General features: G+C 38.8%; 1 protein-coding gene across 1 annotated transcript; it reads right to left on the bottom strand.

Moving 5' to 3' along the window:
- Positions 1 to 26,853: 26,853 nt before the first annotated feature.
- Positions 26,854 to 93,997, bottom strand: LOC136858389 (Parkinson disease protein 7). Its single transcript, XM_067137898.2, has 5 exons — positions 93,810 to 93,997; positions 93,564 to 93,725; positions 59,216 to 59,285; positions 55,383 to 55,508; positions 26,854 to 27,187 (listed from the first exon to the last, which is right to left on the bottom strand). The coding sequence occupies exons 1-5, from the start codon at positions 93,987 to 93,989 to the stop codon at positions 27,066 to 27,068; spliced, it is 660 nt and encodes a 219-aa protein (XP_066993999.1). The 5' UTR covers positions 93,990 to 93,997; the 3' UTR covers positions 26,854 to 27,065.
- Positions 93,998 to 144,179: the final 50,182 nt, after the last annotated feature.

The raw sequence follows: 144,179 nt of genomic DNA, 5'->3' as shown, positions 1-144,179 counted from the left end.
CGGATCCCACTGGTGTCCGGCTGGCCATTTTTGTTCTGTACTTAACATCTCTTCAACACGTACTACGTGTACGTAACACGACCTAATACGTTGAAAGTCTGTTTCGATTACAATGCGGTCGTGAAAATTCAATATTCATTGACATGCCCCACAATGGGCGACTTAAACGCTCTACAGTGTGCTAGCAGCAGTGCCAGACCTGTAGCTCAGATCCTTTCAAACAGAACAAAGATGGCCTAGGCCACCATAGCTCAATTGGTAGAGCAACCGACGCGAAATCGGGAGGTTGTGGGTTCGGATCCCACTGGTGTCCGGCTGGTCATTTTTGTTCTGTACTTAACATCTCTTCAACACGTACCGGTACTACATGTACGTAACACGACCTAATACGTTGAAAGTCTGTTTCGATTGTAGATGCTAATCCTGGGTTCTGTGCTGAAGCTTCCAGGTACTTAAATCATACACAGGCACTAAGATTTGTGCAGTTTTATTTGATTCCATGGCTATAAGGAAACATTTGGAATGGGATGGCAATAAATTTCATGGGTCTGTAAATGTTGGGATTAATAATGAAGATGACACAGCACCATTAGCTTCAGAAGCCTTAGTTTTTCACTTAGTATTTGTGAACAATTCCTGAAAGATTCCTTTAGGATACTTTTTTGTGCATGGCATAAAAGCTGCACAAATAAGTGCTCTTACAGAACAGTGTTTAACATTGCTGCATGATTCTAGTGTGACAGTGACTTCATTGACTTGTGATGGTGCTGCAACAAATATTGCTTCAGCTGAAAACCTGGGTTGTAACTTCGATGTAAATAACATGGTTACTCATTTCTTCCACCCAGTTACCAAACAGCCAGTTTATTTCTTTCTGGATGCTTGTCACATGTTGAAATTGGTTAGGAATACTTTAGGTGACAAGAAATACCGTACTTACGTAATGGGTCAGGTGAGGTAATAGAGTGGAATTTTATTGAGATGTTGAACGAGTTGCAACAAAAGGAAGGTATGCATCTAGGGAACAAAGTCAGGAATTCACACATACATTATAGGAAAATGAAAATGAAGGTCAAATTAGCTGCACAAGTTTTAAGTCAGTCTGTTTGTGATGCTCTGCTGTATTGTTCAAGTAAACACATTGAAGGTTTCAAGGGTTGTGAGGCTACAGCAGAATTTATACAGATATTTAACATTCTCTTTCATGTTCTAAATTCTAGGAGTATAAGGGGTAAATACTTTAAGAAAGCTCTGAATTTACAGAATATTTCTGAAATCAAAGATTTCCTTTTGAGGGCCAAACAGTACATTATGCAGCTACAGGAGGGATTCAGTGACAAGCCCATGTACTTATCCACCAGAAAGACAGGATTTTTGGGGTTTCTAATTGATATTGAGAGCACCATTTCAATGTACAATACCTTTGTAGGGTACTCATCAGAAAACTTTCCACTGAACTATTTTCCTTTGTATAAAGTAAGTCAAGACTATCTTGAGAGACTGCTTAGTTTAGATCTCAGGGTGCACATAATAATAACCCCGCTGTTAGGCAATTCACTGGTGCATTGAAGAAAATATTAATTAGTTCTGAGTTACATGAATTCAGAAATGGCAACGCTCTCCCACTGGACAAAATCAGTATTTTGACCGCTCAGAACAAGTCCCCTGAGGATGTGATAAATGCATCATTCCCTAAAGCAAGAATGCTAGAGTATTCATCTGAGGTATTGTTCCAAACATCTCTTCAACAATGCCTTCTGGATCATGACTATATTGTATTACCCGGAAAAACAAACTACAATGACATGACATGGGACAACTCTGAATACATTGTAGGGTTTGTAGTCAGGAGTTTAGAAAGTAAGATTCTATGTCCAGAATGTCTCAGCATCCTTATAGACACTAGTGACAAGTTAAATGGCCTTATTTCAGTCAAAGATAGGGGTGGTTTAGTGAAACCATCACGAGATGTTTGCAAAATTTGTAAATTTTGTGAAATTGCGTTCAGGCAAAGCATGAGTATTAGGGATATTAAAGTTCCTTCTGCTCAGAGTTCGTTTAAGGTCAAGCATCTGGTTTGTAAAGTGTTACAAGAGTGCATAGGAACTGACATTTTTGAGGATATTAAAAGCCATTTTCTTGACCAGGAACTTGAAAGTAATCATTTCCCATTGCTAACTGAAGCAATTGCCAACAGATATTTGACCATAGGATTTCACCACTTTTGTAGAAACTACAATGATCAAATGCATCCCTCTCAAATTCGCCAACATTTCACCGAACTGATATTGTTTTCTGGACAATAGGAAAAAAATGAATTCCCTATCTACTGGTATGTGACACACATACTGAAATATACTTAATTGGAATGTATTTTGTGTGTTCTGACTACTAAAATATTAGGCCTAGTCATGTGCACATTATTTTATATAATGTGAATGTCATTCAAAGTGTTATTTTTGTGGAAGTTGTATGTACCTTATCTCACTTGTTGTCCATATAGCTACTGTATATAGTTATTTAAGGTATGGTTATTTCATTGCATTACAAAATACTCCTTGAGATGAATTAATTTCATCAAGTGTAGCCTACTAATGTAAAAATATTTATCTATTTTTTGATATGATTTACTTGGCTTAACAATTCTGTAATAATTAGGCCTGTTTACCTCATACTGCTCTTCCAAGATATTTTTATTATTGACCGTGTATTATTTTATTTATAGGCCTACAGACTTTGTATATTTTTATTGTGTATGATATTGTTTGTGGATGTGTACTGTATATGGTATCTACAGTATATAAATACCGTATTCTTTCTCTAAAATGGGTCTTTATGAAAATGTTACATTATTTTTAGCTGCACCTTGCAATCAACAAATTAATTTAAAAACCACCTAATCGATACTTTATCCAAAGTATCCTTTGTGCATGGCATAAAAGCTGCACAAATAAGTGCTCTTACAGAACAGTGTTTGACATTGCTGCATGATTCTGGTGTGACAGTGACTTCATTGACTTGTGATGGTGCTGCAACAAATATTGCTTCAGCTGAAAACCTGGGTTGCAACTTCGATGTAAGTAACATGGTTACTCATTTCTTCCACCCAGGTACCAAACAGCCAGTTACTTTTTTTCTGGATGCTGCCACGTGTTAAAATTGGTTAGGAATACTTTAGGTGACAGGAAATACTGATGTAATGGGTCAGGTGAGGTAATAGAGTGGAACTTTATTGAGATGTTGAATGAGTTGCAACAAAAGGAAGGTATGCATCTAGAGAACAAAGTCAGGAATTCACACATACATTATAGGAAAATGAAAATGAAGGTCAAATTAGCTGCACAAGTTTTAGGTCAGTCTGTTAGTGATGCTCTACTCTATTGTTCAAGTAAACACATTGAAGGTTTTCAGGGTTGTGAGGCTACAGCAGAATTTATACAGATATTTAACATTCTCTTTGATGTTCTAAATTCTAGGAGTATAAGGGGTAAATACTTTAAGAAAGCTCTGAATTTACAGAATATTTCTGAAATTAAAGATTTCCTTTTGAGGGCCAAACAGTACATTATGCAGCTACAGGAGGGATTCAGTGACAAGCCTGTGTACTTATCTACCAGAAAGATAGGATTTTTGGGGTTTCTAATTGATATTGAGAGCACCATTTCAATGTACAATACCTTTGTAGGGTACTCATCAGAAAACTTTCCACTGAACTATTTTCCTTTGTATAAAGTAAGTCAAGACTATCTTGAGAGACTGCTTAGTTTAGATCTCAGGGTGCACATAATAATAACCCCGCTGTTAGGCAATTCACTGGTGCATTGAAGAAAATATTAATTAGTTCTGAGTTACATGAATCCAGAAATGGCAACACTCTCCCACTGGACAAAATCAGTATTTTGACTGCTCAGAACAAGTCTCCTGAGGATGTGATAAATGCATCATTCCCTAAAGCAAGAATGCTAGAGTATTCATCTGAGGTATTGTTCCAAACATCTCTTCAACAATGCCTTCTGGATCATGACTATATTGTATTACCTGGAAAAACAAACTACAATGACATGTCATGGGACATCTCTGAGTACATTGCAGGGTTTGTAGTCAGGAGTTTAGAAAGTAAGATTCTATGTCCAGAATGTCTCAGCATCCTTATAGACACTAGTGACAAGTTAAATGGCCTTATTTCAGTCAAAGATAGGGGTGGTTTAGTGTAACCATCAAGAGATTTTTACAAAATTTGTAAATTTTGTGACATTTTATTCAGGCAAAGTATGAGTATTAGGGATGTTAAAGTTCCTTCTGCTCAGAGTTCATTTAAGGTTAAACATCTGGTTTGTAAAGTGTTACAAGAGTGCATAGGAACTGACTTTTTTGAGGATATTAAAAGCCATTTTCTTGACCAGGAACTTGAAAGTAATCATTTCCCATTGCTAATTGAAGCAATTGCCAACAGATATTTGACCATAGGATTTCACCACTTTTGTAGAAACTACAATGATCAAATGCATCCCTCTCAAATTTGCCAACATTGTACCCAACTGGTATTGTTTTCTGGACAATAGGGAAAAATGAATTCTTTGTCTACTGGTATGCGACACACATACCGTACTGAAATATATTTAATTAGAATGTATTTTGTGTGTTCTGATCAGTAAAATATTAGGCCTAGTCATGTGTACATTATTTTATATGATGTAAATGTCATTGAAAGTGTAATGTTTGTGAGTGTTGTACGTACCTTATTTTATCTCACTTGAAGTCCATATAGTTATATAGTTATTTAAGGTATGGCTATTTTATTTCATTACATTACAACAACTATCGAGGTATCTCATTGATTCGTATACCAGGCAAAGTATTCACTGGCATCTTGGAAGGGAGGGTGCGATCAGTTGTTGAGAGGAAGTTCGATGAAAACCAGTGTGATTTCAGACCACAGATGGGCTGTCAGGATCAGTTTTTCAGTATGTGCCAGTTACTTGAAAAATGCTACGAGACGAATAGGCAGTTTTGTTTATATTTCATAGATCTAGGGAAAGCACATGACTGGGTACCGTGGAAAAAGATGTTCGCCATACTGGAGGACTATGGAATTAAAGGTAGATTATTAAAATCAATCAAAGGCATTTATGTTGACAATTGGGCTTCAGTGAGAATTGATGGTAGAATGAGTTCTTGGTTCAGGGTACATACAGGGGTTAGACACCTTTCACCTTTGCTGTTCGTAGTTTACATGGATCATCTGCTGAAATTTTAGCATTCTACATTCATCTGCTGAAAGGTATAAAATTGCAGGGAGGGATTCAGTTAGGTGGAAATTTAGTAAGCAGTCTAGCCTATGCTGACGACTTGGTCTTAATGGCAGATAGTGCCGAAAGCCTGCAGTCAAATATCTTGGAACTTGAAAAAAGGTGCAATGAGTATGGTATGAAAATTAGCCTTGCGAAGACTAAATTGATTTACAAGTCGTCCATTTCATGACCGTATCGATGAGTATAATAAAGAAGTGAATACGGTATCGATTAGGTGGTTCTTTATTTTAACTTCTTGACTAAATTGATGTCAGTAGGTAAGAAATTCAACAGAATTGAATGTCAGATTTGTGATACAAAGCTAGAACAGGTCGATAATTTCAAATATTTAGGCTGTGTTTTCTCCCAGGATGGTAATATAGTGAGATTGAATCAAGGTGTAGTAAAGCTAATGCAGTGAGCTCGCAGTTGTGATCAATCGTATTCTATAAGAAGGAAGTCAGCTCCCAGACGAAACTATCTTTACATTGGTCTGTTTTCAGACCAACTTTTCTTCACGGGAGCGAAAGCTGGGTGGACTCAGGAGATCTTATTCATAAGTTAGACGTAACAGACATGAAAGTAGAGAGAATGATGGCTGGTACTAACCGGTGGGAACAATGACAGGAGGGTACTCAGAATGAGGATATAAAGGCTAATTTAGGAATGAACTCGATGGATGAAGCTGTATGCATAAGCCGGCTTCGGTGTTGGGGTCATGTGAGGCGAATGGAGGAGGATAGGTTACCTAGGAGATTAATGGACTCTGGTATGGAGGGTAAGAGAAGTAGAGGGAGACCAAGTCGACGATGGTTAGACTCAGTTTCTAACGATTTAAAGATAAGAGGTATAGAACTAAACGAGGCCACAGTACTAGTTGCAAATAGAGGATTGTGGCGACGTTTAGTACATTCACAGAGGCTTGCAGACTGAACGCTGAAAGGCATAAGTCTATGATGATAATGTACCCTATGTGTGTATACATTACAAAATAATCCTTGAGATGACCGGCTCCATGGCTAAATAGTTAGCGTGCTGGCCTTTGGTCACAGGGGTCCCGGGTTCGATTCCCGGCAGGGTCGGGAATTTTAACCATAATTGGTTAATTCCGCTGGCACGGGAGATGGGTGTATCTGTCGTCTTCATCATAATTTCATCCTCATCACGACGTGCAGGTCGCCTATGGGAGTCAATTCGAAAGACCTGCACCTGGCGAGCCGAATTGTCCTCGGACACTCTCGGTACTAAAAGCCATACGCCAATTCCATTTCAATCCTTGAGATGAATTAATTAATTTCATCAAGTGTACTAATGAAAAATATTTCTCTATGTTTGATATGATTTACTTGGCTCAACAATTCTATAATCATTAGGCCTATTTACCTCATACTTACTGGTCTTTATTATTGACCATGTATTATTTTGTTTATAGGCCTACAGACTATGTAGATTTTTATTGGGTATGATATGGATTGTGTGGATGTGTACTGTATATAGTATCTCTAAAATAGGTCTTTATGAAAATGTTCCATTATTTTTAGCTGCACCTTGCAAATCGGCGATTCGTTTGAGCTAAATACAATCTGATATAATAACAGGCTATTTGTGCTTCCGAATTCCTCCTCTGCGAACCATGTGACTTTGCCGCGGTGGGGAGGGTTGCGTGTCCCAATGATGCAGATAGCCGAGCCGCAGGTGCAACCATATCGGATGGGTATCTGTTGAGAGACCAGACTAACGAATGGTTCATCGAAAGGGGGGTAGCAGCCTTTCGGTAGTTGCAAGGGCGGCAGTCTAGATGATTGACTGATACGGCCTTGTAATAATACTCAACATGGCTTAACTGTGTTGACACTGCTACACGGCTGAAAGCAACGGGAAACTACAGCCGTAACTAACTCCCGAGGACATGCAGCTCTCTCTGTATGAATGATGTACTGATGATGGGTAAAATATTCCGGAGGTAAACTAGTCCCCCATTCGGATCTCCGGGTGGGGACTACACGAGAGGGGGCGATCATCAGGAAGATGGACACTGACATTCTGCGAGTCGGAGCGTGGAATGTTAGAAGTTTGAATCGTTGTGGCAGGTTAGAGAATCTGAAAAGGGAGATGGATAGGCTAAAGTTAGATGTAGTTGGTATAAGTGAAGTACGTTGGCAGGAAGAACAGGATTTTTGGTCAGGCGACTACCGAATTATCAACACGAAATCAAACAGGGGAAATGCAGGGGTTGGTTTAATAATTAATAAGAAAATAGGGCAGCGGGTAAGCCACTAAGACCAGCATAGTGAAAGAATTATTGTAGTCGAGATAGACACCAAACCAAAGCCCACCACAGTAGTGCAGGTCTATATGCCTACTAGTTCAGCGGATGATGAAGAAATTGAAAGAATATATGAGGAGATAGAAGATTTAATACAATATGTAAAAGGTGATGAGAATCTAATTGTGATGGGAGACTGGAATGCAGTGGTAGGCCAAGGAAGAGAAGGTAGTACAGTAGGAGAATTTGGATTGGGACAAAGGAACGAAAGAGGAAGTCGGCTGGTTGAATTCTGCACTGATCATAATTTAGTCCTTGCCAATACTTGGTTCAAACACCACAAACGACGGCTGTATACGTGGACGAGACCTGGAGACACTGGAAGGTATCAAATAGACTTCATTATGATTAGGCAGAGATTCAGAAACCAGGTGTTGGATTGCAAAACTTTCCCAGGAGCAGACGTGGATTCTGACCACAACTTGTTGGTCATGAAATGCCATCTGAAGTTGAAAAAATTGAAGAAAGGAAAGAATGCAAAAAGATGGGATCTAGACAAGTTGAAAGAAAAGAGTGTGAGGGATTGTTTCAAGGAACATGATGCACAAGGACTAAATGAAAAGGCTCAAGGAAACACTATAGAGGAAGAGTGGAGAGTCATGAAAAATGAAGTCAGTAAGGCTGCTGAAGAAATGTTAGGAAGGAAGAAAAGATCAACTAAGAATCAGTGGATAACTCAGGAGATACTAGACCTGATTGATGAACGACGAAAATACAAGAATGCTAGAAATGAAGAGGGCAGAAAAGAATACAGGCGATTAAAGAATCAAGTGGATAGAAAGTGCAAGGTGGCTAAGGAAGAATGGCTGAAGGAGAAGTGCAAGGATGTCGAAGGCTGTATGGTCCTGGGAAAGGTAGATGCTGCATACAGGAAAATCAAGGAAACCTTTGGAGAAAGGAAATCTAGGTGCATGAATATTAAGAGCTCAGATGGAAAGCCACTTCTAGGGAAAGAAGACAAAGCAGAAAGATGGCAGGAGCATATCCAACAGTTATATGAAGGTAAAGATGTAGATAATTTGGTTCTGGAACATGAAGAGGCTGTTGATGCTGATAAAATGGGAGACCCAATTTTGAGGTCAGAGTTTGACAGAGCTGTGAGTGACCTAAATAGGAACAAGGCACCTGGAATTGATGATATTCCCTCTGAATTACTGACTGCCTTAGGAGAAACCAGCATGGCAAGGTTATTTCATTTAGTGTGCAAGATGTATGAGACAGGAGAAGTCCCATCCGATTTTCGGCAGAATGTTGTTATACCTATTCCCAAGAAAGCCGGTGCTGACAGGTGTGAAAACTACCGCACCATTAGTTTAGTATCTCATGCCTGCAAAATTTTAACACGTATTATTTAGAGAAGAATGGAAAAACAAGTTGAAGCTGAGTTGGGAGAAGATCAATTTGGCTTCAGAAGAAATGTAGGAACACGTGAAGCAATCCTGACTTTAGGTCTGATCTTGGAGGATCGAATCAAGAAGGACAAGCCCACGTACATGGCATTCGTAGATCTAGAAAAGGCATTCGATAATGTTGATTGGACCAAGCTATTTATGATTCTGAAGATGATGGGGATCAGATACCAAGAACGAAGAATTATCTATAATCTGTATAAAAATCAGTCTGCAGTGATAAGAATCGAGGGCTTTGAAAAAGAAGCAGCAATCCAGAAAGGAGTGAGGCAAGGCTGCAGTTTGTCCCCTCTCCTTTTCAATGTTTACATAGAACAGGCAGTAAAGGAAATCAAAGAGAAATTTGGAAAGGGAATCACAGTCCAAGGAGAGGAAATCAAAACCTTGAGATTTGCCGATGCTATTGTTATTTTATCTGAGACTGCAGAAGATCTCGAGAAGTTGAGACTCTGATAGGAATTAACGTGACTCGGATAAGAATTAACTAACATTGCGGGTAATACCAACATGGCGATGCGCGCAAAACTCGGCTTCAGCGAGCCAATGCATTGCGGTAGGCATTGCCATCTCTATGTTATTCTGTGCTCGGTGTTTAGAGCACATTATTTGAAGATGTTGAACGTCCATGACAGCTGCGGGCTTGGGTGGGGAGCGGTCAACAGGGAGTGCTTCAGCTCGGGCACTCAGATCGTTGAGGACTTCTGCAGTGCATGCGCATAGAGGAAACAACGGATAACAAGAAATTTCCACGCTTTTCAAACATCAGTGTAGTCAATTCACCAATTCTGTAACTAAAGGAGATTAATAATTTTAGTCTTATAGGCCAAAGGCAGGCATTTGTACAGGTGGAGGCACATGCTTCCCCTAGTACGCCGTCACTGCATTGACCTACATAGGAGGCTTGCAGTGGTGTCTCAACGGCGCACTAGCGCCAGCGTCATGGAGGGATGTAGCATTCCAACTTTTGAGCCCACTGCTACACTGGAGCGAAGCGCAAGTAATTTTCACCATTGAAAAAGCCCAACGAGCTAGAAAGAGCCTAAAGACGACAGATTCCTTATCTGTTGTTTTCCTAGCCTTTTATTAAATGATCGCAAAGAAATTATTGAACATTTCCCTTGGTAAGTTACACCAATCCCTCGCGCCGTTGAGACACCACTGCAAGCCTCCTATGTAGGTCAATGCAGTGACGGCGTACTAGGGGAAGCATGTGCCTCCACCTGTACAAATGCCTGCCTTTGGCCTATAAGACTAAAATTATTAATCTCCTTTAGTTACAGAATTGGTGAATTGACTACACTGATGTGAGGGATTCCACTCCTTTACGCATATCATTTATATATATAAGAAAACATAAAGTTCCGATAATACTGTCTTGAGTAATTCCCCTCTTAATTATAACCGGGTCAGATGAAGCTTCACCTACTCTAATTCTCTGAGATCTAATTTCTAGAAATATAGCAACCCATTCAGTCACTCTTTTGTCTAGTCCAATTGCACTCATTTTTGCCAGTAGTTTCCCATGATCTACCTTATCAAATGCTTTAGACAGGTCAATCGCGATACAGTCCATTTGACCTCCAGAATCCAAGATATCTGCTATATCTTGCTGGAATCCTACAAGTTGAGCTGCAGTGAGATAACCTTTCCTAAAACCGAACTGCCTTCTATCGAACCAGTTATTAATTTTACAAAAATGTCTAATATAATCAGAAAGAATGCCTTCCCAAAGCTTACATACAATGCACGTTGAACTTACTGGCCTGTAATTTTCAGCTTTATGTCTATCACCCTTTCCTTTATACACAGGGCTTACTATAGCAACTCTCCATTCATCTGGTATAGCTCCTCCGACCAAACAATAATCAAATAAGTACTTCAGATATGTTGCTATACCCCAACCCATTGTCTTTAGTATATCCCCAGAAATCTTATCAATTCCAGCCGCTTTTCTAATTTTCAACTTTTGTATCTTATTGTAAATGTCATTGTTATCATATGTAAATTTTAATACTTCTTTGGCCTTAGTCTCCTCCTCTATCTCGACATTATCCTTGTAACCAACAATCTTTACATACTGCTGACTGAATACTGCTGCCTTTTGAAGATCCTCACATACACACTCCCCTTGTTCATTAATTATTCCTGGAATGTCCTTCTTGGAACCTGTTTCTGCCTTAAAGTACCTATACATACCCTTCCATTTTTCACTAAAATTTGTATGACTGCCTATTATGCTTGCCATCATGTTATCCTTAGCTGCCTTCTTTATTAGATTCAATTTTCTAGTAAGTTCCTTCAATTTCTTCTTACTTCCACAGCCTTTTCTAAATCTATTTATTTCCAGTCTGCACCTCCTTCTTAGTCTCTTTATTTCTCTATTATAATAAGGTGGTTCTTTACCATTCCTTAACACCCTTAAAGGTACAAACCTGTTTTCGCTTTCCTCAACAATTTCTTTAAACCCATCCCACAGTCTGTTTACATTTTTATTTACCGTTTTCCACCGATCATAGTTACTTTTTAGAAACTGCCTCATGCCTGCTTTATCAGCCATATGGTACTGCCTAATACTCCTACTTTTAAGACCTTCCTTTCTATCACATTTATTTTTAACTACCACAAAAACAACTTCATGATCACTAATGCCATCTATTACTTCAGTTTCCCTATAGAGCTCATCTGGTTTTATCAGCACCACATCCAAGATATTTTTCCCTCTGGTTGGTTCCATCACTTTCTGAATCAGCTGTCCTTCCCATATTAACTTATTTGCCATTTGTTGGTCATGCTTCCTGTCGTTCGCATTTCCTTCCCAATTGACATCTGGCAAATTCAGATCTCCCGCTACAATCACATTTCTTTCCATGTCGTTTCCCACATAGCCGACTATCCTATCAAATAATTCCGAATCCGCGTCAGTGCTACCCTTTCCCGGTCTGTACACTCCAAATATATCAAGTTGCCTATTATCTTTAGAAATGAGCCTTACACCTAGAATTTCATGTGTCTCATCTTTAACTTTTTCGTAACTTACAAATTCTTCTTTCACCAGAATGAATACTCCCCCTCCCACCATTCCTATCCTATCTCCACGATACACACTCCAGTGCCGTGAGAAAATTTCTGCATCCATTATATCATTTCTCAGCCATGATTCAACTCCTATTACAAGATCTGGTAAATATATATCTATTAAATTACTTAATTCTATTCTTTTCTTTACAATACTTCTACAGTTCAACACTAACAATTTCATGTCATCCCTACTTGATTTCCAGTTCCCTCTTCCCTTATCACCGCTCCCTTTTTTTTGCTACGGGCTTTACGTCGCACCGACACAGATAGGTCTTATGGCGACGATGGGATAGGAAAAGCCTAGGAGTTGGAAGGAAGCGGCCGTGGCCTTAATTAAGGTACAGTCTCAGCATTTGTCTGGTGTGAAAATGGGAAACCACGGAAAACCATCTTCAAGGCTGCCGATAGTGGGATTCGAACCTACTATCTCCCGGATGCAAGCTCACAGCCGCGCGCCTCTACGCGCACGGCCAACTCGCCCGGTTCACCGCTCCCTAGGCCACCCCGTTTCCCTGAATGCACCTCCCTATTACCCTTCCAAACAAATTTCCTAACTTATACGTACCACTGTGATTTAAGTGAAGGCCATCTGAGCGCAGATCCTTATCTCCTACCCACCCATTATTTACATTATTTAACATGATTTAACTGAAGCGTCGATAGAGAATGATATTTTCGGACCTTAAAAGGGAAGGTGATAGTTGTTAGGCAGTAGGCAGTTCACCGAGATGGTGCACTTAAAATAATAATCATGGAAATATTAATAATAATAATAATAATGATTAGGGAACGTAGTAATGTTCTTTAGATACAATATGCGAGTGACGATTATGTGGTGTGTTTTATGAGTATAATTGTCAACATGATGACCTTTAGGGTACATGTTAGTCGTGAAAATATTCGTGATTATAGGAATATAATCATCCATTCAGGGAATAATAATAATAATATAATAGTAATAATAATGTTTGTGCGATGTTAAAATTTGTTGTATAAGTAATTGGGGGAGATTATGCGATTGCGTGATACTTTATCGGTGTATTTCTAATCGTAGGATTTCTTTTGGTGAATATTCACGTACTCTTGTCATGTGAATTTTGGTACAGTTTGTTACACATTTATTTATGGGATACTCTACTATTCAGCTAATAACCATAGCTTAGGAAATGGATGATTTGAAAATAAAATATGGGAATACAGTTGTACGTAATCTGAGAAGGAGGGGAAACTTGCCAAAGAATTTCGTAAAGAATTTGTGAATTAATTTGTAAGAATTCGCCAAAATTTTTTGAAGAATTTGAAATAATTTGTAAAGAATTTATTCGATAAAGGAATATTGTATAATCAAATGTAATAATATTGATTGTAACAATACTTTCACTAATATTTTGATCTGTTCAATATTGCAGTTCGTTAGATCAACGGTTTAGGCCAGAGGCATTATTACAAACAAGGAGTTCAAGAAACATTGGATTGTTATGAACGGAAACCAAAAGCATGCAATGTAAATAAGTTCATGTTAACGAAACCAGAAGCATTCATATGATGTTGAAATTGAAAATTATTAATTTCCTTTTTTTATTATTTGCATGTCCAGAGTGTCATTTTAATAAATGTCATTGTCGTTTTGTTCTGATTTTCATTATGCTGTCACCTATCCAATCACCTACAGCCCTGCAAATATAAATTTTTAAAGGTATGTCCCGAAATAGTAAAGACGGCTCTGCGAACTTTCCACCCGTTGGGACTCTCGCTCCGCCGACTGAGCGACCCCGCAAAAGGGGACAATATACATTCAACTGAATAAAGCGTCCTGAATGAAAACACTGCGACTGTAGGCGGTCAAATACGACTGACGATCAGAACAGGAATGAGAATGTTTGCCCCCCCCCCTCTGCGTTCTTTTATAGCCTTGCAGATTTCGGCTAGGCTCGGGGAGACCCCATGGTAGAACAGCGCGTCTCTCCAACGGCTACTCATGTTCAAATGGCTTTGTTAAAAATGTAGAACGCTCTCAGCAAATACAAGTAGTCAATATTATCTAACATGGGTAGTTATAAATTCTCATCTATCTTTTTGAATAAGTCAAACTGTGGAATGTCGGCGCGGGGACGGATTTCTCGCGTAATATTTGATGATTCCACTCCAGCAGTAACGAGGTGAGTTAACCTGGTTGCGTTGTCTTGTGACTCCCCGTCTTCAAATATTTCCCCTACCAGCTTTTGGTTGGTTGAATTCGAACTCGAAGAACAAAGAGCAATGCAGCGGCACTCCCTAAACGACTTTTTTCAAACTTAGAAACATGCGTTGATATTTGATCGGTATCGACTTGTCTCTTACACAGGCGCGGTCTAGCACTCAATCGGCCTTTGTTCAATTCCCATGCAATGATGCATTATTAAATAAGTTCACAGCCTTATCCGCAAATAAATGAAGCATATACCGATATGATTCATTCTCCTGTTACTCCGTAAAAATATATGAATGCGTATTTTTTTTCACCTGCCCATAGACCTCTTACAACACTGTAGCTCGGTTTCTTGGTCTGCCTCCATCTCAGATAGTAACAGATGACGTTCTGCAAGCAAGTGCCCCTTCTCCTTTCTGGCTTGATAGAATAACTCGAGTAGTCTGAAACTTCCTCTCATTACCTTCGCATTCATTGCATTCCTGTGCTCGGAGCTGGGTTGGATCCTCTTCAAATTCCACGTTCATTTCCTCAGTGGCTTCTTCTTCTTCCTGGATCACCTTTTCGGGTTCTGGATCACCTTCTTCATCGATTTCTTCTTCTTCTTCCTCGTCTTCTTCCATGTCAGATTCATCCTGGGCCTCATCGATTCGAATTTGTCCTAGCGGTTAGTGGCGTTTCAAGTTCAAGGCGTTAAATGTTTTCTCAACTGACCCGTCCGTGCTGCGTACTCTATAATAACTGTTCCCATAGTAATGGATGATGGACCTATATACAGCTCTGCGAATTTGTGATAGAAACGTGCCGACGCGTTAGATGTCGCGAGCCTCTTTAACCAGAATTTATTCATTCACTCTAAGTGGACGGTGGAATCGCTTTCTTCTCGTTCTGCGCGATCGTTTCTCTGCCGGAGTCTTCATCCTTTCAGCGGTACTTCTTGCGATGGTCTGGGATCAGTAGGACAAGGAATAACTCCATGCCACGGTCTGCTCGGATACTCATTGAAATATACCGCCATGGGCATCTGTCCCGTCGATTCATGGCGTGTGGAGTTACTAATCTCCATAATAATTGCTATCACATCTAGCCATTTTCAGTGTTGCAAATGCTGAGGCTGTACCTTAATTAAGGCCACGGACGCTTCCTTCCCATTCCTAGGCCTCTCCTATCCCATCGTCGCCATAAGACCTATCTGTGTCGGTGCGACGTAAAGCAAAATAGCATACATAATAGTTAAGTATAGTAGCAGAAGTGATGATGAACTTATGATAGCAAGCAAACTGTACTTGATTTCAAGTTCTGGCAGAAGATACAGCGCACATCCAATTAATAAGAGAAGGCAGAGATTGGGTGAATTCCATCATTTATACCAAGAAGTGAATAAAGACCCACAGAAATGGCACGACTATTGAAGAATGTCAAGGCAGACATTTCAGTATACGATTCCTTGGCTGAATGGCCAACTTTGATCCCTTCGGTTCAGTGAATCCCGGGTTCGATTCCCGGCCGGGTCGGAGATTTTATTGGCGACATTAATTATTCTGGCTCGGGGACTGGTTATTTGCGTTTGTTCCAACACTCTCCTCTTCATACTCAGACAACACACCATACTACAAACTACCACCGAAACACGCACTAGTAATTACATCCCTCCACATAAAGTTGACGTCAGAAAAGGCATCCATCCGTAAAACAGCGTCAGTCAACATGTGTGATACGGTTCGCATCCGCGGCCCCACAAGGTGTGGCAAAAGGCAGTAGAAAAAGAAGAAGAATGCACATTTCAATATTTGCTGAAAGGAACTGAAGGCAATATGAAACGACGGAAGTACAGCAGCTATCATGTCAGTCATATTTGCATTGAAGAAGAACTGGTCATTACCATAACGTAAGCAGTAGTAATATAATATTATTCTCCACTTCAATAAAGCAATCTGTACTTCATCGAAAGATTAAATTTACCGAGTATAAAGATAATATTCAACATGGATATTTTACCTTCAGTTAACGCAGCCCGATAATATTATGAGTAGGCGGCCGTGGCCTTGAGCCAACCAATCACAGAACAGCGCTCAAGAAGCACATCGCTCCAAAATCAAACCGATTTGATTCTTGAGGGAGGAGCGGAGAGAAGAGGGATGAGTGAAGTGCCGGCATGAACGCTACGATTGAAATGTATGGGTTTGTTTTGCATCTCTCAGCTTCCTGTGTGAAGACACAGGAGTGATGAGCGCTGAGCGAGGAGTAGTGCTCTTCACTCATCACTCATCATTCAAAGTCGCACATACCGGGTAGGAGACCCTCGCTCTTTCTTCATTAATGAGGAAAAGTTTTCCATCCAGTTATGATTGTGCAGCATTCACGAGAAGATAGGGTTGTGTTCTTTAAATGTAATTTTGTTTCGTGAAAATGTTCATACTCCTCTGTATACATAATAGTACTGGGCGAGTTGACCGTGCGGTTAGGAGCGCGCAGCTGTGAGCATGCATCCGGGAGATAGTGGGTTCGAATCCCACTGTCGGCAGCCCTGAAGATGGTTTTCCGCGGTTTCCCATTTTCACACCAGGCAAATGCTGGGGCTGTACCTTAATTAAGGCCACGGACGCTTCCTTCCCATTCCTAGGCCTCTCCTATCCCATCGTCGCCATAAGACCTATCTGTGTCGGTGCGACGTAAAGCAAAATAGCATACATAATAGTTAAGTATAGTAGCAGAAGTGATGATGAACATTATGATAGCAAGCAAACTGTACCTGATTTCAAGTTCTGACAGAAGATACAGCGCACATCCAATTAATAAGAGAAGGCAGAGATTGGGTGAATTCCATCATTTATACCAAGAAGTGAAGAAAGACCCACAGAAATGTCACGACTATTGAAGAATGTCAATGTAGACATTTCAGTATACGACTCCTTGGCTGAATGGCAAACGTTGATCCCTTCGGTTCAGTGAATCCCGGGTTCGATTCCCGGCCGGGTCAGAGATTGTATTGGCGACATTAATTCTTCTGGATCGGGGAGTGGTTATTTGCTTTTGTTCCAACACTCTCCTCTTCATACTCAGACAACACACCATACTACAAACTACCACCGAAACACGCAATAGTAATTACATCCCTCCACATAAGGTTGACGTCAGGAAAGGCATCCATCCGTAAAACAGCGTCAGTCAACATGTGTGATACGGTTCGCATCCGCGGCCCCACAAGGTGTGGCAAAAGGCGGTAGAAAAAGAAGAAGAAGAATGCAAACAATTCAATATTTGCTGAAAGTAATATGAAACCACGGAAGTACAGCAGCTATCATGTCAGTCATATTTGCATTGAAGAACTGGTCATTACAATAACGTAAGCAGTAGTAATATAATATTATTCTCCACTTCAATAAAGCAATCTGTACTTCATCGAAAGATTAAATTTACGAGTATAAAGATAATATTCAACATGGATATTTTACCTTCAGTGAACGCAGGCCGATAATATTATGAGTAGGCGACCGTGGCCTTCAAACAACCAATCACAGAACAGCGCTCAAGAAGCACATCGCTCCAAAATCAAACCGATTTGATTCTTGAGGGAGGAGCGGAGAGAAGAGGGATGAGTGAAGTGCCGGCATGAACGCTACGATTGAAATGTATGGGTTTGTTTTGCATCTCTCAGCTTCCTGTGTGAAGACACAAGAGTGATGAGCGCTGAGCGAGGAGTAATCCACTCGGCATGTTCGTACCCTAACACTCTCACTAGGATTTGACACCGGGTGGCGTACAAAACTCAATACGTGCTTAATCTCGAGCTTCTCAAGCTCGCGCTTGAAAGTTGGATACGTGAACTGCGGCCCATGGTCACTCAATATGTTTGCCAGTTTTCCCATCTTGGTAATAATTTTGTTTTTGATCTGGTAGTGTTTCCCTTCTGTACAGGACTGAGTGTTACAAATTTTGTGAACACATCCATGAAAACAAGTAGGTATGTGTTTCACTCCACGACGACTTGCAGGTAAAGGACCGAAATAGTCTATAGAATACAGTTGTCTGGGTTCACTGGTTCGTAGAGGTTTTGTCGCTTGCTTCAGTAGGAAGGTGTTAGGTTTTATGCGCTGACACTTATCGCACGTACGACGAACATGCCACACCATACGTCTCATTCGAGGCCAGGTGAACATGTTTTGGAGCACTGCTGTTAGCCTCTGTACTCCATGTTCAGTAGTATGGTGTGTTAACCAGATCAAATCTGCTTGGAACACTGGCGGGATAACTATTCGAAATTTGTGTGTTCCACATCAATAAATTTATGCAATAGCTTATTAAACAGATGGTATGAGGCTGCCTTCTTCTGAGCTTCATTAAACCTAGGTGTGCCGGGTTCGATCTCCTTCTTGAAAATGTCTATCATGAGGCAGATCATTTGCTTGCTCCTGACTGATATCTTGTAACCTCTTGATAATGGTCTGGTCCTCGTCATCCAATAGAGCTAGATTAATTACTGCTTCGTCTGGGTTCGGGTTTCTGCTAAGCGCATCGGCTACCACATTTTATTTGCTGGGGCAGTGTTCAAACGTAAGGTCGAACTGTTGAATAAATAATGATCATCTACGGACACGGTCGCTTCCTGATGAACGTAAGGGCCTTATGATCAGTCCTGATGGTAATCGGAAATTCATATTGTTACGTGCCGGCCCCGTGGTAGCCCCTTTCGGTACTTCCAGGAAGGGGCTGGTGATTCAGACGACCTGGAATCTCCTAGCCAGCCTGTGGGGGTGGGACCGGCCTTTCTGTGTATCGTTCTGGGCAGCCGGCCGGCTTATCTGCGAGTTTCTTTGAGATCCAATGGGAATATTCTGCCTCCAGTGACATCGTGAAATTTCTGTATCAAATTATGCGAACTATAAGAAGGGAGACCAGCCACGGGCAGTCGGTCAACTGTTGGACTCGGAATGACAGTTGGGCTCCGAGGTAGAGCCAGTGACACTCGGTGAGTTGGCGTTCGGTGGCTGGGCTGAGGGCGACAAAGGTGTTGGCTGTCGCTAGTGTCCCACCGAGGTCTGAACCAGGAGCTGTTGTAGTGTCGGAGTGTCCAGTGAGTAGCTGCATGTGAGACGGCGTACAGGACACAAGACTGTGTACTGTCTTAGAGTACTGTGTGTGTACTTCTGTGGATTGAGGACCCTCGGAAATCAGCGACTGAAGCAGTTATCGCGAGTGAGGATAATTGGACGTGTGTTAATATTCGCTGTTGTGAGTATCGTCCTGCTGTTGGATACTGTTGAGCTGTTACTGATTGTTGTTCTCTTCATGTGACTGTGTGATGTACCGGACTACCACTGGAGACGAACCGACGAACAGTCATCGTGTGTTGTACTTCCAGGGGCACTGTATTCAAATTCAGCTATATACGCACAGTGGCTGTAGGTGACCAGATTTGAGGGAAAGTGGAAGTAAGGATTAGTGTCCCAGGCAAAAGAACGGGCTGGACCCTTGCTGCGCCATAATGTAGAGGGATTTGTAAATAGACTGGTCAATTAGTGTGGCCATTCATAACTAGTTAGAATAGTTTGTGTTTAAATATGTGTGTGTGTGCATTTGTTAGGCCATCCTGAAATAAATTAGAGTAATGAAGCAGATGGAGTTTTATTCATAACAATATATATACTTTCGCAATTGGGCTAGAACTTCAACAACGATAGACAACATCTCTAACTCTGTAGTAGTCCACTTAAGTTCATGAGGCCTTAACTTCCTGCTCATAAATGCGAGGTAAGTCATTTTCTGCTCACTCATGGGCGTCTCTTGGAATAAAACCACTCCCATTCCAACACAGGATGCATCAGTTTGAATGAAAAAGTGTTGATCGTAGGACGGATAACCCAGTTTAACAGCGTTTGCTAACATCTCGGTTTTTCGGAATGCCTCTTCGTGAACGTCGCTCCATTTCCACCTATTATTGATCTTCAGTAATTCTTGCAGAGGTGCCACGGTGTCCGTGTAAGAGATACAATGATCTGCAAAGAATTGGCACAAGCCCAAAAATTGGCGAATATGTTTTATTCTAGTTGGTTTCGGAAATTTTTTATGGCCGAAATTTTCACAGGATTTGGCCAAATCCCTGTTCCGTCGATTACATGGCCAAGAAATCACTTCTTTGACAGAAGTGAGATTTCTCCAAGTTAATATTGAAATTACACCTGTTTAAGTCATCTAACAATAAATCAATTTTCTTGAGATGCTCCTGTATTGTTTTAGAGCAAAAATTATGTCATCAATATATCTCAAGATGAACTCTGTAACTGTTGGACTGAGGTTCTTTTCCAAATCTCTGATGAGTGCAACACTTGAATATTGCAGCCCAGGCACTGTGTCCCTCCCCCCCTTGCCTCACCTCGCACGGCTGCCTGCTGAAAGCTCGATAGGTACGGCGAGCGGGGGGATAGGTATGCTAGGCTTCGGTCCAGCAGATCGCCACTGCTAATGAAATAGAGATAGCTCAAAGACTGGAAGTTCTCCGGAAGTTTCAGAACTGACACATGCGTTCCTCATTTTATATACTTCCTCATCTCATACTTCTGACTTATACAGATAACAGAGTGCTGGTATCTTCACTCCCTTTTGCTTCTACATCCTTGTAGAAAGATACTGCAGGGCTACTGTTATAGTAGTAATATAGTTTTCTTTTTATAGGTTGATTTGCTAAAATGAAATGCCCTCTTTCAGGTTTAGTATTTTTTTTGGCTGGTTGGAATCGAACCTGTGATCATGGGTTGGACACCACTACTGATCTCCCAAGGAAGCTAATAAGTCAGTGAACGATAGCTACGACTGCTGCTAATGCTGTAAAATTCAAAATTTTAATTTAATAATGCGCCGTTCCCGCGTCCAGGTCGAGTCGCATAAGATCCAGGCTAGCTAGTATATAATTCCATTTCTCGCTATTCAAAGTTTATGGGCTATGGGTTCCGCATTAGAGAAAAGATCACCGATTTATGCTAGTGGAAAATACCTAACTTACGCAGTGGACGTCTCCTACCCGTATTCCTAGTTAGTTTCCACCTCCGGTTTACGCAATTACCAAGTGGTTAACACTTACATCTAAGCATCTATTCTAGAAATCATTAAAAGAATGGCTAAGTTTTACCATGCATCATTTATTATAAATCAAGAAAGGTCAGACGCAAAAGGTTGTCAAGAATTCCTCTTTGAAATGGTAAGTAATAAGCCTTGATATATATCTTGAAATTCATCTTGAAATGTTAAGTTGGAAACATTGAATTGAAATAAGATCTCAAATTGGGATAGTTAAAAATGAAAACATTACATTAAAGGACATTAATTGAAAAATACTAGATTGAAAATAAATTAAGTTGGAAAAGAGACATTAGATGCATCTAATTAAATGAATGAAAACTACATTGAATCACAATATATACACTGTCTGAGAGTATTTAAATGTCGGACGCAGCTTCCATACTTGGTAATGAGTAAATTAAAATTAGAATCACATCTTTTATTATGTAAATTCTTGTAAAATTATTCCGAAAATCCTACTTGCTTTCATCTAATATTCGTTAATTCCTTGCAATAAGGTAACTTTGTTTGACTCAAACTATTTGTGTCCAAAAACACAACCAGATTGACATGAGAAAATATCTTCAGAAACATTTAAAACAGTTAATATGTATCACACTTTTCAAACATGTTCTCAGATTTCTTGGCATTTTTTCTTGTAGAGACAAAGATAACCCCCTTTAAGTCAGTATATTCTTTAAAACATTACGATCAAACATCATATCTAGAAATTATGCAAATTGTTCTCTTATTTGAGAGCATTAATTAATTCAAGTGCACATCTAAGTCATAACTTTGTACTATCAAGTGTATCTGAGCATCACTCAATCAAATCATACCGTAATTGGGTGGTCTACCTTGTGAGAAGACTCTACTTACTACCAAGAACTCTTATTAGTTGTGAAGCTAAGTCACCAGTGATATCGGATAATGCATTGGAATAAACCTCAAAGCTTCCCTAATATGTGATAAAATTCTTACGTTCAGAAGAAATACATGGATGTAGGTTAATTTCAAATCATCTTCCTTATCAAGAATCATTTGATGATCTACAATTAAAATATCAACATACGGATGTCACCGAGATCGTATCCTACACTTCCTATGGCTTATTCAAGGATAAACGGTTGATTGAAGACAAACTATATTCATTCACCATCTCAAAAATACGTAACTTGGAATACTATCTTCATTAAAATAAACTATGACCTTACTCACAAAGAACAAATATCATCACCAACATTAATCATCATAACCTCATATCATTATTCACATTTAAAACCATCACTTCACATTATTTATCATACATAACACTTCACATCCTAGTAAGCGCATTGATTCATTCCAACTCGACGTATGTCTGATTGTCATCCAACAATCTTTAGGTATTGCTGACTGAATACTTCTGCCTTCTGTAGATCCTTGCAAACACACTCTCTTTATTCATTAATGATTCCTACAATGTCCTTCTTGGAACCTATTTCTGCCTTAAAGTAGGCCCTATTTTTTCACTAAAATTTGTATGCCTGCGATTATGTTATCCTTAGCTGACTTCGTCGCTAGATTCAATTTCCTAGTAAGTTCCTTCAATTTCTTCGTACTTCCACAAAAGGAACTCTGTGCAAAATGTTCACAAGCTAGACAAGCTTTACCCCCCCCCTGTGGAATAGCCAATGGTGAACTGAAATACAAATATGATTATTGTTGTTTAAAGGGGTCTAACATCTAGGTCATCAGCCCCTAATGGTACCAAATGAGACAAAAAGACAATTTAAAAGTTTAAAATCATCCACTGACCAGAATAAAAAATGTGATGATAAAGAATGAATAGATATGAATTTAAAACAATCAGTGGATCCGACCTGCAATGCCCCACCTTCCCAGAAACTGTTTGTTTGTTTGTCCAACCCTTGTCCCGTCCGTTTCTCTACGGGGTCAAGTATGAGGTGAGATTAATCTGTCATAGCAGGTTTTTATGACCCGATACCCTTCCCAACATCCACCTCATTAGAGGAGTTAATGAGATGAAATGAATGACGTGATATATGATAGTAGGAAGGAAGAGGGTGAAACCCGGTGCTGGCATATAGCCTACTCCTTTTTTTTTTTTTTTAAGAATGAAGCCATACTTTTCAGTGTTGACTTAGTTAAATGTAACAAAAACTTTTCCGTCTGTCTAACCACACTGCAATTACAATATAAATTATAACTCTGTAAACAAACCTGTAAAAATACACACTATTATACAAAGAATGACATGTTTCGTTCTACAAGAACATCCTCAGATTCAATCAAATCACTAAAAACATGCTGATATATGTACAGTATTGTTTACGTTGCATAAACTTGTCAATGATAGAGAGGTTATTGATAACATGAACCAGTAATGACAAAAATAGATTTACAAGTATTAATATAATGAAAAACTTGCGTACTTATCTAGACTGCTGATGCTAAGTCCGTTGTCACCAGACACTATTTCAGGACTGTGGTCATGGAAAGTTTTGAGTAAAGCACACTGCTGGTGGAGAGGAAGCATGTGGAGCATTATGGATCTCTCCTACTGGATGTTAAAATCTAGCATACCGTATCGTGGAGAGGGGAGGGGGAGGTAGGGCGGAGCGAGTTGAGTGCTGTGGAACCTTCTATCAACGATGGAGAGGCCAGTATCCAGTATTCGGGAGATAGTAGGTTCGAACCCCACTGTCGGCAGCCCTGAAAATGGTTTTCCATGGTTTCCCATTTTCACACCAGGCAAATGCTGGGGCTGTACCTTAATTAAGGCCACGGCCGCTTCCTTCCCACTCCTAGCCCTTTCCTGTCCCATCGTCGCCGTAGGACCTATTTGTGTCGGTACGACGTAAAACAACTAGAAAAAAAAAAAGACGATGGAGAGGGGAGAGAAGGTTATTAACCTACTGGATGAATGCAAGTTAATGATTTTAGGTGAATAAAGTAAGGAATTGAAAGAGAGACTAACTATTAAATATTATTATGATAAAGGCTAATTTAATGAATAAGTGTTGTCCAGATGTTATGTGAGTAGAGCAAAGAGGGGGGGGAATTTTTAAGTGTGTATGGTCATTTAGGTTAGTTACATTAGCATTTTTTTTTTTGCAATGTAAATTTTGATTGCTTCCTTTATATTCAAAGATTTACTTTTATTTTTGATGTGTAAAATTTTTAGATCTGGTGTTGATGTCTGTGAAAGGGTGTGAACAGTTGTATATGTGCTCCCCGAAGGCTTAATGTTGATTATATCTGATCGTGTTTTTGTGTTCTTTGTATCTTGTGTGGAAATTATGTTTCATTTGACCTATATATGAGGCATTGCAGTTAGAATCTTGGCACTTGAGTTCATATACTCCAGACTTTGAGAAAGTGTCTTTTTTTGGTTAGGTTGCACTTGCTGGTGTGTGTCTGTAATGTGTTGTTCATTCTAAAGGCTACTTTTAAACCTTGTATTTTGAAAATATTTGCTACTTTTTTATGTGTTCTTGTTAACGTAGTTGAGAATCACATATTTTTCTTTGCTATCTTTAGTGGTTTCCCGATGATTTTTCTTATGTTTATTTAATAGTTTATCTACTGTGCCTGGAGGGTGGTTTTCTTTCGCGATTTGTTTAATGATTTGTATCTTATCATTAAAATCCATTGTGCTCATTGGTATGGAAACATGACATTCTTTTATAATAGTGTGTATTTTTACAGGTATGTTTATAGTGTTATAATTTATATTGTAATTGCAGTGTTTGACAGACTGAAAAGTTTTTGTTACATTTAGCCTACTCCTGTCGAATAGAACCAAGGGGTCTGCTCAAGGCTTTAACGTCCCCATCCGACGGACGAATTAGCATCAACAGCGTCCTATGCCCTCACTTCATATGAGCACTGTTGAGAGTTTTGGAATTTAATCCAGGCTTTTGGCACGTAATCTAGTGATTTAGAAATTGTGTACCACCACCTCCCCTACTCTGTTGGCCAACATTCTGATCATGAAATTTTTTTCAACCAATGGGACTCGAACCCGCTAACCACGGTGTCAGACGGTTTAGACTTCAATGCCGTTACGATCATGGCCACCAGGTGGGCTCACCTTCCCAGAAACTATCGTAAACAATAGTATTACTGACCACGGGACTGCTTCTAAATCACAATCCTGAATCGAGGATGCTTATTGTATAAAGGGGTCTAAAATCCAGGTCAACGGCCCCTCATAATGGTACTGATCACTAGTAATTTTTTTTTTGCTAGTTGTTTTACGTCACACCGACACAGATAGGTCTCATGGCGACGATGGAACAGGAAAGGGCTAGGAGTGGGAAGGAAGTGGCCGTGGCCTTAATTAAGGTACAGCCCCAGCATTTGCCTGGTGTGAAAATGGGAAACCACGGAAAACCATTTTCAGGGCTGCCGACAGTGGGGTTTGAACCTACTATCTCGCGAATACTGGATACTGGCCGCATTTAAGTGACTGCAGCTATCGAGCTCGGTCACTAGTAAATTAGAACCATGGTATTTGTCATGTTGCGGTACTAATCAAAAGTAGTGCAGACTCACTGCGTTCCACACACAATGGCACTACTCACAAGTATTGTACGTCGCACAAGTAACGCAGACCTATGGTGTCTCTCACATAATGGCGCCACTCATAGGCAACACAAACTCATGGTGGTCCTCACCTAGTTGTAGGCAACACCCAGACCCGTGATGTTTCGCACAATGGTATTAATCACGGGTACAGGAAAACCCATACTGATTCACCCTCTATTGCTACTAATCACAAACCTACTGTGTACCTAACATAGTGGTACTACTTGCAAGATGACCCAGGGTGCTCCCTGCATGATGGTACTAATCACAAGTAGTTTCATGGTTCTAATACAATCATCCCTTGGTCGCCCCTTACAACAGGCAGGGGATACTGTGGCTGCATTTGTCTGTGTCTCCCACACACATGGGGTAGACAGAGGAGAAGAAAGAAGGGATCTGTCACTTTAAAAAATGAAGTAATGGACGAAGAAAGGTAAGGGCCATGAAGGGTGTAAAAATGAAAAACTCTCTAGGCCTTGAATGCTCTAATATCATCGAGGTTGGAAAAAAAAGAAGAGTTGGGAGGTCAGACAGGATAGATGAAAATGAGGAACCTGGCACAAGTAGTGGAAGCAATGCTAGGACTCAGCTAAGGGCTCCATGGTTGCCAACCAAAACTCCCAAGTTGAGATCCCTGGGGCTCCTTTTAGTCACCTCTTACAACAGGCAGGGGATACTGTGGGTATATTGTTTGTCTGCGTACCCCACCCACAGGGGATGAAATACAAAGAATTGCTTGATCTTTTGCCATATATACCACCATTTCATCACACTATCAAGATCTGAAAACTAATGCTCAAGCTGTAGATGAGAACTTTAGAGAGTGATGTGGAGTAAAATAAATTAACCCAAGCCATTTACAAACAAAGTCTAGTAGTCAGATAAGGGACATGAGGTTAAAAGTAAAATAAATACACTTGCCAACAATATGTATTTTCCATGCACCATGATACACCTTAATTACACAAGTTATAACAATATATCAGTTGAAGAGTATAAAAAACGTTGAGACCTCCCTTCTCTCCACATGAGTAAAAAGAAAGGCAATGAAACACTATAAACTTATTCAAAAGTTCAGTCTTCACAATGTTTGATTCCCTCCATGAGAATAAAGATTCTTGATATTACATACTGATGAGCATGGCTTTAGCAACAGCCTCAACAGCTGCTTTGTCAAGTAGTTTTTCTACAACAGCAAGAGCAAAAACAAATGCTGTTGCAGGTCCACGACTAGTCACAAGATTACCTGAGAAGAGAAAACATTATGTTAATGCATGAAGTCCCAGTCGAGATATTTTGTAGTTAAGTAATATTTCACTCCATAATTTACTGATATAAAAAGCAGTCAAGTCAACAGCAACACTGCAAGTAAGACAGAATGGTTTCAAAATGTACAGTAACTGGACAAAGCAGAGAAGTGTGCTGTCACTATTATTGTTCATAATGGTACCGAATAAAATTGTGTAGGAGACAAAGGAAAAATGCAAAGATAGGCAGCTGATGTTTGGAGATGACATTGTGGTGTAAGGAACAAATGGAGAGGAAGTACAAGGTCAACTGGACATATTATGTGACTTTATTGGTAATTATGGAATGAAAATAAGCATGGAGAAAAGCAAAAGGAGGAAAAGAAGGGAAAGGTACTGTGAAAATTGAGGGAGAAGATCTTGAAATTGCAGAAAGTTACAAGTACTTGAGTAGCAAACTGATGTAAGATTGGACATAGAGATCAGTAAAAACAACAGGGAAATGTATTTTACCAGAGTGTGAAGAGTTTGATCTGGAAGAAGGAAGTAGGTACCAACTGTACAGAAGTGACATAAGATGTATTACAGCCCCATCCTGACATGCAGCAGAGATCAGTACACTGATGAAGACATGACAGTGAAATCTGGGCCAGTGAGATCAAATTTTTAAGTACAATAGGAAGGCAAGATAAGACATGGTAGGAAATGAGGATACCAGGCAAGAAATCAGAGTAGAAAAGTTTTTAGACAAAATGGAGAAAACTAAACCGAGATGGTTTGGACATTTTAACGGAATGGAAGACAAAATGATGATATAGATTCCCATAGAGAACCTGAAATGTCCAATAAAGGACCATTTATGTTGGTATTAAGACAAAATGATGCTGAAGCACATGGTGGAGGCTAAGATTGAAGGAAAAAGAACAAGAGGTAAACCCAGACCAAGGTGGCTGGACTCGATCATGAACAGTATAATAAGAAGCAACGTGGATTGGAACACAGCTCAGGAGAAACAATGGTAGTTGGATAGGGGACGATCGAAAGGTGCCATTAATATACCGACCCAGTTGGAGCTGGAAAAAGGAAAATGAATATCATATGTACGGGCATAATTCTCAATTTTTCTTCGGATATTATGACAAAAAACTTAGGCGCTAGAATTATGCCAATAAATCGATCAATTGGGGAATATTTTACAGGGTAACTTACCTTCATACAGCTTGGGTGATAGCATAGAATGAAGTACAATATTACATGATGTTTTAAATTTATTATATGATATTTTAACAAATACGCCCAAGTTTTACTGCATAAAAATTTTAGTTATGCTGATTTGTAAAGCCCACAAAGTATAAGGCAGTGAATTGTGTGTGCACCTCCACTGTTGGCTGGACATATTATCTAACAGGTATGGATACTTGAACTGAAAGGAAACTAAATCACCCGACACATTATTACATTGGGTACGCAGGACTGGTGTAACATTAAAGTCTCGTACATGGGAAAAAGGATCGTAAAGGAGAGGAACTAATGGACTTCTGTGAAAGGAATGGACTTATAGTGGGAAATACATGTTTTCAAAAGAAAACCATCAGGAAAATTATGAGATATACAGATATACAGAAGAACAAAATCAGTAATAGACTACTTTTTGGTGGAAAGGACAAATCGCAGGCCCTAATGGTACGAAATGATGATGCTGCTTGTTGTTTAAAGGGGCCTAACATCTAGGTCATCGGCCCCTAATGGTATGAAATGAGAAGAAAAATTATAAATTAAAAGCCCAAAAACGTCCACTGACCACAATTCAAAATGTGAGGACGAAGAATGAATGGATGGATATGAATTGGGAAAAACAGAAAAACTAAAAGAGAAAGGAAAAAGCAAAATAAAAGTATGGAAATTGAAAGACAAATGTACAGGAAGATTTTCAGGAGAGACTGAAGCAATAAATCCCAGTTACTGAATTGGAAAATGTAAAGGAGTGGGCCAATTTAAAAAAGGCATTTGTTAGTGCAGCAGAGAGTGCTTGTGGCAGGACATCTACAAGAGTGAAAGAAAAGGAGACACTGCGATGGAAGGAGGAAGTGAGGAAAGTGGTGAAAGAAAAGAAGACAGCCTGGCAAGAATGGAACTGAGATCAAACAGAAGAAAGCAAAAGGAAGTATCTCAACAGCAAACACAGATGTAAGAAGGTGGTAGGAGAAGAAAAGAAGAAGAGTTGGGAAGAATTTACACAAAAAATGGAAGTGGATGTAAGTCGCAGTAAAAGGATCCTGTATGGACTTTGAAGAAGTTAGAGGACAGAAAGAGTTATCACAAAACCAGTGAAAAAGGAAGATGGGGAATTGTTGATGATGATGATGCTTGTTGTTTAAAGGGCCTAACATCTGGGTCATCAGGCCCTAATGGTACGAAATGAGAAGAAAAATTATAAATTAAAAGCCCAAAAACGTCCACTGACCACAATTCAAAATGTGAGGACGAAGAATGAATGGATGGATATGAATTTAAAACTATCAGTGGAACCAAACCACAGTACCTCACATGCACAGAAGCTGGTGTAGAACAATAGTATTACTGACCAAGGGACTGCTTCTATAGCACAATACTGAATCGATGATATTTGTAGTCGAAAGTGGTCCAAAATCCAAGTAAGCGGCCCCTCAAAATGGAATCTTCATTTCTGCTCATTACACCGGTTTAGGTAATCAAATTATACCATTGAAACACCAACTTCATGACATACATCCATTTATTATGAGCTGTTGACTACAACTAACTTTCACACACACAAAGCAGTTCAAACATTCAAAGAACAAAAGCAAACGAAGATAAAACACTCCACTCAATTATCTGAGTTACTGACACATAACCTCAATGTTTTCCTTAAGATATATACAAGATATGGTACATGACATTTTATTTTTATGAGAAAACCACAACATTCCAACACAGTGGAACCAAACTACAATGCTTCACATGCACAGAAGCTGGCATAGTACAATAGTATTACTGACCAAGGGACTGCTTCTATAGCACAATACTGAATCAATGATATTTGTAGTCAAAAGGGGTCCAAAATCCAAGTCAGCGGCCCCTCAAAATGGTACTTATCGCTAGGAAAGTAGAACCATGGTATTTGTCATGTTGCGGTACTAATCAAGAGTAGAGTAGACTCGCGGTATTCCACACATTATGGTACTACTCACAGGTAATGAAATTCGCACATGTATTACAGACCTACACTGTTTCGCACATTGCGGCGCCATTTACAGGCAATAATAATATAAGAGAATTTATTGGACTCCAACCTATTCAATACATTACAGGATGTTAACATTTTTAGTTAAGAGCCTCCATGGCTCAGACGGCAGCGTGTCGGCCTCTCACCGCTGGATACCGTGGTTCAAATCCCGGTCACTCCATGTGAGATTTGTGCTGGACAAAGCGGAGGCGGGACAGGTTTTTCTCCGGGTACTCCGGTTTTCCCTGTCATCATTCATTCCAGCAACACTCTCCATTCTCATTTCATTGCATCTATCAGTCATTAATAAATCACTTTGGGAGTGGCGACCCCATCGTACTAATAGCCAATATCTGCTTCATTCATTCCATCCCTGACCCGGTCAATGACTGGAAAACAGGTTGTAGGTTTTCAACATTTTTAGTTAAACATCGTTAAAATGGAGACATGTTTCGCCCTCCATGTGGGGCATCATCAGTCATATCAAAGCACCTCAAAATTAAACCAGACGTCTGGCTGGAAATTATGAACATAATATGTAAGAAAGAATACATTAAAAAACACGTACAAGGTCCTATCCTAAACAAAATAACAATAGACTAGTTACACATAGTAAAATACGCTAGTGGTTTCTTAATATTAAAATGAGGCCATCATATGCACAGTATAAAAATGAAAGTAATCAAAGTCTATATGATATTGAGTTCGATGGTAGTCCTACGTAGTACACAATTTAGAATTACTGTACACTTATTTATAATTGTTAAAATTGATGAGGTAAAACATTCCAATTTGTCTATTTGTAATTTGGCTCCAACCAAAATAATTCGCCCTAGGATTCATGAGGTAGTCAACTCTGTTGGTCACTCTCTATATGAATTGAGTGCACAGTGCAAGTGAACAGCTTTTGTTGATTATAAAATGAGGCTGTGCTAAGACAGAGTTAAAACAACACCGGCTTCAAATGAAGATAGTTAAAAACATCATTAGGTTCTTCCTAGTTGACTAAAGGTTTGCATATATTTTGTTGTTGAAGTGTGGGAAAGTCAGTTATTGGTTGAATGGGCAACGGTCGAAAATGTTGTGCAGTGCAATTGGTGTTTGAGCTGTCCTACATGTGAGGGAAATCTGAAAATGGAGGATTTGTCTTAATTAGTTAAGTGAAATGATGGAAAAAGAGAAAAAAAGGGGGAAATCATTGAGAAATGAAAGATGTGAAAGTTAAAACTTACCTTGAAAGCTGTTACCTAATTGCTAGGAGGTTTGTGGAGCACTGGCTGTCGCTAATGTCCTGCTCCTCGTGTTGTACGTGTGACGTCTTAGAGGAGGGGAGTGGATTTGAGAAAGCGGGGCTGTGGGTATGTGATTGGCGCTTGGGGAAGAGTTGTGTGTATTGGAGGGAGAATAGGGGCGTGATGAGTTGAGCGGCTTAGTAGGGGTGCTTGGAGAGCTTGTTTTGAGGACGTTAACAAGTCTTTTGTCCTTCAGATTTAAACTATTGAGCGAAAATATTAATTGTTCGTAAAGAAGGCTATTGGATCATTTCAATTTTTATTCTTATTATATTTTTGGTCCAAAAAATGTTTTACCTCATCAATTTTAACAATTATAAATAAGTGTACAGTAATTCTAAATTGTGTTTTATTTTGCCAACATTTGTATATACTACGTAGAACTACCATCGAACTCAATATCATATAGACTTTGATTACTTTCATTTTTATACTGTGCATATGATGGCCTCATTTTAATATTAAGAAACCACTAGCGTATTTTACTATGTGTAACTAGTCTATTGTTATTTTGTTTAGGATAGGACCTTGTACGTGTTTTTTAATGTATTCTTTCTTACATATTATGTTCATAATTTCCAACCAGACGTCTGGTTTAATTTTGAGGTGCTTTGATATGACTGATGATGCCCCACATGGAGGGCGAAACATGTCTCCATTTTAACGATGTTTAACTAAAAATGTTAACATCCTGTAATGTATTGAATAGGTTGGAGTCCAATAAATTCTCTTATATTATTATTGAGATTCTCTCAATATGGAAAATAAAATGATTTTCATTACTTGTAATTTACAGGCAATGCAAACCTATGGTGTTCATCACATAAGAGTACTAACCATAGGGACTCGTACTATCCCATGGTGTTCCTCATATAGTGGGTACTAATCATAGGCAATCCAGAATCATGGGTTCCCTCATCCCATGGTGTCGCTCACATAGTGCTACTAATGACAGGTACTGTAAAAGCCGCCACGCTCTCGTTTGCTACTAATCACAAACCTATTTGGTACCCAACATAGTGGTACTACGCGCAAGTATAAGCGACCCATGGTGTTCCCCGTGTGGTGGTTCTAATCACAAGTAGTTTTATGGTTCTAATTTGATCATCCCTTCGTCGCCCTTTTTAGTCACCTCCTACGACAGGCAGGGGATACCCCGTGGGTGAATTCTTCATCTACGTTCTACACCCACAGGGGGTGGGGAATTATTAACATACCCAGAAGAGATAAAGAGAAGATGGAAGGAGTATTTTGATAAGGTATTGAATGTGAACAAGTATAGGGGAGATAGAAGAAATACAGTGTGAGTACTAAAAAACAGAGGATGACATAACAATGCTGGAAGTGGAGTTAGCAGTACAAAAGATGAAGATGGGAAAAGCAACAGTAATGGATGAAATCAGTGTGGAAATGATACAGGCTGCTGGACCTGTTGGTATGCAATGGTTGTACCGACTACTAAAGTGTACGAAAAAAAAAAGACAAATGTGTACCAGAAGACCGGAAAAAAGGGATAATAATACCAGGTAGTTAAAATACTGGAAAGGATATTAGACCAAGCTTCATAGCCGGAGTCGCTTAAGTGCAGCCAGTCTACAGTATTCAGGAGATAGTGGGTTTGAACCCCAATGTCGGCAGCCCTGAAGATGGTTTTCCATGGTTTCACATTTTCACACCAGGCAAATGCTAGGGCTGTACCTTAATTATGGCCATGGCCTCTTCCTTTCCACTCCTAGCCCTTTCCTGTCCCTTTGCCGCCATAAGACCTATCTGTCAGTGCGACGTAAAGCAACTTGTAAAAAATAAATAAAAAACGAATATTAGAAAGAAAAATGGGAAGAAAGATTGAAGGGGAGTTACAAGATGAACAATAAGGCTTCAGGAGTGGAAGATTTACAGTGGACCCAATCTTTACCATGAGACAGCTGATGGAAAAGAACTGGGAATATGGAAACGATCTGGTCATGACTTTCATAGATATAGAAAAGGCATATGATAGTGTCCCCAGAGAGAAGGTTTGGGAAACCATGGTTAAAAAGAGACTCGGAAGAGAAATGTTATAAATGGTGCAAACAATGTACAACACTGTGTTAGAAGGGTACTGACCCCAGTTGGAAAAACAGAATGGTTTAGGAATAAGACTGGACCAAGACAGGGGAGTGTGCTGTCACCTCTTTTGTTTATTATGGTCATGGACAAAATTGTAAAGGTAATAAAGGAAGCCTATGGAGATGAAGATACTGACTATTTGCAGATTATGTTGTGATCTGGGAAAAGAACAGCAAAGAAGTGCAACACCATGTACTGAATGATAAAGTTGAGAAGTATGGCATGAAAATCAGTACAGAGAAAAGCAAGACTATGGTGATGTCGAGAGGGGAAAGACAAAGAAAGGGCAGTGTGAAAATTGGAAGTCAGAGTCTGGAAATTGTGGAAAGCTTTGAATACCTAGAAGTGAATTAATGCAAAATGCTAGGGTGGACATGGAGATTAGCAGGATATTACAGCAGGGTAATGCATTCACAAAAGTGTAAGAAAACTTGTTTGGAGCAAGGAAGTACCAAGGAAAAGTAAAGAAATAATGTACAAATGTACCCATACTGACTTATGCAGCTGAGACTTGGACTTTGACTAGCAGGCAAGAGAGTAGAATTCAAGCCAGTGAGATGAAATTCCTATAAGAAGTGTGATAGGAAAGACAGAGTGAGAAATTAAGATGTTAGGAAGGAAGTTAAAACAGGAAAGCTAAATGAGAGAGTTGAAAAGAATAAACTAAGGTGGTTTGTACAAGTAAAGAGGATGGACGAGAATAGAATTCCAAGACAGATGCTGGAGGCAAAGTGCAAGGTCACGAGAGCAAGAAGACGACCTAGAACAAGGTGGATTGAATCAGTGAAAACGAAATTTAGACTGGGACAAGATTGTGGAAGAAGAATGGTGGAAGGAAAGAGGGAGATGGAGAAGTGCCATAAATACCCTGACCCAGTAGGAGCTGGATAAGGAGAAATGATGATGATGATGATGATGATGATGATGATGACATGACTTACCAAGTCTATTCATCATCAGTGCTATTGCAATTGGGAAAACTGCTGTCATCACCTGAATCTATGCCTTTCTATAAGTAGTCATCTTCACTTCCATCAAGCACGTTTGATATTCCTGTTTTCTTGAAACTTCTAGAAACAATGTCTGACAAAATCATGTTCCATACTTGCAAAATTTAGTTGCACACATCTTCCACCGATGGCCTACGTGTCCTGCCTCCTGGAGTAAGCTGATGCATACTTCCAGCCATTAATTATGATGCACTTTACACAGGTTATCCTTGAATGGCTTATTTATGAATAAATCCAAAGGCTGGAGTACAGATGTTAGACTGCCAGGAATTACTGCAAGATCAGTTTTTCATGTCAGTTAACAGCTGCTTTATGTTATTTACTAAATGGTCCTGGAAAATTGTTAGTTACAATGACCCAGTCAGTTTCTCCAAATAGTACGAATCCATTTATTTTACCATAGATACCTCCATCCAGCCTTTCACTTGAATACAAACATGTATCCCGCCTGAAAGTTTAACCTTTGGCATTGTTTTTCATCTAAACTTACAATAACATTTGGAGGGAGTATCTTTCCATTTGCAATTACTGCAAGCATGACATTGCATCTTTGTTTCTCACTTCACACAGTTCTCACAGGAACACTCGACTTTCCGTTCTCTTCAATAGTTTGATTGTGAGGCATTTTGAAATTCATGGCATCTGGTCAGCGTTGCTTATTTGTGTAAACAAGTTTCCCTTCTCTTTTCTCTTCCTAATAATGTATAGATGAATGTTTATCCATGTTTTGTTGTAGTCTCCTAGCATTCTTTGGCACAATGGTGTTTGGCATCTCAGTGAGAGGTTATTTTGCTTCATTAAACCATATAATACCAGTATAGTTTGTCCGTTACTGGACATTATAAATTTCTTTTTTTAAAATGCTGTAGCCTCCACAGTACGCACTAGCCATACATCTTGGTAGGTGTGCTATTTACCAACTGATGAGCCCAACTTAGCTCACTGAGGCAAAATGCTGGCAACGAGGAATAAGTTAGCTGGAAAATTTATAATGTCCAATAATGGAATAACTATATTGGTATTATAAATTTGCTCATTCGGGACAAATATTTCAGGTTTCCTATGTGAATCAACATCTATATCATCATAAAACCAATCGTCCTGCCCCTGGTCACTTTGAATTCTGAGAAACTGATGCCGTGCTTGGAGGCCATCGTGTATGCTTTAAATTGCATCATTTCATGGCTAACAACAACATATATACATTGCTAAGTAGAGCCTGAATGCATTCAAAGAGTTCTTCAATTTTGGAAACTTTTCACTCTTTGGACCACGGAAAACTTCATTTTTCCATTTCTTGAAGTTCATTCTTTTGCTTATGTTAATATTTTACATTAAATTCAGATACTATGAGTTTCTGACCTGCTGCCCTGTTAAAGTGTTCCTCAGCACACTGTACGAAGGAGAGTTTAAATCCAGCTGTATTGCTTGAATACTTACCTGTCACACTCAAAAGACCTCACCAATTGTACTGTATATCACTTCTACTTGCTTCTACTCATACACAGGAGCTAACCAACACAGAAAACATAGCTCATTTTGAAACTGCAAGCCAGCATGCTTACATCAAGCAGGAGAAGGGCAAGAGGGTAGGAGACCACAGGCACCATCATACTAGTGTTAGTGGCCTTGAGGTTACCTGTTTTCAGAGGAACTACGAAGGGCAGATATAAAGATGATTTTCAGATTCTAGAGCAGGGCCTCTCAGGGTGCATGCGCGTGGTGCATGCACTGTGCACGGTGCAAAAGACGACTTCGCTTGGTTGACCAGAGTGCAGACCCCCCACTCCTCTTTCCCTACACATGCCTCCGCGTTCCTCACCTTCACTGCTGTTTCTCCCCCACTGCGAAATGTTTACGTGTGGTAAGCCGAGACACTCAGTTGTATGGGACAAGGTTACCAGTGTTATTAAACAAATCTCTTCTTTCAGATTAGTTCGAGGGTCCCATTTCCGAAAGGCACTGGACCAGGGTACTAAACAATTTTACAGGTGGTGCACGGCATGCTGGATATTTGTCGGCATATACTGTAGATTACGTTTGGTTTGAGTAGTGTCCTTCTCTAGCTCTTCTTTTCCGTTTTTCCTTGCAATTTTACCAGTAATGTCTGGAATAAGGGATCGGCTGACAGCAATTCTGAGAGCGTTCTTTAAATTACAATCAGAAATACTAGCACGCAATCTAGTTTTCGTACAAGTCAAAACAGAAAATAACCTTTCACATATACATGTGGAACCAAACATAGAAATAATCTTAGCTGCTTCTCGATGTAGCTTAGGAAAATCATCTTTCGACAAATTCTGGTAGAATTCGGACAAAGTCTTTCTATAGAAAAACAGATCTTTTTGACGATCATCGTTTTGCAAATCTATTAATTCAAATTGCAAATCAGGAGATACACTTTCAACTGCTACCGAAAAGGGCTTTACAAAGACATCAAGCATTGGCTGCAGGTCAGTAATATCCTGTAACGAGAAACACACTTTTTTAAAATAAAAGTTATGTTTTTAATATATGAAATTACTTTGGAGTACCAAAAGGGACATATTTACATAACGAGGTATTGTGGACGAATGTTTTCTAATTGCATGTTACGCTTGTACACTTAAAATCATCTAATTTTTTTACAGTTGACGGTATACCGGTACTTTACCTGGAATCGGTCGCTAAACTCGTTTTCAAGGGATTGTAGCACCTCGACGTACTTTTCAAAGCGTGCTCCTTCCCGCACAGATGCTGTCAAACAAAACCATAGTAACGTTTTGAGTAAACCACTTTGTAAAACCTAGAGTATTTGTTAAAGATTATAATATGTATATATCTCTTACCTAGCTCAGGGAAGTGTTCCGTATTTTTTATCGAAAGGTTGTGTTTGAGAAGTTGAAGTTTCTGTTGGAAAGCCTTAATCTTGCTGACCATGTCGTTGATTAGATGATTTTCTTTTTGGAGTTTCAGACTTAGATCATTTAGAAGAGCCATAATATCTGCTAAAAATCCCAAGTCAGCTGCTAATTCAGGGTCATGTAAAAGTGGCTCTGGACGTCCTTTTTCCACCAAAAACTCAGCAACAGCGTGGCGTATTCGAAAAAATCGTAAAATCACCTTTCCCTTGCTTAACCACCGTACCTCTGTATGGTAGGGGATATCGGGATACTCTTCCTCAAGTAAAACCAAAAATTCTTTGAATTGGCGATGAGTGAGCCCGTGAGAACGAATATAGTTCACGATACGCACAACTACGTTCATCACGTCTTGAAGACCGATAACGTTTGCACAAAGAGCCTCTTGGTGAGCAAAACAATGAATGGATGGCAAATTCGGCATATTAAGCTCTTTCCGCAGTAAATCAGTGAACCCTTTTACTTTACCGCTCATTGCTGGCGCCCCGTCTGTTGTCACGGAAAATAGCTTTTCCCAAGTGAGTCCTATTCCTTCAGCTGCCATTTCGACCGTGTCCTTCCGTTACATGCAGGTCGTCGTCTACGCCACGTACAAAAAATGGCTAACTGGGATGTGTCGCTAATATCCGTTGACTCATCAAGTGCAATGGAATACGCTAAGAAGTCTTGAGTTTTGGCTGCCAATTGTTCACGCAAATTCCCTGCAATGTCGCTGATTCGTCGAGTTATTTTCATGCTGGAAAGTGGTATTCTGCTGTATGCTGGAGCTAATGTAGGGTTCATTGTCTCTACTATGTCCAACAAAATACTCTTTATTAGTGGCCCTTCCATAAACGGCTTCCCAGCTCTTGCTAGCCGTAAAGCAACTTTATAACTAGCTCTAAGAGCAGCGTCACTACACCCTTCATCTTCCTCGCCCTAAATTAGATATATTAAAGAAGTGAATTAGAAATGCAGATACATGTTTGAGAGGAATGTAAACATAATTACAAAAAATGCAGAACCCGTAACCAAACTGAAAATGCTACAGTACTGGAACAAACCTCATTTGTGGATATAGAATGCTCTTCTTCAAGATGTTTCAACTTCCTTAATTCTTTCTCTCTGGCGTCTCCTATGATTTCACAATAATTTTCCGAATGTAGTCTGTTGTAGTGTCTTTCAATAGACGATTTTCTTACGCACGTAATTATCGTCCCACAGATTAAGCATTTGGCGTTATCGTCACGACAGACAAAAAAATACGAAAGTTCGCAGTTCGATTGAAATGGACTTTCGGCAGTCTTTACTTTCTTCGAAACAGGTTGCTCCATTATTATGTTGTTGTCGTGCGCTTATCCATTTCACTGATAAACACGTCGTCTACCACCAAACGCTTCGTCGCTCTTAGCACACGACACCATCCGAGTCAAGCCGAGTTCCGCCGAGGGGGACCGATGCACAGTGCACAGAGCCTATGCACCTCGCTCTGCACGCGTGAGAGTTTCGGCGTTTGAGAGGCCCTGTTCTAGAGGAATAGATATTCATAACTGAGCTGCTGTGAGCCAAAGTGCTAAAAGTCAAAAAATGTTAGTTTTTGAGTTATACCACTCAGTGTACTCACAATGCATAGAAATTTACTGTGGAGAAATGATATACCGATAAATCGCACCGGAGCCACTTAAGAGTGCTAGATTCATTCTTCCTCTCATGCCAGCGTGAAGTGCGTTCGCAGAAATAGTGGTATAAGTCAAGCAGCAACACCATGTGGTCAAGTTTTTCTGTATTTTACGTTTTTATTTATGCTCTAAAATCAGAAAGTTTGCACAACTGTGCTGATAGTTATTAGCACTGTTTCCTATTTTTAGCATTATAATAACCAGATATTATTAAAGCAGATATTGTTTTTATAAGGGAATTTTGAACGCCCAGTTGAAGTCTAGGTTACAGCCTATTACCCGTGAAACTTTTAGTGATACTTCGTTTTACAGGGGTGAGGCGTAAGGAGGGAGCTACCCCCGTTCTGATAATACTGACAACTGAATGTAAATGAAATCGGAATTGAATCGATAGTATGATCGATCGATATAAATTTTCTAAACCTTTATTTTCTTGTAAGCCAACAACTGTGTCACACACACAATATATAACATTATATAACATTTTGCGATGCGAATCTTGTTCCTAGCATGAATTCTCAGAAATATCACTCTCACAATCATCACTGCTATCTGCAGTACTATTAATTACAATCTTGTCCATGGCTATTTCGATGACACGTCATGCCTCCAGTATTCCTCTTCCAGTTATTTCACCTTTCTGCAATACCCCTCCCAATCTGCGGCAGATACTGAATGGAATGCCTCGATGGTCAGTCGTAGTAAGCTGCTGACATGTCTCTCGTAATATTTTCCTCACTCGTGTTCAATCCTAACCCATATTTTGGCCTTGTTGTGTAAACAACAACAGTATGGAAGTGTTGCAATTATACCACCAGATGTCTCACAGCATAATCGATTCATAGTTTTTGTGTCAAAGGTTGCCAATACAAATCTCGAACATAACCGACGTCTACCAATTCAGCACTAGGAAGCCGAAGTATCACTAAAAGTTTTGCGGATAATATAAGTATCATGCAGTGATGTCTGACAATAAATACATAAACGTACATATTACTTTGTTACTTACATCATGATTCTATACACAAAAAGCATAGAACAGAATTTTGCATGCCAATTAAGCATTTTAATTAATCGAGGTTAAGTTTATGAGGTTGGATGTTTTTTTTTTTTCCCTCCTTCATGTATTCTGTGTCTACTGATGCTTTCCAAACACCATTCTTGCTCCCTTTAAATTGAAGTCCCAGGTTGAGTTTTACTGTAAATAAAACTGATTGTGACACCAGAAAATGCAGTTCACAATAGGTTAAGCAGAGTGAAATCACAGCAGATGTGTTTTAGGTCAAAACATGTATAAATCTAGAGGTCAACACCTAGCTTTTATTTCCAGGACTGACCATGAACGATCCAGACTATGAATTTTACAGTGGTTGTGGAGGTTCTGACAATGGTTATTTCAATAACAACAAAGTGGAGTATTTAGAAACGTGTTTTTTGTCAGATCCAACAATTGCAAAGTACTACAAAACAAATATTATAAATACTACAGCTACATTTATGGAGAATGGTACCACTTCTGAGCAGTCTCTGTTTCTGAAATCAACATCAACGGCATTTAACAACAAAATTCCAATTATTTTAACTCAATCCGTGAGAGAAAAATACATAATAGGAACCATAAATGCAATTTCACATTTACTATAACAGATTATGTTTCATTAAGAATTATTTTACAAATAAATTGTAATATTGGCAGTTAAAGCAACTTATTCCTTCCCTTGTATTCAAATTCACCAGAACATTAATTTATAAGAATAGTACAATTCTTGATTTATACCACTTTACCTTTATTATTATTAAATGAAAAGTGCACAATGTGCAAAAACAGTTTTTGCACAGATGGTCAACTATGCTAATGCCATTCTTATTATTGAGGTTGTCCTCATTTTGCAGTTTTGTGCATGGTATCTTTCACAATGATCATTGCACAGGTTACATATACAGTCTTCGTTCGGCTGGTGGAAGTTTTTGGTTTGGCAGAATCTGTGGTGAAATCCATGAGTGGCGTAACATGTAATTACGTGCCCTAGCTCGTAATTTGCTTACGTCTACTCTTCCGTCATTATAGCGTCCGTGGAATAGAAGTCGGACCAAATAGCATTCCTTTTCTCGTTTAAAGTTTGGCGTGCATTCTCGTAGGGCTTGGTGTTTGGTAGACAAAACTGTGTTTTGGTATCGTCAATGAAGTAGTCCTCCTTGGTTAGAACATATGTTAACTTTGAAGGGGCTGACTTTCCAATGCCTAGTATTTTCTTGAGAAATCTGGCCTTGACTTTTTCTATTGTCATCAGGTCGCTGAGTGCGAGTTTTTCCCAGGTGATGCTAATCCCATAGGTTGCTATTGGTGATATGGCTGTCCTGAACAGTAGCATTGCTGTACCCAATGATATTTGTTGAGGTTGTTGAATGTTGTAGATGGCTTTTATTGCTGCGGCTGCTCTTTCTTTGACGTGGATATTGTAGGATGTTAGAGTTGTTTGGAGGGTGACTCCAAGGTACTTGAATTTCGGCACACTTCCAGAGGTTTGTTGTGCATGGTTATTGTATTTTTAGGTGCATGTTTTCCTCCTTTCCTAAAGGTCATTTGTTTAGTTTTGTTGTGGTTTATTTGCAAACCGTTTCTTTCTGCCCATGATGTGAGCCTATTGAGGACCTCTTGGAGCTCTTTTATGTTTTCTGAGCCTATTGCCATATCATCTGCGTAAAGTATAAGCAATGCTGAGGTATCTGTGATGTCTGCTGTCATGATGTTGAATAAAATTGGGCTGATTGGGTCACCTTGTAGGACTCTGTTTGTTTGGGTTACGTTTTTGGATAGGGTTATGTTGTCTGATATTTGGACATACAGTAGTTATATTTGAGGATATTCGAGATTATGACTGCTATCGGATGTGTAGCTCCTATTACGTAATTGAGTTTCCGGATGAGTGTTGCTCTATCAACAAGGTCAAAAGCCTTACTATAGTCTACGAAGACTACAAAATATTTCTTTCCTGGATGCCTCAATGTATCTTAGACTTGTTCTATTAGGTATTTTACGGCATGTAGTGTGCTTCTTCCCTTTCGGAAGCCGAATTGATTTTCTGGTATCTGGGAGTCTATTTCTTCTGCAAGCCTGATTGTTAAGATTTTCATGAAGATTTTGAATAATGTATTTTCGAGGGCTATACCTTGATATGAATCAGGATTGTCAGTTTCTCCTTTCTTAAATATCATTTTGATTGTTGACAATCTCCATTGCTCTGGAATTTCCCCAGTGTGCATGCATGTGTTGAATAGTTCTACCCAGTAGTCTAGCATGACAGGTAGAGAGTCTTTCAGTCTTTCAGGTGTTCTGTGCAAATGCTGTCTGGGCCGGGGGCCTTTCCATGTTTTGCTGCTGTTATTGTATTATGTATTTCCTGCCTCGTTATGGGGATGTGATTTCCCGTCATTGTTACTGGAGTTAATTCAAAAGCTGTTGATCGTTGTTGGAGGTTGAGAATGCTTTTGAAATGGTTTTCCCACGACTCCATTGAGATATTGTTTGATGCTTTCACTATGAGTAAACTACTGAGAGAAAAAGTGGTACCCTTATTTTAGGGACTATACAAAGCAACTTAAGCTACAAAAACTAAAATGTCTTTAGTAAACAAAATTTTAATATTTCATTTGTATATTTCATCAAACAAATAATGAATTATTGTAAAGCATGAATTTACATTCAATGAAATGCAAAACCTTTTAGTTCTCAGAATTGGGAAAAATTGAGTTATATCACTTCGGCTCTCAGCGGCTCAACTACAACTGATATGTTGGATGGGATGCGTGAAAAAATGCTGGGACTAATTCTTCCACTATTTCGTCTTCAAGAAGGGATGCATGAAATAAGCAAGAGTGAGGATTACGTTAGTAAATAAGGTAATAATACAAATCTTCCATGGTGTATTTCTTTTACAGGACTAGTTTATGAGAGTAGTATTATCCAAGTTTCACCAGAAAAATGTACAAAAACAATATGTTAACTCTCCAAGCACATAAAAATGGAATGGAATTAATGCTGATGGACAATACTTTTAACAGATCTTTTAAATTTCAGGTAAGAATAAATATTTTAACTCATTGGGCCCGAGCCATGGAATCGTTCCGTGCTTCGTCTCGGTGGACCAAACGCCGGACCACGGAACTGTTCCGTTGTCTCACTTTACTACGTAATTCTACTTTTCCTCAAGAGATGGCAGAGTGAGTTGCATTTGTGATTTGTGTAGGGACTCTTTCTTTGCAATGTTATATGCTCTTTGGTAATATATATCGATAGTGTGCTTGGTAATATTAGTTTGAAGTGGGCTATCTCTACCTTTGAGACTCGCCTGTAAACAAGATGGCTGCCAGTATAGAACTGATATTTACAGATATATAACCCCTTTTAGGAAGTAATGATGATTAGGAATGTGATTTTTTCAGTGAAATTAGTAGTAATATTAGTACTAGTGTGAGCAATGCTCCTGAATAACAAATAGATGTGGAAATCGAAGAGAAAGTGCAAAGAGAAAACTGGGTTACAGCTCAGCAGGCGGACTGAGTAGGCCTACGGTCCCGTGATGCTAATAAAATAAAGTGTTTTACTGTATTCCTTGTTCCGCAGTTTGTGGTATGGAAGCCTTTTGTGTTTATGTATATTTAAATCTTTAATGGTCTTGTAACTAAGAAATTTCTCGTGATATGAAGCGCCACTATATTTCCTCCAAAATAATCCCAGCGCCAATGCAGTTTCAATCCAACAAATATGCCGGGCTCAATGGGTTAATAAAAACAATATTTAAGCCATTTATTGGTATCCATTGTGGATATTTTAGATGCTCTGGACCTGGTTGCCAAAGCATGGCATGAAGCACTGCAACTACATCCAGCTGCTTCAAGAAAGCAGGCTTCTGTCAAGAAGGAGAAGAATACTGACTGGGAATAGCTCCACTCTGAGACTTCATACATCATCTGCAGACTTCATGGCTAAATGGTTAGCATGCTGGCCTTCGGTCACAGGGATCCCGGGTTCGATTCCTGACAGGCTCAGGAATTTTAACCATAACTGGTTAATTCCACTGGCATGGGGGCTAGGTGTATGTTTCAACTTCAACATCATTTAATCCTCATCATGACACAATTCAAAAGATCTGCACCTGGTACTAAACGCCATAGCATCTAAATTGATGGAAATATCTTCACTTTGGAAGAACATGCTATTGAGGACATCATTGAGAAACATATGCAAGAAGATCACAACACTGACTCTGATGATTGTGAAGTCAGTGACAGGATACCTTTGATAGGAGATGCTTTTTCAACCCTGGAAACGCCGAGGAAGTTCCTCTCAATTTCATATGGTGGTGATGCTACACTTAATCACCCTTATGAACTTAAAAACCAAGCGGATTGGCTATTCATGTTAACATGCTACAACTATGGAGCCAAACTCAGCATTCGGGAGACGAGTGGGTTCAAACCCCATCATCACCTGTCATGAGAATACAGTCGAAAACGTTTATTGCAACATCGCTTTTCACAACTTGGATTTAACGGCGAAATGAAACTGTCCTGTCGAAATCCTATATAAACACTGTATTTAAAGAAAACCCACTTAGCACAGCATCGCTTATTGTGACATATCATATAAAACAGCGTCATTTTATTAAATATTTGCATAACTTTATAGACTATAAAGTCCAATGCAGGCTTTTGTTTGTTACGAATTTTGGGATCACTGACAACAATATAAAGCTTGTTTTCAATAGATTGTAGATTTCAAATCAGTCTGTCTGTTAAGCAGTCAAGGCAAGTATAACTATAAGACGTCGCAAAAGAAACAAAGTGTTTAAACTGGAGAGAAGTCACAAATAATATGGCGGTCGCGAAATGGGGGAAACAAACGTCATCATCGCAAAGTAATTGGGTGTATCAGACTCAATGATTTCTACAATTTGGAAGGACAGAGAGAACATCTCATTTATTAGCCAAGATCGTTTGCAACATTACTGATCAATGTACATTATTGTTACCTCTTTTGTCACTTATTATTTTATATTTTGCTGTAGGCTACGTACTATTTATTTATTTATTTATTTATTTACTTGTGTCAGAAGCATACTTAATCATACACTTAAAAATAAAGTAATAATTAAATTATTTACAAAAATTAACAGACAAAGTAAATTAACCAAATTTACTGTACATCTAGATGGTGTTTTTCCAAAACTGAGCCACACCTAGGGCGTTGTCATCAGCAAGCATTAAATCTTGCTCTGAGCATGAAAATGGACAGAGAGGACATTGATACATATGGCTGACTGTTTGTTCTTCACCACAGTCGCATTTGCTGTCCTCTGATGTGAAGCCCCATAACTTAAGTGAGGACTTAGCCCTGCCGACACCAGTTCTTAATCGGTTAAGGGACCTCCTAACACTCCAGTCTTCATTGTAGCCAGCCGGAAGTTGTTCTTGCAGCTCCATCCATTCTTGTTGCTTCGATTTCCACAAGGAAAGTCTTGCCTTATCTGGTGGTCCTTTCAAGGGCTTTGATGTCTGGAGGAAACTTTTCCTGGACTTCAGCCTAGATTGAGATTGTTGGTGACCAAACAGTGCATGAGCTTCAATGTTCTCAACCTTCAGTCGTTCTTGATCAGCAGCGACTTCTCAACGAATACTTGGAGGTGCAACGCCAGCAAGATAGTATATCTTCTCAACAGGGGTAGGTTTCAGGCATCCTGTGATTAATCCACAAGCTTCATTTAGGGCAGGGTCCACAGTCTTGGCGTGGGATGATCTATACCACACAGGGGATGCGTATTCTGCAGCAGAGTAACACAGAGCCAATGCAGTGGTTCTAAGAACTTGTGGCTTTGCACCCCAGTTTGTACCTCTCAGCTTCCTCAGGATGTTGTTTCTGGCACTGATTTAGTGTTTGATGTTGGAACAGTGTTTTCTGAAAGTGAGGGAGCGGTCCAGCCTTATCCCTAGGGGTGGAGTGAAAGAATGTTCCAAGGGGGTTCCATTCCAGGAGACATGTAATTTCCTTGATGCCTCTTTGTTCTTGAGGTGGAAAGCACAAAGCAAAGATTTTGATGGATTCGGCTTTAGGTGGTTAGCCTTGAGATTTGTGCCTTATTCCTTCAGAGCACTGTCAAGAGTGAGTTCTACCTCTTCAAAAGTTGCACTCTGGCAGGCTAGTGCAAGATCGTCTGCATATATGAAACTTCTTGTTTTGCTAGGGAGTGGTTGGTCATTGGTATAAATATTAAATAGCAATAGAGCCAGTACACTTCTTTGGGGCAATCCATTTCTCTGTGATCTCCATCTGCTTCTTTGCCCTTGAAAGTCAACAAAAAACCTGTGGTTCTGCAACAAGGTTGACATTAATCTGGTAAGTTTTGAATCTTTGGTAAGTGTAAAGATCTTATGAAGCAGTATACGGTGGTTCACTGTATCATATGCAGCACTGAGGTCAATAAAAGCTACCCCTGTAATTTGTCGATTTTCAAAACCATCCTCAATGTACTGTGTGAGGTTGAGAACTTGTGCAACAGCATTCTTGCCTGGTCTAAAGCCTGCCTGTTGTGGAATGAGGTTTTTGTTGATAGTCTGGATGAGTCTGTTGAGTACATCCTTTCTAAAATCTTAGATAGGTGGCACAGGACAGGTCTGTAGTTCCTGGGGTCACTGCTGTCCTTTTCAGGCTTCAGAACAGCAATTACATGTGCTTTGCTCCACAATTTTGGAATCTTGGACATCTCTAGGTAGTTATTATAAAACTGTAGCAACCATTCTTTCATGTTTCTTCCAAAATTCTTTATTTGCTCAACTTGCATATCATCCAGACCCACAGCTTTACCTGATTTGCACTTGATTACTGCATTTTCCAACTCAGTGAAATTGAAATTTTGCATGAGCTCAGATATTTCTTCATTCCTACCCACAGGTACTTTCAACATAGTTCTCCGGGTTTTGGCTTCTTGTTTTATTTTGCCATTCATGAGAAGTTGGTGGTCAATCTGATTGGCTGTAACAGAAGAATGTGTGTTACTCATGGTTGGATCTCTGCTCAGCTTCTTTAGGAGTCTCCAGGCCTTTTGGCTGCTCTGCGTCATATCCTTCTTCCATTAATTTTGACCAGCTCTCTCTTTTCAATGAGGCTATTAGAGAAGTTAGGGCGTGTGCTGCTTTATTAGTTTCCTCGTCCATTGGGTTATATTCGAATAGCTTGTAGTAGTCCTCTAGTTGCGAGACTGCATCCAGAATAAGACTTTCGATGTAACTGGTGCGACATCCATGGGGAATAGATTTACAAGAACTTTTCTTAACAGCCTCAGTGAACTGTTCATATGCTTCAGGAACTGGTTTGATGTTTTGGACCATATCATCCAGTACAGCGGAGAATTTTGACCAGTCTGCTTTTTTTGAAATTGTATCTACAACGAAAGGGAACATACTGTGGTCGGATAGTGGAGTAAAACTGATACAGGATTGGTCTGTGTTGAGACTTGGGAACTGGGTTGCATACTCCCTTGCTGCATTGTTGTTAGTGACGAAGATAAAATCTGGATTATATCCTCTTTTCCAACGGCTACTGTTAAAAGAAGGTGGCAGTTTACTATCATGAATAAGAGAGAGTTCCATAGCATCTGCCCAGTGTTGTAGTAGTTCACCATTGTCATCACTGTATTCATATCCCCATACGGTACTGTGACAATTAAAATCTTCACCACAAAATTCACCCTCTGGTTTCTAAAGTTCACTGGTTCTTTGAAGGAGAAATTGGAGGCTGGAGGCTTGTAGATCGATGTAACTGTACAGTTGGAAAGTTCAATTGTTGTAATTTCAATCTCATTCTCTATTGTAAATGCCATTGAGAGAATCAAAGTTTCAGGTTTTGTAAATATGGCACTTCCATATTAGCTATGAGGTATTTCAGCAATAAGTCACATGCCATGAATTCTGGGTTGCATCTGGTTAATATCTCTCTGGGATTCTTGGATGCATGCAACGTCAATGTTTTGCTCTCTACAAACTAGGCTCAGCAACTCTTCTTTACAAGATGATATGCCTTCAGTGTTAAAAGACACGATTGTAAACTTGGGTCCTGAAAAGGACTTACTTTGATATTTCGTTTCTGTCATGTTAAATTCTAGGTGGTCACGTGAATGAAATATTTTACAAAAGATGCTTCTGGTGTGAGAGAATCAGCCGTCTAGGAAATGTCCTAGTCCATTGCCCAGGTAACGCCCGGATGAATTTAATTAATATTCTTAACACATCCTGCGGGGAGGCTTCTCTCTTGTTCCCCGCCACGTACTGTGTAAACATTACAAGAAAAATTCCTCTGTCTCAATCTACAAATACTGTACTGCAAATACAGTACTTATTTCACTTATGTTTTTTGAAGTTTTGACTTTATTATGTTAATTAACCATGTAAGTGTGCAGCCTAAAACTTAAGAGATATGATGTTTTTTCTTTTTAAAAAAACCCGGTTTGTGCAACTACCGCCTATAAAGACTGTTAATTGGCGATCCCTTCAGAGTCGTTTCCTGGTTTTACCTGGTTTTGACTGTAGTTTTCTGTGGTATACCATTTTCAGTTCCAGGTAAATGCTAGGACAGTTCTTATTTATACACCACAGCAGATTCCTTCCACTTCCTCACCCAATTTCTTACACTGTCATTCAGTTACTCTTCATTAGTTCCTCGACTGGTGTTGTCGACAGGAAGGGCATCTGGCTGTGAAAACATGCCATGTAATTTCATTTCACCCCATTCCCGATCCCATATCAGGAAATAGGACTGAGGGGTAGACATACATAAAACATGAACTTGAAAAAAAAAGTTGAAAAAAATGAGAAAAGAAGTGCAAACAATATAAAATATCCAACTTCTTTTTTTCTTTTATTGTGATAGTGTAACTACAAAATTAACATCCTTATATCAAGAGTTTGTCACAGCTCTATATCATGTTTTCCTTTATCCTTATATTCAAAATTTAATTTTTCTTTTTCGCTACTTGTTTAACATCACACTAACACATCAAAGGTTTTCGGTGACATAAGGATGGGAAAGGACTATGATCGGGAAGGTGGCTGTGGTCTTAAGGTACAATCCCAGTATTTACCTAGCGTGAATGGTTAGTGGCTTTACGTCGCACTGACACAGATAGGTCTTATGGTGACGATGGGATAGGAAAGGCCTAGGAGTTGGAAGGAAGCGGCCATGGCTTTAATTATTATACAGCCCTAGCATCTGCCTGGTGTGAAAAGGGGAAGCCACGGAAAACCATCTTCAGGGTTGCCGACAGTGGGATTTGAACCCACTATCTCCCGGATGCAAGTTCACAGCCGTGCGCTCCTAACTGCACGGCCAATTTGCTCAGTAAATTGGAATTTTAACACTTTCTTAATTAGCATAAATATTATCTATAAAATTTATTTCTGTTTTAACCAATATATTTAAACATTCATCATTCTAGTTACTGACATAGAAGAATGGTAGTGATAACTGCTTTAAGAGGAAGTACAACTAGGCAACCATCCTCTATTAACTCTAAGAGAGGAAAAATTGAAGGGGTTTGACACTTTGAAAAGTGAAGGCATCAGCAAAAGAAAGACAAGGGCTGTGAAGGACTTGAAAATGAAAGACTCCCTAGGCCTCGCAACCTAATAACGTCCGAGTCGGGGGGAAAAACAAGAGCTGGCCAAGTGAGGTAAGACAGGATAGATGAAATCAGGACCCTGGCACAAGTAAGTGAAAGTAATGCTAGAACTACCAGGTTAGGAGCCTCTCGATATCGTAAGAATACTAAAGTAGGGCCCGGATTTTTAAAAAATGCATATGCGCATATGAAATTGCATATTTTGACATATTTTGAGGGTTAGTGCATATTCTAGACGTAACAGCATATTCCGGTATATAATGTCTGAATTTAAGGATAATTACAAGAACTACTAAAATAAAACTGTTTTGTACATCCCTAGCTAGTTGCCTATTTTATGTGCATCCCTCGCTAGTTGGTATTTTCGACTGTCTGTGTAACGGCACTTTACTTTCACAACTGAAAATGGCAAGAGATAGCTTAGGTGTGGGTAGGCAGGCTGGACTTCCCTGAATTCCTTTCTCTACCACAGCAGATAATCTCAGGGGGCTGGGCACTTGGTCAGGACAGAAGTATCTTCAGTTCACTAGTTACGTTCCATTTTAGTGCCCTGCATCTCATTTCTAAAAGTGTTAGTTTTTAAAAAATGCCTAAGGAAAAGAGCAGCAGAAGAGATTTACTAAATCAGTGGGTGTCGGGTAATAGCGACTATTCAACAGATGGTGTCATCGTGTACTGTCAAGTTTGCTCAAAGGAAGTGAAATGTGAAAAGAAATTTCAGCTTGAACAGCATTCAAAAACAACTGCACATATTAAAGCAAAGGAGGAGAAGAACAGCACACCACAACAACAACTTTTTACACAGGTAAAGCCCAAGTCCTGTAGTCTTAATACATTTTCAAATGATCTTTGTCGGGCTTTCGTATGCAGCAACATTCCATGGAATAAATTAAACAATCCAGTTCTGCGATCATTTCTCGAGAAATATTGCATAAATCAAAAAATACCAGATGAATCAACTCTTAGGAAAAATTACCTACCTCCGCTATATGAATCTACCCTGAAATTGATCCGTTCTGATATCGGAAGGAACTGTGTCTGGATATCTGTGGATGAGACAACGGATTCGTGTGGCCATTACATAGCAAATTTCGTGGTTGGTAAATTACATCCAGACGAACCCGGTAAGCCACATCTTCTTGCTTGTAAAGTACTAGAGAAAACCAACCATAGCACAATAGCAAGATTTGTAAATGAGTCTCTGTGACTATTGTGGCCATCTGAAATTGAGACTAACTGTTGTAAAGTGCTTGTACTACTCACAGATGCAGCTTCGTATATGTTGAAAGCAGCAAAGGCCCTCCAAGTATTTTATCCAAAACTCATGCACGTAACCTGTTTAGCGCACGGATTACACCGCATTGCAGAAGAAATACGCGCACAGTTTCCAGCTGTTAACAATTTAATTGGATGTGAGAAGAAACTGCTCTGAAAGCACCAGCTCGTGTCCAGCTCTACAAAGATTGTCTACCTGAAGTTCCTTTGCCACCTGAACCTGACCTGACTAGGTGGGGGACATGGTTATCTGCAGTATCATTTTATCAGGAACATTTTAATGAAGTGAAAGAAGTGGTTACAAAACTTGAAGATGAACATATTGCATGTGTCCGTGATGCAAAATGTGTGTTTGAAACCGCTACTGTTTATCAAGATGTGAATTTCATTCATGCACATTTTTCTAAACTTCCAAAAGCCATTGAGAGCTTAGAATCTTCTGGTACTCCCCTCCATGAATCACTTGATCTCGTTGAAAAAGCTGCATCTTCGTTGAATTACGCTCCAGGCGAAATTGGAGAGAAGATTAAATGCAAGTTAGAAAAGGTGTTGAATTCGAACCCAGGACTGAAGAAGATTAAGTTAATTAGTCAATACTTGAGTGGAACTAGGGTATCCTTGCCAGATGTATGCTCCGAAACGTTGGTGCCCATGTATAAGTACTGTCCAATTACGTCAGTTGATGTAGAACGATCATTTTCAGCCTATAAACTCATTTTGACGGACAATAGACATAGTTTGTCTCCAGAAAACATTGAAAGACTACTAGTTACCTATTGTGATGCTTCTTTTTGCAATAAATGATACCTGTAAATAGGTAAGTGAATAAAATTGCATGTTTTTAAGAGCATATTTCCTTATTTTCCATGCATATATTGTAACTTTTTAGTGCATATTTGCACGCATATTTTCAGGTTTTTTAGTGCATATAAATCCGGGCCCTACTAATAACACAAACCTAATGAAATCTTAGAAACAGGGTGGGAAATGTTATCATTCAGGCAGACTAGTAAAGAAACCATTCAAAACACACATTGCTAACTTATTAAAAACATAATCCCTAATAAATCTAATAGCTACACGTAGAAATAATATATCATTGTTGTGCCTCGAAATACCATTATGTGACAATGTTGTTGGAGAAATACTGACCCACAGCACATGAATCACTTAGGATAAAATTAGTTGATTTTGTTCATGCAATAGTGAACCTTAGATGACAGAACATTTCTGGTCAGAGTTCTAAGCTGAAATATATAACATTGCAGTTTTTCTAGACACGACGACAATATTATGAAATTCTCTATTTTACCCATCTGTAACGTGAACTTTAATCTTATCCCCAATATATCTTCTATCCCTTTCTTTGATATTTGTAGTATCATTTCTTAATATGTATTCATATTAATGCATTCCAACTTTTCAATACTTCCATATTTCATATTGATCAGCTGTTTGATAATTCTCTTTAAGTCACACTCATACATTTCATTCAATATCCAACCCAATGTACTTATAATCAATAATCCAATAATTAAAACCTCCAGGAAAAAGTTAAAATAATATAACATGTGTGTTTATGAAGTCACTATCTGAATCATATGCATATTATATACATCATACAAAATACTCATATAAGATGCTAGCAGACAGCCCCCACTGTGGGTGGGGGCAGTAGAATAACACCCACGGTACCCCCTGCCTGTCATAAGAGGCAACTAAAAGGAGCCCCAGGGCTCTCAACTTGGGGAGCGTGGTTTGGCGACCGTGGGGCCCTTAGCTAAGTCCTGGCACTGCTTTTACTTACTTGTGCCAGACTCCTCACTTTCATCTATCCTATCTCCCATGGTCAACTCATGTTCTTTTCTGACCCTGACGGTATAGAGTACTTGAGGCCTAGGGAGTCTATCATTTCCACGCCCTTCGTGGCCCGTACCTTTCTTTGGCCAATAACATTTTTCGAAGTGTCGGACCCCTTCCATTTTTTTTCTCTCTGATTTGTGTTATATACAGGATGGTTGCCTAGTTGTACTTCCTTATGTGGTTCTTTTCAACACGTTCTCCTCCAGATTGTTTATTTTATATCTGCTGATTTTATAGTGAATTTTAAATTTTAATTTTATCTTCTCTTGTAAATAATTTAAACTATCTGATGATTTTTACTGTGAAGGTTTGGTTGTAATTTATTGTTGTGTTTCATACTCACTTGTAGAAATTCTGCTGATTTTTATAGTGAGAGTTAAATTTACTTGATTGTTGTATATCACTGTAGCACCTTGAAATACTGTTATGTGACAATTTTGACGGAAGAAATACTAACCCACAGGAAATGTATCACTTAGAATGAAAATTCATTGATATAGTTCATGCAATACTGAACCTCAGATGACAGAACCTTTCTCATCTGAGCTGTGTGTTGAAATATTATAACATATCAGTTTTTCTAGGCACAATGACATGTTTCATATTTCTGTTTAATAAAGTTACTTAAGATGACCTCTTTGCCCAGCTATTCAAGTGTTTGCTGCCATCATTTTTCTCATTTATGTTATTTTCAATAAATTGTGTTAGTTCTGGGTATTATTTTATCGTTTTACATTTAGATAGGCCTAATTTTGTCAAGTATAACATTTCTGTTATTTTTCAGAAAATAAAATTTGAAGGTTTCAGAACTTGAAGGCTTCTTATTTGTATAGTGCTTGATGAAACAGGAAATTATCATTAATAGTGTTTATTTTTTAAAAGAAGTAGCCTTCTACTTAAGAGTTCTTCAACAGAGCTAAATTATTGATTCCTGGTCATTTCACGTACTTTTGAGTAAAACCCATTTCCATCAGTTTACACAATTTTTCTGCATTTGCTTGAAAAGTGTAAAGGAGGGGTTTTACTGTATCTTGCATCAAGGAGAGATCTGATAATGCTGACTGAGACACTGGATTATCTTGCAAAGGACAGTTGCGATGTATGGACAGAATGTGCACATGCAATATCATGCTGAAAAAAAAACCTCTCAAATCAATCAGGGATGGGATCAGAATGGGTTGAATGTTGTTCACCTTAAACTACTGAAAAAATTTGTGGTCTCAAGGTACTAGGGCCAAAACTGCAACAGCCACTGAGAGGCCACTTTGACAGATCTTCAGCTTCAGTCTTGAGGTGGAAAGTGGGATAAAAAGAAAGCCACATAAACAACACACAAAAAGGAGTGAGACTAAAAGAACTGGTCCCTGAGTGACTGTTGCAGTTTTGCCCAGGTACCTTGGAACCATGATTTTTTTAATAGTGCAAGGTATGTAATGAACAACATTCAACTCATTTTAGAAGGAAAGCAACAAATTAATGACAAAGCAAGTCATATTCTTCTCCCTTACTTACTTTGACCAGTTGGGTTCATTTTTTTCACCTTTTGTTTTTATCCTGTGCTCCTAGTCTATTACTACCTTTATTCATCTTTTTGTCCCTTGCCATCTGTGTTTATCCAACTTCCTTCTTATCCCACATTTCCCACATCATGACCAAAGCGGAAGACTTGTCAAAATGGACCCTCATTGTTTTAAACTCCAGCCCTCTTGATGAAGCAGGGAAGCAGAAACGAGCTCAACGGTAGGGGGCCGAGAAGAAATGTATGTAAAACTGGGATTACATGGATAGAGTCAATTTGAAGATGGCAGTGTATGTAGATGTGGATACTCTCCTTGTCCTCTTATGTTTGCATATTTGTCCTGATCTCCTTTTCTACTACTCCCTCTTCCAATGCTGACTTGTCATTCTGTTTTATCCTGTTACATGTTCCTCATCAACTGCTCTATATATTACTTGACTTGTCAATAGTTTCTTTTCTCTTACTAATATTTTACATTCAATTTCACTGATAATATATAACAGAAACTGCAGGGCAGATACAGTATATAATCATTATAGTAATAGAAGATTCTTTTACAATTAAAACATTTGATCTCATTAGGAAGCGTATTTAGTGTTCATCACATGTTAGCGAAGCACAATACTTACATTTATAATTAGAACTACTTACCATCAACAACAACTTGCTCTTCCTTGTAAGTGTATTTTCCTCCTTCCATCATTTGTTCCTTAGTGGATGGATATGAAGTTACATTTTTCCCCAGACCAATACCATGGGCCTTCAAGGCAGTGGGAGCTGAGAAAATGTTATTTGAACAAAGGTTGAAAGTTATTTATTAGATATTCAAAATAAGAACATGTATGACAATGCAGATACAGAAATGTTATAATGTTATAATATTATAATGTTGAACATGTTTTGACAAGACTGAAAATTATATCATACCTGCCAACTTTTAGAAATAATCACATATATTGCACCACAGTCTAGGTGAAAAAAGGACAGGATAGAAGGCATACATATCTACAGTTACAATGTGAATTGACCATTAAATTTAAAATCTTAAACTAAGAAAACATAAAAATGGTTACAAGAAAATGCACCTAATCATTCTCATTTATGACACATACATACGAATAATAATATTTATATCACACCGACACACGCAACAAAATGCATTATAGTTCCCTTTATTAGACTGTAAAATGAATGGAAATTTAATTTTATAGGTATCTCTGAACACTTGGAGGAAACACTTATGTTTTTTGGCCAAAAACTGTCATCGACACAACTCCCTGAAATACATGCAATTCATTAAAATTATGAAGTAAGAATGAACATAAATGCACAGAAATATGCAAAACTACCACATACAAAACAGATTAATGTGTCTCATATATTATTAACATATGACTTTGACAGGGGAGAAAAGCATAGAACCGCAAGAAAAAACACGTGGCCTACAACTCCAATGAAACTACGCGCAGAAACGATGTTAACAGTGCGCGAACCACGCAATAACAAACTTATTCTTTCATCTTGATTAACTGAGCCGCTAGCACGCGCTAGCCTCTCTTCTCTGTAAAGCACGGATGATACACTCGCAAAATAAAGCATCAAATAAGTACTCTTAAAAATGGGGTTGTGTAAATTACAAGCACATAAGAATTTATACTTTATCCTAGGGAAAGACTATTGACCATACTGGAGGCTATATTGGTCAAAAATAGGAAGAAGTAAGAATAAATCGGAAAATCGAAAGAAGAGTTAAAAAAAAAAAGTTTCCAGGTAAATCTGAACAGTTGGCAGGTATGTTATATGTTACATTAACTGAGTCAACACTGAAAAAGAATGGCTTCCTTCTTAAAAATTCATATTGTGAAAGCCAAGGATGAGATTGAGACAAGTCAATGTGTGACCCCCTATTTATACAGGGTCTCCCATATAAACTAAATGCCTTTGCTGGCAGGACCTAGTGTTTACAGTGCACTATGTCTTCTGGTGTAGGCTAGAGCAATTTTGTTACTTTCATAGATCTGTCTCTGTCTTATCCTTGGCTTTGACAATTTGAAAGTGACTGAGGTATGAGCGATGCTAGTAATGCCATTCCTTCTGCAGCCAGTCCCTGCTATGAATGGTGTGAAAATGTTGCTCATAGGGTCGGTTGGTGTATGCATTTCAGTGGGCTTGGCAGAATGATATGTAATAGCAACTCTGGCTCGGTGGGGAAAGCAACGGGAAACTATCTCACTCCTCATTTCCCTAGTACGCCTCTTCAGTGATGCCTAGGCCATCTATGACAGCTGATGGCAGAGCTGTTGAGGATCCCACCAGCGGCATCGCTGACGGACTGAACATACATACATATAAACTAAGACCGAAAGCTCTATCAACCAGCGTTTATTGGTGAAAAATATCGGATTACCTCCATGGGAATTTAGAATTTTCCATTCGGAATTGCTAGGCGGGCAATAATTCCATTGTGGAGATTTATCTCCCGTATGCAGTTATCAGACTGTGCCTAAGGGCTTCTGATAGGTTCACCTGCATACACCCCAGCGTCAGTGGGTGGGGTCTGACATGTCCCACTCTGATGAGTCTAGTGTCGGACCTGAGACGAAACGCTGGTTGATAGAGCGAGCGCCTGAGAGGCCTTACATCTGATATGTTTTTGACATGCTCTATTGGTGAAAAATATCTAATTCCCTCCATGGGAATTTAGAATTTTCCATTCGGAATTACTAGGCAGGCAATAATTCCATTGTGGAGATTTATCTCCCGTATGCAGTTATCAGACTGTGTCTAAGGGCTTCTGATAGGGTGCCTAAGGGTTTCTGAACCGTTTTAAGGGGTGCAAGCCACAGTACACCTTTTTACAGATATTCTTAACTTGCGCTGACCAGTTTAGAGTTTCCGTTATAATAACTCCAAGGTTAGAAACTGATTCACAATAGGGTATAACAGTATTATTTAAAGTTATGGAAGCTTCCGTGGCTCAGGCGGCAGTGCGCCAGCCTCTCACCACTGCATACCATGGTTCAAATCCCGGTCACTCCATATGAGATTTGTGCTAGACAAAGCAGAGGCAGGACAGGTTTTTCTGTGGGTAATCTGGTTTTCCCTGTCATATTTCATTCAAGCAACACACTCCATTGACATTCCATTTCATCTGTCAGTCATTTATCATTGCCCCAGAGGAGTGTGACAGACTTCGGCAGCTGGCACATTTCCTATCCTCAATGCTAGATGGGGCTTCATTCATTCCATTCCTGACCTGGTCGTGGAAACAGGCTGTGGATTTTCATTTAAAGTTATGGGAGGAATGCAATTTTGTTTTAAAATGTGAAGATTCTTTGATGTACTGATGATAATGGCTTGCGTTTTATGGGGGTTTAATTTAAGGTTGTTTTCAACTGCATAGCCATTAATTAGCTCAAGGTCAGCATTTACATTACATATTGCCTGTTGTATATTATTAGTTCTAGTGTGGTAATAAATTTGCAGATCAGCATAAAGATGGTACTTGCAGTGCTTAACTGATCTGGTGGTATCATTTATATATAAAGTGAATAGGAGAGGGCCCACGGCTGACCCTTGTGGGACACCAATATATTTTTTGTTCGCCATGTTCGCCACCCTTTAGGGGAGGGGGGGATCTCGATATTACTGCTACAGAGCATAATCTACATACTGCTAGAATACACTACTCATCCCAGTCATTCTATCCATATCCATGAGGAGAGCTGACTTACTACATTAGACTAAAAAAGTAGTGTTCTTAATGTTTTCAATCAATCAATCAATCAATCAATCAATCAATCAATCAATCAATCAATCAATCAATCAATCAATCAATCAATCAATCAATCAATCAATCTCGATCTGAATTTAGGGCAGTCGCCCAGGTGGCAGATTTCCTATCTGTTGTTTTCCTAGCCTTTTCCTAAATGATTTCAAAGAAATTGGAAATTTATTGAACATCTCCCTTGGTAAGTTATTCCAATCCATAACTCCCCTTCCGATAAATGAAAATTTGCCCCAGTTTGTCCTCTTGAATTCCAACTTTATCTTCATATTGTGATCTTTCCTACTAAAACTTATTCATCTATTAATGTCATTCCATGCCATCTCTCTGCTGACAGCTCGGAACATACCACTTAGTCGAGCAGCTCTCCTTCTTTCAATTCCTCCCAGCCCAAACTTTGCAACATTTTTGTAACGTTACTCTTTTGTCGGAAATCACCCAAAACAAATCGAGCTGCTTTTCTTTGGATTTTTTCCAGTTCTTGAATCAGGTAATCCTGGTGAGGGTCCTATTCTCTAAACTACACTTACATCAATATTAAGACCTTTTAATACTCAATGATACATACATCAAATTCCTAAGATTAAGTATTATTTTAAATTAACAATAATTAATTTAATGATACAACTTTCTCTAATAGAATATATTGAACTGACTGAAGTTTTACCTAGGACTTGTAATCAAACAAAAAACTCACCAGCACATATAGCAGCCACAACACGACCAGCTTTCTCTTGCTCCTTTAGGAACTTCCCAACTAAAGATGACTGGAACGAGAAAAATGAGCAATACAACAATTAAAATAAGTAATGGAAAGGTACAAACAAATGTCAAGGTATATCGTCCCTGGAAAGCCAATTTATCGTAAGCGATATTTTCGTCAAAATTGAGGTTATGATGTTTATATATCAATCAGACTCCACTGCACATGCTGGCAAAGTATCGTAAGCATCAAATGAATCTAAAGGGTAAAATAACGTAGACAAAGAAATTATCGTAACCAATGAATAATAATAATGTTATTTTATTTACGTCCCACTAACTACTTTTATGGTCTTCGGAGACGCTAAGGTGCCGGAATTTAGTCCCGCAGGAGTTCTTTTACATGCCAGCAAATCTACCGACACGGGGCTGTCGTATTTGAGCACCTTTAAATACCACCGGACTGAGCCAGGATAGAACCTGCCAAGTTGGGGTTAGAAGGCCAACGCCTTAACCGTCTGAGCCACTCAGCCCGGCAAATTATCGTAACCACCATCAGTAATATACAGAACACCAGGTCATTACATCTTAAGCGCCTGAGTTAGAATTTTTTAATTTGCGTACAGATTATCGTAAGCAACGAGTTTTAATTCTGGAGGGACCATGAGATGCGCCAGTTTCATTGTTCATGACTGTTGTCGGTCATTGTAGTAGTACACGTTTTATAACTGCCGCAAATCAGTTTGGCACTTGAAACACAAGGCAAAGCCCGCTAGCGGACCTGTCGCATGTTGATTGACAGCTAGTATACTAGTGGAATGCAGAAGAGGGGTGGGAAGTGAAGAAAACGGGCTACTTCTTGCGACAGACTTGACTGAGCAAGTATGGTCAGTAGCTATATTCCTACTGTTCGTGCACGAAGTGAATTATGCTGCTGAAAATTCTAAACTGAGATTTGTGACAGCAAGAGGACAAATATGAGAGATTGCTCAGTGTTCATAGTTTTATGAGTTAGGATACTGAAGGCAGAAAGAATAAAACACAAGAACAGTATAGAAGGGAGTTGTTGAAAGTACAACAAAAAATAGCAGATGCAACAAAAGTATTGTAGAGGATGGTCAAGAGAATCTTGACCGAGCATGTTGGCCATGTGGTTAGCCTATAGTCATGCAGATGTGAGCTTGCATTCGGGAGGTAGTGGGTCCGAATCCCACCATCGGCAACCCTGAAGATGATTGTCCATGGTTTCCCATTTTCACACCAGGCAAATGCTGGGACTGTACGTTAATTAAGACCATAGCCGCTACCTTCCCAATCCTAGCCCTTTCCCATCCCTCCATTGCCAAAAATCTTCAATGTGTTAGTGAGTCGTTAAACAAATTGCAAAATATATATATAATTGAAAAGAGACAGCACAAGATTGAAGAAACTTAATTTGGTACACCAGAAAAAATAAGCTTGATGATGATGCTTGTCGTTTTACGGAGCCTAACATCTAGGTCATCGGGCCCTGATGGTACAAAATGAGACGAAATGCAATGACAAAATAAAAATCCAAAACCCTCCACTGACCAGAATTCAAAGCGTGAGGATGGATATGAATTTTAAACAATCAGTGGAGCCGACCCGCAATGCCTCAGTCTCAGAACTGACGGAAAACAATAGTAATACTGACCAAGGGACTGCTGCTATAGCTCAATACTGAATCGATGATGCTTGCAAGCTAAAGGGGTCCAAAATATACGTCATCGGCCTCTCATAATGGTACTTATCGCTTGGAAAGTAGAACCATGGTATTTGTCATGGTGTGGTACTAATCAAAAGTATCGTAGACTCGTGGTATTACACACATTATGGTACTACTCACAGGTAATGAAATTCGCACATGTAATACAGACCTATGGTGTTTCGCACATAGCAGCACCATTTACAGGCAACGCAAACCTATGGTTTTCATCACATAACTGTACTAACCACAGGGACTCGTACTATCCCGTGGTGTTCCTTACATTGTGGGTACTAATCATAGGCAAGCCAGAACCCTGGTTTCGCTCATACCGTGCTACTAATCACAGGTACCGTAAAAGCCTGACCGCACGGTGCTCCTGCATGCTACTAATCACAAGTAGTTTCATGGTTCTTATCCAATCATCCCTTGGTCGCCCCTTACAACAGGCAGGGGATACCGTGGGTGTATTCTTTGTCTGCATCCCCCACCCACAGAGGGTTGTGTGTTTGGTCCAGGAGAGGTATTTTATTTCCCTCAAGTCCGCCGGCAAGCCAGTTAGGACTCCCCTCTCCGCAACCTGGGAGGCGCCACGTGGGAGTATTACCTCTCGCCCTGCTACGCCAGCATAGTAGGTTCGTGGAGAAAAAAATAAGGAAAGGGAAAAAGTGTGTAACGGATTTCTAAGATTTCAATGCACAATCCGTGAAATTAAAATTTTACATTCTTGAGAAAACAACTCCATCAGTATCTAAATTGTGACCTGTGTCAGGAGAAAGGACTGGCTTCCAACGAGGTTGTATTAGTTTGAGAAGTATAGTAAAAGGTTAGGCTTCAACCGGAAGAAGATTAGAAATAATAGAAGGGTTTTAATTGAGGTTGCCTATACGGCAAAAAACCTGCACCAAGCCTCTCTGGAGGCCACACGCCAAGACATAGTTATCTTGTGAATAAATTTGTGAGCGAGTTGCTACGGAAAATGAGTTGTATTTCTGACGGATGGGTGATATCCAACAAGGAGATTAGCACGTGAGACAAGTATCTAAACCTTACTTACGACTCCAAACACAATGATCTATTACCACAAACAAACGAGGACTGATAAAAATTTCCCTTTCTAAATATTGTACTGTAATCAGTGTAATTTTCACTTTGATTCTCTTATTGTAGTGTAGTAAGTCAATTTTCCTATTTCTTTAAATCTGAATTTCTTAATACAATCATTTAAGAAAATCTCTTTTTATTCTCATGCCTTACATACCTTCAAAACAATCTCTCCAAAGTATCGTAAGCACTACAAAAGCTATCATAAGAGGACCAGTTTTTTAAACAATGCACTTGACAACAACCAGCAAACAATTAATAATATATTTATTGCAGCCAAATAGCCATACAGAAAGAGAGAAAAATAATACATTTATATACACTGTACTCGTGCGCTTGCGCCTTGAATTGCATATTCTTTAATAGTTTTTGTTCTTTTGATGCAGAGTTCTACGTGGTAACGTTCACACATGTATCCACATAGTTTGCACTTACATGTCTCTGTCGGTTCATGGTATGAGGTGTTGGTACAAATTAGATGGTGGAAACCATGTACTGCCAGTCTTGTGAATACGTGCCTCATCTCAAAGTTGGATGTTGTCCATGTCCGGTCTATCATGGCCCCAGTTCCAAAGAATTCTGAAGGAATGTCTTTTCTTTTTTTGCTGAGTGTTGCTAGGAGATTTTCTGATGCTCTGGTGTTGGGTAGAGTCAGATGTGTTCTGAAGTCTTCAATGAGGAAGGATTCTCGCGCTAGGAGGTAGACAAGTCTTGATCTTGTAGTCTTGAATACATCAATCGCTCTTTTTATGTATAGAGCTTTTACTCTTTTTAGAGAGGATAGGTTATTTTCTGTGAGGTACGGCCATATGATTTCTATCCCATATGTAAATATAGGCATGATTTTTGATCTAAATAGTGCCATCGCCATCTCTACGCTGAGTGATCTTATGTAGTTGATTTCATGCATCGCCCGTACTGCCAGTATTGATTGCTTTCTCTGTTATATGTTTTGTAAAGCATTTGGCACTTGTTTGCAGAGTAATGCCAAGGTACTTGAAGTCGTTTACTATGGCTACTTTCTGCCTCTTTATGAAGATTTCTGCCATTGCTGGGATCTTTCCTCCTTGCCTAAATATCATAATTTTTGTTTTTGATATATTAATTTCAAACTTATGTTCGTAGCACCATTCCTCCATATCTTTTATCACTTTTTGTAGTTTCGTGATGTCTTGATCCGATCACTATATCATCAGCGTAGGCATACGATACGTCTTCCTTATGGGTTATTCTCATTATTTCTTCTGCTGCCAGGATGAAAAGTAACGGGCTAATTGGATCACCCTGTAATACCCCGTTCGTTTGAAGTATCGGTTCTGAGAGAGATATATTGTCAGAGATTCTTATTTTGTTCCATTGTAGTATCGTTCTTATGGTTTTAGGCCACACATTGTTTCTGTTGAGGGCTTCTTTCAGCTTCTGGGTCACAAGTTCTCGATTTATAAGGTCTAATGCTTTTGTGAAGTCTATAAACACTGTGTAAAACTTTTCTCTTTTTTCAAGGACTTCCCATATGTTATTGAGTAGTAATTGTATGGCGTTAATAGCTGATCTTCCTTTCCTGAATCTGAATTGATTTTCCGGTAGATACTCATCTATTTCTTCTCTGACTCTCGCCACAATTGCTTTTGTGAACATCTTGAATGGTATGTTCTCCAGAGCGATGCCTCTGTATGTGTTTGTGTCATATAGGTCACCATTTCCTTTATAGAGTACTTTAATAGTTGAATGTCTCCATCTCTCCGGTATTGAGGCCGTCTCAATGCATTTATTGTATAAGTTTGTCCATGTAGGCAGTAGGAGATGAGCAGTGTCTTTTATGTACTCACTGTATATGCTGTCTGGTCCTGCAGCTTTGTTTTTCTTTGTGCTTGAGATGGTGTTTTGGACTTCATTTGTTGTCAGTGGAGTCCATGCTGTTGACGCTAGTGTATTGGTACTTTGATCATTTTCTGGGATGTTTGTTATTCCTTCCTTGCTGAGTATATTGCTAAAGTGTGTCATCCATTCTTCCATGTTTATGTAGTGTGTCTGTGTTTGCTTCCTGGGATGTAGAGCGAGATATGGGTCTTTCTTTGCCTCTTCTACTATTCTTTTACCTTCTTCCTCCCAGTATATCCTTTTCTTTTCCTGCGTGAGCATTTTATAGAGACTTCTTTTTCTGTTGTATACCTGATAGAATGTAAGGTTCTTCTTGTTTGTTTTTAGTTCATGCAGGGCCTTCAATACTTCTTTTCTTAGCAAGTAGCATTCCTGGTCGAACCATTGCTTCGCCTTTCGGTCCTTTCTTGGGGTTGCGGCTTGTATTAGCAATTCCTCTAGTGTTTGTGCCGCTTCTTCTAGTCTTAATTCCTCAGTGAGCTCTTCTATTTTTCTTATCTGGTCGACTTGTCCTTCTACTTTTTCGACGTCAATTTTTCTTGATAATAGGCATTTTACTTGTTTGGTGATCGCCAATCTCCATGAATTTTTATTTTCATGGGGATATGCTTTCTTATTGGTGTGTGATTTGCTGACCATATAGGGGTTATTTCTCCTTTTATTTGCCCTTTTATGAGTGCAACATCTATCACGCTTGTTCCGTTGTGAGATATGTAGGTTGGAATGCTTCTGTTATTTAATAGGAGAAGGCCATCTTCTTATAATTTTTCCATTACTAGTTTTGTTTTGTAATTGTGTGCATCCAATCTACAGTTTAAGTCTCCTGCTATGATTAGGGGGTTTTCTTGTTTGCTCTGAGTTATTTAAGCCTTCGATGTTCCATAACATTATTTGTATGCTTCCTTTATTCTCATTTCCTCTGTATTTTGTATTACTCCAAAGTCCATTGTGTGTTTTAGTCGAGTTGCATCCCTATGTTCCTCCGAAAAAACTTAAAACGACTGACGGTGATGTTTGTTGGCCAGAAGTCTGATTTATTTACTCTTTCAAGGTATTTAAATGGGATTCCCACTTTGAAACATTTCGTGTTATACTTCGTTGATAATTCTTCGCAGATTACGTTTCCTATAATTTCCTTCTTGGTAAGGAATTTCTTTATGTCCTCTGCTGTTGTTTCCTGTTGTAGTCTTCCTATGAAGATCCAGGCCATCTTTTCTGCTGCTTGTAGGTTTTCATCTTCTGATCCTGTTCCAGTTATGGACGCTTGTGTTCGCGTTGGTTGTCTCTTCCTTTTGCTGATTATATCTGTCCACTTCTCCCCGGCTGTTTCGCCTGTCGATGTTTCCTGTTTTTGGCCTTGAGGTGAGTCATTTTTTATCGCTGGGAAGTTATCTTCCTCTATGTTGTAATCCTCATTTCTTCCTATAGGCACCGTGCAGATAGATCGAAATGCTACTACTAGCGCTACATAGTGGCCCGTTCTGAAACAAGAGGTGAGGCGTAGTGCGGGAGTCTCAGTACAACATGTGACATTCGAACAAGTTGCAGGTTTAAAACGATTCAATTCGGGGATCTAAGTGAATCATCATGCGAAAAAGGAAGAAACCTTGTTGTCAGTGGCCACGTGAACGGCGTTGAAGAGTTAATTTCGAATGGTTTTGGATAGGCATCACAGGAAAAGTCACCCGACAAACGTCTGTCACTTTGCTGCCTTATATCGTGAAACTTGAAGTAGGCGAGGTGTAGTTAGGTAAAAACTTATAAAGTTTATTTAGTAAGGATTACTTACTGCATGTTTGCTAAGTTGTACGCATTTTTATTTTGTGTTCAGGTTGACCAGAATAGTAATGTCTCTACCAGCGAATGTTCCTGTCCTGCTGGCGCCAGAGGAACTTGCAAACATGTAGCTGTGGTACCGGTACTGTATTATATAAATAATGAAAGTGTTGTCTCCAAAACAGACCGTCCACAACAATGAAGAAAACCGAGCCCGAAAACAATGTCAACAGAAAAACAGGGTAGTGAATGATGTGGAGAGAGAAGAATGTGAGGAAATTGTGACACAGGTATTATATTTACAAGTCTCCAACGACGTGCGCTTGCCAAACAAGTACACCTTTCGCACTGTGAGTGACAAAATGTTTTTTTAACCAGCAAAGTGCAGGTTGATACAGATCATATAATTAAAATCTCCCTGGACACTGTATCTCAATCAGGAAGCCTTCAAGAAAGAAAGATAATATCTGCTAGCACGAAAGCACATAGGATCAAAAGTACGCGACATATTTCATTAATATGAATCACGTCTACACGTACGGGCCGTGAATGAAGTATAGATGCAATAAATTAAGTTGTACTGAAAAGTGGACCTTACTACTTTTGATTGTGATCAATTGTCAATACAATCCAGAATAAAATTTATAACTTACGTCATTAGTAATTTTTAGTACTTCACTAGTATTAGTCCCTTCTTCTACCATGGCATTGTCCTTATATCCAAGTATCTTTACATACACAATACGACTTGATTCGACACTTGTTTGTTCCTTTCCAATATTGATATCTTTACGTGCTGTTGAGTTAATATTCTGCCTTCTGTAAATCTTCACATATGTACTCCCCTTCTTCATTACTGATTCCTGAAGTGTCCTTCCTGGAACCTTCCTGAACACATGACATTAGCACAATCACTGGATGGTTTCACAAGTTGTTTTTTTACCATAAAAGTCTGTGTTCATTATTTTTTTTTAAACTTGTACTGTGGAACATGGGTGAAAATAAACTTTTCCTGAGCCTATTTCTTGGGGCATGTTATAAATATGATAGTGAATGGTCGGCCATTGAGAGTACTCTTGTTTTATTATGGTGATAAAGTAGTTAAAACCTACTGAAATTTGGTTAATTTTGTGTGTGTGTGATTCATTTAGTGCTGTATACGTTGGTGTTTAGTGCTTGTTGGTAGAAATTAAGATTAGCAATATTTATTTAAATCTATATAAATAAAGTTGTAGGGGGTCCGCTGTCTGTAATTTCTTTTGTTTTTGGCAAATTTTCAAATATCTATCCGTTTTAGGTCAACTCAAGACCGAATCGGTGGTTTTTACTTTTCGTGTCTGTCTGTCCCACCATCACGTAGAAACGGCTCGATAGATCTCAACCAAACTTCATATTCAGAGTATACTCATCCCGGGGAAGGTTTCGGTATGCATATCATATTAAAATCTTTGAAGAGACCGGGGGTTTATAGGAAAACCAGAACAGTTTTCCTCCATTTTCTCTTATACTATTGATTTTCTTTAAACTCCGTGGGGCGTACGTGAAACGTCTCTTCATTATAAACAACTTTCGTTATGTTCATAATTTATCTTACTCTTTACATGACAGAGAAATTTACTATTTTCTGCGGATATCATGCTCTGCATTGAGTGACCGACAGACCTACAACGAACCTACAGGTTACCATGGCAACGTCCCTGACTGCTTGCCAGCAGGGAAGTAATGTATTTCCGTTTTCCTCATCATGCTTTTAAATTCGTGGTTGTTCCTTGGGTAGGAGGCAAGAGAGGCGTCGATCGGCCTATCTGCGAGATATTGGCGGAATATCGTTGGAGGTTATAACCGCCCTCGAATAGATTAAGTAATAACACTATTAGTCATCTTATCTGTTTACCTAAGAATCACTGCGCCTAAATTTCTCATCTGTTACCGCTTTATTATATATAACGCGCACCAGCATCATTTATTGAGGGGCATTTGATTTTCCAATACATTCACTTGGCATTTACATATTTGTCATTATCCGGCTGTCCTCAGTTATAATCCATTTTCTATTAATTTTAACTTTCTTAACTGTATTATTTTCTTCCTTAATTACTCCGTATGTAAGCGAGTGCTAGAATCTACTGGATATATTTCCACCAAACTTTATATTTAGAATCCACCTGTCCTTGGGTAGGTTTTAGGGCAAATATTGTTTCTAAATCCCTGAACTGACTGGGGATTTATACGAAATCGAAACCGTGATTTTTCACTCCCACAAAATATGCACAACCAAACTTAATGGAAATCTACCTGCCTTAATGGATATTAATTTCTAAACCTTTCTTCTCATGTGCATCATTTCGATACGAGGATTAATAAGGGACATATCATTAACGGACCGTTTTTCGGTACAAGTCCCATCGGACTTAACTCAAGAGCGGGTGCGTGTAAAGCGTATTTCTTACAACTTGAAAACTACTGAAGATATTCGAACCAAACTTTATATTTAGCATCCACATGTCCAAAGGTAGGTTTTAAAGGTCAATAACATTTCATGTTCCCAGAATGGACTGGTGGTTTATAGGGAACCAAAATGGTGATTTTACTCTTCCACCATATATACAGTACAAGACCAACCTGACTGGAAATAGACCAAACGTGATGGAATTCCATCCCTAAAACTTTTTTCATGTGCATTTTTTCGTCGGGAGGATTAATAAGGGAGATATCATGAATGGTCAGTTTTGCAGGTTAAGTCCAGCGGACATAGCCCAAAAGGTGTTGTACCTGGAGCAGATTCCTTTATCTATGTAAATAAAATCGTAACGACTGTTCACCTCTACACTGACTATTTTGGCGAAATTTTTGCACAGCCACCCGTTTAAGGGGTAATAACGACCATCTGCATATTTTTTGGTTTAGTTTCCTGAAATTCCTAATTTTTACCCTCCTCGCCCAAAATCCAGATTGCAGCATAATCTGCCAGACAAAAAAATTGAAATTGGACAAAATTATACGTTTTAGCCTGTAACAGACGGAAAACTTCCAAGATCTTAAAATTTTTCACTTTTTATCCCCCAAAAATATCGAAATATGGAGGCAATTTTAATGATGCTGCAGACCTTCGGGAAGTCGTATCACATAATGGATTGCACAATCTCCGTTCAATTTGGAATGATCTACAACCTTGGTCTTATGACTTTTTGCCATAACTGTATATCTTTTATGTTTGATTTTTCTCTATTAATCGATGTTAAGTAAATTTGGACATTTCACATGCATAATTAATACTTTCAATCACTTATAAGAAATATAGAATCATCAAACTCTTCACGAAAATTGGCCCACCCAGTAGCCATATGTGAGCCAAATGCTATTTATGTAGCTGTCACATAATTATTCGAAAAGTAATGCAATTTGAGATAATCTTACAAAAACTTTACCCTTTTCAATGTTTCTAACTCAATCTGACCCAAGAATGGACTAGATATAACAGGACCAGCCATTTAGGCCACTAAATCCAGCGTCTTATGGTATAATCTTTTGTCGGTGTGATGTACGTTTAGCAGCAGTTAATCTGCAATTGAAGGTCTGCAATATTGTAAACACGCATATACTTTCGTATGTCGATCTATACATATTCACTGATTTCGATTTGTAGCAATCGAGAAAGGGTGTGTCTGCTATTGTAATCAGTACTCCCCCACACCGACTTTGACTGGCAGTAGGAACCAGCATTTGCCTGATGTGAAAATGGGAAACCACGGAAAACCATCTTCAGGGCTGCCAACAGTGGGATTCGAACCCACTATCTCCCGAATACTGGATACTGGCCGCACTTAAGCAACTGCACCTATCGAGCTCGGTCAGTAGGAATGGAGTCCTTCTCCAACTCCTGTGTAACTGGCATTAGTAAGGAAGGCCTACCATTGTAATAATTAATTCACTTCTCGATTTGACTTGCAGAAGGCACGGGAGCATGCAGTTTTGTTTAAAACTCCCCTACCTGATTGTGTTTGGCAGTAGGCAAGGGTGCCTGCCATTATAAACAAATGTACTCATCTAAAATGTGACTGCTATTAGGCATAGTGCCTGCTATTTTGATGGTAACTCACCAACTTGGTGTGACTGACAGTAAGCTGGCTGGCAGTAGGAAAAGGGGCCTGACATTATAATGATAACTGCATAACTCAATTTTGACTGATGGTAGGGTAGTTGCCTGCCATTATAATAAAAACTCCTCAACTGTTATCTGCCCGGAAGTAGGAAAGGGGGGGGCTGCCATTGTAACGAAAACTCCCCAAATCGATTGTGACCGCGCAGTAGGCAATGGGGCATGCAATTATAATGTAAACTTCCCAACTTGATTCTGAATGGCAGTAGGCAAGTGAGCGTGCCGTTATATCACAAATCCGTAACAAACACTTTACATTGGACACAGCGTGGGAACCTTCCCACGCTGTTTCTCGGATAACGCTAAGAGACATGCAATTTTAAAACAATCTAATTTACTGCATGTACAGTATTTACTTCGATATTTGAATACAATATAGAATACCGTAGCGAAGCACGGGTACATTTGTTAGTTTTATATAAAGTAGTTCAGCTGGTGTTTGGTAGACTACGTGCTCTAGGTTAAGTAAGCTTGGTGTAGTTTGTTTCAAATTTTGGTCAGGGGAAATAGGAAATAATATTTTTATTTAAATATCTGTAGGTTCATTGGTAGAAAACAGTTTATTATAAGGAGTTGTAACTCCTGTAGCTTTTACATTTGTGCAAACAATAGATACGGTATTTTGTATAGATAACCATTCAAAGGTTGTTCAAACCATCACAAAGATGATAATTTCTTTAATTAAATAACATAATGCACTTGTAAACATTGGTTTTCAAAAGAAATGTTCAAGAGAATATAAGGTATTTCACGAGAGAATTACTTAACAGTTTTTGGATTGTTGGCGATTGTTTGCTGCTCTTCGTATTAAATACTGCACTGTCGGCATACCAACGAGAACGAAGAGTATATGGTAGCTGAGAAAACAAAACTAATAATCAGCTGATTACTGTATTCCGATTATTTGTAGTTCCAACTCTCCGGCATACTTTGTACTTTTGCACCTTTGATCATTCATTGAGTGAAAATTAATAATTCAAATCCTATATCCCGATAATTGCACTTCAAGTCTCTAGCATACTTTTGACAGTAGTTTTTTAAGAAATTATTGTAGGCATCCTCTTTTTATTTTTAGCATTTAAGGGCAGTTTTAATTTCTGTCCTGCATAGTAGGAAAGATAATAGTAATCTATCAGCTGTAATAACCTGTCTTAAGTATTTAGTTTTAACCATATTTGTATTATTTCCATCAACTTGTTGAAATTAAGATGCACTTAAGTGTAGAATTGTAGTGTAATTATTAGATATGTCAGTATCTTGCTTGCATTCTTTGCTGATGTGTAATTCTTATATATTCCTTTTGATACTCGGTAATAATGGCAGTTTTCATTTCTTTTAGGGCATAGTAGGATAAAATATTTTTATTATAAACTCTTCTTCCACTTAGAAGCTGTCTGAAGACAAAGAATACACAATACAGTGAATATTGATTAAAAAAAGAAATAGTTTACAAAACTCTAAAACTTACAAATGACTGTGAAGTTTGATCTACAAATTTAAACAATACTGAAATAACAATTAATGAAATAAAAAAATACAAAAACATTTAAAAAGTTTAAAGAACTAGAGAGATAATTCTTACTAAACTCAAAATGTAAGTATGGTTCGATTGAGATCAGTTGATTATATTCCAATGAGTATTGTACCAGTAAAAGAGCCCGACTAAGATTTTAATTTTAACATAAGCATGAAATAGTTCTCAGGGCGAAACTGGATAGACACTAGCTAGGGCTTGGAACAGGAGGCAGGGTCCTATCTACAAGAAAAATTTAAATCAGATTGAATAAGAGTTTATTCATGAAATGCATATCAAATTGCACATCACCTCATTGTAGATAGGGGTTGTCTTCAACATCGTCCTTTTAATGGTCCGGGTCTCCAGCTCACCAGGTCGAACAGGCTGGAACACGTTCCGGAAGATGCCAAATACTCCGTTAAGATGAGGCCAGAATACCCATGTTGGTCGTGTATGAGGAAGTCTCGAACTTCCAATGTTCTGGATGATCTCCGATGGTCTCTGACGATGTTGCAGATAACCACTCATCACCTAAGTCCAATGTGGCTGATAGACTCAATGTCCACAAAGACTTCGAAAATGTGTTCTTCGTCACTCGCAGAATTTACAAGTCAAAGTTCATAAAGACCTTGAATAATTGGTTTCTCACCACTGGCAAAATCAAAAGTCAATGTCCATAAAGACTTTAAAGAATTCGTTCCTTAACACTCGCGAAAATGACAAGTCCATGTTCATAAAGACTTTGAATAATTTTAGAGTTCATCACTGGCAGAAATTGCAAGTTAATGTTCGTAAAGACTTAGAATAATTTGTTCCTTAACACTCACAGATATTACAAGTCCATGTTCAGAAAGACTTTAAATAATTTTAGAGTTCACGCACACACAATTGATAAGTCCCATATGGCCATGATGTTTTAAGTTCTGCATGAAGACTGTAACTACTCGAAGATAGCCTCTGACGACTATGGCAGCGTGTAGAGCCAGGCTGAATACTCAGCTGTGACTGACTGATCAGGCTAAAGTGAGCCCTCCTTATATTCGGTTTGGGGGCTTCCACGTCATCATATAGCGTGATCCCTTGAAGCTGGTTATCCCATGAATCCCTCGACGGATTTACTTGAGATTCACCCTTTGCGACGTTTATGTGATTCCCTTCAAAATGACATGTCGCTCACGTCACTACCATAATTATTAGAGGAGTTTTAAAATTTTCTTAATCGAATGTTCGTGAAGGTGTGACGCTTGAATCCAGAACATACCAGGTCAGGCCAGCTACACTTGGCGTGTCAGGCGGGTGATCTATCTTGCCCCTGCCGTCACGTCACACACACAGCTGTCCTCGACTCGCTCGCTCGTTCCACCGAATGTAAAAAAAACCAGGCTTGCTCGGAGTATTACGCGTGATGATTAAATGAAATTAACTATCAAAAAAAAAAAAAATACGCATGTACAGGCCGTAACCGGTACAGTATAAATGTCTCAAAATAAGGATAGATCCTCCTGAGAGCTTTTAGCCCCACAGTCCACAAGTTCATCACTGCTGATTCTGAAGACTTTCACGATTTCCACCACCTTTTCGGGGATCATTGCGAAGGAGACGGGCTGCTCGACTACGTGGTAAGTATTGCATGTAATAAATCTCATTCTTAATCCGTATTGAATAATGTATAAAACATAAAATTTCACATAAATGTATTAAAACAAATCCACCTATTCAATACCAGTTAATGTTATTATAACTAGACTTAACTATCATATGTGGTACATGTTTCACCCTACTTGCTGGGCATCATCCGCCATTAACTCACACCTCGACAGTCATTAACCAGGATCCTCCTTATGTTCAAAATACTACATAGTTCCTATTTTATAAAGTATTATGGTTAAAAAGTCCATTTTTAATGTTCTTATTTGACTATTATATACTCAAAAAATATAAAAATATGAAAACTCCTAAAATCACAGCTGAAATTTGATAAAAGGAAACCATTAATTTCTTTTAATTAAAAATTGTTGACAATCTTGTCCAGTTTTTCGTCTTAGTATGATTGTCCATTGATTAAAACTCCATTTTTGTTTAAACTTTATACAAAAACACTTGAATAAGTTGCACTTTATGACAATTACTAATGGAAACTCTGGTTAAAAACTTCCATCCCTATTTTCCTTTTCTATATATATAAAATAACTTGTCCTGACTGACTGACTGATTCATCATCGCCGAGCCAAAACTACTGGACATAAAGAAACGAAATTTTGGGAATATATTCATATTAAGATGTAGGTGTTCGCTAAGAGAGGATTTTTGGATATTCCGTCGCTAAGGGGGTGAAAAGGGGGGTGAAATTTTAAAATGAGTGTATCTATATCTCAAAACTTTAAAAGTTTACAGATGTTAAAATTGGTATTTAGAATCATCTTTAAAAATAAAGAAACACGTATTTTTTTTGTTTTTGGAAAATCCCAATAGGAGGGGTGAAAAAGGGGCCGAATGCCTTTAATCAGGGTACCGGTACTTATATCTCAGAAACTGAAGATATTACAGACCTGATAATTGGTACTTTTGATCGCTTTTAAAAATAAAGAAACACGTATTTTTTTTGTTTTTGGAAAATCCAATTAATGGGAGGGTGAAAAAGGGGTGAATTTTTTAAATGAGTGCATTTATATCTCAAAACTTTTAAAGTTTACACGTGTAAAAATTGGTACTTAAAATCTTCATTAAAAATAAACACGAATTTTTTTGTTATCGGAAAATCCCAATAGGAGGGGTGAAAAGGGGTGAAAAACGGTTGAATGCCTTTAAAGAGAATACTTATCTCAGAAAATGAAGATATTACAGACCTGAAAATTGGTGTTTGGGATCTCCATTAAAAATAAAGAAACAGTATTTTTTTTGTTTTTGGAAAATCAAATTAATGGGGGGGGGGTGAAAAGGGGGTGAATTTTGAAAATGAGTGTGTCTACATCATAAAACTTTAAAAGTTTACAGATGTAAAAATTGGTTTTTAGAATCTCCCTTAAAAATAAAGGAACACACATTTTTTGTTTTCTGTAAATCCCAATGGGAGGGAAAAGGGTAAATAATGGGTTGAATGCTTTTAATGAGGATACATATATCTCAGAAACTGAAGATATTACAGAACTGAAAATTTGGTTATGGGATCTCCTTTAAAAATAAAGAAACACGTATTTTCTTGCTTTTGGAAAATCCAATTAATGGCGGTTAAACAGGAGTGACAAATTGGGGTGAATTTTTTGATAGACTATATCTACAGAATAGCTGAGAAACGTAAAATGTTACAGACGTAAAAAGTGGGTATTTGGAATCTCCTGTAAATGTAAAGAAACATAGGTGATTTGTTTTTGGAAACTCCACTGAAGGGGAACTAAAAAGGGGTGAAATTTTAAAATGAAAATGTCTACAGTATATCTCAAAAAACTTAACATGTTACAGAAGTGAAATAGGTATATTTTATCTCTATTAAAAATAAAGAAACGTGTATTTTTAGTTTTCAGAAATACCACTCGGGTGGGGGGGTTTAAAAGTGACTGAAAATGGTGTGTAATTCTTTTATTAGGCTACTGATATCTAAAAATATGATTATGTTACAGAAATGAAATTTGATATTTGGAATCTGCTTTAAAAGTAAAGAAACACGTATTCTCGGAAAATCCAATGAAGGGAGGGGGCGGGGGAACATTGGTGTTTGGAATCTCCTTTAAACATAAAGAAACATGCCTTCTTTGAATTTTTTTTTTTGGGGGGGGGGGGGAATTAACTTAATGGAGGTGAGGCCAATTGATTTTACTGTTCATAATGTAATTATAAGGAGCCTCCGTTGCTCAGGCAGCAGCGCACCAGCCTCTCACAGCTGGGTTCCGTGGTTCAAATCCTGGTCACTATGTGACATTCGTGCTGGACAAAACGGAGGCGGGACAGGTTTTCTCCGGATACTCTGGTTTTCCCTGTCATCATTCATTCCAGCAACACTGTCCAATATCATTTCATTTCATTTATCATTCATTAATTATTGCCCCAGAGGAGTGCGACAGGCTTCGGAAGCCAGCACAATTCCTATTGTCGCCTCTAGATGGGGGCTTTATTCATTCCATTCCTGACCCTGTTGAATGACTGGAAACAAGCTGTAGATTTTCTATGTACTTATTCTGATCATAAACCGATCATTTATAATCTTTCCTGGGTTCCTTTTCAAGAGCCATATTTTCCTTTGGAGAACATTCTTAGATTACAGTAGAGTCTCCTGTCATATAAATAAAAATTTAAACACATTTGAAATAAACGATAGGAATGAGATTGACCGTCCAGTTGTTCACCTCTATAATAAGGTCAATAATGCACGGAAGTATGTCATTCGTATCGCCAGAGATCCCGCGCACTTGCCTACGCGGGACAATGGTGCTGGTCACATTTTCGACAATGACAATGGCAGCAGATGTAATTTACTGCCAAGTAGCGGTCTTGCATCTTGCTGTGGGGTCCAGAACATCTATTATAATAATAATAATAATAATAATAATAATAATAATAATAATAACCAAAATCCAACAGATATCACCCACCCTAATAATAATAATAATAATAATAATAATAATAATAATAATAATAATAATAATATTCTGGTCCGTCGTCAAATGTGCGGACCGCGCTGGAAACGGGTCCTGGACGGGTAATGACTAAGAATGCAGTCTGGCCGCAGGTTCAGTACCGCCAAGGCACCCAAGACGACACCACGCCGGATCTCTTGAAGAATTTGATCCATATTAGAAATGCTTATAGGAAAAGATGGCAAAGATTTAGGGACCCAACTGACCGGGTGGAATATCTAGTCCTAGCCCAGGAAGTACGAAATCGATTGCTGGAAAGAAAGATTGAAAAATGGGGGGAAACTTTCCATAATCTATTAGAAAACGAGTCAGATTGCGAATTTTGGCGGATTCTCTCAGAAAACGAGTCAGATCGCGAATATCAGCGGATTATATATAAAACAATAAGCATTCAATTATAATTTTCAGTATAATACCGTACTGAAGCACGGGTATCTTGCTAGTCTTGATATAAAACTGTCGGCTTCTTAAATTCTTTAATGACGTTAATTGCTAGTTAGAGTTCATGTGTCTCTTATACCGCCCTCCATTAGAGTGTATCATTGATAAATTTGAAGAGCCAGAAGATTATGTCTGACGTTATTATTATTATTATTATTATTTAATTGTCGAATCCGGCGTTCTTAATCGATACCGTTGTTGGTTTGATAAAAGAATGCTGTCATAGCTGAATTTATGTTGTTCTTTGTTTACTGTTGGGATTGCTGCCCCTTGTTGTGTACACTTAGTCTAATAGGGACCTTTCTATTTTGAATGTTTGTTGATATATAGATGTTGGTTCTGGTTTGCAGATTGTGTTTTAGAGCGTCTGCAATGAAAGGAAAAGTGTTTTAGTTTTGAGAATATGTTACTAACTATTATAGTGGAGGCCACTTTAGATGCTCTACTTACACCTTCTTCGCTTGTGAGGTTGACTGGTTGTGTTGACTGTGCCAGATCGACGAACTGCCGCTAAGCTTGCACTCCTCGTGTTGCAGCTGTGTGATGGCTGTGGCGGGAGGTGTTTAGGGGAAGGACGGGTGGGTGGAGCATTATGTTTGTGTGCAATCGGAGAAGGGGAGTTGGTAGGGGAAGATTGGGAGGGAGTTGTACTTGTTGCTATAGGGGGAGTGCAGAAGACGATAGTTTAAAAATGTTGTTGAAGCTATTTTCTTTTAATTTTAATATTTGTAATAATTTGGGTATTTGTTTGTAAAGAGGGTTTTTTTTACTTCTGTTATATCATTGAGATTCCGGTTTTTATTAAAATGTTGGTCTAGGAAGATGGTAAATGGTGGCGAATGAACGTACCATTTCCACTTCTATTATAACGTCTAAATTTAAAGTCATTGTTTAAGAAGCCTTTCTCGTGGACAGTTGAGATTTTCTTCTGATGACGCAGAGCACAGTTCTCCGCGAAACGTAAAGAATTTCACCTTATTTTCTTGACACGGCATAAGCCCAAAGCCTATACAGTATCATGTCTATAAGATGTAAATGTTTTCAAATTCATTCATTAATTTACCTTTGTTTACCTTTTTAATGATTTTTAGGTCTTGCTCTATTGTCGTGCACTGATGTCTTGTTTCTTTCAAATATGAGCTCATAGGAGAAAATTTATTGTGTTTATTTGCATTGATGTGTTCTTGGTATCTCGTATAAAAACTGTGGCCTGTTTGTCCGATATATGAAACGCTGCATTTTGAGCAGCGTTTCATTCCAGATCCTGAATAACAATTCTTGCTTAGGTTGACAGTATCATGGTTGAAAAATAAATTTTGATTAATGTTTTGGGTCTTGAATGCAATTTTGACATCCTGTTTCTTTAGTGAGTTCGAAACTTGATGGATAGCCAAATTACTAGTGTATAGCTGAAGATAGCAAATTTGGGCTTTTTAGGTTTATCCAGGATAAGATTTGTCGATAATTTAAGTTCAACTTTATTGATTATTTGGTTGATCATTTCTATTTTGTAACCGTTAAATTTTGCTAAATTCTTAATATATTTAGGCCTAAGTTCTGTTTTAAGATTTTCAAGCGTGAGAGGAATTTTGAAGGCTCTGTAAACAAGGCTGTAGTAAGCTGCCTGTTTATGGGAATTTGGGTGTAAAGAGCTGTTTTTGATGGTTAACGGTGTGCCATTTCACTGTGTACAATGAAGTTTATCCGGAGCAAAAATGGCGGCTATGTCGTACGAACGCCGGACATAGAACGCCAACTTGTGCTTCAGTACCGCCAAGGCACCCAAGACGACACCACGCCGGATCTCTTGAAGAATTTGATCCATATTAAAAATGCTTATAGGAAAAGATGGCAAAGATTTAGGGACCCAACTGACCGGGTGGAATACCTAGTCCTAGCCCGGGAAGTACGAAATTGATTGCTGGAAAGAAAGATTGAAAAATGGGGGGAAACTTGACATAATCTATTAGAAAACGAGTCAGTACCGCCAAGGCACCCAAGACGACACCACGCCGGATCTCTTGAAGAATTTGATCCATATTAAAAATGCTTATAGGAAAAGGTAAAAGAAGGGAAGAAATTACAGAAGGCGGTGAGAAAAGACCGATATATTGTTAAAATTTTATTATTGAAAAAAAAAGTTTAAAAAATTTCGGTTTTCACTGGATATACTAGCTGAGGAATACACAGAGCTTCTGGAGGAAGACTGATTGAGAAGAGAAAAATACATAGAATTGGAGATAAATAATAACAAACATCTTCACAAGCAATAGAAGTCATCGGCAAAATAGAATTTACAACATTTCTTAATACAAAAGCTGCACAATTTAATTGGCAGAGTACCTTAGTACTACGGCACGGGAGACCAGCAAGAACTTGTATACAACGAAAGGAATTCGATTAAGAAGTCGCAGAATAATAATAACTGTTGCACATAGATGTAGAGAAAGACTCTAAAATATCATAAGCCACATAATAAGAAGCAGAAATCACAGACTACTAAGTAGCTCATAGTAGGCTTTTTTCCAGCAGAGGACAAAAATTACCATGTTGATCTGTTTTTCCATGTTCACCACGCAAGAAACCAGCTACATCATGTGCTAGATGTACAGAAGCAGAGGCTACCTAGATGATGGTTTCACGATCGACAAGTGTAGCCCATGAGAACCGGAGACGAGCGAAGGCCATCCCAAACGTTCCCGACAGGCTAATGTGATGCCGTGAACCCAGACACCGCATGTCTTAATCAGCTGGACATGCGACAGCAGCAACGAGAGCAGGAGGAAAAGATAAGTCTTAAAAAACATTCTTCTAGTAAGTAGTTCAGATATTTTTTATTTGGAAAGTGCCATTTACATTTGCATTCTTTACTCGAAAAGTGCTATTTTTAAGGGCTGAATTCATAGACAGCACTTATGTATAAGTGCCCCTTATAAGCCAGATTTCATTTCATATTACCTACTTAAGTGTCCCACTTATTGCTATAAGTGGATCTCCCACACACACTTAAGTGACTCACTTATGTTGCAGCAAGATGGAGGATAATGATTTTGCTGAATATGTTGCATTTCATTCACAGAATGATTTCCGTGCACACAGTAGAGATGGAAGATCCTGTCAAAATGTAATGTGACCAACAATTTAAAGAAGACTTTTAGTAAAGTGAGAGTTATGAATATTCTTGTTCCTTTGTGTGAGAGAGTGAATATAACCCCTAGAGGACTCACTATTTCACCATTAATGAAGATATTGTTTTGAGATTTTATGCCACGTATTAATTTCAGGTTGTTGTTGTTGTTGTTGTTATTATTATCACCATCGTCATCACCGGTATTTCACTTAAATGGAAATGTGTTACAAGTTATCAAGACTGTAGGCCTATGGAATAGTAAAGAACTATACTGAGTTATAAGAAAAATTAACGTTACACTACCACCATTTATTATAAGGTTGATTTGTGCTAATTATATCAGGTTAGTCAACCAATTGTTTACCGGATTATATCAGAAATTTCTGAAATTATGGCATCACACATCAAAACATACTATTTACATTTTATTGGGGAAGTAATTAGACCTATTACAACGTAACGGCTACGGATATATATATTTGTCAAATAATTAAAAGCGTTGTAAGGCTAGATATTCTACATTTGGATGAATATATGCATAGGTTTGAGTAGTTGGATAACTCTAAATATATTATATTAAGAAGAAAATTAGACTGAGCATTTTTGTAGTTTTCATTGTCCACAACAAGTTTTTCCCACGTTATTCATATTCTGATGAGAAACTGTGTCAGTCTGCTTGTTCTGTATTATGTGCATGTTCTTGCAGGTGCTGTCTCAGCTCGCTGTTCTGTTATCCATTCTGATAACCAAATACAATATAGACGATCTTTTAACCTCAAAAACGTCGCCTTCGATAAACAAAACACAGTAGATCATCCCACTATTCGGTAGCCAGAACTACACGATCCAGGAAGCATGGGCATAATATACAGCATAGCCAGTGAATACTTACTGTATCAATGAGTGTGCTCTTTAAGTGCTGTCTATGAAATGTAAACTTATGTAAGTGAATACTTATTATAAGTGATCCCTTATTACTTAAGGGTTCCACTTTCATATAAGTGCTGACTATGAATTCAGCCCTAAGTGTCCTATAAGAGTGATGTTATGTGAATGGTTAGCTGAATTCACAGTATCAGAGGTTATTAGGTAATCTTCTAACATGCAAGGCAAATCCATTGATATAGGAAGTGATTATCCAGTGAAAACTTTTTTTTTTTGCGTTCGTAATGTTGGCCTTGGTGAAGGAAAGGAGGTTAGTTCATGTAAATGTGATATTAAGCCACAATGTTTTTGACAGTAGGTGTATGATAATGCATGTACAATCAAGCTGAGGTTGTTTAATCAGAGTTATTGTTTGATTAGCTGCTTTAAAACCCAACCTGTTTACAGTACATGGGTGATGTGTTTCTGACATACTGGACTACTCAAGCCATGTGGAAGACAAGTTCAAGTGCAAGTGAAAAATAAAAGTTGACTGAAGAAGTGGAAAGAGGAGGGAGAACGAAGAAAAACACTGTAGTAGAATTTGGCATACATTGTCAACCATCATGAAAATAAAGACAAGACATTTAACTAAATGCATGAGTTGCATTTTTTCCTCAAAAAGAAAGCAGTACAAGTGATATTTTTTTATGTGAAGCCGAAGTATTATGCAAGTTTTCCTGTACCTCGAATTTTCGATATCTCAGAGTAATTTCAGCCTTTGTCCTTGTGGCAGCCTCCACATGGGGGAAGTTGTAATAATAATAATAATAATAATAATAATAATAATAATAATAATAATCATAATAATAATAATAATCATAATCATAATAATCATAATCATAATCATAATCATAATAATAATAATAATAATAATAATAATAATAATAATAATATGAGTAAAGAACTGGAATCAGAGATAACACTTTTTGCGGATGATGTTATTCTGTATATAGTAATAAATAAGTGGAGTCTTAACCTTGCGTACCTAATTGTATCAGGAGAAATCCTGCAGATAACTTTACTCAGTAACCTAATTAGGTCAAGAGCACACTATGGAACTACTCTACATGGGAGGAAACAAAATAAACACAACATGGATTCGGACCACATGTAACAGATACACATAAATGGAACATAACAAGAATTATAACTGCACACACGTCAATTTTTTCCAAAACCATAACACACAATACTTTCACATCAACAAAGATCTCATCTTCAGATAAATGCAAATACAGTTACAACACATCTCTGAAATAATTGGTCATGACAAGTCGGACTAAACAATCACGCACATGCTAACATCTGTTTCTGCACAAGAATATTACCCGATACTGGGACAAAATTACTCCATAAAAAAAGAAATATATCAATTTAAATAACCTCTAGGAACGTGGGTAAAAATAAAAATAGGCCACACTATACAAATGACCCTCCTTGCTAGCAAAAACCAGAATAAGCCCTCGACGGAATAAAATATCAACGGCGACCTATGCTCCTAACAAAGCACTAAATAAATCAGGGATTCCAACTCCCTCACAAATATAAGACACTGGCCTACAAGGGTCCAGATACAGTCGACAATGCTCCAATATAATAACTACCCAATACATCTAACAAAAATATGTGTATCATACTGGCCTTTAATTGAAGAACAAACATCCACTTTATTCTAAATCAAATAATCCACATGCCCTAAATTTCAATTTTACATGATAATAAATTGATGACAAACTCAAAATAACAGATTCTTCCAATATTAACTTTGAACATATTATGAAGATCATACCAGTAAGCGCATGAAATACTCAATTCTCATCTCATCTATGATTTACTCCGATGCTTAATTAAAATTAAATCTGATGATTGTAATTATGCTGCTATCAGCTCAACTTGCTTTGGTAAATAAAATAAATTTACTGGATCTCATCTTAAAACATATATGACCACTTACAAATAATTTGATATTCAAATGATGAACCACAAAAATTTAAATCAACATATCAATAATATGCAGGCTTGTTGATCAACATACAAATATCCCTTCACTCAAAATTTATGACAACACTTAAACATCTCTCACTTCCACAAACACACAGTTACAATATGGATAACAGACATGGACTCTATCTGTCTGTGCAGCATAACCCTCCACAATATTACAGAAGCATGCAAAATACACAATACCCTATTTACACAAATATTCATGATGACCCTATACTGGCATAAAACTCATCCCTCCAGGATCTAACATGCACTCTCAAACACTTGCACGCATGGTAAAATCTAACTGCATGTCTTCTCCGTTTGATTCCCAAAATTTACTTACTGAATTAACATTAACCAATTTACTGGAACAATCTTAAGCATTATAATTAATTATCTGAGATGAATAAAGCATCTCTACAAGAAAAATCAAATAATCAACAAGGAAAGAAAATTAAATTGCAATCAAAATTAATCCACTTTGTTTACTAAACACGATAGCCACACACACTGGCCGTAATTACATTACATTCTTTACAAAAACATGAATTTACACACTGGTTAAATTATCCTATCCCCTTGACAATTAAGTAAGCATACATTTAATAAATTTGAGTACTCATTCCTTCAGCACAGCTTCCACCTTGGGACCAGACTAACCTATCCTTTTAGTGACAAGCCATCATTGCAGGTGTAGTCTTTGTATCCATGAGGCCTGGGTTCCTCTGGAATGCCATCTCTGCTTTTCCAATCAGTAGTCCTCGTTCACAAAGTCTTCCCTCTCTTCTTTAAGTCAGCTTTACACATACACACCGAAAGAAGGTTGATTAATACGGGCTGACATGTATCTGAGACGCACACTTAAGCAATCGTGAACACGTAAGCAGATTGAACTGGCACATCAATCCATTACACAAAGTTACAGTTTGTCTAACTGGTTACTCCAACACATCTCTTATCCTAATGACCTAGTTCCTTCCATAATCTGCTGAACTAGTCTACCCATTTAGAGTATTACAAGTATGACACGCAACTGCAGTTACAGTTACAGCTATGCAAATCATGGTAACTTCTATGATTGCCAAAGTTCAAGTTATAATCATAATACACTATACGTTCTCTTACAAAGAGACTTCTCAACTATCTGAATAAAAGACTTTCACATATAAGACACTTTGGTAATAAGAAAGTAAGTCATTGATGCTCTCCCATGGATAAAAATTCCAACAATAAGACGTATCAGGACACTTTCTTCCCTCATGTCACCTATTTTATTACTTCCTAATTTCCTTCATTATGCTTGTTTAGGGCACTTATCTGCTATTTGCTTTACGTCGCACCGACACAGACATGTCTTATGGCGACGATGGGATAGGAAAGGCCTAGGAATGGGAAGGAAGCGTCCATGGCTTTAATTAAGGTACAGCCCCAGCCAGCATTTGCCTGGTGTGAAAATGGGAAACCATGGAAAACCAACTTCAGGGCTGCCAACAGTGGGGTTCAAACCCACTATCTCCCGATTACTGGATACTGGCCCCACTTAAGCGACTGCAGCTATCGAGCTCGGTAGGGTACTTATCAGCCCCTGCTCCAATCATATTTAAAATATGACACGACTATCATACCCTTGGATTTTATTTCGAGCATCTTTCTGTCTTTAACAAAATTCTTTCTTCTGTCCGCACAAATCATAATGGGTCTGTCCACATCTAGCCTCGCACAGGATGATGAAGTATACAACCGTTTGCAAGTGATACTCCTATTTCCATTGTCTTTGGTCGGGTTTACCCTCTGAATTCAAAATAGCCCCCTTGAGGTCACGTCTCTGGGAACAATAGCTCCCTTGCTACAAAAATACACTGTCGTAATTCTTTTCACAGGCAGCTGGTCATATGATGAAATACTGTAAAACCTCGTTACGATGTTTCTGCAGGGGACAAGGAAAGAACGTTTTAAGTGAGAAAACGTACTAATGAATACACAAATAAAAACTATCGAACAGGGATATGTAAACACTCAATAAGTTTCTTCGACAAGCATTCATTTTACATCATGTATCCTATGCATACAGTGAAAGATACAGGCTATCTACAGTTTCTTAAGATAAGATGATAGTATTAAGAGGCATTAAAAAAAGATGAGAACAAATATGAAAACCTTTTCCACTGCAGCTTATTAAATAACAACAGTGCATTAAAAGGTGTGTAAAACACCAGACAAATATGAAAACATCTCCACTAGGGCCCATATGTGTATCAACGTATTATTGCAAATTGAACTCTTTTTAAAACAAATGTTAGCTAAGTGGGACAAGTTGGTTATTAAATATTGTTTTCTGGTTACATTCTTCAACCATGAATTATCTGGAGGTTAACCAAGACCATGTACGAGAGAATGACTGACTCCAATCTTGAATGTGACAACATTCGACTCTAGTTGAAAATCGAAGGAATGAGTTTCAATATACACACCACCGCTGAAAGTTGCAGATGCCTCTCCACTTCCTGGATTATCATTTTGTCTTCATAAGTAAGCTGTTTCATGACATTTTCAGTATCCATAGCTGGGCTATCACAAGATAAATATGTACCAAGCTAGTCAACTTCACACAATTATGTTCCTTATTTGTAGGTAGGATACCACATACTACCCTTCACTGTATCACTGAACACAGAATTCATTTCTAATTCTGAATAGAATGCAAAATACAAGCACAAACAGGCTTACTGGATTATTCAGCAATATCAATGAAAACTAGCAAGCAAACTTGAACTACCATGAGGCTAAAAGCTTGCTCCCTGAAAGTGTAATTTACTCTGTAAAGTTCAGGAATTCAAAGCCTTTTCCCATTTTGGCGCAACTTTCCCCGATCTGCCTTTTGTGGCAAGGGTTCTATCTGTATTGGAAATCACGTTCCTTTCACAAGGGATGACAAAGAACATTTTCAGGGGTATGAAAAATTTGATCGCACTAAGTGGTAATTGTGAATATGGCATGGTGAGGTATTTTTACATAGATTTAAAACAACGTGAATTGGGACTTAAAATTTACGACGTGCTAAGTGAGCAAACATCTCAATACGGAACACACTAATAAGGTTTTACTGTATATTATGAGGGCTATCTGAAGGTATGTCATTTCTAAGTGCGTTGTTCCTAGTTAGGTCTCTCAAAGCTGTCAAATTCTGACCTCAAAACTGGATTTTCCATTTCATCAGCATCCACAGCCTCTTCTTGTTCCAGAACCATATCATCTACTTCTTTACCTTGATAGAACTGTTGGATATGTTCCTGCAATCTTTCTGCCTTGTTTTCTTTCCCTAGAAGTGGTTTTCTATCTGAGCTCTTATTATTCACACACCTAGTTCCGAATAGGGAACTATTTTACCTCCGAAATATTTTATCCGGGAGGAAACCTTCATCAGTACATCACGCATATAGAGAGAGCTACATATCCTTGCGAGTTAGTTACGGCTGTAGTTTCCTGTTATTTTCCGTTGTGTAGCAGTATCAACACAGCTAAGCCATGTTAAGTAGTGATGGGCAACGCTCTCGCTCGAGACTCTCGAGTGACGTTGCATATCGAGACTCTCGCGAGAATCTCGAGACCGATCCTCCTGTAGTGCAAGCTGTGCGACATATCAGTAACTACGACTGTAAACTTGATAGTGTATCATTGGCAGTTATTGCGTGAGATAACGTTCTGACATGAAAACGTGTGAGCCAATACATTTTGTCAAAAGCCTGGAAAAGTACTGCATGTTCAGCTATCTGCTTCACTGCTTCCCCTTCGATGAACCATTCATTGGTCTAGCCTCTCAACAGATACCCATCTGATATGATTGCACCTGCAGCTCAGCTATCTGATTCACTGGAACACACAAGCTTCCCCACAGAAGCAAGGTCACATGGTTCCTATACAAAGTCATCATCAGTTTTCCACTCCAGTTGCCCGGGTGTGGTTTACGAGCTCTCTCCACTTCTGTCTGTCCATGTACCACTCTTCTCTCAAGACGACATCCCAGCTGACTCTTCTTGTTCCTATGTCCTCTTTCACTTGGTCCAGCCATCTCTTCCTAGGTCTTCCTACCGGTCGTTTTCCGGCCACGATTGTGTGTAGCCATTGTTTTGCTGTCCCTCTATCGTCCATTCGTTTGACATGGCCAAACCATTTCAAACGGGCCCTTGTCACTTTTTCATTCAGGGACGGGTACACACCAGCTTCCTCCCTTATTCTTTCATTCCTTACCCTGTCCCTTTTTGTCTTCTGTACCATAGTTTGTAGGAACTTCATTTCTGCGGCTTGTAGTTTGCTATCCACTTGTTAGGTTTTTGTGCAGGTTTCTAGGTCATATGTTATTATGGGGGTGAAGTATGATTGGAATAGAATCTGCTTTGATCTTGATGGTAAAACTGAGCTGATTTTTTAATGCGATTGTTAATCTCATGCTGTATTCTGTTATCACTTGAAATGATGCACCCAAGATATTTATATTGGTCTATTGTTTCCAGCTGTGTACCTTCCAGCATTATTTTTCCTTTCTTCTTCTGCCTGCTGACAGACATAGAAACAGTTTTCGATTTATTTATTGTTAATCCATGTGCTTTCAAATGTTCATTCCAGGTGTTCAGCCTCTCTTGGACTTCTTTCTCTGTATTTCCCCAAATTACATCATCTGCAAATGCATTGATGTCCATATTGTTGTTCTGCTTAAATTCCTTCTATTCCTTTCCTTACAATACTACTACAGTTTAACGCTAACAATTTTATGTCATTCTTTATTTGATTTCCAACTCTCTTACTCTCATCACCGCTCTCTAGTCTATCCGGTTTACCTGGATGTACCTCCTTATACAACTTCTAAACAAATATGTACCACTGCATTTTAAGTGAAGGCCATCTGAACACAGATCCCTATCTCGTACCCACCCATTAGAAGCTACAAACCTCACACCCAGTTTCTCACATACCCACTCCATAAGTTAGTCTCAATGAAATCCCTGATACCCTTCAGGTCAGCATCCCTCCTACACAGTATCCATCTGATAATCATCCATTATCTCCTTACTTCTGTCATGAAATATGTTACGAGCTGAAAGAAATTCGGCAGTTTCAGGATCTGGGATATAATTTCTATTGTCATCAGAATGGAATTGCAGTGACCTCAGGGTATGGAATGTAATCTGGATCATTATGTGGAATTAAAGTGGCATTTTTCTCTGGAATATAAACTGAATCTTAAAATTTTAATGATTTCTGAGTCTAGATCAAACTCTGAATCTTGTATATTCAACAAATTCATTATTTTGGGAGTGGAAATGATTTCTGAATAACCAAGCCATGCAATTATTTCATCTTTGATAAAAGAAATTGCCATCTTAAAATTATTTCACTATTTTTGTTTCATTTATCATTAAATGGACGATGATGCTTGTGGTTTAAAGGGGCCTAACAACTAGGGCATCGGCCCCTAATAGTACGAAATAAGATGAAATATAATGACAATTTAAAAGTCCAAAATTCATCCACTGACCAGAATTCAAAACGTGATGAAGAATGAATGGATGAACACGAATTTAAAATAATCAGCAGTTCCAACTCTCATTTCTTTTTTAATGTGTAAAATTTAATTGTGTGTTATTTTCCACCTATTCAATACAATCAATCATAAGATTAATGTTCTTTCCTCATTAAACTATGAACATGGGACATGTTTCGCCCCTTTTAAAGGGCATCATCAGCCTTCTCGTCGCCTCAATACCGAAACAGGTACCTGTTTAGCTGACATAATCTAAAAATTCTTATAATTTAAAACATTAACATGATGTATAGTTGTTATTTAAGGAATTTGATTAGATATGTGAATTATTAATATGCTAAAGGTCTTGTCAAGAGTACGAAGTGATTGATTAACCTATATGGTACAATGGATATTGGTAAAATTGAAGTGAGTTAAAATATTTTTAAAACAAGATCTAAAAAGGAAAAATATTCCATGTAATGCTCGTAACGGTCCTGCCTAAGCATAGCAGAAGCGCGGGGCTAGTCCTACCAACTGTTGTTCAGAAGCAAAAATCCTGTTTATATTTGATCGACCTTCGTAGTTTTTTCCTCCATTTATTTCAAACTTAATTACTGAGCTTCACAAATTTATGTTCTGCCATTTTCCCATATTGCTGTGAAAACCAAAATAAGCCACCTCTAAAACCCCCATCCCCGTGAGTTCTTAAAAATAACTTTCAGGTTAGTTTCTTCTTCCTTTCTTTTTTTGCTAGTTGTTTTACGTTGCACCGACACAGGTAGGCCTTATGGTGATGATGGGACTGGAAAGGCCTAGAAATGGGAAGCAACCACGGAAAACCATCTTCAGGGCTGCCGACAGTGGGATTCGAACCCACTATCTCCCGGATGCGAGCTCACAGCTGCGCGCTCCTAACCGCACGGCTCTTCTCCTTTCATCTTGAAATTAAGTGCTAAGTCATTCTCCCGCAATGCTGTTGAGCAGAGTTGTTTGATATGGCAACCTTGTTGTCATAAGAGCAATACTGTTTTCTTAATATGGAATGACCTATAGAGATACAACATTTGAGAAATCCGAGATGACCCTAATGGATGACCTTAAAGTGTTAGTACAGTATTTTAAATTGCGGAGACTTGCATCTAATGCCAACAAAAAAGTATATTGCTTCCATCTAAACCGCAATATGGCTAATAAAAAACTGAAGGTACACACTGTAAATCAATTATTAAGACATAACAGATTCCCTAAATATCTGGGAGTCACCTTAGATAGAACACACTCCTTTAAACAACACCTTCACTACATCCAACCCAAAGTAAGAACTCTCAACAATATAATAAAAAAATCAGCAACTTTACTTCAATGTACACCTTTGGGACTTGTGTTTTTGGCTGCCGAGTACTGTGCTCCTCTTTGTTTTATTAGCCCTCATACCAATCTCATAGATACACAGCTGAACACTATGATGCATCTCATTCGTCGGCTCAGTAAGGTCTACACCCACATATTGTCTCCCTATCCTCAGCCATACCTCCCCACCAGATCTTTGACATAAAAACATTGATGATGATGATGATGCTGCTTGTTGTTTTAAGGGGCTTAACATCGAAGGTCATCGGCCCCTCGTAAAAACATTCTCTTCAGGGAGTTCAATAAAGTAATTAATAATGCACAATTACCAAAACATGGCAACATCGCTGATGTCCATCTGAATTGTCCACAGTCTCTAAAATCATCAATAAAAACCGCAATAGAACTGAAGAATACCAACTTCAACACAACTAAAGAAGGGCCGGGAAGGCAAGATACTAGGCCTGAGTCGACTGCCACGCAATGGTTTGTCGCTGCCACCTGTCTTTGAATTTCCTTGGAAATCACAGTCTACTCTCAACAGGATACGATCAGGCCATGGTTAACAGTGCAGATTTCCACTGCAAATGGAAAAGAATTTCTACACCTAACTAGGATTTTGGTGCCTCTAAACAGACCATCCAGTATATTATCAGTGAGTGTCCAAAAAGAAAGTACAGTGGCTACATCACTGATTTTGCTCATGCATTACCAGAGACAATTAGTTACATAAACAATCTAGATATAAAGTTGTCTTGTTTTCCTAAATCAGTTTGCATGTATGTATTGTATCTGTAAAGCTATATGCTAAATAAATATAAAAAAGTTATTGCAAGCAAATAGAGATGAATTTGGCAATTACAAACATTTTAACAAGACCATTAGAGAAAAAAACAGATTAAAAAGCTTGAAAGACAAACAACAGATATTAAACTCCCATAAACAACAACTTATTGTAATTTTATTTGAATTCTTTATGCTGGTATGTTTGAGAAACATGACTGGTAGAAAAGTAGTGATGTCAAGAATACTCTGTTTTGTTTCCAGTGTGATAAATTTGCTGCCAGCAATGATAGATTTTTTTTTTTTTTTTTTTTACAGTCAGTCGAATCGCGTAAGTTAATTATTTCAGTTTTGAATTGTAAATAATTCTCAACTCAAAAGGCATCATACCTCGACTACCACTTAGCATAGAAGTAATTTCCGTGTAATCTTGTGAAAGTGAGAGGTCCTTGCAAGGTCATATCGAAACCGATAATGCAATTTAGTTGAGAGGATGAGGAGACCATTAAATAGCTATGTATAAAAATTTACCTGCCATTTTGAACAGAAAGGTATCAAAATCTTGATTCAAAATCCATGTGACAATGCAGTTACTGGACAGTCCTTGCATCTTGCTGAAGTGGCACACAGCAGAGTGGATTTGCAGTTGTGCTGGAGAGAGATAGAACAAACTGGCAGGTTACCGTGCACCAAGGTCATTTTAATGTTAAGGAATGGGTGTGAAACCTAAATGAGGTGTGTTAATCACATGATAAAAACACAAAATAGTTTTGACACCAAGCACAAAGAATATGCCACGTTGTTCTTCACAGTTTTCCTTACTTGTTTGAAGGCACTTCAAACTCGGGAAGTTGCTCTGTTGTGTAATTGGTTACAAACCATGAATTTTTAATCATGTCCTTGAACCATGGAGAAGAAAATTGAATGAAGGATTGCATTTTCAATATGCTGTTTCTCTGATGAACATTTAACCAGAATTTTTCACAAGCTGGCATAATGTCTGTTAAATGGCACAAACCTTATCCAAGGGCTGTATTTTCTCTGTAGCGCTGGGAGGAATCTGGAGAATTTCTATACTTTTGCCAGGAGGAATGTCTTCTAGTACAGCATTTATTATAAGTAGTCCAGGAATCTAACATTAGCAAAAACTTGTCTTCTGTGAATGGGAAGAAGACTTCCTTAAACCAATACTTCAATTCCTTTTTTTTCTTTTTTAACCTATTTTCACTTATTTTGTGGCTATTACAATTATATTTTTGGCATGAAACATTTCTTTAAAACTCTCGGACCAAACGTTCCAGTTGCCCCCTGTGGTACAATGAGTGCCGGCCATACTAACAGTAGGCATAATTGTGTACAAATGAGTGAATGCACTAACTATGTTCTAATTGGTTATTCCACATGTACAGTAGTTGTAGTGATGTCACCATACAATTTTTGCGAAGAGTGGTTAATGAAAGCCACTTCTAGACCCCCCCCCCCCTTATTCAACCATAAATATATAGCTTTCCTCTTGTACGCTAAGTCTCCAGTGTGTTTCATTTTCTTCTGTGGACTGGAAGTATATCTTGAAGTGGTAGATGTGTCAGATGACTGCGGTGTCTCTTCACTGGATTGACAGGAATCGGAATCGGGGCTCAAACTCGGATCCGTAACACCTCTCGTACCTGTTAACATTGTGCTGTTTTTCTTTGGGGTGTTGCTGCTTCAACTGTCACTTTTGTTATAACTATTTCTCTCCAGACACAATTCTGAGACAATGCTGGCATTCATGGGAGGATTTTCAATTAGTTTGATCACATGTTGATCCATCTCCCTTTCTTCTATAGTTAACGGGAAGTAGAGAAACCTTTTTCGCGCAAATAACGTAATGCATACTCTTAGAAAATTAGCCCAATGCATGGTTGCTCTCTCAAAGTAATATGTGTTAACTGCCTAGCACAGAAAGCTCCACCTCAGCTGGTCACCACGCCTATCCACGACCAGCTATATGCCAACACGGGCAATCTTATTAGACATTTCTGTGCCAATTTCAGGATCTTACAGCTCAAAATGGCAGCTGAACTCCTGTACATTGCTTTCTTATGGTTCCCTCATCCTCTCAGCAAAATGTCATTGTCGGTTTCAATATGACCATATTGATAGATCCCTATTACTGTAAATTACCGTAACTGAAAATATGCAACCCCCGTACTTCCAAATCACCAGCTCCCACTGTATTTGATACAATTTTAATAACACACACTACTGTAGAGTAAATATAAAGATAGGGCAGTAAATAATACAAAAACCTAGTGTTTTCGTACCTCTACTCCTTCCCTGTACCCTAATGAACATATTTCCCCAGATATATCAAAGCAACAGTAGGTGTACAGCATATCTACACTCATCATGAAGTAAGTTCTGCCTGTCTCACATCTGTGAGTAGTGTCAATGGTTGCTAAATTCTGAACATCTATGTGCTGACCAGAAAGCCAACCTTTAAATTGTTTGTAAACATAACCACATTCGTATATAGCCCTATCTATCAATAAACCTCAAACTCAAATGGTATGGTGCATTTCATCTTAAGTTATAGCACTAGTAAATCCAGGATAACATGAAGGCCAATTCTGACATTTAACTGCATTTTCAAAATCATAAATAATTTTATGTCAAGGATTGTTAAAAAAGGAAGTCCAAAATTTTTGAATGAATCCAAGTGTTCTTTGGATGTGAAATCATTTCAGAACAGCAGGCAGTGCTGATGATTTGGCCCACATAGGCCATGTCAGACGAATCCCACTGTCTACTTCTTTACTGTAACCAAGGAATCCTGAGTTGAATGCTACAAGACTCTATTCGGTATCTGTGGTGGTTACAAGATGTTAAGAACAAATTGCATGATGCCAATCTGCATTCCTGATATAATGCAGTCTGTTACAGATAGATAATCATTCAGGGTGAATAAACTCCCCAGAACTCAGGTTGAATGCTCCCAGAATCGAGTTTGAATGCTGTTCAAAACTTACACAAAATCGCCAGTGATGAATACGACAAATTGGACCACAAATGGCCTGATGACCTGGTGGACAGTATGCCAAGACAGATTCCGGGCAAGGGGATGTGCAGCCCTTATATTAATATTGTCAAGACTGATGTGGAATATTTCATCTGAAAAACTAACGAGAAATGCTTTCATTTTGTAATCGAGAACGAAAATTGCTGCAAATGCATTCTACTGACATGAATTAGGTTCACTTTTTGAGTGAATTATCATGAATAACATAGCCCACTTCATGTACTTCTTCCACAACTTCCTTCGATGCGTAGAAATCACACATAATAAAATCAACTACAATAATGTTATCAATAGAATAGCAAAAATATAACATTCACAATAATTTCAAGAAAAATTGTGATATACACTCACTTCGGCCAATTTTTTCGCACCCCCTAATCCGCCAGGAAGAACTATAGCATCATACGGGCCTTTCTTCATAGCTTCTTCTAAACTAGCATCTGGACTGATCACAACATCTCTGCTACATTTAACTGGCTTAGTACCAGCCACTCCAGCGACTGTCACATTGATCTAGAGAAAAAATAATAGGAAAAACAAATATTATAATATGATTGTTATAGCCCATTAACCTCTCTTTAATACGTTAAAACATACCCCAGCTCGACGCAGAACATCAGCTGATATAACAAATTCCATTTCTTCTGCGCCTTCGGCTAACAGTACAACTGCAGATTTCTGAGCCATGTTAGAATAAAATATCCGGGCGATTTTCCTTCCTGATGCTAAAGTTATGCCGGCTGACCTAAAGATCAGCTGAGACATAAATGTTGCCATCGATACAAAGTGCGACCTTTTACTCGGTCTTTCGTTGCTCGATTTATAATCGATTACGTTCTCAAAATCGTATTTCGACTATCGTACCAAGATCGTACCCAGAACTGAGCATCACAAAACGTTTATCTTCCCGCGTTAGTGAAAGTTACCTCCAGTTCCTGGGACACATTTTGAGGAGAGAAGGAGACAATTTAAAAAAGGCCATTCTGCAAGGCAAAATTGAAAGCACCAGACCAAAAGGCAGAACAACAAGTAGATGGTTAGAGCTCTTCACAATATCTTAAGAAGAGCTGAAGACCGCTCAGGATGGAAAAATCTCGTTAAGGATGCAGTTACTAATGAAGTGAAGAAATGAGGTCACGACGCTCAGCAATGAGTAAATCGATTTATGATCGTTGGGTTGATCGTACCCGTATGTCGAGTCTCCTTAGCAAATGTTAAGACCAGGTCCGTTAATGAACAAGGGGCTTAGTCCCACCAGATTTTTGGACATTAGAGTTTAGAAATGTTATATTATTTATATTTTAGATAATTAATTTAATGAGACCAAATTTATATCTGAGTACTACTCACGGGCGCCATGGCCAGATAAATGGCGACTTGTATTTTGCGGTAGAATAACCCACGGTATCCTCTGCCTGTTGGTGAAGGACGGTACTACCGCTTCTACGTAATACTGACTTTTAAATCATTGTTTGAAAGGAAAACACCTGATTACACTAGATTTTTGCCTTTCCCTGATAGGTAGGGGGGCGGCTCCACCTTGCCGCCGGGTATGGGCGCCCTTGATTCTACTGTCCTGAAGTAATTAATGATATGAGAAAATGAAAGTATGAGTGTATTGCATGTTTCGTCCATCCTGACATAGGGGCTAATTCGCTCTCGGTCCTCACAGTGAGTATTGGTAACTGTTTTGAAGGTTAGTGAAACTTTGAGGGAGTGAAAGTCTCAATGCATTTTAAAATGCCAAACTAGGGACTAGCTTTGACATGTCCGCAATAAAAAAGAACAATATAAACGAAGCTGTAGCGTTGATGTTATTGGAAACTCACTTACATTCTTCGAACCTCATGTAACATGTTCTTGTGACCATTCACAGAGTGAAACTTTCGCCACGTTTCGAATTTTAGTTTACAGTTCGCTTTTAGCAGTTGCGGAGTGGAGAGCACAAAGCCTCATTCACAATGCAAACGTAACGTAACGTAAACTTAAAGTTAACGTTAACTCAGAAGTTAGCGGCCATCTTATCTAATGGAACCATTCGCAATGCGCCGACGTAAACTTAACTGCGAGTCCGTAAAATTAAGGGATTGCAAACTCCAAGCTCTTGCGGTTAATTTTACGTTAACTTTAAGAACCAGCCAATCAGAGCAGAGGTAAACATTGTATTTTGTGCACGATATAATGACTTCTTTCGACGAAACACTTGTAATTCTCTTTCAAAACAATATTTGGAGAAAGAATTACAAAGACGCTGTACCGAAAAATTATAGATGGAAATAAATATCCTGTAGCAATGAAATCTGACGGTAAATGGCGGGAGACAAGCTCGCAGCGCTGGCGAACGGACGAGAGACAATCCCTGTCATAAATAAAACAGTGTCCCCTCCCTGTATATTTCTTAATATTATACGGACTACTAGTTTACGAAAACGATATCGTCCAAACACATAGATCCAAACATCTCATCGGGGTGTGATAGATAGGGGCATAGATGTCGGTAAAGGAGACCTTATATTTCTTTTTTTATTCGGAAAGAGGAAGTAAATAGTAAGAAAGGCAAACAGTTCAGGTTTCATCCACATGTCCCAAACGAACTGATGAGGGTTATTTCCTATATTAGATTACCGAAATCGCACTGAGGTAACCTTCTTTGATTCAAGGGATGAATCCATTTTCTGCACCGTTGTTTAGATCGCCTTTTCCCAGGAGAAAAGCAATAGATGTTTGAAGTAATATGAATTCCGCTACCATGTTGTTTGATTCCATCGAGGTATTGAAATATAAAACTGCGAGATAGTCCAAAACCTGACTTACGTGCTAAATAACATGGCAGTGTTTTGATTGGCTGCTGTGTACTCTTTACGTTAATGTTACGTTCCTCCATTGTGAATACCACAAATTTTACGGTTACGTTACGGTTACGTTTGCATTGTGAATGAGGCCTAAGTTCTGGATAGTTTTTGTTTAACAGTGATTAGTATGTAGTGTTTAATAACTTGTCTTTTATTATGGATAGGGTAGAATTGCTAATTGCTTTACGTCGCACCCACACAGAGAGGTCTTATGGCGACGATAGGGCAAGAAAGGCCTAGGAATGGGAAGGAAGCGGCCGTGGCCTTAATTAAGGTACAGACCCAGCATTTGCCTGGTGTAAAAATGGGAAACCACGGAAAACCATCTTCAGGGCTGTCGACAGTGGGGTTCGAACCCACTCTCTCTCGGAAGCGAGCAAATGCTGGGGCTGTACCTTAATTAAAGCCACGGTCGATTCCTACCCACTCCTAGCACTTTCCCGTCCCATTGTCGCCATAAGACCTATCTGTGTCGGTGCGACGTAAAACGAATTGTAAATAAATAAATAAATAAATAAATAAATAAATAAATAAATAAATAAATAAATAAATAAATAAATAAATAAATAAATAAATAAATAAATAAATGGGAGTGAAATGCGTTGTTGCCAATCATCTGCAACATGAAGATATTGGATTCAGCAAGAGAATCCAACTAGCCTCTTTCACTCCAACTCCAGCACATAACCTGCGAGAGGTGCCCCTGCTAAGCCGAGCAACCCAGTGGAAGGTTGGGTACCAATCCCAGCGGGAAGTTGGGTCGGCGAACAGATCAGTGCTGGGGGCTTCAAGGCTTACAACCTTGACAGTTAACAAATTGTTACCTGCGGGTAACCACCCTAAACTTTTTTCTTAACTCTCGCAACATGGAGAAAACGACCAACGAAAAAACTACCCCAGGTGGTATAAAATCCACCCCCAGTTTTGATGGGGCAAGCAAGCCTTTGGATTCTGGGGAGCTTGCACCTTCATGTGAGACGAAGAAACGTTTTAAGTTCTTGGCGACCATCAACATCAACTCCCTCCTAGAGACAGGAAAACTAAAACATACGCTAGATGTTTTAACTGAACACAGCATCCTGATAACAGCCGTGCAAGAGACCAGATTCCTCGATCAAGAAGTGATAGAATCACAAGGTTATCGGATCTACAAAGGGCAACCCGGTGAAAGAGTGATGAAGAATGTGCCTCACTTGGGGACAGGCTTCATAGTCAGCAGCAAAATGATCAACTCCATCATCTCCTTTTCATCCCCAAATGGAAGAACGTCCACTATAGCTTTTAAAACTCTCAACAAAGCATACACCGTTGTTAACTTCCATGCACCTACTAATGACACCAACAGGAAAGATATTGAAAATGTGGAAACCTTTTGGAGGGTACCCGAAGAGACAATGGACCGGATCCCAAAGCACCACATAACTATTTTAATGGGAGACGTTAACGCCCAGATTGGCAAAGAGAGAAAATTCAAGAACATAGTTGGTGATTACCCAGCCCACAAGAGGATCAACAGGAATGGAGAAAGGCTGATTGACCTGTGTAGAAATTACAACTTAGTCCTCAAATCTACAACCTTCAAACGCCTTCCTAGGAAAGCCATGACTTGGAGATGCCCTAACCCAATGCTTGGGGAATTCCAGCTGGACCACGTAGCCATCAGTAGAAGAAACAGCAAAGAAGTGCTGAATGTCAAAGTATTGAGAAGTGCAAACATTGATTCAGACCACTATCTTTCTTTGATCAAAACCAATTTCATCCCTCTTAAAAGAAGCAGAGAAAACCACTGCATCAAGTCGCGAATTCCAAGGTTCAATCCAGCCAAGCTGAAAGATAACAATAACTTCACCGAGACCCTGGCTAAAAACAAAGACAAAAAAGATTGGCCCCAACTACAGAAGGCACTAATAGATGCAGCGACAACCACCATCCCGGCGGTCAGAAAGAACAAACATCCATGGTGGACAACTATTTGTGACAAAGCAATAGAAGAGAGAAAGCAAGCATGGCTGAAATGGAACCGTAACAAAAGTCTGGAAAACCATAAAAACTTCTTAGAAGTTAGGAAAACTGCTACTAAAATTTTCAGGAACACCAAGAGGCAGTACAATAAAAATATCATTGAACAAGCAGAGAGGGATTTTCAAAGAAACAACACTAGAGACTTCTACCAAACTTTTAAATCTCAAATAACACCCTACTCAGCCCCTACACTTCACCTTCGGGGAGTTGACGGAAAGCTGAAAATGAACAATGAAGAGTGCACCACAATTCTAGCAGAGTATTTCAACAACCTTCTAAATTCAAGGGAACCCAAGGAGAAACTACATTTCGAACCTCAGAATGTTACTAAGTCGGACTCTCTCCCACCAACAAAGGGGGAGATCTAGAAAGCCATTTCAGAATTGAAATGTAACAAAGCAGCGGGTGAGGATGGAATCTTGGCAGAGCTCTGGAAATACGCTGATGAGGAGTCAATCCAAAGTATCCATGAAATCACATCAAACATCTGGGTGACAGAAGCGTTACCTAGCGACTGGACCTCAGCTATCATCCACCCGTTACACAAAAAAGGCGACAAATCAGATCTCAACAACTACAGAGGGATTTCCCTTGTATTAGTGACGTACAAGATACTGTCCAAAGTATTACTCACAAGAGTAGAGGCTCAACAAGACTCCTGCATCAGAGAGTACCAGGCTGGGTTTCGCAAGTCAAGGTCATGCGCCGAACAAGTCCTGAACCTCAAAACCATAATCACTTACAAAAACCTAAGCGCCTCACCCTAAGTGGCAACATTTGTTGACTTTCAGAAGGCCTACGATTCAGTAGCTAGAGAGTCACTCTTCCAGGCACTTGCTGAACTGGGACTAGATAAGAAAACCTTGAATCTAGTGAAAGCAACTCTTACCAACACTACAGCCAGAATCAAATTCAGAGGGGAACTGTCCCAGAGCTTTGAGATCAAACAGGTGTTAGACAAGGGGATGGCCTATCTCCAATCCTCTTTAATTGCCTACGTGATAAAGTCATTCGTGAGTGGACGAAAATGCTAAAGGACGGCTCTGGATTGAGAATTGGCTACAAGAAAGACAAGTTAACAGTTAACTGTTTAGCCTTCGCAGACGACCTTACACTCCTGGCATCCAGTGTGGAGGAAGCTATCCATCAACTATCCTCTCTCGACCAAATAGCAGCTAAAGTAGGGCTGAAGATCGCCATCAACAAAACACAGTTTATCACCAACATCAAAGATGCACCCAAATCAATTCCACTGGGGGACAAAACAGTACAAAGGACTAACTCCTGCAAATACCTAGGAGAATGGATAACCCCAAACATGAATGAAGATCAGGCCATGAACAGCAGATGCATCAAATTGGAAAATGCCTACCACCTATGTAAGAGTATGTACAAATCCAAATCCCTCTCACTTAACCTCAAAATCAGGCATTACACTACTGTAGTGAGACCATCAGTACTATACGCCTCAGAATGCCTAAACATGGTAAGAAAAGGGCAACTTAGAAAACTGGAGCTGAAGGAAAGGAAGATCCTGAGAAAAAACATGGGCCCTATTAAAGAAGAAGGCAAGTACAGAATCAGGCACAACAACGAACTGTACCAACAATTGGAGAGCATTACAACATCTATGAGGAAGAGGAGATTGAACTTCTATGGTCATATCATGAGAATGGACAATCAGAGGCTCACCTCCAGAATCTTCCACACCATCTCTAGAGGGAAAGCGGCTAATGCCAAGTGGGCAAGACTCGTCAGAAAAGACCTTCAAGAATTGGACATTGCTCCCAGTGAAATTTATGACAGGAATAGGTACAGAACGTTGATCAGAACATCAAACTCTCTCCAGTCACTAACAGAAAAAACAGTACGTCCGGGAGAAGGTGTGAAATGGATCCAGGAGCGAAAAGACTTTCACAGTGCAAGGATGAAGGAGTACTGGTCAAAGAAGAAAGCTGCTAGAGATAAGAACCACGTGGTCCATAGCAGGCCCAAACGGAACTAAAAAAATGATATAACGTTTAAAGTATTGTACTATTAGCGTGAATTAGAATCGCCGACCCAGTGGTGTAGGGGTAGCGTGCCTGCCTCTTACTCGGAGGCCCCGGGTTCGATTTCCGGCCAGGTCAGCGATTTTTACCTGGATCTGATGGTTGGTTCGAGGTCCACTCAGCCTACGTAATTAGAATTGAGCAGTACACTGGGGTGTTTGCGAACAGGTTAAGCGAGTGGGCTGAAGAAAATGAAATATTGACAGATTTCCAAGGGGGATTTAGGAAAAAGAAAAGAACAGTGGATAATATAATGATAGTAAAGACTGTTTTAGAAAAGTATAAGAGCCTGGCTAGAAGTACAGTTTATGTGGCAACAATAGATTTTGAAAAAGCGTTTGATAAGGTGAATAGAGAGGCTCTATTAGAGAAATTAGGCAGGCTGGGGGTTTCGGAAAAGATGTTGAGGGCAGTGGAGGGAATATATACGGTTGTCAGGTTTTGTGTAAAATTGGGAGACGAGAGACTGAGTAGACCCTTAGAGTCCAAGGTGGGTTTAAAGCAAGGGTGCAAGTTATCGCCAATATTGTTTATTTTATTTATTAACGATATTTTGGAGGGGCACAGGGCAAGCAATTGGGCCGCGCCGGTAATTAATGTCCTGGAGATACCGGGACTGATATTTGCTGATGACGTGATATTGATGACTGTAACTTCAGGAGGGATGCAGAAAGCGTTAAATGCAGTGTCTCTGTTTGCGAGGAAATGGGGATTGAGGATTAGTGGGAATAAATCTAAAATATTAGTAGGCCAGGTAAACAAAGGAAGAAAGATAGAAGGGAAATGGGACCTGCAGGGAGAAAGGTTGGAACAAGTAAGGAAGTTGGAATATTTAGGAGTTATTATTAACAGTAAAGGAACCTGGAACGATCAGATTAGTAGGGTGAAAAACAGAGGATTAGCAGCCCTTGCCTCAGGCAGAAACTTGATAGCTAAATACCCGGGTATTAGTTATAAAGCCTTGAGGCTAGTGTTAAGATCGGTGATTTTTGGGAGGGTATTGTATGGCGCAGAAGTTTGGGGGTTGGATGAGAAAAGAGGGTAATTAAGACGTATTATTAGTAGTTTTGGTAAGATAGTAATGGGTCTGCGGGGTGCACAGCAAATGCAGGGGCGGAATTAATGTGTGGGGAGGATTTGGAATCGGAGGATGTGAAAAGAATAGTTAGATACTGGATTTTTTTAAAAGACAGGAAGGTGGGAGGGTCTTACAGGCAGCGTATGAACAGCAACGTAAGAGCATGTATAAGGGCGGATGGCTAGAAAAAATTAAGGGTTATTTGGAGATGATAGGATTAGGGCATCTATAGGGGAGATTTGGACGAAGACAGAAGTTAGAGGGGCGAGGATGCTTGTGAGGAGAATTAGAGACATTCATATAGTCCTCTCCGTGTAAGGACGTACCCTAAGGGTGCAACCTTACCCTTTCTCCCCTGTAATATTAATGTATCGATTTATAGTTACTTTTCTTGCTGTTGGGTATTTTGCAGGACTTTTTCAGTGTCGGTAACCATACAGTTTAGGGACCCTGCTTGCCGATACGACGTCTTACATTAACCGTTAATCTGGCACGTTGGCAACGTTCAATCACTGTTCTAGCATGAATTGCGTGTTGCCACCGCATCGCCGTTAAAGTCACTAGTGATACATTTGCGAGAATATTTAAAGCATATTTTCTTTTTCTGTGGGATTGTAAATCTATTTGGCTAATACCAAGTAAGTAGAATTGTGGCATGTTCGGATAATGCATTTATTAACATTGTTTGCGTGAAATGATTAAAGTGCTCAAGTACGTCAGTCTCATGTCTAGATCTACCGGTACACGAAATACCTCTTGCGGGACGAAATTTTGGCAGTAGAACTTATAACATTATTATTTTCAAATCGGCAGTGAACTTGAAACCTGACCTAATTTCCGTTCACGGAGCTTGGCACATTTGTATTCCTATATGTTTCCTGATAAGCTTGAAGATATAACCAGCCTGCAGGCTGAAAATATGCCCAATAATTTCTCTCCTTACTGGTTACCGGTGTTGAAGAGAGAAGGAAATGTTCGCGCAAAAGAAAGGGAAGTCATTGGATGTCTGGAACTTTCTAAAATCACACTGCAAAGACTTATTAAATAAATTGCATCGTTTAACACGCCCCTCTTGTCAAGAATATGGTTATAGTACGCCTAGTGTATATCAAAATAAAGACGGATAATTTGAGTGAGAAAGTGTGTTTATTTCCTTAATTCCTCATTGAGCGTGGAAATCGACGAGATATTCATAATTATCTTGATTTATTTGATCTTATCTTTTATCATTTACTAGGGTAGGGAAACATTGATTATCGGTGTTTCCTACATTGAGGTTAGTTTGTTATGGTTATGTCTGGTGATTTTAATATGTAACCAGGCAGGTTGGCAGCAGTGATCAGCCATTACAAAAAAGAGAAAAGAAGAGCATCGGGTGGCGATATTTACTTTCTGGGGTATTTCCTTACGTGGAAATTACTATAGGTAGAAATTATTGGGGGAAAGTAGACTGAGAAATTCGTTGAATGTTTTTATTAAAATAGAGGAGGTAGCAGGGATAAATATTAGATACGTTGACAGGTCAAAAAGGTATGGGATGATGTGGTGGTTTATGGGATTCCATAGGAATAAAGGATGGTTACAAGGGAGGGACAGGACAATGTGTATACTTTGCGGGGCAATTAATGACGATTTTCACTTATTAAGTGACTGTGAAGAAACGAGTAGAATAAGATATAGATTACTGAGTGCTGAGCATCGGAAACTATTGGGAAGAAGGGATGAGCAGTCTATTTTAAGATGGATTATAAAACAGTGGGAAAGCGGGGGCGAGTTGAACAGGTATTTATGTGCGGTAAAAAAAGTCCTGTGAGAGCAGAATGAAAGAGGGAGAGTTAAAGGGTGGACAAGGGGGTACGTGTTTGGAATAGTGATGTATGTCTGTGGGAAGCGTGTTTAATAATCGGATGATATGCAATGGATGGAGATAGTATGATAAAATTAATGGGAAGGGGAGTATTGTGTTGAGTACATAGTTAAGTGGGTGGAGTTGGGTAAATTATAAGTGATTTCATAAAGGTAGGGACTTTTTGTTTGTGATATGGCTGGTTGGAATGTAATTGCTGACTGTCGTTGTTTTGGTATTGATCGGGAGTAGGTCAGGGAACAATGAATGTGACGCAAGTTGCTGAGCGCATAAGGACACGTGATGAGTTTGCTGGAACCATGAGTCGGTGACTGCTACAGCTAACTGTTAGTATTATTTTGTTATTATTTATGCCTATTATTATTATGATATTTTTATTTAGATATTATTATTACTACTATTATTATTATAATTAATATTATTATTATTAATATTATTATTATTATTGTTATTACTATAATTTTCAATAGAATTATTGCTTTTTGAACATGTATTGGGGCTGGAAGCCTGTTTGTTCATAAATAAATAAATAAATAAATAGAAAAAAATAGAATTGAGGAGCTATATTACGGTGAGATGGCGACCCCGCTCTAGAAAGCCAAGAATAATGGCTGAGAGTATTAGTCGTGCTGACCACACCTCGTAATCTGCAGGCCTTCGGGCTAAGCAGCGGTCGCTTGGTAGGCCAAGGCCCTTTAGGGCTGTAGTGCTATGGTTTTACTTTGGGCAACGTTTAATATGCGTGTATGTACCACAGAAGCAACAAAAACTAAATTAATAATAATAATAATAATAATAATAATAATAATAATAATAATAATAATAATAATAATAATAATAATAATAATAATAATAATACCCACATTAGCCCCACCTGCCATTTGAGCCATAAGCCGCTACTGGGTTTCACTATATTGGTACTGTACCGGTACCTAAATTAATCGTGTTGATTTACCCGTGAAGTAGTTATAATATAAAGCCCTAATTTGACTTAATCTCCCTCGGAATATATTGGGACCTTTCCCATCAACCCCTATAGGCAATGGAACAATGTGACGGCGAAAATTACCCTGAATGTGTCATGGTCATATGGGACCACGCGCCACAGAGATCGATAGAGAAGGGACCTTTTTTGTCTAGAGACAAATGTCATCCCATCTGGATTCCCAAATATAATCCGAATTGATGAGTTAACAAATGCTCTTACGACAGTGCGAGGGTCCACTGCACCTCCTCCGTTCCGAGAAATGAACACCGGCCTCCCAGGGCCGTAGTGCGTCCGCGGCTAAAACTAACTTATAATCTAAGTTACAGGCTTAAGGAAAACTAGGATGCATTTTCTTGGCAAATGATAAGCATAAAACTTTAAAGGAATTTAATGGCTCTTGTTAAAAATCACATAAACAAATGCATGAAAAACCCTGGATAATTAGAAATATATTTAACCCTGACAAATCAGTTTGATTACATAAAGTCTTAAGATCCATCTCCCGTTGTAAATCTTAAAGAAAACTGATTACATTTTGCACAAGCAGGCCTATTAATTATAAATGTCATGCGTTGGCGTTCGATTATACTGTAGTTAATACTTGACGTTAATTACACGACTCCTCATCCAAGTACAATAATTTGAAAATCACATCGTTTAACACACTATTAAATATTTTGCAAATGCGAAGGTATTACTCAGGATTTTTCCTTTTTACTTGAAAATCACAACACTTTAATTAATCTGGAATTAACCTTAGGGTGGTCACCTAATTAAAATCTAATCTTATCACATCACAAACAAAATGTGAAGGAAAGAAATCTTATAACACTACCCGTATGACTATGACACAACAATCCATTAGCAAATGACGGGTCTGGGAGTGAACCCTCATCTCCTTACATATGAAGACCGACAGCACTATAACAGCGGGACAGAACCCTCTTTGCACCAATCAACACAACAGAAAAACTCACGAAATCATATTAAAAAATAGACACAATATTTACACATTAAAAATACACATAAATCCTTAAAAATCCCTGAAATAAATGGCATATAACACAGAACACTGGCTGTATTCTTGGAGCAAACACGTTAGTGTGTGACAGGAGATCCATCATGAATCCTGGGACTCGGACTGGTGGCCTCAATTGCACCATCAACATGGGACCCTGGAAACCCCTAACTACGTTTTCAATGAGATAAATAACTCTTAAATATGGCATCAATTTATTCGAATACTTACTGTTGCAAATGAGGAAACAATTATCAGTGCCTCTTCTAATATGAGCTGTGTTTGTGTGAGAACCCAGCATTTATCTCTGACATAGAAAGCTTCGTTCAGCACGGCATCCCTTTAAACAGAAACCACGCTCATTGCCGCACCCTCAACCATAAATCATCAGGCAGGAGCTCGCCTCGAGCCAGGCAGAGAACCTCACCGTTAAACAAATCCCACAACAAGAAAGCATATTCCCAAAAATATTTGCGGCTATTTATTTCAATTCGACTGCACCATCATAACATTATCAGTGCTCGATTCAAGTAGTGCGTCTCTGCACTCTTCAAACATATTATCATATTTCGCTGCCTCATCTCATCTCACCTCACCTCTTATTCACAAAAGGCTCGGGTTCACACACGGCTCGTAGTATAGATTTCCCTACGGTTTTCCTTGCACTTGAAAAACATTACTCAAAATTCAAAGATATTCAAACGTAAGGTAAAGTGACTTTAAATAAATAAATAAATAAATAAATAAATAAATAAATAAATAAATAAATAAATAAATAAATAAATAAATAAATAAATAAAAGCATTTAAACTCAAAGAGTTAAAGGAAAGGAACCCTGACTACATGGAGATGGATGATACTTCGAGTCCAGGCACACCGCATCTTCACACACAGATGTACTGCCAATCACTATAACTATGCATGCAAACTAAACTACAAAGAAATTTTACTTTACAAACGGAGTGCATCGCTATTCCCGTATTTGATACATTTCAACAGGAAAATTGTGAGGACCCTGTCATCATGCTATCATAAGACATAAGTGAATATTTGAACCTGAAGAAACCTACTACGTTAGGTTAACAACAACATTAACATTTTTCCCTCTATCTAAAGCACTCTCAAAGTTCATTCAAATTTAACCCGTGCACATGCATTAATATGAATAACGTTTAGATGCTTGGAATTAAATCTGCCTCTCTAGTCTTCATTCCCAACTAAGCTAACATGATTTAAATAACTTCATATTGACCACTCCAAGCTATTCCCTATTTGAAAATCTAAATTCATCATGTTATTCTAATTCTATTCTAATATTATCTACACGTTTAAAAAAGGAAATAACCCGTATTCAGAAATATCTCAAATTAACATAAATAAATAAATGGATACTGGATTAAAGCTACTATATTTATTTAATGAAGCCGGGCTTTCAGCCAAATTGCATTGGCCTTCATCAGGGCATGTTAAGTTCTGCTTCCGACAGTGAGCAAAGAAATTCAAAGGAACGTGGAAGTCACGACCGTACTATCCACGGCCTACCCCACTAATTAGACTCAAGGATCTTCGTGCTGTGATTCACCGCCCTCAGGCGATGGTTTCGTAAGTGCGTCCCGCTGTTCCATGGTGGTGTTATGCATGTATTTCTGCAGTACAGGTCTCCATGTATTTGATAACTTGAAGCCGTCTTCCCTGTTGATGTTATTTGGGCGCAGTTCTGGCTCTATGGCTTCTCTTGCCAGTCGAGCATTGAAGTCTTTTACAGGCGCCATGACCTTCGCCTGGTCAAAGAGGATTTCATGGTCTGTAGTGTAGAAATGTTCTCCTATGGTAGACTGGCTTAAGGCATCTCCGTGAAGGATGAAAAAGCGACATTCTTCACTAACCTAATGTGTTCTTTAGCTCTGGTGCTGACAAGCCTTTTCGTCATGCCAATATATGAGCAACCACAACCATGTGGCAGAGATACAGCTTTCAAAATGTTCCTCGATGTAAGAAATCCTCCCCTCAACCTGTTGTTTTATACCGGAAACCTGGATTTCCACCCCCTCTTTGCGGTCCAAGGCTTCCAAGATATTCCCATCCAGCTGACTTACTCTACTATCGATCTGGTCAACCTGTCCCTGTTTTGACCTGATGTCCGATATCTGCTGCGTTAATCGATCGGTGACGTCGCTAATTTGCGATGAAATTTTGTCATTTACGTTGAAATGTTCGATTCTAGGCTCTGTTCTACATTGTAAACCTGTGTGTACACTTGTGTTATCTGTCTGGTTAACACTGAGCTTGAGAAATTTCGCCTGAAAGTTTGTCATTCTCTTCCGTTAAGGTGGAGTTAACTCGTGAATCAACGTCTGAGATTTTATCTTTGAGTGCATGCATCGTAGTCATTAAGTTAGAACATATTTTAAGGATATTTACTTCTTCTGTCTCGGAATCTCCATCGAATTCGATGAAAAACTTTTCAGGATCTCCTTTCTCCACGAGATTCTCACGTAGTCTCGCCTGTAGCGATTTCTTCTTCCCATTCGTCGGGAGATTCCTCTTGGTAAGTTCGTCTTTGAGCTGTTTCAGTGACATGTTTTCTAATATGACTTGCATCTTGAACTACTACACTTGTATTCACTCGTAAATTTTTACGTCCTGTCTTACGGTCGCCAGTTAACGTATCCACAAAGACGCACACGAGACGCTATCAGTTGGTACAACTATTTTATTCACATCTATTTACAAATTAATCACACATATAACCTTGAAATGGCGTATGGCTTTTAGCGCCGGGAGTGTCCGAGTACATGTTCGGCTCGCCAGGTGCAGGTCTTTTTTGATTTGACACCTGTAGGCGACCTGCGCGTCGTGATGAGGATGAAATTATGATGAAGACGACACATACACCCAGCCCTCGTGCCAGCTAAATTAACCAATGATGGTTGAAATTCCTGACCCTGCCGTGAATCGAACCCGGGTCCCCTGTGACCAAAGGCCAGCACGCTAACCATTTAGGCATGGAGCTGGACACACACAACCTTGATAACTGCTGTTACAAACAAAACACTCACATCACAAAGCCGCCATTTTAAAAACCACTGCCTGGCACTTCAATATGGAGATTACAACCTTGAAACACAGTTGAAACCGTTGACTACCGACTGCCTACATCGGCACGTCAATTAACCACAACACGTGTTCACCAGTGAAACTCCTGTTAAACAATGACTGTCTAACCAATAACTCGTCAAGCAATAACTCGTCGTTACCATCAAGACCCCCTCCTTATGTATGTGCCAGGACAGGCTTCTAGTAAGCTATATTACAAAATATTCCTTCTCGAATCCTTATACATAGATTATAGTGTACAGAATATTCACCATCGTTCTCGTCTACCTATACCATTCTGGAAGTTATAGTGTGTTTCACTATTATGAATTACAAATTATATATACAGGTAAGAATAAATTGCATAATATTAATTTACAGGTATTTACATTAACTGAAATCATATGAATATTTATGCACAGCAGATGTTTAATGACATAACCTCACAAACAGCGCGATCATATCGTATGCACATATGATGTAAATAATAATATTACTAAATGGATGTAACGCTTCATAACCATACATACAAGTAATACTACTACTACTACTACTACTACTACTACTACTACTACTACTACGACTACTACTACTACTACTACTACTACTACTACTAATAATAATAATAATAATAATAATAATAATAATAATAATAATCATAATAATCATAATTCGACCTCGATACTTGTATTATTTACCCATGGATTAGAGAATATTGTTTTAAAGTTATATCTGTTTATCGCACTTGCGTCATCCTCGTATCACTTGTCAATTTTCATGGCTAAGCGGGGAATCGAACCCGGGCCTCCGCGTGTGGCGGCTAATCACGCTAACCACTACACCACAGTGGCGGGCGAAAATATGTGTAAATTACAAAAAAATCTCCTTTCTCATGACAGGATAACCTACTTCCTTTTTGTTCAAAAATATCAGCAGATTTACTATATCTTCTATCAGCCTACTCCGCTGTCGTGACATTAAAAGACCTGATTTTCTGTAGATGTAATTGTTTACGTCGGACAGGACTTAAGTTGACGATGGGATAGGACAGGGCAAGGGGTGGGAAGGAAGTGACTGTGGCCTTAATTAAAATACAGCCCCAGTATACGCCTGGCGTGAACATGGGAAACCACGGGAATCCTCCTCAGGGCTGCCGATAGTTCGAACCCACTATCTCCCAAATGCAAGTTAACACCAACCGGTACACGCCTCAACCCGTGAAGTCAGCTCACTCGGTTCGCTCATCTTCAAAAGACGCACAACGCGCTCGGAGTCGACTCTTTGCATGCGAACCGACTCCCCGTGTGGAGGAGTCAAGGAAGTGGACTTTCGCAACTCCGGTATTCATTCGCGTACATCTCTACTTCTTAGACCTCGCAAACCTAATACCGTGGGAATCGGAAAAGAACCATAGTAGACCAAAGGAAGTTATGTATGAAAGGAAACCCATCGACTGAGCGAGTTGACAGCGCTGTTCGGGCCGTGCAGCTGTTAGGTTCCATTCCACAGAGAGTGGGTTCGAATTCCACTGTCGATAGCCCTGAATATTGTTTCTCGGGGTTTTCCCATCTTCACACCAAGCAAATGCAGTACGGTACCTCAATTGAAGCCACAGTCACTCGCTTCCTAGTCCAAGTCCTGTCCTATAGCATCGTCACCTTAAGATCTGTCTGAGCCGGTGCGACGTAAAAATAGAAAAAGGCAGAAACCCATCACGAATCCAGTTTGCTTTTACCTGCTACCTACGATGATGGTAACATTACGGAATGTGAAAACAAAATGTCAATGTCTTTAACTGTTCACGAGTTATTTGAGGCAGACATTTTAGCTGAATAACCCTGTGTATTCAAATCAAAATCTCTTTATTTGCAAATGAGGTGTCTACCTCGGTGGCAAATGGTACACTAAATTACATTATTGTCAAGCACTAAATTTTAAATTAACAAGAGACGAAGAAAATTTTCCTAAAATACAATATTATACAATTTACGCTAATAATTTGTTCTATTAAACACACACATAATCCTTAATAAATTTATATTGTTTACAAAATTCTACTTATAATATCTTACAAACATAGTCAACTCATATACAGTATGTGAAATTACTTCTAATAATAATAATACACAACTGGTATAAGATTAAAATTAACATTGAATTTATTTACATATTTATATTTTACCTATTTTGGAACCTAAGTAGCATAACGACCTGCTGCGTCTTAACCAGAGCCCCTTTTGCCACCACTTTTCAGAGTTCCTGAAGGGCCTTCACAGCTACCGTAGCGGTCCCAGGGCCCTCGAAGTCCCCACTGTACTTCACCCCTACAGGCAGTCTCCTACTTGGGCTGTCCAAACTCCATAGACCAGGGGATGGAATTAATTTAATCACACACATTTTTATTTACAATATCCTGCACTGGTCAAATGCCCTCTAACATTTCATTTATTTTCTCTGTTGTTGTTTATTCTCTTCTTGAATATCTGTACAGATTTTGGAAAAGGATCAAACACTACCCCTGGTAAACTGTTCCACACCTTCACGCACTTCCCAATGAATGAAAATTTACCTCAATCGCTTCTGCTAAAATTCCTTCTAATTTTGTACTTGTGGTCAGTTCTACCAATATAATTATTTTCCAACTGAAGCCTCTCACGGATATCTCTCCATGCTTCTTCTCCTGTATAGGCTCTATATAATCCTATAAGTCTAGTTTTCTCCCTTCTCTTACTTAAAGCTTCCCAACCAAGTTCCTTTAACATTTCTGATACACTACTCTTTCTCCTGAAATCCCCTGTTACAAAACTTGCTGCTTTCCTCTGCACACCATCTACTTCTTTTATTAGGTATTCTTGGTGAGGATCCCAAACACTGTTTGCATATTCCAATAATGGACGAACCATACTTAAGTAACCTTTTTCTTTTAATTCTTTGTTGCAACCTTTAAGTAGCCTCATTATGACATGTAACGATCTGTATGCTTTCCCAACAATGTCATCAACATGACCCTTCCAGTGCAAATTACTTTCAAATCTCACACCTAAATATTTGCACTTGCCATCTTTAGGGATAACTACCTCATCCAAAGTATATTCAAATTCAGTTTTAAAGCTCCTGTTTATAAATGTTGTAACAGTTGATTTGCCTCCATTAATCTTCATATTATTTTCTTCAACCCATTGCTGGATACTCTCAAGGTCCCTTTGTAATTCTGAGCAATCCTCAATGTTATTTATTTCCCTATAAACAATTATGTCATCTGCATACAATCGTATTTTCGATGTTATATTGTTCCCTAAATCATTTGCGTATATTAAGAAAAGTAACGGACCGATTATACTACCCTGTGCCATTCCCTTCCAAACATTCTCTTCCTGTGATATATTATTTCCCACCTTGACTTTCTGAACCCTTGAATTTAGAAATGTTCTTATCCAACGTATAACCCTTACGTCCAATCCTATTCCCTCCAATTTCTTTAATAATATTCCATGTTCCACTCTATCAAAGGCTTTGGAAAGATCTATGGCTATGCAATCTAACTGGCCTCCTAAATCCAACTGATCTGATATGTCCTGCTGAAATCCCACCAGTTGTGCCTCACAAGAAAATTTCTTTCTAAATCCATACTGGCTCCTCATGAACCAATTTTTATCATCACATTTCCCTCTGATGTACTTTGCTATTAAACTCTCCAGTATTTTACAAACTATACTGGTCAGGCTGATTGGTCTGTAGTTCGGTGGTTTCCTTTTATCACCCTTTCCTTTATAAATTGGTATTACTATAGATTCCTTCCATTCCTTTGGTTTTACACTATTATTTATGACATAGTCAAAGATAAATATTAAATAAGGCTCTATATACCATCCCATTGTCTTTAATACCTCCCCAGTAATTTGATCACTTCCTGCTGCTTTTCCTTGCTGAAGCAGTTGCATTTCTCTGAAAATATCTTCATTTGTGAATGAGAAGCTTCTTGTTTCCCTATGTGTCTCTCCCTCTCTATCTTCTGTTATGGTTTCCAAGTCCTGACAATCTTCTACTGAATCTCTGAATTCCCTACTAAAGAGGTTTGCTTTCTCAGTATCTGTTATATAGTGTTCACCCCCTTCTCCCACCATTGTAGGGATTTGAATTCCTTTTCCTTTTTGATTCCTAATATATGAATACAGCTTTTTCCATTTCCCTTTGTGGTCATTATGCTCTTGAAGAATGGCATTCATATAATTCTCTTTTGCTTTCTTTTTCACTCTATTCAGTTCCCTCCTTAGCTGTTTTCTAGTTTCTCTATTCTCCCTACCCTCTTTGATTTTCCTGTTTACTATTCTACATTTTCTTTTTAATTTTCTTATTTCCCTTGTATAATAAACAGGGTCTGAGGTCATTTTACCCTTCTTAACAGGTACAAATCTCTTCTCTCCTTCCCAAATGATTCCTTTAAATTTAGCCCAAAGTGTATCCACATTACTCCCTTCACTTATCCAACAACTGAATTGTGATTTAAGGTAAGTCCCAAATTCATCAACTTTAGTTTTTCTGTACAATTTCTTGTCTTGTGTAACCCTCTTATTAAGCCTTTTTGGTACCAGTCCTACATCCATTGTTACAGCCTTATGGTCACCTATTCCTTCAATTACCTCAGTTTTATCAACAATTTCCCATGGTTTAAACAAGAATACATCTAGTAAATTATTGAGACGGGTCGGTTCTTGTACTACTTGTGTAAATCCTCCCTCCCAAAGTAACTTATTTGCCAGTTTCTGTTCATGGGCTTCACTTGCAGCTCCATTCCATTCAACTTCAGGCAAGTTTAGATCTCCCCCGAATATTACCATATCATTATTATTGTTTTTATGAGTATAATCTATTATTTTCTCAAATATTTCTATGTCTCTTTCCTCTCTTCCAGGCCTGTATGTTCCTATAATTCTCACCTCCTTCATATTATGACAAACTAAGTTTATCCCTAATATTTCATCCCTTTCATCGGGAAACCATTCATGTGAACAATAAGTTTCCTTCACCAGAATAAACACCCCCCTCCCTTTTTATCTCCTCGGTCTCTACGATAGACTGTGCACCCTTCTGGAAATACTTCTCTATTACCCACCCCTTCTCTCAACCACGATTCAACTCCTATCACCACATCAGTCTCATTCCTTATAATCTAACAAGACCATATTCCAAGCATCTTGCCTTATTTGTCTCTAAGGCCCTGTTTCATAGTTTGAGTTTAAGCCAAAGCTTTAGTAAGCCACGCATGCCGCTTACGCTTTGGTTTAAACACTACGGGCCGATTGCATAAAGACGTCTGACTGGAGATCAATTAAGAACTTAGTTCTGAAAATGAACTGAGATTACGACTTCATCGCGTTGTATAAAACTGGCCACGGTTTACACATGTGTAGTTCAAATGTAATTGGAGTTCAAAAAAGTGGACATGGCAACACCGTAAAAAAATGAAATACGAAATAGCTCGGCCCGTTGGATAATACCTTAATGGTGGGATTGACCTGGCTGTGATTGTAAACAAATGAAATACGAAATTGGCGTGACTGTCGAAGAAGGAGAAGAAGACAATATTGCAATCTCGTGAAGTAAACATGGAAGGAACTTCAAAGGAGCGTTCTGCGAATTTCACACTGAAATAAAAGGACAATCTTGTGGATATTGCACTATCAAGGTACTAACATATAATATAAAATAAAAGAAGGGATATGGTGACATCAAAGTTGAAAGAGAAAGCCGTTGACTTGTCAATTTAAAGACATCTCCAACAACCATTTGAAAACTTTCTGTAGCATATAACCTCCCATTGGATTTCCTCTTTTACAGAACACACGGGGAGCCCGACGAAATTCATCATTTTCATCATCAGAAGATATATCCGAGAAATCAGAGTAATCAAACATCTGTAAAATACGAACGAGATAATAACGTAAGCAATTTATTGAGGTTATGTTACAGAATTATCACATTACACTGCAGAAAAAAAGAAGCGTAATATTGCCTATATACGGACAACTATAGCTAGCAATACATGAGGTTAGACTTCAGTGTAATTTTTTACAATTTATCGTAAAAAAACAGGTAATATGTTGTTAACAATCAGCTGTTCTTGTATCTCAAGTAGAAAATAACTCCTTGAACTAAGATCAAATAGTTTGATCGGAGAAATTTCTCCAGTAAATAGTTGATCGTAGTTCAGTGCGAATTGATATCAGATAAACGTTTATACAATACATATGTCCGAGTTTTGCGTGAACCGAGATCAATTTCGTCTCTGATTTAAGATCAAACGTTTTATACAATCGGCCCTACGAGTTTCACAGTAGGGGGACCATGTGCAACGTTACTAAACTGAACATCTCTTGATCAAAATGGCGGCAGCGGCTAGTAATGTTTGTGCTCCGTGCGGCAAAAAAGTGAGAAATTGTGAGGAATTAGTTAATTGTGAAGGGGATTGTGGACGTAATTTTCACAAGGAATGCACACGAATGTCAAAGAAAGCTTACGAGGCGGTAAGAAGTGATCCGGAAAAGGTGTGGAAATGTAAACGTGACGATTGTTACCCGCCACCTAACCTAAGCGAATGTGACGTAGTTAAATAGGTTACGGAGAAGATACAATTATCTGTTACAGAAGTAAAAACGTTATTCATGGTTGAATTCAGTGCTATTAAGGAAGCGACAGAATTTATAAATGACCAGTTTGAGAAGTTCAAAACTCTCACAAGTGAGTTGAAGAAAAGAACAACTGAATTAGAAAATTTTCTGGCGAGTGTAAGCAATTATACCAAACAGGCTTTTGATGGGTCAGAAGACCTTAAACATTACACCCGCATGAACAATTTGTTAATCAGTGGAATGCCAGAAATGGCCAAAGAAAATGTGTATGACTTGGGAATAAAAACAGCCAGGGCATTGGGGGTTGATTTGGGTATTCAGGAGATTGACAGAAGATAGAGAGGGAGAGAGACAGAGGGAAACAAGAAGCTTCTCATTCACAAATGAAGATATTTTCAGAGAAATCCAACTGCTTCAGCAAGGAAAAGCAGCAGGAAGTGATCAAATTACCGGGGAGGTGTTAAAGACTATGGTGTGGCACATATTGCCTTATTTAAAATTTCTCTTTGACTATGTCATAAATAATAGTGTAATACCAAAGGAATGGAAGGAATCTATAATAATACCAATTTATAAAGGAAAGGGTGATAAAAGGAAACCACCGAACTACAGACCAATCAGCCTGACCAGTATAGTTTGTAAAATACTGGAGAGTTTAATAGCAAAGTACATCAGAGGGATATATGATGATAAAAATTGGTTCATGAGGAGCCAGTATGGATTTAGAAAGAAATTTTCTTGTGAGGCACCACTGTGTGGGATTTCAGCAAGACATATCAGATCAATTGGATTCAGGAGGCCAGTTAGCCTTTGATACAGTGGAAATTGGAATATTATTAAAGAAATTGGAGGAAATAGGATTGGACGTAAGGGTTACACATTGGATAAAAACATTTCTAAATTCAAAGGTTCAGAAAGTCAAAGTAGGAAATAATGTATTACAGGAAGAGAAAGTTTGGAAGGGAATTGCACAGGGTAGTATAATCGGTCCGTTACTTTTCTTAATATACGTAAAAGATTTAGGGAACAATATAACATCAAAAATAAGATTGTATGCAGATGACATAATTGTTTATAGGGAAATAAATAATATTGAGGATTGTTCAGAATTACAAAGGGACCTTGAGAGTATCCAGCAATGGGTTGAAGAGAATAATATGAAGGTTAATGGAGGCAAATCAACTGTTACAACATTTACAAACAGGAGTTTTAAAACTGAATTTGAATATACTTTGGATGAGGTAGTTATCCCTAAAGATAGCAAGTACAAATACTTAGGTGTGAGATTTGAAAGTAATTTGCACTGGAAGGGTCATGTTGATGACATTGTTGGGAAAGCATACAGATCATTACATGTCATAATGAGGCTACTTAAAGGATGCAACAAAGAATTGAAAGAGAAAAGTTACTTAAGTATGGTTCGACCATTATTGGAATATGCAAACAGTGTTTGGGATCCTCACCAAGAATACATAATAAAAGAAATAGATAGTGTGCAGAGGAAAGCAGCAAGATTGCTAACAGGGGATTTCAGGAGAAAGAGTAGTGTATCAGAAATGTTAAAGGAACTTGGGTGGGAAACTTTATGTAAGAGAAGGGAGAAAACTAGACTTATAGGATTATATAGAGCCTATACAGGGGAAGAAGCATGGGGAGATATCCGTGAGAGGCATCAGTTGGAAAATAATTATATCGGCAGGAATGACCACAAATATAAATTTGAAGAAGTTTTAGCAATCAATCAATCAATCAATCAATCAATCAATCAATCAATCAATCAATCAATCAATCAATCAATCAATCAATCAATCAATCAATCAATCAATCAATAATGATCTGCATTTAGAGCAGTCACCCAGGTGGCAGATTCCCTATCTGTTGCTTTCCTAGCCTTTTCTTAAATGATTTCAAAGAAATTGGAAATTTATTGAACATCTCCCTTGGTAAGTTATTCCAATCCCTAACTCCCCTTCCTATAAATAAATATTTGCCCCAGTTTGTCCTCTTGAATTCCGACTTTATCTTCATACTGTGATCTTTCCTACTTTTGTAAACGCCATTCAAACTTATTCGTCTACTAATGTCAATCCACGCCATCTCTCCGCTGACAGCTCGGAACATACCACTTAGTCGAGCAGCTCTTCTTCTTTCTCTCAATTCTTCCCAACCCAAACATTGCAACATTTTTGTAACGCTACTCTTTTGTCGGAAATCACCCAGAACAAATCGAGCTGCTTTTCTTTGGATTTCTTCCAGTTCTTGAATCAGGTAGTCCTGGTGTGGGTCCCATACACTGGAACCATACTCTAGTTGGGGTCTTACCAGAGACTAATATGCCCTCTCCTTTACATCCTTACTACAATCCATAAACACCCTCATAACCATGTGCAGAGATCTGTACCCTTTATTTACAATCTCATTTATGTGATTACCCCAATGAAGGTCTTTTCTTATATTAACACCTAGATACTTACAATGATCCCCAAAAGGAACTTTCACCCCCATCAACGCAGTAATTAAAACTGAGAGGACTTTTCCTATTTATGAAACTCACAACCTGACTTTTAACCCCGTTTATCAACATACCATTGCCTGCTGTCCATCTCACAACATTTTCGAGGTCACGTTGCAGTTGCTCACAGTCTTGTAATTTATTTATCACTCTATAGAGAATAACATCATCCGCAAAAAGCCTTACCTCCGATTCCACTCCTTTACTCATATCATTTATATATATAAGAAAACATAAACGTCCGATAATACTGCCTTGAGGAATTCCCCTCTTAATTATTACAGGGTCAGATAAAGCTTCACCTGCTCTAATTCTCTGAGATCTATTTTCTAGAAATATAACCACCCATTCAGTCACTCTTTTGTCTAGTCCAATTGCACTCATTTTTGCCAGTAGTCTCCCATGATCCACCCTATCAAATGCTTTAGACAGGTCAATCGCGATACAGCCCATTTGACCTCCAGATTCCAAGATATCTGCTATATCTTGCTGGAATCCTACAAGTTGAGCTTCAGTGGAATAACCTTTCCTAAAACCGAATTGCCTTCTATCGAATCAGTTATTAATTTCACAAACATGTCTAATATAATCAGAAAGAATGCCTTCCCAAAGCTTACATACAATGCATGTCAAACTTACTGGCCTGTAATTTTCAGCTTTATATCTATCACCCTTTCCTTTAAACACAGGGGCTACTATAGCAACTCTCCATTCATCTGGTATTGCCTCTCCGACAAAACAATAATCAAATAAGTACTTCAGATACGGTACTATATCCCAACCCATTGTCTTTAGTATATCCCCAGAAATCTGATCAATTCCAGCCGCTTTTCTAGTTTTCAACTTTTGTATCTTATTGTAAATGTCATTGTTATCATATGTAAATTTTATTACTTCTTTGGCCTTAGTCTCCTCCTCTATCTCGACATTATCCTTGTAACCAACAATCTTCACATACTTCTGACTGAATACTTCTGTCTTTTGAAGATCCTCACATACAAACTCCCCTTGTTCATTAATTATTCCTGGAATGTCCTTCTTGGAACCTGTTTCTGCCGTAAAATATCTATACATACCCTTCCATTTTTCACTAAAATTCGTATGACTGCCAATTATGCTTGCCATCATTTTATCCTTAGCTGCCTTCTTTGCTAGATTCAATGTTCTAGTAAGTTCCTTCAATTTCGCCTTACTTCCACAGCCACTTCTAACTCTATTTCCTTCCAGTCTGCACCTCCTTCTTAGTCTATTTATTTCTCTATTATATTAAGGTGGGTCTTTACCATTCCTTACCACCCTTAATGGTACAAACCTTTTTTCGCATTCCTCAACAATTTCTTTAAACCCATCCCAGAGTCTTTTTACATTTTTATTTACCGTTTTCCACCGATCATAGTTACTTTTTAGAAACTGCCTTATGCCTGCTTTATCAGCCATATGGTACTGCTTAACATTCCTACATTTAAGACCTTCCTTTCTATCACATTTGTTTTTAATTACCACAAAAACAGCTTCATGATCACTAATGCCATCTATTACTTCAGTTTCCCTATAGAGCTCATCTGGTTTTATCAGCACCACATCCAGGATATTTTTCCCTCTGGTTGGTTCCATCACTTTCTGAATTAGCTGTCCTTCTCATATTAACTTATTTGCCATTTGTTGGTCATGCTTCCAGTCGTTCGCATTTCCTACCCCATTGACATCTGGCAAATTCAGATCTCCCGCTACGATCACATTTCTTTCCATGTCGTTTCCCACATAGCTGACTATCCTATCAAATAATTCCGTATCCGCGTCAGTGCTACCCTTTCCCGATAAGTACACTCCAAATATATCAAGTTGCCTATTCTCTAAAAAATGAGCCTTACACCTAGAATTTCATGTGTCTCGTCTTTAACTTTTTCGTAACTTACAAATTCTTCTTTCACCAGAATGAACACTCCCCCTCCCACCCTTCCTATCCTATCTCTACGATACACACTCCAGTGCCGTGAGAAAATTTCTGCATCCATTATATCATTTCTCAGCCATGATTCAACTCTTATTACAATGTCTGGCAAATATATATCTATTAAATTACTTAATTCTATTCCTTTCCTTACAATACTTCTACAGTTCAACACTAACAATTTTTATGTCATCCCTACTTGATTTCGAGTTCCCTGTTCCCTTATCACCGCTTCCTAGGCCATCCCGTTTCCCTGAATGTACCTCCCTATTACCCTTCCAAACAAATTTCCTAGCCTATACGTACCACCGCGGTTTAAATGAAGGCCATCTGAGCGCAGATCCCTATCTCCTACCCACCCATTTGGATCTAAAAATTTCGCTCCAGAAGCGATTGGGGTAATTTTTCATTCATTGGGAAGTGTGTGAAGGAGTGGAACAGTTTACCAGGGGTAGTGTTTGATCCTTTTCCGAAATATGTACAGATATTCAAGAAGAGAATAAACAGCAACAGAGAAAATAAATGAAATATTAGAAGGCATTCGATCAGTGCAAGTTAATGTAAATAAAAATATGTGTGAATAAATAAATTCCATCCCCTGGTCTAAGGAGTTTGGACAGCCAAAGTAGGGGACTGCCTGTAGGGGTGAAGTACAGTGGGGAATTCGAGGGCCCTGGGACCGCCACGGTAGCTGTGAAGGCCCTTCAGGAACTCTAAAAAGTGGTGGCAAAAGGGGCTCTGCTTAAGACGCAGCAGGTCGTTATGCTACATAGGTTCCAGAATGGGTAAAAACGTAAATAAATGCAATGTAAATTTTAATCTCATACCAGTTGTATAGTATCATTTGAAGTAATTCCACATAGGTACTGTATATCAGTTGACTATATTTGTAAGTAGTACAGAAGATATTATAAGTAGGATTTTGTAAACAATATAAATTTATTAAGGATGAGCTGTGTGTTTAATAGAAAAAATTGTTACAATAAATTGTATAATATTGTATTTTGGAAATATTTCCTTCTCTTGTTAATTTAATATCTAGTGCTTGACAATAATGTATTTTAATGTACCATTTGCCACCGAGGTAGACACCTCATTTGCAAATAAAGGGATTTTGATTTTGATTTGACGTCGCTCATCGTCTACCGTCAAGAGGTGGGGACGGTGGACGAATTGTAGTGAAATTCACTAACAGGTGGAAGAAAGACGTAATAGTTAATGCAAGAATACAGAAAAGAGTGTTGAACACCAAGGACATTGAACTGAACTGCCCATCAAGCAAAGTATTCATTAATGACCATCTTTCGCCCAAGAATGGGAACATTGTAAGAAGGTGCAGGCTACTGAAGCACAATGGTAAAATATTTGCCACATGGACAAGGGACTGCAAGATCTACGTCCGCGAAGCTAGGGATGGACCAAGCATGCTCATTAGCAACGAGGAAAAGATCGCACACCTCGAGAATAAACTCGGACAGTAAACACTGCAGGTACTATATTCACACGAATTTATTCTGATTTTAAATGGTGCAGGACATCTATAGCGGTAAGGAAATAATACATTTTGTTGAGATCCGGTGTGATACTATAGAAAACTATACATTCAAACTAAGAACCAAGTTCTAAATTCTAAATTTAAATGTATCTGTAGCAATGCACGAAGTGTTAGGAACAAGTTTGAGGATATTATGCTTATTATTGATGAGGTTACAGAACTTGACATCATAGTTATAACAGAAAATTGGCTATCAGATGAAGAAACATCCTATTATAACATACCTAGCTTTGTATCTTACCATCTAGCTAGAGACTGCCAGTGTATGTATCAAGAAAATGGACAACTAAAGTCATTAAGATCATTAACAGGTTTCACAGTATTCTCCAAATAGAATTAGAAAATAACCGGAGATATAACGTAATTTCATATTACAACCCAAAGGAGAATAATATTACTAACTTTATGACAGACCTTGAACTTGTTTTGTGCAATACCCGAAAATCAGACTCATTACTTACAGGAGACGATAACGTAGATTTTCTAAAACATAGCAATATTTATAAGAACTATACATCCTTATTGAATTGTTACAATTTTTATCCCTGCAATATAAGGCTACCGAAAAGAATAACACCTACATCCTCAACTTTAATTGATCATATCCACTCAAACTTTGCCACTGCTGATTACTGTGTATATAATGTAATAAGTGACCTTAGTGATCATAATATTCTAATTCTAGAAGTAATAACACAAATTATAGAGAGCTCTCCAGTCAGTAGTGACGCAAATATACAAACACACATGAAAATAAATCACAAGAAGCTAAATGATTTTTTGCACAAAAATACATGTACAAGTCTACCTACTGACGTAAATGAAGCCTACGACCAGCTCTGTGCTTTTATTAGTGAGGTACTCAGAGTAGCTAGTTCAAATATTGGACAAAAACCACCACAAAAAGATACACATAAGCCATGGGTAACACAAACATTCCTAGAAGTGGTAAAAACAAAAAAAATCCTATATGCAAAAACTAAAGCTAAAAACCCTTCAACTGAAACAATCGAAAAGTACACAAGATGTTGCAAGGACGTAATTAAAATTAAAATATTGCTATAAATGTCATATTATAATCATGTAATTAGAAAAGGGGATACTAATAAAGAAATGTGGAAGGCAGTAAACCAGATACTTAGTAGAACTAATCGTAAACCAAAAGTTATAGAACTTGTGTATGGAAATGTTCAACACACTTCTAGTCAAGATATTTGTAAAGCTTTTAACACATTTTTCGTTAATGTAGTTGAAAACTTGGTTAAAGATCTTGGTCCATGTAACCCACCTTTGCTGTCAAATCATACGATCTGCAACTCTGTGTACTTTAGGCCAACAGATGTTAAGGAAGTTACATAAATCATAGAAGCACTAGCCAGCAAGAATAACTACACAGATGACGGAATAAATAACATACTCCTCAAGAGGTGTGTAAATCATCTGGCCCCCTTGTTCACCGATATAATTAATTTGTCATTGCAAACAGGAGTAATACCAGATAAATGTAAAATTGCAAGAGTGGTACCAGTTCTTAAGAAAGGAACACAATCTGACCCCAGTCATTACAGGCCAGTAGGTATAGTATCTTCACTAGCAAAATTACTTGAACTAGTAATTAAAAAACAAGTCTTGAATTTCCTAATTAAAACACATTTCTTCTTCAAATTTCAGTATGGCTTCCTACCGAAACATAGTACACTTTCAGTTGCGTTTGACATAGTCTCCCTCATGAAGAATGCATTAGATAGTAGTAAAATAGCAGTTGGAATTTTCATAGATCTTGCAAAGTCATTTGGCGCAGTTAACCATATCCTACTACTTAATAAACTAGCAAATGGAGGAATTAGAGGAATAGCCTTTGAGTGGTTTAAAAATTACTTAACTGATAAGAAGCTATATGTTAACATCAATGAAACTAAAGGGCCCATCTACAATGTTAAACATAGTGTCCTATAAGGGTCCATGCTGGGACCTGTACTGTTTTTTTTTTTTTTTTTTTTTTTTTTTTTTTTTTTTTTTTGCTAGGGGCTTTACGTCGCACCGACACAGATAGGTCTTATGGCGACGATGGGATAGGAAAGGTCTAGGAGTTGGAAGGAAGCGGCCGTGGCCTTAATTAAGGTACAGCCCCAGCATTTGCCTGGTGTGAAAATGGGAAACCACGGAAAACCATTTTCAGGGCTGCCGATAGTGGGATTCGAACCTACTATCTCCCGGATGCAAGCTCACAGCCGCGCGCCTCTACGCGCACGGCCAATGTACTGTTTTTAATATTTATTAATGATATAGGTTATCTTGAGTTTACTGGTAAGATATTCCTGTTTGCAGATGATATATTTATATTTTATGACAGCAGTTTTGAACAAACCATTATGGAGTATATGCAAAAAGATCTGGACATACTAACATCATGGCTGAACAAAAATAACCTAGTTATAAGCACTTCTAAAACAAAATGCATGATATTTCATAAACCAACACAAATTATCAATACCTGTAAAGTAATAAAAATTGGCAATGAGCCCATTGAAAGAGTAAAGCAGTTTTCATATTTAGGCCTGACTTTAGACAATAACTAAAAAAATTATTAGTGTAATTGGAGTATTCAAAAGATTGAGAGACTATGGAATAAACAACCAACACTTAAGAAACATATATACCTCCCTCATACATTCACACCTTATGTGCATGAGTATAATATGGGGAAATTATGCGCAGGAAGCTATAAAGGGACTAGAAGTACTCCAAAAGAGAGCTTTAAAAGTTATGTATGGATATGATTTACTAAAACCATCTGTGGAAATTTTTCGGGAAACAAACATATTACCAGTACAATGCCAGATTAAATACTCTCAAGCTTTATTTTTGTTCAGGTATAAAAATAATATGATTTCTGTTAATACAGAACTACGATACAGCAAAGACATTCACACCCATAACACAAGATCAGCAAACCAGTTTTACAAAATTCCACTAACACTACCAAATATGGTGTTAAAAGCATTTTTTATTCTGCAAGCACAGCTTTTAACAATCTACATCCCCAATTTAAAACAAATCAATAAGTTGTACAGATTTAAGAAGGAAGTACGCAGGTACTTCCTTGAACAGTATCTTGGAGAATAAATCGATAACCACTGTGTACCTATTTTCCACCTAAGTTTAGTTTATTTTTAATATCTTCTTTTTTCCATGTAAAATAATGATATGATATAAATCAATAATTCTAAATATTCCTTGTTATATATGTAGGCCTATGCCTTATTTGTTAACTGAAACTTAAAGCTGCCAAGCTGTGATTGTAAAGGGCAGTCCCTCCTTGAGCCACTAGCTCACTGGGACATTCTATAACAAATAAATAAATAAATAAATACACTGACTGACATAGCAAATGCAACACCAAGGAGGAGTGGTTCGAAAGGGATGAAAGTTGGGAAAAAAACAGAGACGGCACGGACGAATAATTGATGTTTATTTCAAACCGATATGCAGGTTACACAATGCGCACGGCATCGACTTAGTAGGATGTAGGAAAACCGCGAGCGGCGATGCACGCAGAAACACGTCGAGGTACAGAGTCAATAGGAGTGCGGATGGTGTCCTGAGGGATGGTTCTCCTTTCTCTGTCAACCATTTGCCACAGTTGGTCGTCCGTACGAGGCTGGGGCAGAGTTTGCAAACGGCGTCCAATGAGATCCCACACGTGTTCGATTGGTGAGAGATCCGGAGAGTACGCTGGCCACGGAAGCATCTGTACACCTCGTAGAGCCTGTTGGGAGATGCGAGCAGTGTGTGGGTGGGCATTATCCTGCTGAAACAGAGCATTGGGCAGCCCCTGAAGGTACGGGAGTGCCACCGGCCGCAGCACATGCTGCACGTAGCGGTGGGCATTTAACGTGCCTTGAATACGCACTAGAGGTGACGTGGAATCATACGCAATAGCGCCCCAAACCATGATGCCGCGTTGTCTAGCGGTAGGGCGCTCCACAGTTACTGCCGGATTTGACCTTTCTCCACGCCGACGCCACACTCGTCTGCGGTGACTATCACTGACAGAACAGAAGCGTGACTCATCGGAGAACACGACGTTCCGCCATTCCCTCATCCAAGTCGCTCTAGCCCGGCACCATGCCAGGCGTGCACGTCTATGCTGTGGAGTCAATGGTAGTCTTCTGAGCGAACGCCGGGAGTGCAGGCCTCCTTCAACCAATCGACGGGAAATTGTGCTGGTCGATATTGGAACAGCCAGGGTGTCTTGCACATGCTGAAGAATGGCGGTTGACGTGGCGTGCGGGGCTGCCACCGCTTGGCGGCGGATGCGCCGATCCTCGCGTGCTGACGTCACTCGGGCTGCGCCTGGACCCCTCGCACGTGCCACATGTCCCTGCGCCAACCATCTTCGCCACAGGCGCTGCACCGTGGACACATCCCTATGGGTATCGGCTGCGATTTGACGAAGCGACCAACCTGCCCTTCTCAGCCCGATCACCATACCCCTCGTAAAGTCGTCTGTCTGCTGGAAATGCCTCCGTTGACGGCGGCCTGGCATTCTTAGCTATACACGTGTCCTGTGGCACACGACAACACGTTCTACAATGACTGTCGGCTGAGAAATCACGGTACGAAGTGGGCCATTCGCCAACGCCGTGTCCCATTTATCGTTCGCTACGTGCGCAGCACAGCGGCGCATTTCACATCATGAGCATACCTCAGTGACGTCAGTCTACCCTGCAATTGGCATAAAGATCTGACCACTCCTTCTTGGTGTTGCATTTGCTCTGTCAGTCAGTGTAAATAAATAAATAAATAAATAAATAAATAAATAAATAAATAAATAAATAAATAAATAAATAAATAAATAAATAAATAAATAAATAAATAAATCTCCGAAGGTGGTAATGCTTGCGCATGCGCAATGATTTAATTCTCATTTGTAGGTTATACATCGTTTATCAGCCAAGATAATTTTTACTTTAAAAATTCACGAAAAAGGTTATTCCAATAAGCGTACTGCAAACTTCACTTCGCAAGAAGTTTGCATTTTATTGGAGATTGTAAAAATGTATAAGCATATAATAGAATGTAAACAATCAGATAAATTACTATGGAATAGGGAAGCTCAAACGTGGAACAAAATTACGGATAGATTTATGACGATGTGCAAGTAAATTCTTACTGCTGGTTTTCCCCAACCTAAATTTGGACTGAATTTGGGAGATTATGAGATGTGATGTCTACACTTTAGTCCCGTTTCCTGATACCGGGTCGGAGATGAGGTGAGGTAAAAGGAGGTGGAAGGAATCGGTTGTGGGGCCTATGCATAAGTGCTGTCCCGACATTTAGCCTGAAAGCGAAACTGAGAAACCGCAGAATACCATTCTTAGGATAGCCGACAGTAGTGTTCGAACCTACTCGTCTCCCGAATGTAGAGCTTGGCTCCGTATCGCTTTAACACGCGCGCACACTCTGCTCGAGATAACGAGATGTTTTCAGCCACAGTAATTTCTATGCAATCTGTAAGAGGACAGACGGGGAAAGAAGCTGTGTGCAGTATTCGTTCATAGTGTAGTTGCCAAACAATCGTAAAATGAGTAACGGCAAGCGCAAAGTGTCTAACGTGTTAAGTTTAGAAAAGAAGAATGGTTTTAGATTTAATAGATAAGGTGTGAGCCAGAGAAATATCGCTTCTCAATTTGATGTAGCAAAAACCACTGTAGTCAACATAAGTAAGAAGAGGGAAGACATACTCCGAGCTTGGAATGCAAATTGCAGCCATAATAGGAAGAGGAAACTAAGGAAGACTGAAAATAAAACAGTCAACAATGCTACCTACGATTTCTCAGTAAAACGCCGTGCTGCAGACATTCCAGGCACAATATCTATGCTACAAACTAAAGCCAGAGAAATTGCTGAGCATCTTCACATCAACATTTACCGGGAAAGTAATGTATTGTTAGAAGATTTTCGCTTACAGCACGTCGTCAAATTTGCATGCTTTAGCGGTGAAGCAGCGGAAGTCAGTTTACAAGCCGCAGAAGGTGAAGGTGTTTGGAGAAAATAGTTAATGCAGATGAGACTAGATTCGTTTACCGTCAGGTGCCCCCGCAAGGAGGAAAGGGATAAATGTAAAGAAAGGAAACTTTGAAAAAAGGAGCGTGTTGTGTTGCAGTATGACCGGTGAGAAATTACAACCATTTTCTAGTTGTAGGCAATGCAGCTCGACCTCATATGTTCATAAACGTTGGCAAGAAGCATTTGCCGATGGAGTGGAAATTATTATTATCATTATTTTGCTATTTGCTTTCCGTCGCACGGACACAGATAGGTCTTACGGCGACGATGTGACAGGAAAGGCCTAGGAAGGGAAAGGAAGCGGTCGTGGCCTTAATTAAGGTACAGACCCAGCATTTTCCTGGTGTGAAAATGGGAAACCACGGAAAACCATCTTCAGGGCTGCCGACAGTGGGATTCGAACTCACTATCTCGCGGCTGTGAGCACACAGCTGCGCGCCCCTAACCGCACGGCCAACTCGCCCGGTGAATGGAAATTAAACAGAAAAGCATGTATGACTCATCAGGAAAGCATGTATGACTCATTTTATTTGAGGAAGCAGAACCGAAAAGCTGTATTGTTCGTAGACATTGCAAGAAGTCAAAACAAAGGTAAAAGAAATTAAGCAGTGTGAAAATGAAATTTCTTCCTCACAATTTAACCAGTGAAGTTCAGCCTCTTGTTCTGAGAACTGTTCGTGGGATGAAATCCCGATATCGCCAGCCTTTCCTGCAATTTACTGTTTCAGTTGTAGAAAGCGATGCCTCATTGTTGTCTAGCATTGAATCCGCTAGTGATCCGCTGCAGTCTAGGCCCATCTCTCACATCTTACCACCCGAGTTAGCCGACGGTGACCTTCGTCATCAACGCGTTGTACTCTAGGGCAGTTGACCCTGGTGTTGGTGGTACTCCCCGAATCCATATTCTCACGGAACGCTCTTGTCATGGTGGCCCGTTGAAAGCCCAGTGCCAGTACGATTTCAGAGATGCACTGATAATCTGACCGCAAACAAATACGCAGAGATCTTCTTTCTTGTCCATACTGTGGTCAACTGTTACTCACATGGCCAGTATAGTTCCCGCAAATTCCTCGTTAACGACCGGCGTACGATTTTAGTTTTCAATGTATACGACTTGTCCAGGAGACTGGCTTTGTAGAGTTCGTTAAATGTAAGGTACTGTGGGTAGTTGCTCGAGAATGTCCCTGTAAGTTATGCTGCCTTCTAAACGGAAAGACCTTCCATTATCCTCAACTTACGTATAATAGTCTGTGGAAAGCAGAGGTAAATTTATAGAGTGGCTGTCTTTGGCCTTAGATAGAAAAACTTTACTTGTCGACATTGACGGCAAGGGAAGTCTCATACATTCATGTCAGACTCCGATGATGACCAAACGTAGCACATGACAGGATAGACATGCAAGACAAAATAATATGAACGCCAGAGTGCAATGGTTTAATCAGATATAACTTGTTGAACTGTACAAAAGAAACACAACCAATGCGATTGTTTGCAACTACATAGAGAATCAAGCACACTAGTGTAGTTCTACGACAGCATGCGAAGAAAAAATGTTCTGTAGCAGTGTGCACATTGCATGAGAGTAATCATTTCATGTGTGATACGTGAATCATTAGTGTTTATGTCGAAACAGAACTGAATGAATATTTTGAATGTTCCCGGTGCCTGATCTATATTTCCGGCTTTATGAAACACATGCAAAATCTGGATGCTAAAAATTGGAAGTGTACCAGCTCTTGACGTTTCAAGAAGTTTGCCTGTTTCCATATCTCGAACTGTGGAGCAATAGCTAATGCAGAGTCTATGATATATTTTATGAAATTCTTGCAAGCACATGTCTAATGGTTGTATGAGACCAGTGTACTTTCTGGGGATCTATTCCATTTTCAGATGGACATCGACAGGGGTACATTGTTTGATTAATTGCTTATCTTTTTACGCATTCCATGGATCAACGATCAGTAGAACGTCTTTACCTGTGACAATGGGAAAGAATACTTCCTTCAGGAAGTCCTTCAAACAATCTTTGCTCATATTTGCACTCAGTGGCACAAAATATAAATTAGAAACATCATCAGGTACAATAAAAGAATTAGGAAATGTCTCACCTGCCTCTTGAACCAATACATACATTTGTGACCGTAGAGTGCCATCGAGAGAAATCACAGGCATGACCATGTACGTGTCTGCAGTGGCTGCACTCGAACAACTAAACGGCAAAGACCTGTTTGCTACCAGCCTGTCTTAACGTCCTGTCACTATGGGCCTCTTTATCGAAGCGACTTTAATCACAGTTCAGCACATGTGCAGGCGTAATACTGTCCCTGATGATCAGATGCCGGATTCTGCGATCAAAGTCTTGTGATAACTGTTACAAATCGGTCTTTTGGGTCACGTAATCTCGTCACAAATGATGCGTAGTCACACTAGACACAATTCTGTTTCTCTGTTTAAATAATTGCACCCATCGGCAGGGTGGCCGTTAAACCGATGGCAGGTGCAACTTCACTCTTATGTCGAAGCGCTATCTGTTAATAGTTCTCAAATGCATTACGCAGTTTGCTGCAACCATCCTGGAGTAGTCTTCGAAGGTCCGTTTGTTGATGGTTGTCATATGTTCCTGGTAAGACTTCCAAAGAGTGTTCTGCATGCTCTTGCAGTTTTTCTCATATCGATATAGGACTTTGATATCGGAAAGTTTCCTAAATGTTTTTACACGGTTTTCCATGACCGTAGTTTTCCTTATTTTATGTATGTCCAATACACGTACACCCTCTGAAGATAAACCTCATCATACCGTTGCTTAGATTCCTTATGTGACGATGGCGCGTATTCCTATTGCGAGCTTGTTTCTTCACCAGGAGTGTCCTCTTCAACAAGCTTATCTCCAAACGTACTGGAATCGTCCTTTTCAAGGATGTAACAGTCCTCGACGTCCAGTGTTCTCTCTACATCCACTACGTTGTATACAATAAGCATATCCTGAACTCTGTGGGTCATCTCACATTCCCTCCAATTCGCATCTCCATTGCATTCTTTTATTCTCCGAGAACGTTCTTGGTCAGGAGAAAGCGAACCACTTTTGGATCGGTTTTCGGCATTTGTAAACAAGAAAGAAGAAATGTACTAGTGCGTTGCTTTCCTCGCGTCTATCTCCTAGCCACCTTTGACTGGCGGAAAGACTACAATGAGTCTCGTAGGCCTACTTTTTTCACTATCTTTTCCTTGTGAAAATATCGTATTGTTAAATGTATGATTACGTCCTTTCTTGTAAAATAAAACAAAGCAAATGCTAACGCACGGATTGGAGCTAGAGGAGTGGGAAAGTGATTTATTACGTGTATGTTATTCATTTTGCCCCAAGAGTGTCAATAAGATCAGAACTTGTTCACGGGAATAGTGGTGCATTAGTTTGAAAATCTTAGCCATGCAACTAACATCATATCTGTATTAGTGTGGTTAGCCGGTTAGACTCCGTTTGGTGGGAAATAAATTTCACCACCAGTATGTTAACCGGTAGGGTATGAGAGTTTGTAGTATACAATTCCTTATTAGACTGCGTGCCAAACAGGTAGTCATTATGGGGATGGGGGAGAGGCATTATTATCATGAACGCAGGCATGTGAAATGTGGAACAACTATTAATGCAAACATTCATATTAAAAATGTTGACAAACAAACAGAAAAAACAAACAACAATAGAGCTTGTTTCCCAAATACATTTGTGAATGAGTCCAATGTACAAAAATAATCACAAGTAAAAAATGTAGCTTGCTTCACAAATACATTATCTTAATACATGTCCTATAACTGTATATTGTAAATTTCATGATAATAGCTTCACCACCAGACGTACCGCCTGAACAGTCTCCATTGGTAAATGTAGTTCCCTGAAGGAATGCTCGCTTTCTAATCTCATTCCTTGATATAAAATAATCTAGCAAACCGACTGGGGAGAACACAGGTATAACCACATCAGCGCAGCTCAACCCATCTCACAGCAGACCTGAAAGAACCAACCTTGGGGCTTCGTTTTTAAATCCTGTTATGCTGTAGTTCCCGGGGCTCTCAAGACTATCAATCTCCACGTTTTAAGAGGACTTAAACGTCTAGGAGACGAATTTTGGGGGGCGAAAAATGGCACTCTTCCCTCCTAAAATCATTTTTGGGGGACAGAAAAGGCCTAGCCCCCCAAAGTCGGCGCCACTGGTGCCAAAAATTTGGATTAAATTTAAAACCTCTCCGCATTGTACATTTGCAGTGAGTGCATACTGTTGATGGTAATTCGTCCGTCAGGTGGAGACGTTATGCCTTGAGCAGACTCCTTGATATTATTCGACAGGAGATGGCTATATACCGATACCGCATTTCACCTTCTCCCTACTTCATCGTCATAATCATCATCATCATCATCATCATCATCTACCCAGACGGGCATGTCGCCCAGGGACTTCAAATAGAAAGACCTGCACTAGACCATACGGCATCAGTCAAGTGTAAAATCACTTCGTTTCATGAAATTATTTCGTAATGTTGACTCTGTTTTAATGGAGAAATTCGTTTTTGACTTGGTGCCTTTTTTTACAATAAGCTGATGTTAATGACTAAAATATTATTGAGGGAAATGGTAAGTAAAATGCTTGATTTTGCTCAGAAAATAATTTACTGCGTTAGGTATGAACAAACATATTTAACACACAGAAAGAAAAAAATATAGAAATGTAAAAACATTGCGTTTTGAACAAACAAAGTTAACAAGATTTCGTATCCTGTCAGCAATTTCAGTCCTCACAGTTTGTTGTGTGTTGAAATGTTGAACACTATATAGTATCATCATAGAATTCTCTAAATTCATTAGCAATATACATATAAACCCTTCTCAAATAAGAGTATTTGATTTTGCTTTCTTTTATTGGTACGTTGACTGCAAGAATATGCTTTCGTCGACAACATCGCAACAGTACCAGGATTTTAAGTAGAAATGAATGAATATCGTCCGTGGTATAGACCCCATCACTTTGTTTGAGCCATCCTTTTATTTCTGGTAATACAAATGTGAAATGTGGAAAGGTGCACTCTTTGTATATGATCTGTTGCGTTTCAGGTGGGACAGCTGATCTTTTGTACAATCTACTCCACCAGCTTGAAGAGTCAAGAATGTCATCTGTATGCACCGTGGTGAGGGTGTAGGCTGATTTTGAGTGATGCCATGGAGGAACTCGCAACAAGGGCATATATTTCTTTTTTACTGTATACATCATATCGTATAGCCACCACGTAATTTTGTATTTTTAATCACGTTTCTCTAGTAGGACTCATCATGTCATCATTTTCTTCCCTTTAGGAGGCTGACGTACATTGTAGTAATCATTATCACTCATTTTTATGACTGTCGAGACGACAATACTCTCCACTATGTACCTTCACTGTATGCAATAAACAAAGGATAATACCATTTATTTACTTCTAGGATAATACCATTTATTTCTAGTGCTGCAATCTTTCAGTACTCAAACATAGAGGTATGCATACGGAAATGTATTTAACTCAAAATGACCAACCGGGCGAGTTGGCCGTGCGGTTAGGAACGCGCAGCTGTGAGCTCCCATCCGGGAGATCGTGGGTTCGAACCCCACTGTCGGCAGCCCTGAAGATGGTTTTCCATGGTTTCCCATTTTCACACCAGGCAAATGCTGGGGCTGTACCTTAATTAAGGCCACGGCCGCTTCCTTCCAACTCCTAGGCCTTTCCTATCCCATCGTCGCCATAAGACCTATCTGTGTCAGTGCGACGTAAAGCCACTAGCAAAAAAATAAAAAATTAAAAAATGGCTGATTATGTGCTTTAAATATCGTCTTACAATACCCGATGAAAATACTTTAGTTAAGGTACCGTAGCTTACAATGATTTCAGTATCTTGTTTCCTTCACAACATGTGAATACATAGACATTAGAGAACGGCATATATGGTTTGATCGGTTAACTCCCTTTTGGGACATAACTAAACGAACTGAACAGCTTGGTTTGCGAATAGGCTTACAAGCGGTCCCTCCACTTGCAAGACTCCAGACATCGAGGTTGGAGGACTGCTTTAAACACGTTGCGTTCACGACGTGGCTAACTCGTGAACGGGACATTTCACGTTAAGTTGGACATATAACTGCAGAAAATGAAAAAAAAAAAAAAAAGCAGATGTAGAAAAGCTTCAAAGAGATTACATAAATTATATTTTCATAACTGTAAGAGCTTTCACAGGAAATAAAGGTTGTTAAATTTTATCGTATGATGTTACTTTTCCTAACCGAGGTGGCCCATACTTTAGTTCTCCTTAAATATAGAAAAGTGAATTAGAGTTTATTTCCATAAATACAATATAGGCGTTTTAATGATACGTACATCGTGTGTGTTGTTCACGATATTATTGAGGTAATGTTTATTTTATTTTTATTAACGACGATGGTTCATGTGTGTGGGTTACTGTAGTCACGTCCTAGTTCGTGAACCATGGGCAACGGCTGAGTGGCCGAGTAAGTGGTCCTGAGAGTCGGGATACCAGTTGCTATGGAATGGGAGTGGGCATCTCGGACATATTCTGAGTCGTGGCCCTCCTTGTGCTCAGGCGGCTAGGACTACACAATTCACCGGTGGTCCATAACCCGTTAGAGGAGAGATCCTCACTTGGACTATGTGCAAGTAGGGCAGCATCCTGCTTCATGAATTTACCGAGCTCAGAACACTTTAAGCAAGCCTCGGACCTATGGGAGTAATGGAGTCCCACTCCCATTTGACTGGCGAGGGACTCCTTGGAAACAACTTGGCGAACGAAATGGAATTCGATGGGGAGCTATCAATATTAATGGGGCTTATGGAAGAAAGAAGGTAGAACTTGCTGAGTCAGCAAAGAGGATGCATCTGGATGTGCTAGGAGTAAGTGATATTCGGGTAAGGGGAGATAATGAGGAAGAGATAGGAGATTATAAAGTGTACTTGACGGGTGTTAGAAAGGGAAGGGTAGAGTCTGGGGTAGGGCTCTTTATCAGGAATACCATTGCACGCAACATAGTTTCTGTTAGGCACGTAAGTGAGCGAATGAGGTGGGTAGATTTGTCAGTGGGAGGAATTAGGACAAGAATTGTGTCCGTGTATTCACCATGTGAGGGTGCAGATGTAGATGAAGTTGACAAGTTTTATGAAGCATTGAGTGACATCGTGGTCAGGGTCAACAGCAAGGATAGAATAGTGCCAATGGGCGATTTCAATGCGAGAGTTGGGAATAGAACTGAAGGATACGAAAGGGTGATTGGTAAATGTGGGGAAGATATGGAAGCTAATGGGAATGGGAAGCGTTTGCTGGACTTCTGTGCTAGTATGGGTTTAGCTGTTACGAATACATTCTTCAAGCACACACATGGGAGGCACACATGGGAGGCTAGGGGTACCAGATCCATAATAGACTATATCTTAACAGACTTTGAATTCAGGAAATCTTTTAGGAATGTACGAGTTTTTCGGGGATTTTTCGATGATACAGACCATTATCTCATCTGTAGTGAACTAAGTATCTCTAGGCCTAGGGTAGAGAAAGTGAAATCTGTCTGCAAACGAATAAGGGTAGAAAATCTCCAGGACGAGGAAATTAGACAGAAGTACATGGATATGATTAGTGAGAAGTTTCGAACAGTAGACAGTAAGCAGGTTCAGGATATAGAAAGTGAATGGGTGGCATACAGGGATGCTGTAGTACAAACAACAAGGGAATGCCTAGGAACAACTGTGTGTAAAGATGGGAAAAGGCGAACATCTTGGTGGAATGATGAAGTGAGAGCAGCCTGTAAACGTAAAAAGAAGGCTTATCAGAAATGGCTCCAAACAAGGGCCGAGGCAGACAGGGATTTGTACGTAGATGAAAGAAACAGAGCGAAACAAATAGTTGTTGAATCCAAAAAGAAGTCATGGGAAGATTTTGGTAATAACCTGGAAGGGCTAGATCAAGCAGCAGGGAAACCTTTCTGGACAGTAATAAAGAATCTTAGGAAGGGAGGGAAAAAGGAAATGAACAGTGTTTTGAGTAATTCAGGTGAACTCGTAACAGATCCTAGGGAATCACTGGAGAGGTGGAGGGAATATTTTGAACATCTTCTCAATGTAAAAGGAAATCATCATGGTGGTGTTGCAAACAGTCAAGCTCATGGGGAGGAGGAAAATGATGTTGGTGAAATTATGCTTGAGGAAGTGGAAAGGATAGTAAATAAACTCCATTGTCATAAGGCAGCAGGAATAGATGAAATTAGACCTGAAATGGTGAAGTATAGTGGGAAGGCAGGGATGAAATGGCTTCATAGAGTAGTAAAATTAGCGTGGAGTGTTGGTGAGGTACCTTCAGATTGGACAAAAGCAGTAATTGCACCTATCTATAAGCAAGGGAACAGGAAGGATTGCAACAACTATCGAGGTATCTCATTGATTAGTATACCAGGCAAAGTATTCACAGGTATCTTGGAAGGGAGGGTGCGATCAGTGGTTGAGAGGAAGTTGGATGAAAACCAGTGTGGTTTCAGACCACAGAGAGGCTGTCAGGATCAGATTTTCAGTATGCGCCAGGTAATTGAAAAATGCTACGAAAGTAATAGGCAGTTGTGTTTATGTTTCGTAGATCTAGAGAAAGCATATGACAGGGTACCGAGGGAAAAGATGTTCGCTATACTGGGGGACTATGGAATTAAAGGTAGATTATTAAAATCAATCAAAGGCATTTATGTTGACAATTGGGCTTCAGTGAGAATTGATGGTAGAATGAGTTCTTGGTTCAGGGTACTTACAGGAGTTAGACAAGGCTGTAATATTTCACCTTTGCTGTTTGTAGTTTACATGGATCATATGCTGAAAGGTATAAAATGGCAGGGAAGGATTCAGTTAGGTGGAAATGTAGTAAGCAGCCTGGCCTATGCTGACGACTTGGTCTAAATGGCAGACTGTGCCGAAAGCCTGCAGTCTAACATCTTGGAACTTGAAAATAGGTGCAATGAGTATGGTATGAAAATTAGCCTCTCGAAGACTAAATTGATGTCAGTAGGTAAGAAATCCAACAGAATTGAATGTCAGATTGGTGATACAAAGCTAGAACAGGTCGATAATTTCAAGTATTTAGGTTGTGTGGTAATATAGTAAGTGAGATTGAATCAAGGTGTCGTAAAGCTAATGCAGTGAGCTCGCAGTTGCGATCAGCAGTATTCTGTAAGAAGGAAGTCAGCTCCCAGACGAAACTATCTTTACATCGGTCTGTTTTCAGACCAACTTTGCTTTATGGGAGCGAAAGCTGGGTGGACTCAGGATATCTTATTCATAAGTTAGAAGTAACAGACATGAAAGTAGCAAGAATTATTGCTGGTACAAACAGGTGGGAACAATGGCAGGAGGGAACTCGGAATGAGGAGATAAAGGCTAATTTAGGAATGAACTCGATGGATGAAGTTGTACGCATAAACCGGCTTCGGTGGTGGGGTCATGTGAGGCGAATGGAGGAGGATAGGTTACCTAGGAGAATAATGGACTCTGTTATGGAAGGTAAGAGAAGTAGAGGGAGACCAAGACGACGATGGTTAGACTCTGTTTCTAACGATTTAAAGATAAGAGGTATAGAACTAAGTGAGGCCACAACACTAGTTGCAAATCGAGGATTGTGGCGACGTTTAGTAAATTCTCAGAGGCTTGCAGACTGAACGCTGAAAGGCATAACAGTCTATAATGATAATGTATGTATGTTATTAACGACGGATAAAATATATGAATACACGAATGCTTTTAGTTTCAGTAGTTGAATAAATATGCATTGTCCAATTTATGGGGCTTTGAATGATATACGAATAATTAATAACGAATTGCTGTGAGAAGATTGAGCTCCCACACGATGCGCGTAGCTACTCTGCAAACCGGTAGCAATGCAGCGCGTGTTTAACTGAAGGGGGCTGAGATTTCAGGTCGTGAAAGATTGCATAAGTTCAGGCGCGAATTCGAAAACATGAGCAAATAAATTCACTTCCATACAATCACGGGAAGACCTCTCAAGTTTTGTGGTTCACCTCCTGGTTTGAAGAGGAAACTGTAATGTCTTCCAAAATATACTTTTAATGTGAAGTCAATCAAATTTATTGAATACATATTTTAAAACATGTTAATAACTAAATTCCTAAGACGGTTATTGCTGTATTACATAACCTTTAAAATTGAAGGTCCTATATTTAATAGTTTGTCCATAATGTACTGTATGTATGTCCAACCCTTGTCTCGTTTCTTTACGGGGTCAGATATGAAGTGAGATGAGTTTTCGTAGCGAGTTTTTACGACTGAATGCCCTTCCTGACGTTAACCTTATCAGAGGTCAGTTGTAATCCAACCAGCGAGGTGAGCGGACGTGTAGTGCTGAGTGTGTGACAACAGTGCGTACGCAGAAGAATGGGAGTGTCGACCGAACAATACAGATGTGCTATAGGGAGGTGGCATTGTAGGATGAGAGTGACATTCATTCAAAATGTCAACTGTCCCTGTAACTTTATACAAATTGTGTTAACATCATTTGTTGTGATGGTACTATTGGTGATTGGTAATGTGGAGTTGCTAGTTTTTTTTTGCTTTACGTCGCACCGACACAGATAGGTCTTATGGCGACGATGGGACAGGGAAGGGCTAGGAGTGGGAAGGAAGCGGCCCTGGCCTTAATTAAGGTACAGCCCCAGCATTTGCCTGGTGTGAAAATGGGAAACCACGGAAAACCATCTTCAGGGCTGCCGACAGTGGGGTTCGAACCTACTATCTCCCGAATACTGGATACTGGCCGCACTTAAGCGACTGCAGCTATCGAGCTCGGTAATGTGGAGTTGAACCCGCGCCCTGGACGGTCTTGGGAGGATATTGAGAAGCTGAAGGAAGTTATGGAGGAACTATTGATTGACCAAAACAAGGAATTACAAGACAGGAAGGTTGATTTAAAAACGGAACTAAGTGAGATCAAGGAGTGTTTGGTTCAAAATAACTTTCAGTTGGAGGAAATTAAGAATAATGTTCTGGACTTAGAAGAAAGGGTAAGGAAGCTTGAGATGAACGAATTGACACGAGAAAGGGAAGATAGGAGGAGAAATATAATTATGTATGGACTGGCTGATTCGGAGAAGAAACATTGTAACGAGATGTTGGGCAAAGTAACTGCCTTAATACGCGAAAAAGCCAAAGTTGAGTGTAGTGAGAGTGACACTGATAGTGCTTGGAGAATAGGAAAAACTACTGGAAGAAGGCCAATTAAAGTATGTATGATGTCAAGCCTAGAAACCCGAAAAATTGTGGATTACGCGAAACACTTGAAAGGATCGAAAATTTGGATTAAGAAAGAACTTAATGCGAAAGAAATGAAAAATATGAAGATACTACGCTTCCATTTATTTTAAGCAAGGAAGTCAGGACTGAGAGCATTTATCACCGGAAACAGGCTTATGGTGGTAGGCGGTTCTTGGTCCAGAAAGTGATCTGATGAGCAATTGCGGGATACTGTACAACGACCAGAGACGTCAGCATTGCGTAAGGTCAGTGTGACGGCTGGCATTCGCGGGAACGCTGAGGCGGCGGCAGGGCAGAAGTAGTATCTGAACAACGCGGAAGTAGAAGTATTGATGGCTCGTCAAAGAGATATCAACTAACCAGGAAAGCTGCGCAAGAAGAATAGGCACTGCCCCAGAGGAAGGACATCTCGGGAAAAAAAGAAGACAAAAAGCGTAAGGCACCTTTAAGTTTAAAGGACATTTGGGCTAAAAAGGGGTTGAAAATTGCAGAGGAAGAGACGGGTATAGAAGAGGAAGTAATTAGTTTACCAAGTGGATCCATTATTCAATTGGAGAGAGCGCGGATTGCACGTAGCAAAGCAGCCAGTGTAGTAGATATGCCCACGAGTAAATAATAATAATGTTATTTGCTTTACGTCCCACTAACTATTTTTACGGTCTTCGGAGACGCCGAGGTGCCGGAATTTAGTCCTGCAGGAGTTCTTTTACGTGCCAGTAAATCTACCGACACGAGGCTGTCGTATTTGAGCACCTTCAAATACCACCGGACTGAGCCAGAATCGAACCTGCCAAGTTGGGGTTAGAAGGCCAGCGCCTTAACCGTCTGAGCCACTCAGTCCGGCACGAGTAAATAACTAAGACTGAAGATAGGATTAATAAATATCGAAGGAGTATTGGGTAAAATGGGAAATTATGAGGTCAAGGAATTAATGCGTGGTAACGAGATTACTACGATGACAGAGACGTGGAAGCCGGTAGGGTACAAGTTAAAGATACCGCGTTAGAATATTTGGAGCAAATTGAAACACAGAAGTATGAATAAGGGGAGGTATCCGGGAGGGATTTCAGTCTTGATAAAGGATGAAATATATAATCAGGTAGAGCACGTGAATTCAGGCACAGATGATATGATTTGGCTGAAGGTAATGAAAAGTAGGGAGGGTGGAGAGAGAAGTTTTTAAATAGGTATCTGCTACAACCATCCAATGGGATCTCCTTTTGAGAAAAAATGTTTTTGATGACCTTATTGACGTAGAAAATCAGATTAAATTAAAAGATGAAGAAGCGGGAATAATTATAATGGGAGGATGGGAGAAAAAATCCAGTATACGATAGAGAAATAGAAGACATATTAATAGAAAGAAGGAAAAGTAAAGATAAGGAATGCAACAAGAATGGAGAGAAAATACTAGAAATGTATGCAGTAGAAGAATGATATATACTAAATGGTGGGTGGTTGGGGGATGAATAAGGGAATTTAATGTATATAGTTGATTCAGAATGGAGTACCATAGACTTAGTTATGTCAAATAGAGAGAAACTGAACTATATTATACATATAAAGGTAAATAACTGGACAGCTTCTCATCATTTCTCAGTCTGCTAAAAATGAAGGAAAAGCAAAAGAAAAAAAAGCAGATTAATTATACACACAAGCAGTTGGCAAGGCGTAGATGGAGTGAGAAACATAGAGATGAATTTACAGATTATTACAGGGGGAAACATTTGAAATCCTGAAGGTAGACATTCAACATATGATTGAGAATAATAACGTAGAGGAAGCTATAACAATGATTGAAAGATCGATAGTAACAGCTGGTAGAAAAATGATGGAAAAAAATAGAAAGGAAAACAAACACAATCTGTGGTATAATGAGGAATGTAAGAAAAAGAAATCTGAAGTGATAATGGCATTAAGAGCATACAGAAGTGAGCTTAAGGAGCTTAAGATAGATTTTTATAGATTAAGAAAGGAATACAAAGATCTAATAAGTGGAATAGAAGGACCTGGCAGAAAAGAGAGGTATAATAATTGTAAATAAAACGAAACTAAGAAAGTTTGAAACAGAATAAACACAATCTGTAAAGAAAATAAAGGTAGAAGCAAAGCAAATATAAGTGAGGAGGAGTGGATAAGGTACTTTAAGGGGCTACTAGTTGATAAGGAAGAATGGAAAATTAATAAAACTGAGACTGGTATACTGAAAATTATGCGGAACACCATACCCGTACTAGACGGCCCAATAACCATGGATGAAGGAAAGGGAGTTAAATGAGGAGCAACGGAATTAAATACGAATTTTCGAAAGAGCTAGGTGAAAACAGACAGATGCTGGAAATAATAACTAAAATATTTAACAAAATTGTTGGTGGTAAGAAAATCCCAAAATGTTGGCAAGAAGGTTAAATATGTCGTACATTATATACAAAAGGAAGTGAAACTGATTATATAAAAAAGAATTACAGGGGTATTACATTGTTGTATACACTGAGTAAGATACATACCGGAATATTAGCAAAATGAATTATAAAATAGGCAGAGGAATACTCTGTACTCTCCGTATACCAGTCGGGATTCAGGAAATTAATGAGAACCACAGACAGTATATTTATAATTAAAACAATAATTGATAAATAGATAAAAAGAAAAGGTGGTAGGTTATATATTACAGCTATAGATCTGCAAAAAGCTTTTGATTCGGTCAGGAGACGGACTGTCGCTGCGAGGCTGGCTAGAATAGGCGTGTCGAATAAAATGATTAAGACTATAGAAAATCTATATGCGTAAGCGATACGCACAATTAAAGTAAAGGAAGGTCTAGCGATAGGAAAGATACATTCAAATATTGGTCTAAAACAGGGATGTAAATTATCACCAATATTATATTTCTTAGATATTTTGGATAGGAGGATAAGACGTGCCCACGTCTGAACAATAGAAACATTCCTGGCCTAGTTTTCGCAGACAATATCCTTCTTCTGTCTTTGACACCAGCCGGAATGCAAAATAGTATCATGAAAGCTGCTAAATATTGCAGGAATTAGAATTTGAAAATCAACATTTTTTTTAAAGTAATGATTTGTAAACAGGGAAACAAACTAATGAAAAACGAAATGTGGTAGTTACAAGGCATAGATCTTGGAGTGGTAAAAAATAGAAAGGTATTATAATAACATGAAATGGAATGTGCAATCAACAAATAAGGCGATCTAAAATGAAAGCGTTGGCCGCTCTACCTAGCACGGCGTGTTTGGAAAGGAAGATGCAATACTGACTATAAGCTACATAAGAATGTTTTAAACTCTCTTGTGATATGAAGAGAATTGTGTGGGGCAGAAGTATGGGGTATTGAAGTAGATAAAAGAACCATACGTAATTGTTAATAAATTCTGCAAAATAATAATGGGATTACCAGAATGTCCAGCTAAAAGCGGAGTCATAATACTATCTGAACATATAAACATATATAGCTGGAAAGGTAATAAAATATTGGCTGAGATTAAAAAGGGGAAACGGGGGCGAAATATTTAATTTAGCATACCAAAATCAGAAGAAACATTCTCAATACTGGTTAACGAAAGTTAAAAGGATGCTTGATAGAATAGGAATGGGAGAATATTGGGATAGAGAGATTCAGAACAAAGGCAAGAAATGGTGCAAGAAAGTCACGATTAGAGTGAAATGCAATGAGAAGCAAATGATTATGGCAGAATGTAAGACTGAAATGAAATGAAATGGCGTATGGCTTTTAGTGCCGGGAGTGTCCGAAGACATGTTCGGCTCGCCAGGTGCAGGTCTTTCGAGTTGACGGCCGTAGGCGACCTGCGCGTCGTGATGAGGATGAAATGATGATGAAGACCACACATACACCCAGCCCCCGTGTCATTGGAATTAACCAATTAAGGTTAAAATCCCCGACCCGGCCGGGAAGCGAACCCGGGACCCTCTGAACCGAAGGCCAGTACGCTGACCGTTCAGCCAACGAGTCGGACAATGTAAGACTAAAAGGACGTCATTCGAATTCTGTGAAATTACTAAAAAAATGTAAGTTAAGAAAGAAAGGCTCCCAAACAGAGAAGTAAGAGGTATGGTGTGGTGGATAACGGGACTATATAAGAATAAGGGTCAGAGAGACAAACATGACGAGAACCATTGTTTACTTTGTGGGTAAATAATGGAAAAGGTGCATCTATTGAGAGTGTGTAGGGAGACGGAGGTAATTAGAGTAAAATATCTAGGAAGAGAATATAAAGAAAAACTATAAAAACAGAAAGAATTCTACACAATTGTTAAATTATTGAATAAGGAATGGATTGCACGGGAAGAACTGCAATTATTTGTATTCTAAAAAGTACGTGGCAAAAGGAAATAAGAAAAAAAAAAAGCATTTACGTAAATAAGGAAGTATAAGAGACATAATTACTAGTAGGTTTAAATATAATATTAAATGTAGCAATAGATAAATTGTTGTACTGTAGTGTCCTTGTTCTTTTTTCTTAAATGAATTATTAAGCTGCATGCGAATTGAATGAGAACATTCATTCATTCATTCATTCATTCATTCATTCATTCATTCATTCGTTTTTCATAACACTCTTTCCCAAGTTGGTGGTTAGCCGGGCTGAGTGGCTCAGACTGTTAAGGCGCTGGCCTTCTAACCCCAACTTGGCAGGTTCTATCCTGGCTCAGTCCGGTTGTATTTGAAGGTGCTCAAATACGACAGCCTCGTGTCGGTGGATTTACTGGCACGTAAAAAGAACTCCTGCGGGACTAAATTCCGGCACCTCGGCGTCTCCGAAGACCGTAAAAGTAGTTAATGGGACGTAAAGCAAATGACATTATTATTAGTTGGTGGTTATCCGTGATTGGGTGAGAAGAGGGTTTATTCATTATTTCATGCACAAACACAATTCAGTCATAAAACCATTCACTCACCAAATTCATAGACACTCGGACATTCTTTCAGTCATTCAATCCATTCAAAATGTATGCTGTAATTTGTAGGATAACTCTATAAGACTGATGAGAAAATTAAGCACTAATACAACTTAGGGAGGGTAAGATACATGCTTGTACTATACTATATAACTCTGTTAACGTCTAGGACGAAATAAATAAATAAATAAATAAATAAATAAATAAATAAATAAATAAATAAATAAATAAATAAATAAATAAATAAATAAATAAATAAATAAATAAATAAATAGACTTTAAGGGAAAAATACAATTTAGAAATTAGATTTAAATAGTTAATAAGTTTAATTGTAATGTTTAATGTTGTAATAGGGAGAAGAATGCATGTATCAAAACATATTTTGGAATACAATAAACGATTTTTTAAAATGCTATTTGTTCGGGGCGTTGTCCCATGTGGATCTTTTGCCCCTACTGGCGCCATATTGTATGAACCTGCGTGTATTATGTGCGCACTTTTTAGCGATAGATTTGTGTACGGGTTTGAGGAGTAAGGAGGGAGCTCTCCCGGTTCCGGTAGTACTGCCAACTGAATGGAAATGAAATCTGAATTGAATCGATAATATGATCGATCGATATGAATTTTCTAAACCTTTGTTATCTTAAGCCAACAACTGTGTCACACACACACACATTATATAACATTATTTAACATTTCTCGATGCGAATCTTATTCCTAGAGTGAATTCTATAGTTTGGCTTTGCTGTGTAAATAACAACAGTACTGGTATGTAAAGTGTACGCCAGATGTCGCACAATGATGCATAAGCGATTCATAGTTTGTGTTTCAAAGGTTGCCAGTACCAATCTCGAAGATTGCCGAGGTCGACCCATTCAGCACTAGGGTGTAAATCTATCGCTAAAAAGTGCGCAGATAATAATTGGAATGGTGGTAGTGTGGAATATTGTGTGTGAGGAAAGGAAGATTAAGGACGTCAGAAACACCCAGTCCTCAGGCCAGGGATATT

The sequence above is a fragment of the Anabrus simplex genome, chromosome 1 (assembly GCF_040414725.1).
Source record: "Anabrus simplex isolate iqAnaSimp1 chromosome 1, ASM4041472v1, whole genome shotgun sequence".
NCBI classification, from domain to species: domain Eukaryota; kingdom Metazoa; phylum Arthropoda; class Insecta; order Orthoptera; family Tettigoniidae; genus Anabrus; species Anabrus simplex.
The sequence above is the reverse complement of the archived record's forward strand: the minus strand, read 5'-3'. Positions and strand labels throughout refer to the sequence as shown.

Coding starts and splice junctions, on each gene's coding strand:
- LOC136858389 (XM_067137898.2), bottom strand. CDS start 93,989: ATGGCAACATTTATGTCTCAGCTGATCTTTAGGTCAGCCGGCATAACT. Junction 59,286..93,563: donor GTGCGAAAAAATTGGCCGAA/GTGAGTGTATAT, acceptor TTCTCGTTCCAG/TCATCTTTAGTTGGGAAGTT. Junction 27,188..55,382: donor AGAGCAAGTTGTTGTTGATG/GTAAGTAGTTCT, acceptor TTCTCTTCTCAG/GTAATCTTGTGACTAGTCGT.